The sequence below is a fragment of the Hippopotamus amphibius genome, chromosome 9 (assembly GCF_030028045.1).
Source record: "Hippopotamus amphibius kiboko isolate mHipAmp2 chromosome 9, mHipAmp2.hap2, whole genome shotgun sequence".
Lineage (NCBI taxonomy): Eukaryota > Metazoa > Chordata > Mammalia > Artiodactyla > Hippopotamidae > Hippopotamus > Hippopotamus amphibius.
The window spans coordinates 97,415,528-97,549,447 of NC_080194.1; the positions used below are offsets into that span (position 1 = coordinate 97,415,528).

At 38.1% G+C, this 133,920-nt stretch overlaps 3 protein-coding genes across 12 annotated transcripts; 1 reads left to right on the top strand and 2 right to left on the bottom strand.

Annotated features, from left to right (window-relative positions):
* Positions 1-9,335: 9,335 nt before the first annotated feature.
* Positions 9,336-17,664, bottom strand: PTS (6-pyruvoyltetrahydropterin synthase). The gene is made up of 6 exons (XM_057747283.1): positions 16,604-17,664; positions 14,747-14,826; positions 13,521-13,543; positions 13,086-13,142; positions 10,611-10,681; positions 9,336-9,754 (listed from the first exon to the last, which is right to left on the bottom strand). Exons 1-6 carry the CDS (start codon positions 16,684-16,686, stop codon positions 9,631-9,633), a joined length of 438 nt encoding a protein of 145 aa, XP_057603266.1. The 5' UTR covers positions 16,687-17,664; the 3' UTR covers positions 9,336-9,630.
* Positions 17,665-19,195: 1,531 nt separating this feature from the next.
* On the bottom strand, positions 19,196-82,161 carry LOC130861216 (carotenoid-cleaving dioxygenase, mitochondrial). 10 transcript variants are annotated; one of them, XM_057749844.1, is made up of 15 exons: positions 82,041-82,115; positions 80,449-80,527; positions 79,572-79,683; positions 71,201-71,405; positions 50,417-50,628; positions 50,096-50,211; positions 49,298-49,400; positions 44,539-44,667; positions 43,111-43,271; positions 42,029-42,196; positions 25,536-25,673; positions 24,765-24,947; positions 24,178-24,288; positions 19,788-19,916; positions 19,196-19,398 (listed from the first exon to the last, which is right to left on the bottom strand). In XM_057749844.1, the coding sequence occupies exons 2-14, from the start codon at positions 80,509-80,511 to the stop codon at positions 19,803-19,805; spliced, it is 1,815 nt and encodes a 604-aa protein (XP_057605827.1). In that variant the 5' UTR covers positions 80,512-80,527; positions 82,041-82,115; the 3' UTR covers positions 19,196-19,398; positions 19,788-19,802. The 10 variants fall into 10 exon arrangements, 9 of the variants coding, with proteins under 9 accessions (XP_057605827.1, XP_057605819.1, XP_057605824.1 ...); XM_057749836.1 differs by lacking the exons at positions 79,572-79,683; positions 80,449-80,527; positions 82,041-82,115 and adding an exon at positions 75,553-75,723; XR_009055549.1 differs by lacking the exons at positions 19,196-19,398; positions 19,788-19,916; positions 79,572-79,683; positions 80,449-80,527; positions 82,041-82,115 and adding exons at positions 24,418-24,504; positions 75,553-75,723 and having other exon boundaries at positions 24,198-24,288.
* A 2,663-nt stretch (positions 82,162-84,824) lies between these two features.
* Positions 84,825-111,707, top strand: IL18 (interleukin 18). The gene is made up of 6 exons (XM_057749703.1): positions 84,825-85,013; positions 100,519-100,605; positions 101,372-101,383; positions 105,899-106,033; positions 106,841-106,974; positions 109,280-111,707. Exons 2-6 carry the CDS (start codon positions 100,527-100,529, stop codon positions 109,499-109,501), a joined length of 582 nt encoding a protein of 193 aa, XP_057605686.1. The 5' UTR covers positions 84,825-85,013; positions 100,519-100,526; the 3' UTR covers positions 109,502-111,707.
* The last annotated feature ends 22,213 nt before the right edge of the window (positions 111,708-133,920 follow it).

Sequence of the window (133,920 nt, forward strand, 5' to 3'; positions counted from 1 at the left end):
TGTACTAAGCACTTTATATGTGTCATCTCACTTAATCCTCACAACCACCCTATGAGGTATAGCCATTTTACAGAGGAGGACACTCAGGCAGAAAGAGAGAAATAATCTGCCCAAAGTCGTTCAGTGAATAAGTAGTGAAGCTGGGTTTTGAAGAGTGGTCTACACCGCTTCAGAGCCTGCACCTTTAACCAGGACACCCTAAGGGCTCCCTGAGCAGCTCCCGCATCACCTGGGACCCCCCATAATAACCAGCTTCCCTGGGTCATATGACAAGGAGAGGGTATGGGTGTTTCTCGCTGTCACAACAAGCAGGCTTCGTGCTCCAGCAGTGCTCCTGCAGGCCCCACTTCTCTGCCACCATCTCCAAGATAAATAGCAGTGAGTCCTGAGCCAACAACCTAGGAACAAGGTTCGTATTTGTCATTGATGGCCCACCCTGGCACCCCATCTCAGATTCAATGTGGAAGGTGTGACAAATGTTACAGCCTCAGCAAAGATACTCTCTGAAGCTGGAAAACGTTTAGACTCAAAGAAATCTGGGTAGATGAATTCAGACAAGCAGTACAGAGGCACCTGAGCAAGAGCACTGGGTTAGGAGGCAAGAAACTTATTAATTTCCAGTTCCGCTGCTAAGTAGAAAGGTGGACCTTAAAGAAATCACTTTACCTTCTTCTGCCTCAGAATTTTTTATTGGTTAGATAAAAGGTTGGCCCAGGACTTTCTAGGTGATGAAGTGGTTAAGAATCCACCTGCCAACGCAGGGGACCCGGGTTCGATCCCTGCTCCAGGAAGACCCCACACGCCGTAGAGCAGCTAAGCCCGTGCACCACAACTACTGAGCCTGTGCTCTGGAGCCCATAAGCCACAACTATTGAGCCTAGAGCCCATGCTCCGCAACAAGAGAAGCCACTTGCAATGAGGAGCCCGCACAACACAATGAAGAGTAGCCCCCGCTCTCTGCAACTAGAGAAAGCCGGTGTGCAGCAACGAAGACCCAATGCAGCCAATAAATAAATAAATAAATTTATTTTAAAAATTTTATAAATAAATAAATAGAAGGTTGGTATCTCAGTCCTCTTCCAGGTCTCAATTTTGATTTCTCTGCCACACCCAGACCTAGTTCTAAGCATCTAGCCAGAGATGGTCTGTAGGTGCTACCTTATGCCTATCTGACTGATTGGCAGAGGCTGCTGGGAGCACTGTTGAGAAGGATTCCGAAGCAAAACCCAGGCTCAGAAATACTTCACATCCAACTAGGGATATCTTCCTTGGGCTCAGGAGGCAGGAATTGAAGCAGAAGAGGCTCCAAGCATTTGCCATCCCTGGTCACTCCTTAAGTGAACCCGTAAGTGGCAAGCACGCTGAGTAGCAGAACAAGAGTAAAGGGCTAAGGAAGTGTGTACATTCACAGCCTCAGGAACAGCTAACCCAGACCCTCGCTATTGGGAAGGCGATAGACCAAAATGGAAAAGAGAAAAGCGTACGGGCGACGGCAAGGAAGCCCACAGGCTGCACCTCATGCACCTCAGAGACAGGCTGTTCATCACTCCCACATCCCCCTGCCCCACCTTGTTCTTCCACCTGTGTGTCTTCTTGTTTGTAGCTTTGTGTTTTGTAAATTCAGTGCATTTCCATCCTGTGTCAGAAACAGCAACTGCCCACTCATTTAGGGGAAGTGATAATTCATTCTGAGAAAGTAGGAAAGAAAATTAATGTCTTCCAAATCCCATTACCTCAAAGATCTTCACACACCAGAAAGGTTCTAGACCTGGTCAACAGTCCAGCTAGAATACCAACCATTCAGGGCAAGAAAAAGACTCAGAATAGGGAGAAAATTTAGACAGCATCTTACTGTCTATCAACCCCCCACATTATTTTTAAAGTAAATGTTGAAAACTTTATTAAATAAAACTATTATTTCATAAGAGAGGTGGTTTTGGCAACTGTCTTAAAGGATAAATTCTGAAACCAAACTGCATGGTTCAATTTCATTTTATTTTACCCCTTATTAGCTGTGGGACCTTGTATAAGTTACTTAACTTCTGTGTACCCTGGTTTCTTCATTTGTAAAATAGGGAGAAAAATAGGAGCTACCTATTGGTTGTTGTGGAGATTAAATCAGTTAATATATATAAAGCACCCAGAATAGCACCTGGCACAAAGCAAGCACCATATAATTATTTAATGCCTAAAAAAGGTACCAGAAATGATGCATTGATGTACAAGAAAGCCAAGTATTATAACAATATGTACAAATAAAATGGTGCCCATAACAAGGACTAACATTTGCAATTTGTAACTGTTATAAGAAATGGCTCGTCTGACTTTTCTCCCTCCCTCCAGCCCCACCCTCACCTCCACCCCTCAGGCTTTTAACTAGAATGTCTTCTAGCTTTCTGGGTCAGCTCCTAGGCTCTCTCTTCTTGTACAGAATCCAAATAATGGGTAAAGGGGCTAAATTATCATACATAACACAGAGCTGGGTCCAGGGAGAGGGTGGGGGAAGAGAAAGCAAAGGCAAAGATTGGGTTGAGTATTGTGGGGGCTGAGACAGAAAGCTTGGGAGCCCCTGTGGACTGAAAGGAGAGGCTAGGGGATTTTCCCAGTACTGCTCTTGGTTGCAAACGAGTTCTGATAATGTCCTTCAAGAGATACAAGTGAAAATCAGAATCATTGTACTTCTGGTGGCTGAACTGTATTTTGTAATGTGGCACAGCAGTGAAACCAGCACACACGGGCCACACCCACCCTGCTTTTATGTAAGTTACATCCATATATAGAGATAGAATAAAGTTAAATGAATATACCTGATATAACTGGGAAGTAATTTAGCATATGCAGAATTTATCGATGCATACATATGTATGCTATATGTAAAAATAACTTTAGACTCAGATGCTTGAGTCTAACAAACACCTTTGGCTAAAATAAAATGTGTAGACAAAGCACAATTTAAAGAGCTTGGGATATTTTTTGAAATAGTTATTTTAATTATTGAGTCGGCTTTTTTTTTTTTTTCTTTCGAAGCTGAACAAACCTGGGTTCAAATCCCAGCTCTTCCACTTGCTACTTTGAACAAGACTCTTAATCTACTTAAACCCCAGATTCCTCACAGTAAACAGGAGCTGACTCCTACCTTAAAGGGCCCGATGACTGTGACACTGGACACATCATGGCTGACGTAACACTAATTCACAAGAAGCCAATAAACCCCAGAAACCTGTTGGTTAACTACAAAGACATCAACACAAACTCAAACGAAGGCAGAAGATGTCATACCCCACAAGATGGTTAGGTTGCACTTTTCCTTTTCTAAACATAGTTTTCTCCTTCAAGAAAGGAACCTTGACGTTCCCCTGAGTACTCTGGGAATTATGAAAAGTTATTATGGCAACAAATGGAGCCCTTGTTTGCTCAAATACATGTTATCGCCTCAGTGGTGCCACCGATCTGTGAGCTCCACATGCCACAAGGAACCCTGTTCCTAGGGGCTACACAGATGGAATGATAAAAGGCATTCTTTGCAAGACCAGCTAAAGCCTCTCTGCCTGGGGAAACTCCAGTCTCCATGAGCTGGGACAATAACCACCCACCAATCTTCACTGTCTGTCCTGTCATTAAGGGACTGCCTTAGCGAGCTGCTGCGCGAGGGCTGCTAACAGATGATGGTGTGGTCGTGCGGAATAGCAATTTACTTAAAATACCCTTGATTCAGAATTCTAGCTTATTTGTACTTCAATTAGTAGTTGAGGACTAAAACAAATTTTACCTACAGATGGAAACAAAATCCCCAGGAAGATAAAGTTAGCTAGACAGGAAGACTGGGGATTTTATTTCATGTTGTGGTGGTTGTTCTCTACGCTGAAGCATGAAAAAATAACATCTATCTGAAGTATGCTTAAAAGGTTGGTGTTAAATCTCAAAATTTTTACCAAGCCAGTTTTAACCAGTTCTTTACAGATGGCAGGTATTGTCCTCCACACAGTCATTATTCAGCACTTGCTCTGTGGCAGGCACTGGGCCAGGTCCCGGGGAAACAGCGAATAAGACACGGCTCTGGCCCTCATGAAGTTGACATCCTCGAGGTGAGGACAGACAACAAACTAACAAACAAATAAATAAGACAAAGGAAATATATATATATAATTGTAAAACTGCAAGAAAGGGCAGTGTATAGGTATTATAATAGAAAATAACAGAGGATTTCTACCTATACAGGGTGATCAAGGAAACCTGCAACAGAGTGATCTTTAGGGTGGGATCTGAAGAATGATTAGGTTTTATGAAGGGAATGAGGAATGGAGGGGGCTTGGGGAGGGCTGAGGCGGCATTCTAGGTAGAAGGGAAGTAAACACAAAGATCCTAAGAGACTCTGCTTTGGGAAAGGTCCCTGGTGTTCTTACTTGCTGCAATTAATAAATATTCCTCTCACTTAAATAAAAAAAAAAAAAGATCCTGAGGCACAAATGAAATGAGTATTCACTAGGACTTGAGCAAGGGCTAGCATGACAAAGACACAGTGATCAGCTTAAGGCTGGGGAAGTAGGCAGTGGCTGGATCATAAGGGGCTTGGCAGGCCAATGTCAGGAGTTTGGATCGTATTTTAAAAACAAGAGGAAGCTTTCAAGGGGTAACATAGGGGTGGGGGGGATGACAGGAGTGTGGAAGAGAACCAAAGTGGGGCCGGAGACCAGCTAAGAGGCCGTGTCAGTAATCCAGGCAAAAACTGGTGGCAGTCTGGACTGAGGTGGTAGCATTGGCAATGGAGAGAGACAAAAATCATTACGTAGAGGTAGAACCAACAGAACTTTCTGATAGACTGGAGGTAAGAGGTGAAAAGTGGGGAGTGGGAATCAAGGACAACTCCCAGATTTCTGGCTTGAAAGAAATGAATAGACAGTGGTCCATACTCATTCCCATGGGTATTTTTAGGGAACACTAGTACAAGAAGATTCTGAAGGAGAAACTAGAAATTTGCTTTTGGAAATGTTAAGTTTGAGACGTCCATAGGACAACCCAACTACCCATATGTGGTTCTGTCTGTGCAAATAAAACCTTTAAAAGGTAAAGGCCAACACCAGCTCCCTATCTTCAGCCTGTGCCCAGCCACAGCACTCACATTTATTGTTATTTGTGAAAAGTAAAAATGGTTTTTAAACTTAGTTCATACTTCTTATCATACTAAATTGGGAATCTTCATTGACTAGTAAACTGCTTGTATGAGAGTGAACTTGGGCTTAAGTACTGATGACTTGTTTCTTGGGCATCTTTGAGAATACGTGCCTGAGATGTCATTTCTTTAACCAACAACCAGGAGAGGAAAAGGAAAGGGAAAGGAATTCTGATTCTCTTTTTTAATGATTAGTATGTCTGTTTAGATGGTGACAGAATACCGGTAGGAGTGGGTGGGTGGATCTTGAAGGAAGCAAAGTAACTGATGAAAGCATAACTGCTGCTTTGAACATCTTCCAGCACAAGAATCACTTTCCCCTACTTTTATGCTGATAGCAGTTCTCTCTGTAGCTACCCAGAGATAGTGTTTATCTGGGACATTTTCCAAAATGTCTGTCTTGCAACAGAATCTTGTAAAGTTAAATTGTGTGAAACTCACAATGATTTTTCTATGTGCAAGGGAGGCTAGAAATATTCCAGGCATAACAAAAGCAAAATGAGCACAGTCTGTTTCCCATCTTTAAGATAATTCCATTTCCAGGAGGAATGTAAAAGTCTGCAGTTTAAAAAACAAAAGGGACACATCATAGATCCTTTTCACTCTTGCAAAATGAAATGTCCTTTATGCCCTGGGGTCAAAAAGGGCATGCTACACACTCCCTGCCTACCTCTCCAGCCTCATCTCCTGCTATTCTCCTCATCACTTTACACACTAGAATATGTTTAATCCCCTCCCCTTGAGTGTGGGATGATCTGGTGACTTGCTTCTAAGGAACAAAAACCAGAAAAGTGATTAGGTTCCAAGGCTGTGGCTTCCATCCTGTTGGCACTGATGCTCTCACTCACACTCCGCCCACTTCTCTCCCTCCCTCCTTCCCTCCTCGCCCCCCTCCTCTCACTCTCGCTGGTACTTTCCCTTGCCCTCTTACTTGTTCACTCTGACAAGCAAACTTCTCTACGAAGAAGCCTACGGGGCAAGAGAGGGAGCGAGGAATGGAGGCCTAAGTCCAACAACCGGTAAGAAACTGAATCTCGCCCAGCAACCACACAAGTGAGCAAGGAGGCCGACCTTTCCCAGTCAAGCCTTGAGATGCCTGCAGCCTTGTGAGTGACTCTGAGCCTGACGTCCTAGATAAGCCACCCCCAGATTTCTGGCACGTTAAAAATGTGAGACAAAAAATGTGTTCTAAGCCTCTATGTTTGGAGCAACGCGTTAGGCAGCAGTAGGTAACTAGTATGCTCACTGCACAGGTGGTTATAAGGATAAAGTGAGATAACATAAAAAGTATTAGCAAGATGCCTGACACCACAGTAAACACCACACAATGTCAGCTCCATTCTTCCCATCATTCTATTTCCATTGCCACCACCACACTCATGACACCATCACCTCACGCCTAGACTCCTGTGGCGGCTTTGCAACTGGTTTCTTTGCTTCCCTTTGTGCAGCTGGTTATCTTCCTTAAAAAGCAAGCAAGTAAAACTTCCACAGCTCCTTATCCCTTGGTTTAAAAAAATTTCACATACTGAGGTATGGGGAAGTCGTTCTGGCTTATACGTAAGTTAACTCAAATGTTATTGCTAATTAAAATAGCCTGTTTGTGGCTCATCAAACATACACTGTACTTCTGTTTTAATTATTTAAGAGCGGGGTGACCAGAAGTAAAGAACAGTCGTATTAAAAATAAAGATTAAATGCCCCCCTTCCTGGGGCACCAATGCTGGTCCTCCTTCGATAAGACACCCTTCCCAGGTGCCAAGGCCATACCAACTTGCTATGTATGTGCTGACCTGGTTTTTTTGAAACCCTGAAGGAATGTATCCCTGATTTTTCTGATGTTCTTTGTTCTGACAAGACATAAAACTGTGCTGAAAATCACGCTTCTCTGGAGCCGTTCCTCACAACAACCTGAGAGGCTGTCGTCTGGGCTAGAGCCCTCAGTCTGGCTCAGATAAAACTCTTTCCTATTCCTATTATAGATTGTTTATTATCTTCATCAACACCCTTAAAGAATAAAAACCAAACTGATATTCAAGGCTCTCCAGGCTGTCCCCATCCTGCACTTCCAAGCTAACTTCCCATGACTCTCTCCCACCACATCATCATTCTATTAAGATTCATCTAGTCACTATATCCCAAAGATACTTTGTACACTCCCACCCTGCTAACCTCACTTATGAAATTTTCCCCTTTCAGTATTTTCCCCCTTTTCTCCTGAATTCTAAACCACCACCCTCCCTGTCCCATCACTTTAAACACCATTCAGAACTAACCTTCTCCACTAAGCTTTTCCAAACCTTACCTCCCCATAATAACATTTTCCCTTCTCTAAATCAATATTTACTGATTTGGTATTTAAAATCAAGACACAAAATGTAAGAACAGGCAGAAGCAACTTAAGAAAACATCTGTCCAACACTCATTTTGGAGAACAAAGGCTCCGAGATGAAGGTGACACAACTGAGCAGTAATGGCACTCAGACTAGAACTCAAGCCTCAAATTTTCCATGGTACTCAATTCTAAAAACATTTCCCAATGTCCACTGTGTAAGATATTGTAAAATTTTAGCAGTTTCTACCAATATACCATTCATTTAAGCAACGAAAATTACTGAGTACTATTTATCAGCTACTCTCCTTAGAGTAATTGTGCCCACAAGATATCAGGGTAGTGAGAAAACAAAAAGGTAAAGTAATAATTACAATATAGCTTGATGAGGTCTCTGATAGCAGGTTCTAGGGAGACTTAGAAGAAATAATGTATACCCTATCTTTGGTCCTTCACTCATCTACTCACTCACTCATTCACTAAATAGACAGACTGTAGGCAGATAGAATTCTCACCTTCCTAAGGAGCACATGTAGGGAAAAAAATGTTCTCTTGAAGCAACTCATGAACAACAAACACCTGGAGTGTTCCCGCTACTATAAAAAATGATGTTTTTCTAATATGATATCAGATCTGCATAACATGGTATTAAAAAATCTTGAAATGTATACATTATCTTTTTTTTAAGAGTTTGTGCTTTGGAGTCAGACTGAGTATCATTCAGTTTGCTATTTATTTGCTGAGTGAGCTTAGGCAAGTAGCTTAAATGCAACTCAATTTTAATTTTCTCATCTGTAAAATGGAATAATACTCACCTTGCATGGAAGCTGTGGGAATTGAAACATAAAGTGCCTTGCCAAATTATAGCTATCCTGCCTTTCAAGTAACCAATACAAAATATACACTAATAAGTAACATAAGAATTGTGTTGATAACTAAAACACATTCAAATTTAATCAAGTGGGCATTGTATTATTGTCAAAATTTACCATAAAATTCCTGCAGTTAATAATGCTCCAAAATAAACATGTAATCACCGCACATGTCCTTTTACTATTTTCAGGCAACAACATTCTAAGAATCCATTGTGCACTAGTTGCTATGTGGAGAGAAAAATGAAACCCTATATTTAAGAAGTTTAGAGTACAAATGAGAACACAAGTCAGAACAGTTCTTTTTGCGAAGAAAGCAAATACATTCTTCTGGATTTAGGCATGAGGAAAAGATACCAGAGATGAAAAATATAGTTCGACTTAAGCAGATAAATTTAGTGATCAGAACAAAACAGGATTATTAAGGAAAAACAGTATACGAGAGAGGCTTTACAGAGTCATATATCCTTTTCATGTTGATTATTTAACAGGGTTTAACACGTGTGATAATTCTTCAGTCCTCTGAGTTTAAATTGTTCAGGTAGCCAAAAGGTCTGGAAACATAGACAAATACACATAAGCAGTTTACTGACCTTCCACGGTTTTTCAATGAGTTATTCCTCACTAGCAGTTCATAGTTCAACAAGCTGTGCAAATCTGCAATGATCACTGTGCACTAAAGCAGCATTCCCATAGTCCTTGTACATCCATTTACAATGCCTTGCCTCAGATGATTTATGTCTAATTCTCACTGAATAAACTTGCACCTTCAGCATATCCTAAAAGAAGTGATAAAGGGAGCTCAATCTACTTAAAAAATACTATGTTGTTTATGTTTCCAGCCTTTGTGATCACCTGTATTTTATTTTCTGTAAGATTCACCTACTGTAAGACTTAAAAACATTTTTGCCATTTATATTATACCAAGAAAAAAAAATGAATCCTAAAAATAAGATAATGGAAAAACAAAAACAGGTTTCTTTTGCTTTCAAATAATTCTACACCAAAACATTTTGCTGAAATGATTTTAATCTATCGATGAAAGACTCTTTTAATGATACTCAGAATACATTACAAATTTGGTTTTAAAACAGATTTGCGTTTACAGGTCTTACAATGATTCCAATAAATCAAGTGCTCCAGAACACAATATGGAGATGCAACAATTATGTGATGACTTCTTAATTGTCCAAGGGGATAAAGATCTTCAAATACAGAAAGAAATTAAATCATTCTACAGTATTAACCTCTAAGAGTTATTCTCCTTTATAGACTACAATATTATTGTCAGTTTCATACACTTTTACTTTATAAAGAACTCCCACAGGAAGAAATTTCTGGAGGTTTTCCCAGATATATACAGCTACATTTTCTGTCGTGCTGTAGAAGAAAAGGAAAGAAGATCAAAAGGCAAATCAGCAAAACTTCATGTTTAATACTTACAGAGAACAGAAATTCTAGTTTTAAAAGATATTACACTAAAACTTTAGAAATCACACAATAATCAAGTAAAATGTTAAAATCAATTCTTCTTTCTTACTATTTATATAAAGTAAAATAGGGACTTCCCTGGTTGCGCAGTGATTAAGAATCAGGGGACACAGGTTCAATCCCTGGGCCGGGAAGATCCCACATGCCACAGAGCAGCTAAGCCCGTGCACCACAACTACTGAGCTTGTGCTCTAGAGCCCGTGTGCCACAACTACTGATGCCCACACACCTAGAGCCTGTGCTCCACAACAAGAGAAGACACCCCAATGACAAGCCCGTGCACCACAATGAAGAGCAGCCGCTGCTCGCCACAACTAGAGAAAGCCCGTGCACAGCAACAAAGACCGAGTGGAGTGGAGTGGAGAATGGAATGGAATAAAATAAAAATTAAAAAAATAAAGTTAAGGGACTTCCCTGGTGGCACAGTGGTTAAGAATCTGCCTGCCAATGCAGGGGACAGAGGTTTGATCCCTGCCCCAGGAAGATACTACATGCCTCAGAGCAACTATTGAGCCTGCCCTCCAGAGCCAGCAGGCCACAATTCAGCCCACATGCCACAACTGCTGAAGCCCCCGCACCTAGAGCCCGTGCTCCACAACAAGAGAAGCCACCACAATGAGGAGCCCACACACCACAACAAAAAGGAGGCCCCGCTTGCTGCAACCAGAGAAAGCCCATGTACAGCAATAAAGACCCAACACAGCCAATAAAATTAATTTTTTAAAAAAGTAAAATAGTCATTCACCTTACAACATCTGCAAAATACGGCACATCCAGATCCAGATTCTTATGATCAAGGGGTTTCATAATTGCCTCCTACAGACAAAACAAAGGAAAAACAACACTGATTCCATTTATGACTCATATTACAAAGTGCTCTACCTTTGCCTCTAAACCTTACCTAATCAGTTATTTACTCACTAAGTCAACACTTGTAAGTACTCTGTGTCTTACAAAACAATCTCAGAAAGTTTAAAGCTGTAAAATAAAGTAAGGCCTAGCTCTCCATAATGACTGGACATCCTCATTACTGAATGCAAAGAGGTAAGAAACCAAAAAATAGAGAATTCACTGGTACTTTCTCATAACAAGCCATTGTGATTCAGCATTTAGTTTAATATTTCTTGGATTCTGTCCAAAATGTTATTAGAAATACTTCTAACAGTCTCACTTTCGGCACAATGCCACAATATAATTAGGACAAATATCCAATGAGTATTACATTTTATAGAGCAGATTAAGACTGAAATTATGTAAGGAGTTCTAAATTTCTGCTGTAAGGAGTAATTTAAGAATGATCTTGGGTTTTCAGAAGAAAAAATTAAAACATGTAAAGACTATTGCTTCCTAACACTTGTACTGGAATATTAAACATAATGTTTTTCTTTGTCAATGGCAAGAATCGTAACTGCCTCATTCTTTGTAAATTTTTACTTTTAGCTATTGTAAAAAATCTAAGCAATGCAAAATATGCAATATACTAGTGAATACAACAAAAAAGAAACAGACTCACAGATGAAGAGAACTAGTGGTTACCAGTGGGGAGAGGGAAGGGAGGAGGGACAGTAAAGGGGTAGGAGATTAAGAGGTACAAACTACTATGTATAAAATAAGTTATAAGGATATATTGTACAACAGGGAATACAGCCAATATTTATAATAACTATAAATGGTCAATCACTATACTGTACAACTGTAACATATAATAATGCTCATCAACTATATGTCAATAAAAAAAGCATTTGTGAAACAACCTGCTTCCATATGGTATGGTTCCAAGAAGGGTACATTAATAACAATAATAGCAATCATTTTTTGAGCCAAATCAGAATCACATAAAAAAAGTAAATCCTAAACCAAACAACCTTTAAAATAAATCAAATGATATCCACCTGGATACCAAGAAAATAAATCTTTGTTTTAATCTTTGTTTTAACTGAAAATTCCAGTTCAGGTCTCAACTTTTCCATTGAAGCCTCTTCTACAGGGCTCCTTCTAATTTGATTCTGTATGCCATGATGAGCCACTTTTACTGATGTAAAAGTGCTACAGTGTGTGGTGTGTGGTATCCTTCAGGTACGCAAAGATAGGGAAAATGTTAGAGAACCTCTCCTCTAGTATTTAACTGTATGCCTGCTTGGCATATCTCTTATTTTTCATGCTGTTGTCTTGTATTATACAAAGCTTTGTGTATATATATGTTTTATGTCACCAGCAAATGCAAGCACTCTGTCTTTATAGCCTTCCTAAAGTATTCTGAGCACAGTACTGTCTGTTCATTCACTCATTCTCCTAGTCATTTATTCAAGCAACACTTATTGAGCACTTACTATTCTTTACTTGCTATAAAAAGTCATGTGAGCACTCTGTGGCTAACAACTATGTCTCATTCATCATTGGATTCCCAGTACTCAGCTCAAAGACTGATGCAAAGCAGGCAAACTTGTTGAATATATGGGAGAAAAGTAACGTGAAAGAAGTAACGATTATTAATAGCATTTTTATGAAATAAATGTCAAATTTTAGAATAAAAGTAAGGAGCAAAGCTGAAGCAAAATAAACAGGTGAAATGATGGCATAATAAAAACTAAGCTGGATGGAAGGAAATCTAATCCCAACCCTGTAAAGGACTAGCTGCATGACCTAGGGCAAGTCAGATGGTTAACTGCCCAGCATCTCTCAACCTGTGGAATGAAGAAGTTGGCTTAGATGACCTCTGAAGTCTCTCACAATCCAAGAATTCTGTAATGATATAATCAGTAACTCTTTTACTGTACAACTTCTTTTTTGTCATCCCTATGATGACCTGCCCCAGTGAGTTTATAATAAAGCGAGAGTGAATAAAACAGGGTAGTATTAAAATCTGTGATCAAAGGTGTAAGAAGAACTCATAGAAGAAATACAAAGTTTCAAGGAGAAAGCTGTATCTTAAAAGAAGGGCAGAATTTGTTAACCAGAGGAAATCAGGATATGCCAACAAAAAATACAAGATGAGCACCCTACACTTATTCCTATCACTGTAAGACAACCATGACTAATTTCCAAACACCTTTAGGAGAACACTGAGAGGAGTTCCTCCAACTACTACCCCACTCCCACACCCAATTCCACTTGCCAGGTCACAGGACCTCTGATAATATTTGGTTGGGGAAATGAAAAGGCAGCCATCCAATATTATATTCAGAAAACAGCACAAAATAAGCATCCAACATGCCTTTACCTCCATGTACTCTTTGAGGTCAGTCAAATTCATAACCATTCCTGTAACAGGATCAATCTAAAGAATAAACAAAGGTGAATATTACTATAATATGGTCTTCATATTTAAACCTCTGGTAAATTATTAAAGGCTAAACAATGTGCAGAAATTGTGCCCACATCTGCCTTCATCCTTAAGACAACCCATCTCAGCATGGAAGAACCAAGTACTCTAGGCATCTTTTTCATTGTACTGCTCTTCTACCTGTCCACATACAGCACATACAGATGACACTGTGGGAAAAGAAAGGCCTGAAATGGCACCAGCTCACCATACACAGAGACCAACGGTGAAGCAATACTGATTTAAACAGAGTTTTTCAACACAGATCCATCACGTTGGCTGAAAGAGGACCCAGCAATCTGCACAAACCACACAGACGATTTCAGCACGTACCTCTCCATGTACTGTCACCACAACTATGGGGAAGAAAACAAAACACCAAAAAACCAACATGACTTTCAACAGATTAACATCCAAACACAAATTAGTGACACAAATTAAGTATTAGATCTTGCCCCACCAAGTTATATTTTCCCCCAAACATCTTTTAGTTAAGATCTTTCTGTCAACTATAGCAAGACTCAACCTAGGCAGAGGAACTTAGAAGTTTCAGCCAAGGCCAAACAAGGTATAAATTCTGCTTATGATGCACTTGGAAGGAATCTCCACTAGGTAGGATCAAGATGCTGCTTAATCACTGCCTGTAAACTTAGAAAATGTACAGGAAGAAATCCAACTACACACTGAGTTGGTCCAAGTACCTTTCTGAGCAAATAAAACTACTACTGGGCCTAAAATTCTTATTCCTTTATCACGTAAATGTCAACACAGTTTATAGTAATGCTTTGCAAATTAACAAGTACTTGTATGAAACTTTTGAAAAATCTTGATGATCAGAGTGCTTTACAAATCAATGACTTCTAAATATTTTTTCAGCTTCATACAAACACCATTAGGTATTACGTAATAAGTGAGCAAACTGAGAATGAGAGACACCACAGGTTCAAGAAAGAGGCAGTAACTAAAGTAGAAATTCCAATCTTCTGACAACTCTTCTGGTCTTTTTACTCCATCATACCACATGCTGCGATACTCAATGACTTAAAAAGCTGTTTTTATGAGATATCATCTGTATCTCAAATAATCAAGTCTCTTGTCCTTGCATAAATTAGTTACTTTCTTGGAACACTGCTGTCAAAGTTTTAGACCCAACCTATCTTCCTGCCATACAGCATATCCTGAGCTAATATTCTCCTTTTGTCAGTCATTATTTACTAAATGAATACAACCTAATTTTAACATTGGCCTCAGCAATACCTAATTAGAAGGAAATATGGTGCCAAAAGAATGGCATGTACTTTAAGGCCAAGGAAAAAAATTATTTAAACCATTCATTGTTTTGAACTATATGTAACAGCAGACAATTGCAAAGTAAAACTTAAGATACATCCAACTAAGGAAGCAGATGTTTTCATCTTGAACTTCCATTTAAATTTCTCATTCAAGGCTCAAAGCATTCATGCTCTTCCCATAAGGTTTCTTACTCGTTAAGACTGTATCTGCCGAACATTTTTTCATCATTATTGAAAGTGCTAAAATGTCACCAGTTTTTCGCTCACCTTTATAATTGTGCCCATGGCCATTTGGGTTGTTGCATTTCCCGAACAGTCTCAAGTTTTCTTCATTACTCAGAGATTTGCTGACAAAAAAAAAAGGCAACATGATACATGTTCAGATATCTTCTCTGTTCCCTACACTTATTGTTTGCTCTAGCCTTTGAAGAACTTTACAACTTATCATTCTTTAGCTCATCAAATGGAGAGCCATAAAACAATCTGATTTCATTACTCAATTTTATGTCAGGAACCAGTCAGTGTATGCCCCCTAATTAGACTACTATACCATACAAATTAGCATAAGTAAATTCAACATCCTTGTTCCACAGCAAGATTTCAACAACTAATCTGCTCAAGGCCCTTCCATTTTACAACTCAACATTTACTGAGTACCTACTACACACTAGGCACGAGCTGAATGAAACAAGGGCACGTGGTGATTAAAAAAAAAAAAAAAAGATGTTTGTCCTCTAGTGGCTTAAAATCTCATTCCCCCTGTAAAATAATTACATGGTCTGGTACATCTTCTCTTTAAAATCTTGCTTTTGGACGTCCCTGGTGGCACAGTGGCTGAGAGGCTGCCTGCCAATGCAGGAGACACAGGTTTGATCCCTGCTCCAGGAAGATCCCACATGCGTGGAGCAGCTGGGCCAGTGCACCACAACTGTTGAGCCTGTGCTCTGGAGCCCGTGGGCCACAACTATTGAGCCCATGTGCCACAACTACTGCAGCCCACGCGCCTGGAGCCTGTGCTCTGCAACGGGAGAAGCCACCACACCGAGGAGCCCGCGCATCGCAGTGAGGAGTGGCCCCCGCTCGCCACAGCTAGAGGGAGCCCGTGTGCAACAACGAAGATCTGCCGCAGCCAATAAATAAATAAAAATTTTTTTTAAAAAGTGCTTTAAAAAAAAAATCTTGCTTTATTATCTCTCAGCTATTGCCCACTGATAACTTCACCCATCCACTGCAAAGTATTCAAATCAGGTTAAATTTTAAAATTACAGTACTGAGCCGCTGTTCCAGGCAGAGAACCATTTTCTTAATGGATTTTTATACCTATACCTGTTCAAATCAACTGTGCATCTTCAGAGCGGCCTTACCACTCTCATATCTTTGAGCTTCCTATTAAAGAACCCCTTTCTTTTTGAGACTGTCTTTCTTATTTTCCTCACTTTCTTCTGCTCATCTACTTCTTACATTCAGAGTACTACAGTTCACAAAGCTTTTGCACAAAATTACCTCACTACCCTCCACAAACCTGGCCAGTTTGTACACCCCAGACAGAAAACTGTGTCAGGTCTTGACCACTGCTGCATGCCTGTTACCTAGCACAAGACCTGACAACAAATACCGGTCCAGTGAATACACAGGTGAATCCTGTTAGGCAGAAATTACTATCCTCATTTTACATACGCGGAAACAAATGCTCAGAGAGCGGAGCTTGCTAATGAGCGGCAAAACCCTCCTCAGAATCAGCTCCTCAGTGCGATCAAGCAGTCTGAGTACTCGGGTTCAAATCCCAACTATGCTGCTTGTTCTCAGGCAACTGAACATCTCGGTTCTTTTTGCTCTTCAGTACAAAGCGGACAAAACTCGCCTCGCTGTTTATTAGCTATGGTAGCTAACAGGTGCTGAGTGTTTACCATGCGCCGGCACTGTGTAACCTGGGCGAGTTCCACACCTGCGAACGTCACAGAGACCCTCAGGAGCCTGGCCAACGCCGGTCACCACTGTTATGACGTCACCAACGAGGCCGGCGGCCGCGGGAGGGGCCCGCGCGCCCCGCCCACTCACCAGCGGGCACCCCTCCCCTCCAGCACCCGGGCCTCGCAGGCCCTGCCCCCAGCACTGTCACCCCACCTGTGGAGCCGATGGGTCGCGCTGAAGGACGCCAGGCGGGAAACTCGCGCCCGCCGGCGAGGGCCGGAACCTGCCGCGCTCATGGTTTTGTGGGCCCACGCCCCCGCCACCGCATCCCGCCCTCGGCTCGCCGCCAGGCTGGGAGAAGTGGAGCCTCCCTCCGCGGCTGCGCAGTGAGGACGGCGCCCGGCAGGGCGCTCTCTGCTTCACCCTGCGACGCGGCTCCCCCTGCCGGCCTGGAGGCCGTAACAGACGTTCCTTACTATCTCAGTCTCTTGGATGGCAAGCGCTCGGAGAGAGCTGGGCGTGCCTGAGAGCGGTCAAATAAGAGGGGTGGGGTCTTAGGGTCCTTCATTTTTCTGTCCGCTCAATGAGGTCCCTCCCACTCCCTTCTAGAAAGCCCTGGCTTACAGTAAAAACCTCCAGTTGCTGCTTACTCTGAGATGAGTCCCAGTACCAGTCTATTTATAGCTTAAAGGTAGCAGAAATTTGAGTGCACGTGTGGGACCACGTGGCTTTCAGAAATGATACTACCTTGGGACGACTTCTTAAGATTCTTACAAAGGGAAGCTCTCAAGATGTCCTTATCATCCACAGCCATTTATCATTTTGGGTTGCCACAATGTAAACACATGCATCCATGAATACACACACACATTAGCTACTCTCCGTCCAATGTAGATGCCTCCAGAGTGAAAGGATCTTGTTTCCTCGCCATCTACTCGTAAGCAGGGGCCAAACTACTTAGAGTTCCCAGTATGCACCAGGTCATTTCTTGCCTACATTCATTCTTTCATTAAATAGTTACTGAATACCTACTGTGGCTGGCACTGGAAACAATGGATAAAATAATGGGTGTGAAGGAAATTATAAGCCCCAATGATGGTTTCTCTCAAATGTCTCCTGTCTCTAGCTATAAATGCTGTTTGTTCTGCATTACATTATTAATGTAGCAAAAATTCCTGACACGTTTTCAGATATTTTTCTCCTTTCCCTTATTGGGCTGTAAAGAAAGAACTTTAAATAATTACAAACCAGAGATTTATGAGATAAGAGACTAAAAATCTACTTCAGTCCTCTCACTTTACAGATAAGAAACCACAGGCCCAGATAAGTGAATTACTTACCCCAGATCACTTATCAGCAGTGCTTCCCAGGCACTGACTGATCAGGCATCAGAGATAAATACTCTAACCATCAATGGTTACACAAACACTTCACTTGTTCCTAATACATTTTACAAGTTTAAAGAATCAAAATAAAAGGTAAAAGGTAGACAGAATTTCCGAGAAATTGTTTTACTTATTTGCTTTAATAAAATATCACTGCATTTGCAGAGTTCTTGCTCTATTTTATTAAAGCTAATCCTATATAAAGGTACTCACCAAATTCACCTTCAGTCATCCTGTTACAAATTGAATTGTGTACCCCCCAAAAGTTAAATGTGTTGAAGTCCCAACCCCCAGTACCTCAGAATATGACTTTATCTGGAAAAAGTGACTTTGCAGATGTAATTGAGATAAGGTCACTAGGGTGCACCCTAATCCCTTTTCCCCTCACTTGTGCAACACATACTTCCTTTCCCTGAGTCTCTGGACACTGTCCACCATTGAGTTGGACTTAGGGAAAGGAAGAGGCCCTGCCTAGGCTTTGAGCCTCAGTCACATGCTCATTTAATTTCCAGAACTTTCTGCATTGGATTAACAGGCATATACACTTAGATTATAAAATGTGGTTGATCCTCTTTTGTTTTCTCCTTCAAGAACCATATAGAATGCAGGGCCAAGGCAGAATTCAGGCATCCTTGAGCCAAAATCTTATTTTTTATACTGCTAACCTTTATATGTTTGAGCTTCACTTTTTTGTGTAGTAGGACAGGTTTACAAACAGAAGACATGATCAGATAGATCTATGTACTTTCAGATGTCAACTGGAGTCTTCTTCACCCTTCAAATCCAAATAAGATCTGGATCAAACTTCCGTGTCTTATCTGGGAGAGTACAATGCCTTTTTCGAAGACCTCTGTGAAATATGAAGGGATTTATGTTCTTATGGTTATCTCAGCCTCTAAGCTCCCACATATGCTATATTAGTTCTGTTTAGGCATCTTCTTGCCATTCTGTACCTATTGCTATTGAAAACTTAGAACTTTTATTTTATTGCCACAATGCAAACGAACATGCGGCATTTGTTTCTGGCATTTGCTAAAGTGAATACGGTCTGTGATGTTTATAATAACTCTCAAGGAAAACTGAGAAGAAACTGACCATGCTGATCCAGGACTGTGCAGTGAAGCCCAAGGATTTCACACTGCCCCAATCGACATGTCTGTGGGGCTTCTCCAGCAACACTCAACAGGCACACAGAGCATGCACAGCTTAACTGGCCTGGCCTGGAGTATAAGTGAAGGAAAAGGGAACAAGGTATTTTGACGTGTGGTATAAGTGACAGATCTAAGCTGATTTGGGCTGTTGGTAAAAACGGATAGGGTTTAGACATGCGAAGATTATATGGTCTCTAGTGCCACCTGTTGCCCAACTAAATGAAGAACTACCATCTTTTCATCAATCTCTGAAGAACTAGACATATGGAGACTAGAAAAAATACCTGATTTTAATAACATCCCTCAAAACAACAGCCTCCCAAGGCTGATCTGGGGGTGGGGCAGGAGGTGGTAGTGGGTGGTTCAACTGCAGTGGCATCTGCTGTGGACAGTAGAGAAACAGCCAGCTTAGGAGGAGCCTCCAAGCGTGATATCCTCCATGAGTACCTTAGGACCAGTAGCAACAGGCAGGCTGTAATGGAAAAAACAAGGAGCTTTTCAGAGCTATATTCACATTCTACCAGCTATGGTTATCTGTATCTCTTCTCCCACATGTGGGAACCTCTGTCACCCACCCATCTGGAGGTGATAATGACCCTGGTCTAGTTTTTCTTTCATGTATTCTTAGTACCTATAAGATATATTCAGTAAATATAAAGTTAACTCTCTTCAAAATGTTGTATCAACGCTTGCTTAATGTTTTCAAGGAAGATCCCTAAGAAGATATAAAACCATAATTATCTCATGAATTCCATTTTTAGTAGAAATTTTATAAACAGGTGTCTACAGTTTGGGAGGTAAAATGCACCTTTGCTCTCTCTTTTGTACAGAGCACATTCATTTAACACCCAGTTCCCAGACCTTGTAGCTGTTCCATCAGATGGTCACGAAGGTGCCATGGAACCCATAAGGCATTTGCACTGGCACCTCTGCTCGGCCCAGTTCTTCAAAGTTCTTGGCATCCAAGACTAGGAGAAAATTTCTTTCATTCTAGAAAAGGAAAGACAGTACTGAAAATTCTTTTTTTTCTATCATTAATCTGTTTCCTGACAAGAGGGAAGACTGCAGTATCAAGCAGTATCAGCAGTATTTCATCTTGTGGAACTGAAAACCACAGCCACAGAAAGATAGAGAAAATGAAAAAGCAGAGGACTTTGTACCAGATGAAGGGACAGGACAAAACCCTAGAAAAACAACTAAATGAAGATGAGATAGGCACCCTTACAGAAAAAGAATTCAGAATAATGATGGTGAAGATGATCCAGGACTTTGAAAAAAGACTGGATGCAAAGATCGAAAAGTTTACCAAAGACCTAGAAGAATTAAAGAACAAACAAACAGAGATATGCAACACAATAACCGAAATGAAAAATACACTAGAAGGAACTAATAGCAGATTAACTGAGGCAGAAGGGCAAATAAGTGACCTGGAAGACAGAATGGTGATAATCACTGATGTGGAAAAGAATAAAGAAAAAAGAATGAAAGGAACTGAAGACAGCTTAAGAGACCTCTGGGACAACATTAAACACACCAACATTTGCATTATAGGGGTCCCAGAAGGAGAAGAGAGAGAGAAAGGACCTGAAAAAACACTGGAAGAAATTCTAGTTGAAAACTTCTCTAACATGGGAAAGGAAAGAGCTACCCAAGTCCAGGAAGTGCAGAGAGTCCCAGGCAGGATAAATCCAAGGAGAAACATGCCAAGATACATAGTAGTCAAATTGACAAAAATTAAAGACAGAGAAAAGTTATGAAAAGCAACAAGGGAAAAATGACAAATAACATACAAGGGAACTCCCATCAGGTTAACAGCTGATCTCTCAGCAGAAACTCTGCAAGCCAGAAGGGATTGGCACAATATATTTAAAGTGATGAAAGGGAAGAACCTACAACCAAGAATACTCTACCCAGCAAGGATCTCATTCAGATTCAACAGAGAAATCAAAAGCTTTACAGACAAGCAACAGCTAAGAGAATTCAGCACCACCAAACCAGCCCCACAACAAATGCTAAAGGAACTTCTCTAAGCGGGAAACATAAGAGAAGAAAAGGACCTACAAAAACAAAAACAAAACAATTAAGAAGATGGTAATAGCAACATACATATCAATAATTACCTCGAATGTAAATGGACTAAATGCACCAACCAAAAAACACCACTAGGTGAATGGATACAAAAACAAGACCCATATATATGCTGTCTACAAGGGATGCACTTCAGACCTAGGGACACATACAGAGGGACACATACAGACAGAAAGTGAGGGGATGGAAAAAGATATTCCATGCAGATGGAAATCAAAAGAAAGCTGGAGTAGCAATACTCATATCAGATAAAATAGACTTTAAAATAAAAAATGTTACAAGAGACAAGGAAGGACATTACATAAAGATCAAGGGATCAATCCAAGAAGAGGAGATAATTATAAATATATATGCACCCAATATAGGAGCACCTCAATACGTAAGGCAAATGCTAACAACTATGAAAGAGGAAATGCAAGGCAGAAATAGAGACACAGATGTAGAGAACAAACATATGGACACCAAGTGGGGAAAGCGGGGAGGGTTGGGGGGGAATGAATTGGGAAATTGGGATACCAAATTGTACACTCTAAATATATGCTGTTTATTGTCTGTTAACTGAATCTCAATAAAAGTTCTTAAAAAAAAATCTGTTTCCTCCAGTGGGCTGTGAAATTCCTAAGGGAGAGACCACATCTTACTCATCTTCATATCCATCCTCAGCACCTAGCACAGTGCCCTGCCTAATCAGTCACTAAATGTTTGCAGAATGCTGAACTGAACAGAAAAGGAAATTATGGCTGAAGAAGCTCATACCTAAAGCAAAGAAACTAAGTTCTTTATATCAGTCACCTTCACTGGGTCTCTTTGGGTTTAAGGATCTTTTTACCTGCCCCTTTGCAATCTCCTAAGAGATATAAAAATTCTTTCTTCTAAAATAAAATGCCTCCATTTTTTGTTACTTTGGGGCTATTCAGAAGGTAGCATTGCAAGGCAGACTGAGATTTGCCCTGGTCTAATTATAGGAGTGGCAAGTACCTGGCATGAGGACTAAGTCCTCCTAAGCCCATGACAGGCATTACTAATTGTTCACAGCACTTTTCTCACCAAAGCCTTAAAAAGCCTCAGAAGCCTACACACCAGGTAGCCAGTAATAACTAATCAAAGCTAGTACTCAAAGTGAACTTATTGCCACAAGACTGCCCTAGACAAGAAGTTATATATCAACATTATTGGGACTTCCCTGGGGGTCCAGTGGTTAAGACTCCGCACTCCCAATGCAGGGCACCCAGGTTCAATCCCTGGTCAGGCAACTAAAAGCCCGCATGCCACAACTAAAAGAGCCCACAAGGCACAACTAAAGATCCCACGTGCCAAAACTAAAGATCCCGTGTGCCACGATTAAGACCCAGCACAGCCAAATAAAAAAATTTTTTTTAAAAGATATCAACATTATTGAGACACTCATTTGGGGCCTATCACATTAGATTTTAGGGTCACTATTTTAATTTTTAGGTTTTGTGGGGTATTTTAGATTTTTTTTTAATATTTACTTATATTTATTTTGGCTACACCAGGTCTTAGCTGTGTCATGCAGACTCCCTTTTTTTTTTTCTTTTTTTTCCAGATCTTTATTGGAGCATAATTGCTTTACAACGTTGCGTTAATTTCTGCTGTATGGCAAAGTGAATCAGCTGTATTTATACATATATCCCCATATCCCCTCCCTCTTGAGCTTCCCTCCCACCCTCCTTATCCCGTCCCTCTAGATCATCACCAGTCATTCAGTTGATCTCCCTGTGCTATGCAGCAGCTTCCCACTAGCCATCTATTTTACATTTGGTAGTGTGTACATATCAATGCTACACTCTCCCTTGTCCCAGTATCCCTCCACCCCCACCCCACCCCCCCGCCCGGTGTCCTCAAGTCCGTTCTCTACACCTGCATCTATAGTCCTGCACTGCCACTAGGTTTATCAGTACCAATTTTTTAGATTCCATATGTATGGGTTAGCATACACTATTTGTTTTTCTATTTCTGGCTTACTTCACTCTGTATGACAGACTCTAGGTCTATCCACCTCACTACAAATAACTCAGTTTCATTCCTTCTTATGGCTGAGTAATATTCCATCACATACGTGTGCCACATCTTCTTTATCCATTCATCTGTTGATGGGTATTTGGGTTGCTTCCATGTTCTGGCTATTGTAAATAGTGCTGCAATGGACATTGTGGTACATGTTTCTTTTTGGATTACGGTTTTCTCAGGGTATATGCCCAGGAGTGGGATTGCTGGGTCATATGGGAGTTCTATTTTTAGTTTTTTAAGGAACCTCCATACTGTTCTGCATAGTGGCTGTATCACTTTACACTCCCACCAATAGTGCAGGAGGGTTCCCTTTTCTCCATACCCTCTCCAGCATTTACTGTTTGCAGATTTTATGATGAAGGCCATTCTGACAGATGTGAGGTGACACCTCATTGTGGTTTTGACTTGCATTTCTCTAATGATTAGTGATGTTGAGCATCTTTTCCTGTGTTTGTTGGCCATCTGTATGTCTTCTTTAGAGAAATGTTTATTTAGGTCTTCTGCCCATTTTTGGATTGGGTTCTTTGGTTTTTTTTGTATTGAGCGTCATGCAGACTCTTTAGCTGCAGCATGCGAACTCAGTTGTGGCATGCATGTGGGATCTAGTTCCCTGACAAGGGATTGAACCCAGGGCCCCTGTGTTGGCAGTGTGGTGTCGTACCCACTGGACCACCAGGGAAGTCTCTTGGGTCACTCAATTTAAATTGGCAGCACAGATGGTGCTATGAAATATTAGACAAGGATTCAGCAGATTAGGATTTAAATACTGGCGTTACCACTATGAGATCTTATGCAAGTCTCTTTCAACTTCCTTAGGTTACAAATTCCGCATGTGTAAAGTGGTACTCTACAAAGTTGTTTTGATGATTAAATAAAAGAATATGTATGAAAGTAGTCTGTAAATAAATTCCTATGCAAATGTAAATTATTATTATGGTTCTACAAATAGAACTTTAAAACAGTAATAAAGTACCGATTATGATAAAAAGGGTACCTAAATAATAAGGAGAGGAAGAAAAGGGAGAAGATGACAAATTGCAATCAAAATAAACCATCAACAGCATCACTAAATATAACCCTCAAAAGGCCCAGTGCTACTTATCTTTCTGACAAGTGACATAAATACATTTACCTGGTTGGGGGTGATCACCACAGAAAGAATAACCCCAGCATCTTCTTCATTGGCTCCTGGTACTGGAACAAAAACAGGTTCTGAGGGATAAAAGCCATCTTCTCTCCAAACCTGCAAGTCCCCAAAAAAGTATTTGATAAAAGATTGGTTATGAGTGGGAAGCATTCTACAGTTTTTGTCAGCCCCAGCATGAATTTGGCTGTCAATACAACAGTCCAACAGTAGAAGAATCAGGCTTACTGGCTTGAATATAGGAGAGGGAGCTTTCGCAGCTACAGATTCCATCATCATTGAACACAATTGGTGTAATTATAGTTTCCCATCAACCTGTAATAGAGGTGTCCCATGATTTCTCTCAAAATACCATCAAGCACAGAATTATTTCTCTGGGCTTGTGGTTCATTCAGATTCCCTAGAGGAAACATACTCCTAATCTACATGATTCCATGGTTCTCAGATTTAATAAAAGTGGCTGAGCTGCTTAAAGATTTTAAAATATCAAGACCTACCTTAAACAAAATAGGAATTAATTCAAAGGGCAGAATAGGTCTTTTAAGAGTTCAGAAAAGGAAAGCAAATTTCATTACCGTCAGTGTCTTGTTCACCACGTCAACCTTGATCAGAGAATCGCCCACCAAATGGCGAAAGCCACAGCCATAGAAGAACTGATACTTTTTGGCACTGAATTGGCCATAGTTGATCTGGGGAAATTCAACACCTCCTTCTTCTTCTAGGTCCTCAGGATACAGATTTTCATAAGAGCACCAAATCTAAAAAAGGGCACAAAGGGATTTGTAGTGATTGCTTAATTCTTACTTTCTTCAGTGTAGGTCAGCGGGCAGCTAACATCCTATAAAAGAATTTGTGACAGGGCTTGAAAACTGAGGTTCTATGTCATTTTTTATATTGTTCCTCTTTTCATCACATGTGTGAACACATAAAAGATTATCTGGTTTTGTGACTAAGATGTCAATGGCATAGGAGGTAGAAGTGGGCCTTTATTTTACTAAAGCTGAGACACTGATAGCTACACAATGATATGTAAGTGCAAATTATCTAAAAGGTAGGAATGATCAATTCCTACCTCAAATACTTAGACATTCCACAACCATTAGAAAGTTGTGTATATTTGTTTCAAAACACAAAAGGGATAGGTAAATACAGTGCTCACTCCCACCCAGAATTCTTTTGCAAGCCATGCTCTAGGACCTCACCCTGCTCAGCTAAATGTTATAAAACTTACTGGGCACCTCTCATTGTAGAGAATAGCCACACTACATAGCCACACCACTTTACTAGTGAATGAAGAAACACGATTGAGGACCAAAGTCTTAGTCTTATATTCATGCATAGCATACCTTTCCATCAGCCTGTTTCACAGCACTGGCTGAAGAATAGGACAACGGGCTGAGGTTCTCTCCCACAGGGGCATTCAAGCTGACATGTAAGGGCAAAACAAACCTTCGAGGGAAAGATCTGGCTACTGAATTATAGACCTGTTCAGGAGAGAGAAATACACAGCTGCGAAAATTGTCATTCATAGAATAACAGCATGTGCCAATAACTGAGATCCAGTCAACATTACTGGCATTTCTAAGTAATTGCATAAGTGATCATTTTCATTCATTCATTTACTCAGCAAATATCAGTTAAGTACCTACTATAGGCCAAGCTCTGTTTTAGACACTGGGAATATAACAGTGAATAAAACAGTTTCTGGTCCTTTTTTTCTAGTGGAGAAAGAATGATAATAGATAAGAAATAAAATATGTTACTTAAGTAGCATCAAATAAATAAATGATTATATAACTCAAAGTCAGGCAGTAACAAGTGCCACTAAGAAACACACGGAAGGGTGAGGGACTAGAGCATAAAATGGGTGCTTCCTTCCTTAGATTGGTCCGGGAATAACTCTGTGTGGAAATGGGTTACCTTAGCAGGCCTGGGTTACTCAAACCCTGCACGTTCTCAGGAAAGGCCTGTTTTCATGACTGCTCCTGGGCCAGCCCCTGGGAACAGAGCTCTTTGAATGTTCAGTCTGATAAGAGTATTTTTGCAGGCCTGAGGCCTTGAGGCATACTGTACTAATTTCTTCTGACAGTTTACGCTAACGATGTGATTTATAATGAACACCTGCTTCCTCTACGGCGCTCTGGAACTTCAGTAACTGAGGTTACTCATGTAGGGGCTATATGCATATGTGCTGATCCCCAACAAACACCCGGGACAACCAGCTTAGGTGGGCTTCCTTGGCAGGCAACATTTCACACGTGCTGTCACAACGAGTTGCTGGAGGAATAGGCATATCCTGGGAGAGGGCTCTTGGTAGCATGCACCTGGTTTCCTCTAGACTTCAACCCACGCACCTTTCCTTTCTGCTGATTTTTCTGGGACCCATGAGCCCTCCTAATGAATCATCAAAACAAAGAGTGGTTTTGGGGACCCCCAACACAGAATCTCTGCAGAGATGATATTTAAGCAGGAGACCCTAATAAAATAAGTGTATTTTTTCTGACAGTAAGAATGGTTTAAGCACATCTTTCTCTCTTGAAATACTGTAAGATGGGGAACAAATTGCCATTCACCTAGTCCATATTATCTCCATAACATGCAGAAATGTCTTTACTAAGTACACATTTAGTGTTATTTTTAAGCTTAACAAAGAATTAGCTTTTTAAAATTTACTTTTAAATATATTTAAACATTTTTGTCTTTTGCAAAACCAAAGGTGAACAAAAAGGGTTCCAATAATGGTGAATTAGGTAATATGGATCAACTGTTTCACTGAGAACAGATAGAAAAGCTGGACAAAATGTTTAAAACAGCTGTTTGAAGACATTGGTGACCTAAAAAAAGCAATGAAGAACAATGGGGCATAAATATGGAAGGAGAAGGAAACCCACAAACAGAAACCACATACTGGGGGCAAATTTTCCACTAAGGAGATCAGCTGCTTTTAAGAAAAGGCAGCTGAAAGACTGAGAAAATATAAAAGAATTTTTTATTAAACTTTTTAATTTTGAGATTATTGCAGACCCACATGCAGCTGTAAGAAATAATACAGAAAAACAAACAACAGATTTTTAAAATGGGCAAAGGACTAGACTAGACATTTCACCAAGATATACAAATGGCCAATAAGTACCTGAAAAGATACTCAACATTATTAGTCACTAGGGAAATGCAAATCAAAATGACAATGAGATAGTTCTTCACACTCATTAGCATGGCTATTATCAAAAAAAAAAAAACAACAACAACAGAAAATAAGTGTGTTTGTGAAACTGTTAAGAAAGTGGAACACTTGTGCATTGCTGGTGGGAATGTAAAATGGTGCATCTGCTGTTAAAAACAGTTTGGTAGTTCCTGAAACAGTTAGATATAATAGAATTATCATATGATGCAGCAATTCCACTTCTAGGTATATGCCAAAAAAGAATTGAAAACAAGGACTCAAACAGATACTTGTGTTCACAACAGCATTATTCATAATAGCCAAAAGCTGAAAACAATCCAAATGTCCCCAAACAGATGAATAAATGAAGTGTAGTATATACATCAAAGAATATTATTAAACCTTTAAAAGGAATGAGATTCTGATACATGTTACAACATGGATGACCCATGAAAAGATTATGCTAAATGAAATAAGCCAGATGCAAAAGAAAAAATCTTGTATGATTCCACTTATATGTGGTACCTAGAAGAGGCAAATTCATAGAAACAGAAAGTAGAATAAAGGCTACCAAGAGCTGAGGAGAGGGAGGAAATAGGAACCTGTCATGTAATGGGTAGAGAGTTCCTGTCTGGGATGATGAAAAAGTTCTGGAAAGGAATAGTGATGTTGGTGGCACAACATTGTTAGTGTACTTAATGTCACTGAATTATACACCTGAAAATGGTTACAATGGTAAGTTTTGTGTTATGTATATTTTACCACATAAAAAAACAATGCAGAGAGATCCCAGGTATCCTTCATCCCGTCTCACCAATGATGACCTCTTACATAACTACACTAAAATATCACACTGGGAAACTTACGTGGATATTATCCACCAACATTATTCAGATTTCACCAATTTAACATGCATTCATTTGTGTGTGCGTGTGTGTAGTTTTATGCAATTTTATCATATACGAATTCTTATGATCACCACCACACTCAAGATACAGAACAATTTCATCACCACAAGGATCCTTCATGTTAACCTTTTATAAGGATACTGCCACACCAACTTCCCCATCACTGGACTCTAATGAGAAGAGATTTTGATAGTTTTGAGGAGCTAGAGGGACAAAAGTTGTAGTTTAAAGTCTCCAAGAGGGGAAGGCTTGATAAATCTCTAGCTCTTTGGGTCAGGACCCCTTAGGCTATACCCTAGGAGTAAAAATAAACAAAAATAGTCCACCTCTTGCAGTGACTGTATCATGTTTCTAATTATCTCAATCCCTACAACTAGATTAAGAATATATGCAATTGATAATGTATCCTAGCCATCTGCCAGAAGCAAATGAAAATCTTCCCTAGAGGAAGATAACAGAGTCTCAAAATATCCTTCCTACAATTTTTCTAACACAGTATTCTGTATAGAGTAAAAATTAGTCAGCACATGAGACAACAAGGGAGCATGATTTTAAAAAAACAGCAACAGCAACAGATGATAAAAACAGAACCACAAGAGATCCAGATAACAGAGTTATCAGACTTTAACTATTCTGAATATGTTGAAGGAAATTATTTTAAATTTGGATTGTAGCAGAGAACTATAAATTATAAAAGAAAAAGGAATCAAAATTCTAGAACTGAAAAATGCAATGGGTTTAGGAACGTAGTGGCTAGGTTTAACAGGAGAAAACACACAACTGAAGAAAGAATGTTTGAACTGTAAGACAGATAAGAAGAAAATATCCAAAGCAAGATACTTAGAGCAAAGGATGGAAGATACTAAAAAGAACATAAGCAACAGAGGGATAGAGTGAAAAGGGGTAGCATATGTGTACTATAATCCCAGAAAGAAAAGACAGAAAAGACTTACTGGATACAGTATTTGAAGAAATAATGGTGAAATTTTTCAAAACTAATGAAAGACATCAAACCATAGATTCAAGAATCCTTAAGAAAAAAAGTAAAAACAAATCAAAAGGAACCCATATTGAAAAATATCAGAATAATAACTACAAAAAATCAAAGAGAAAAATCTTTGGGGGGTGGTGATTCAACTTCAAAGGAGCAAAGCAGAAGACAATGAAACGATATCTTTAAAGTGTCAAAAGAAAATAACAACCTAAATTCTTTAATCCAGTGAAAACATCCTTCAGGAAGGTAAAATAGACATTTTTCTGACAAGCAAAAACAGAGATTTCCTCACCACCATATATGAACTAAAGAAAACACTAAAAGATGTTCTTCAGTCAGAAAGAAAATGATTCCACATGGATGCTCAGAGAGACTAGAAGGAATTAAGAGCAAGAGAAGGTACAGAAGTGGGTAAGTGGGTAGTATGGGTAATTATGATTATATTAAACAATAATAATGCCTTATAAGGGTTAATATAGAGAAAGAATTAGAATATATAACAGGAACATATAAATCAGGGGTAGAGTAAATGGATTTAAAGTCTTTCAGACTCCTTGTATCATCTGGAAAGAATTAGAAGAACTAATTTATAATATATTGTGTTAAATCAAGGATGCATACTATAATCTCTCAAACAGCCACTAAAAGAATGTATAACTACCAAGCTAATGGGCAGAGGGTAGAGTGAGGTTTGGGGGAAGGGAGGTGGAAATGAAATAATAAAATATACTCAACCAATGTAGAGAAGGCAAGAAAGGAGAGAAAACAAGAACTACTGACACAAATAGGAAGCAAATAGTCAGATGGCATATTTAAACCTCAATATATTAATGAGTGGTTCAACTAAATGCCCCAATCAAAAGTCAAGAATTAGCACAATGGATTTTTTAAATATATGTTGCTTACATGGTACACATTTAGAAAGATAAAAAGTAAAAGGATGGGAAAGCTATAGCATGCAAACATTATGGCAAAAACATCACTTAGAGATAAATATTCAAGCAAAATATTTTAATATACATTTCATGTTCTATGATAACTGATAGAGATCAATAAGAACAGAGAAGAGTTGAATAATATTAAAAAATATGATCTAATCAACATATATAAAACACTACATCTGAAATTCATTATTTTAAATGCACATAAAACATTTTTTAAAAATAATCTTATGCTGGGTCATAAAGTAAATCTCAATAAATTTCATAAGCTTCAAATCATACAGTAAAATTAAGCTAGAAATCAATGGGAAAAATAACTAGAAAAATCTCCATTTCTTTGAAAGTTTGAAAACAAATTCCAAAGAAGAAATCTCAATGAAAGTTAGAAAATACTTTAACTGAAAAGTAATAAAACATATAAAAACTTGTGGATACTCTGCTAGACAGAAATTTATCATCCCAAAAGTATATGTTGAGTAGGGAAAGGATGAAAAAAAACAAACTAAGGATATATATCCTAGTTAGAAAAGGAAGACATTAAGCACAAAGAAAGTAGAAAAGGAAATGAAAATAATAGCATAAATTGATAAAATTGAAAATAAACACACATTAAAGAAGATCAAAAAGATGGTCTTTTGAAAAGCCTCACTGAATTGATGAAAACCTGGCAAGACTAAAGGAACAAAAAGAAGGTCAGCAAAAATAACCATATAAAGGATAAAAATGGGGACTATCAATTAACTTTACATACATTTTTTAAAAACAAAGAATATCATGAATAACATTAGGTCAACAAATCTGAAATTTTAGATGACATTAATAAATTTCTTAGTGTTTTCTATTTATCAAATTTGACACAGTAAGAAACAGAGAATCAGAATAACCCTATACTACTAAAGAAATTTAATTCATAATTTAAGATCTACCTATAGAGAAACTTATAGTATGTTGCCCTTACTGTTGAATTACTCTAAACATTTAAGAAATAATGCCAATCTTATATGTTCTCATGCAGAGAACAGAAAAGAGAACAATTTTCTACTCGTATGAAATCAGCAAAACCTTAACAACAAAACCTAACAAGGAGATTTTAAGAAAGAAAAATCACAGGCCAATCTTAATCATGAAATAGATGCCAAAAAATCCTCAATAAAATATTAGCAGAGCAAATCTAGAAATATATTAAAATAAAAATACAGTGCAACCAATTGGGATTCACTTCAGGCACAGAAGGTTAGCTAACAATCAAAAATCAATCAATGGCTATTATAAACATTTTAAAATCAATCAGTGTATCTCACCATATTTGTAGAAGAAAGGATAAGTCATTACCTCAATAGTGCAAAAAAATTTGATAAAACCCAACATCCATTCATAAGAAAAATTATTAGTAAACAAGCAGGTGTACATCAGCACCATAGTACATGATATGCTCCCTTTGTTTCTCCCCTTCAGTCTACAACCAGTAAAATAATCTTGACTCAAGAAAGGTTCATCTGGGACTTCCTAGGGGGAGCAGTGGGTAAGAATCCGCCTGCCAATGCAGGGGACGCAGGTTCGAGCCTTGCCCCAGGAAGATACCATATGCCGCAGAGCAACTAAGCCTGTGCGCCACAACTACTGAGCCTGTGCTCTAGAGCCTGTGAGCCACAACTACTGAGCCCATGTGCCACAACTACTGAAGCCCACATGCCTAGAGCTCGTGGTCTGCAACCAGAAAGGCCACCACAATGACAAGCCCACACACCACAATGAAGAGTAGCCCCCGCTCGCCGCAACTAGAGAAAGCCCATGTGCAGCAATGAAGACCCAACACAGCCAATAAAATAAATAAATAAATAATAAATAAATAAATTTATTTTTAAAAAAAAGAAAAGAAAGGTTCATCTGCCCAATATGCTGAAATGCTGGAGAGTCCCACACATCTGTACATCTAAAGGTGGGTGGACTGGAACACATTGAAGAGACAGAACTGAGAAAAAAGCAGAGGTGGTGCTTATAATCCCGATTTCCAGCTACAGCTGCTGAGCCTGCAGCCCCAGAGAACCCAATAACATCATGGGAGGCAGCACACATGACTCCGGCCTCCTGGCTGTGGCAGTACCGCAGCCACAGGGAATTAAGCAACAGTGGCAGCATGGCCTGTGACCCCTTCACTCATGTAGGTAGCCACAACCCAGTGTCCTATCCACACCTGTGGTGCCTGGGAGCACAACAACCCAGACACAGCAGAGGCTTCTGCAACCCTGGCTACCCCCCCTCCCCCCACCACCAACAGCAGCAGCACCTGCAACACAGGAAACCCAAATGTGACAGAGGTACCCATTATCCTGGTGCCCCAGGCAGCAACACCAGCAGCAAGGTACCAGTGACCCTGGAGGCATAAGGAATGACAATGAGGGGGGCACCAGGTGACACCTCTCACAGAGGTGGAGGAGGATAGAAAGTCTGATTTTCAAATATAGCCAGAGGCAGCTCAGGTAAGAGAAATCAAAAACTTGTGCTACAGTGCCACCTACTTATAAACAAAAAAGAAAGACCTCTAATAACTAACCTGTTGAATTGTTAGAATCAAATAAAAAGAAGGAAAAAGCTTTACATAAAGAAGAAAGGTGTTTGCTACTTCAAATGTGCTACCACATCAACTCATTAAGTACCATTAAAAGAAAAAAACATGGTAACAGAGTATCACAAAAAATAAAATGACAATCTCCAGAAATCAAACTTAAAGTTATAGAATATTGCAATCTAACTAATAGAGAATTCAAAATAGCTGTCCTGAAGAAACTTGATGAGCTACAAGAAAACTCAGAAAGGCAGTTCAATGAGCTCAAAAATAAAATAAATGAACAGAAGAAATACCTTACCAAAGAAATTGAAACTATGAAAAATAACAACCAGAAATTCTGGAGCTGAAGAACTCAATAAATGAGATGAAGAACACATTAGAAAGCACTGGAAATAGAGCAGACCATATAGAAGAGAGAACTAATGAGCTTGAAGATAAAAATCTAGAAATTAGACAGACAGATGGGGAGAGGGAAGTAAGATCTAAATAAAGGAAAGAATTCTACAAGAACTATCCAACTTCATTAGGAATGGTAATATAAGGATAATGGGTATCCCAGAAGAAGAAGAGTGGGAGAAAGGAGTAGAGAGTTTATTTAAAGAAATAATAGCTGAGAACTTCCCAAACCTGGACAACTGGATATATAGGTCCATGAAGCAAAGATAACACCTAATTATCTGAATGCAAAAAGACCTTCTCCAATATACATTATATTAAAACTGTCAAAAGTCAATGATGAAGAGAAAATTTTAAAGACAGCCAGGGAAAAAAGATAGTAACCTACAAAGGAACATTTATTAGGTTACTGGCAGATTTTTCAGCAGAAGCTCTACAGGTCAAAAGAGAGTAGAATGATTTACTCAAGATATTGAAGATAAAAACTGTCATCCAAGAATATTCTATCCAGCAAAGGTATCCTTCAGATATGAAGGAGAAACAAAGGCATTCCCAGACAAAAGCTGAGAGAGTTCAGCACCACTTAACCTGCCTCTCAAGAAAGGTTGAAAGGAGCTCTTCTACCTGAAACAAAAAGGTGGAAGAACACAAAACTTTGACTAAGGTCATAAACAGAATCAGAAAATTGCAGCTCTATATCAGAGTAGGTTGTTAATAGCATAAAGGTTAAAGGAGGCAAAAAGCGGTAAAAAATAACCAGAGCTACTTCAATTTGGTAATGAACTCACAATATAAAAAGGGATAATTTGATAAAATAAAAACATAAAAGGGGGAGAGGAAACAGACAGACTTCATATAGGCAAATGAAGATGTTATCAGGAGAAAAAGAACTATTTTACCTATGAGGTGTTTTATACAAACTCCATGGTAACCACAAAACATAAATCTAGAGCAGAGACAAGTAACATTAAAAAAAGAGGAAACTGAGAAAAACATCATGGAAAACCACCAAACTAAAACTGCAGACAGAAACAAGGAAAAAGAATCAATGGAGATATACAGCAGCCAGAAAACAAAGGATAAAATGACAGTACTAAGTCCTTATTTATAAATAATCACCCTAAATGTAAATGGATTGATTCACCAGTCAAAAGACATAGAGTGGCTGAATGGATTTTTTTTTTAAAACCCAACTATATGCTGCCTCCAAGATATCTCAGCTTTAAAGACAAACATAGGTTCAAAGTGAAGAGGTGGAAGATGATTTAAAAAAAAAAAAACCAAATGTCAGGCAAAAGCAAGTAGATGTAACCAAACTCATGTCAGACAAAAATAGACTTCAAGCCAAAAATGGTAACAAGAGACAAAGGTGGATATTACATAATGACAAGGGGGATAATTCACCAAGAAATTATAACAGTTATTAATATATATGCACCAAACATAGCAGCACCAAGATATATAAAGCAATTATTAACAAATCTAAAGGGAGAAACTGACAGCAACACAATATTGGAAGGGGACTTTAATATTTATATCAATAGATAGATCATCCACACAGAAAGTCAACAAGAAAACAGTGGCCTTAAATGAAACATTAGACCAAATAGACCTAACAGATTTATACAGGATAGTCCATTCGAGTGCAGCAGAAAACACATTCTGGTCAATTTAACATGGAACCTTCTTAAGGATAGACCATATGTTGGGACACAAAACAAGTCTCAATAAATTTAAGAAGACTTAAGTCATATCAAGTGTTTTCTCCAACCAAAATGGTATGAAGCTAGAAATCAACTACAAGAAGAAAGCTGGAAAAATCACAAATATGTGGTAAATAAACATGCTGCTGAACACTACTGGGTCAATGAAGAAATCAAAAGGTAAATTTAAAAATACCTGAAGACAAATGAAAATGAAAATACAACATACCAAATCTGTCAGATGCAGCAAAAACAGTACTAAGAGAGACGTTTATAGCAATACAGGCCTACCTCAAGAAGCAAGAAAAATTGCTAATAAACAATATAACTTTGCAACAAAAGGAACTAGAAAAGAAGAATAAATGAAGCTCAAAGTCAAAAGAAGGAAGGAAATAATAAAGACCAGAATGGAAATAAGTGAAATAGAGGCTAAAAAGACAATTGAAAAGATCATTGAAACTAAGAGCTGGTTCTTTGAAAAGGTAAGCAAAATTGACTAACCTTTAGCTAGACGAAGAAGAAAAGAAGGTTCAGATAAAATCAGAAATGAAAGAGAAGAAATTACAATGGATATGACAAAAATAAAAGGATTATAAAAGAATATTATAAATGCCAAAAAATTGGACAACCTACAAAAGTGCATAAATTCTTAGAATCGTACAACCTTCCAAGACTGAATCATGAAGAAACAGAAAATCTGAATAGACCAATAACTAGTAAGGAGATTGAAACAGTAATTAAAAACCTGCCGAGAAGACCTAAATAGACATTTCTCCAAAGAAGACATGCAGATGGCTAACAAACACATGAAAAGATGCTCAACGTCACTAATCATGAGAGAAATGCAAGTAAAAGCCACAATGAGGTATCACCTCACTCTGGTCAGAGTGGCCATCATCAAAAAATCTAGAAACAATAAATGTTGGAGAGGGTGCGGAGAAAAGGGAACCCTCCTGCACTGCTAATGGGAATGCATATTGGTACAGCCACTATGGAAAACAGCATGGAAGTTCCTTAAAAAACTAAAAATAGAATTATCATATGACCCAGAAATCCCACTACTGGGCATATACTGAAGAAAACCATAATCCAAAAAGAAACATGTATCACAATGTTCACTGCAGCACTAGTTACAAAAGCCAGGACACGGAAGCAACCTAAATGTTCATCAACAGATGAATGGATAAAGAAGATGTGGCACATATAGACAATGGAATATTACTCAGCCATAAAAAGGAATGAAATCAAGCTATCTGTAGTGAGGTGGATGGACCTAGAGTCTGTCATACAGAACGAAGTAAGCCAGAAAGAGAAAAACAAATACCATGTGCTAACTCATATACATAGAATCTAAAAAAATGGTACTGATGAACCCAGTGACAGGGCAAGAATAAAGATGCAGTTGTAGAGAACAGACTTGAGGACATGGGATGGGGGACAAAGGGGAAGCTCGGACGAAGCAAGAGAATAGTACTGACATATATATACTAGCAAATATAAAACAAATAGCTAGTGGGAAGCTGCTGCATAAAACAGAGAGATCAACTTGATGATGGGCGATTACTTAGAGGGGTACGATAGGGAGGGTGGGAAGGAGGGAATCGTGGGAGGGAGGGAATGTGGGGATATATGTATAAATACAGATGATTTACTTTGTTGTAAAGCAAAAACTGGCATAACAATGTAAAACTATTATATTCCAATAAAGAGCTTTAAAAATTAAACACAAAAAATAAAAGTAAGCTTACTGTAACTCAAAAAAAAAAAACAAAACCCTGCCAAAACTCACCACCAGATAGTTTCTCAGGTGAATTCTACCAAACATTCAAGAAGATTTACTACCTATTTTTCTCAAACTCTTCCAAAAAATTGAAGAGGAAAGAACACTTCCTAACTCATTTTACAAGGCCAAAATTACCAAGATACCAAAACCAAAGACAACACACAAAAGAAAATTACAAGCCAATATCTCTGATAAACATAGGTGCAAAAATCCTCAACAAAATATTAGACACTGAATACAACAGTACATTAAAAGGACCATACAAAATAGTCAAATGGGATTTACTCCAGGGATGCAAGATTGGTTCAAAATCCACAAATCAATCAACATAATGTATCACATTAACAAAATGAAGTATAAAAATCATATGATCATCTCAATGCAGAAAAAGTGTTTGACAAGATCCAATACCCATTTATGACTTTAAAAACTCAATAAAATGGGTCTAGAAGAAATGTACCTCAGCATTATTAAGGCCATATATGACAAAATCATAGCTAACATTATACTTAATGGTAAAAAACTAAAAGCTATCTCTCTAAGATCAGGAACAAGAAAAGAATGCCCGCTCTCACCACTCTTATTCAACATAGTATTGGAAGTCCTAGCCATAACAACTAGGCAAAAAAAAAGAAAATATATCCAAGTTGGAAAGGAGGAAATAAAATTGTCATTATTTGCAGATGACATGATATTACATATAGAAAATCCTGAAAACTCCAGAAAAAAAAAAAAAACTGTTAGAACAATAAACAAGTACAGTAAAGTTGCAGGGTGCAATATCAATATACAAAAATCTGTTGTATTTCTATACACTAACAACAAACTAGTAGAAAGAGAAATTAAGAAAACAATCCCATTTACAATCACATCTAAAAGAATAAAATTCTTAGGAATAAATTTAACAGAGGTGAAAGACTTGTACACTGAAAACTATAAGACATTGTTGAAAGAAATTGAAGATGACACAAAGAAACAGAAAGATTTTCTTTGCTCATAGATTAGAAAAATTAACATTGTTTAAATGTCCATATTACCTAAAGTAATACAGACATTCAATGCAATCTTTATAAAAATTCAAACGGCATTTTTCCAGAAATAGAACCAAAAAATCCTAAAATTTGTATGAAACCACAAAAGACCCTGAACAGTCAAAACAATTCTGAGGAAAATGGACAAAGGTGGAGGCATCATGTGCCTTGATTTAAAACTATATTACAAGGACTTCCCTTGTGGTACAGTAGGTAAGAAACTGCCCACCAATGCAGGGGACACAGGTTTGAACCCTGGTCTGGGATGATCCCACATGCCACAGAGCAACTAAGCCCATGCACCACAACTACTAAGCCTGCACTCAAGAGCCTGTGAGCCATAAATATTGAGCCCACATGTCACAACCACTGAAGCCTGCATGCCTAGAGCCTGTGCTCCACAACAAGAGAAGCCACTGTAATGAGAAGCCTGCGCATCACAATGAACAGTAGCCCCTGCTCACCACAACTAGAGAAAAGCCCACGTGCAGCAACAAAGACCCAATGCAGCCAATAAATAAATTTTTAAAAACTATATTACAAAGCTACAGTAATCAAAACAGCATGGTATTGGAAGAAAAACGGACACACAGATAAATGGAACAGAATTGAGAGCCCAGAATTAAAGCCACATATATATGGACAATTAATTTATGAAAAAGGAGCAAAGAATATACACTGGAAAAAAGAGTCTTCCCAATACATGGTGTTGGGAAAACTGTACAGCCACATGCAAAAGAATGAAACTATCTTACATTACACACAAAAATTAACTCAAAATGAATTAAAGACCTGAATGTGAGACCTCAAACCATAAACTTCTAGAAGAAAAGATAGGCAGTATGTTCTTTGATATCAGTCTTAGCAATACCTTTCTAGATATGTCTCCTCAGGCAAGGGAACAAAAGCAAAAATAAACTAATGAGACAGCACCAAACTAAAAAGCTTCTTCACAGCAAAGGAAACCATCAAGAAAACTAAAACACAACCTGACAAATGTGAGAAAATATTTGCAAATCATATATTTGATAAGGAGTTAATATCAAAATACATAAAGAACTCATAGAATTCAACAACAAAAAGCAACCTGATTAAAAAATGAGCAGAGGATCCAAATAGACATTTTTCCAAAGAAGACATACAGATAGCCAACAGGCACACGAAAAGATGCTCTATATCACTAGTCATCAGGGAAATATAAATCAAAACCACAATGAGATATCACCTCATGCCCATTAGAATGGCTATTATGAAAAAGGCAAGAGATAAAAAGTGTTAGTGAGGATGTGGAGTAAAGGGAAACCTCATACACTGTTGGTGGAATGTAAAGTGGTCCAGTCACTATGGAAAACAGTATAAACACTCCTCAAAAAATTAAAAATAGAATTATCATATGATCCAATTATTCTGCTTCTGGGTATTTATCTAAAGAATATAAAAACACTATAAAAGCTTTTGCACAGCAAAGAAAACCATAAACAAAACAAAAAGACAACCCACAGATTGGGAGAAAATATTTACAAATGAAGTGACTGACAAGGGATTAGTCTCCAAATTTACAAACAGCTCATGCAGCTTAATACCATCAAAACAAACAACCCAATCAAAAAATGAGCAGAAGACCTAAATAGACATTTCTCCAAAGAAGACATACAGATGGTCAAGAGGCACATGAAAAGATGTTGAATATCACCAATTATTAGAGAAATGTAAATAAAAACTACAATGAGATATCACCTCAAACCAGTCAAAATGGCTATCATCAAAAAAATCCACAAACAGTAAATGCTGGAGAGAGTGTGGAGGGAAGGGAAGCCTCCTATACTGTTGGTAGGAATGTAAATTGGTTTAGCCACTATGGAGAACAGTATGGAGGTTCCTTAAAGAATTGAAAAATAGAGCTACTATATGATCTTGCAAGTACACTCCTGGGCATATATCTGGAGAAAAACATGGTCCAAAAGGATACATGCACCCAATGTTCATTGCAGTACTGTTTACAATAGCCAAGACATGAAAGCAACCTAAATGTCCATCAACAGAGGAATGGATAAAGAATATGTGGTACATATATACAATGGAATATTACTTAGCCATTAAAAAGAATGAAATAATGCCATTTGCAGCAACATGGATGGACCTAGAGATTGTCATACTGAGTGAAGTCAGTCAGACAGAGAAAGAGAAATATCGTATGATATCACTTATATGAGGAATGTAAAAAAAATGATACAAATGAACTTACTGACAAAACAAACAGACTCACAGACTTAGAGAATGAACTTATGGGTACTGGGGGGAAGAGTGGAGGGAAGGGATAATTAGGGAGTTTGGGATTGTCATGTACACACTGCTATATTTAAAATGGATAACCAACAAGGACCTACTGTATAGCTCAGGGAACTCTGCTCAATATTATGTAATAACCTAAATGGGAAAAGAATTTGAAAAACAATATATACATGTATACATATGTATAACTGAATTGCTTTGCTGTACACCTGAAACTATAACAACATTGTTAATCAACTATGCTCCAATATAAAATAAAAAATTTTAAAGAAGAATATAAAAGCAGTAATTCAAAAAAATATATGCACCCCTATGTTCATGGCAGCATTATTTACAATAGCCAAAAATATGGAAACAACCTAAGTTCCCACTGACAGATGAATGGATAAAGGAAAAGCAGTGTGTGTGTGTGTGTGTGTGTGTGTGTGTGTGTGTGTGTGTGTGTGTACACATACACATCACTATATACATATATATATAGTGATAGTAATTAGAACAATGTGATATCAGCACAATTATACATAAGTAGACCAATGAACCAGAATATAAAGTCCAGAAACAGAACAGATAGATAGATAGATAGATAGATAGATAGATAGATAGATAGATAGATAAACTTAATTTTTAGAATTAAAAATTCTTCTGTAAGATAATATACGAGAATATTTTCATGATCTTAGCTGTGGGAAGATGTCTGAAATAGGATGCCCAATGTATTACTCATAAAGGAAAAGAATGATATACCAGACCATGTCTGTTCATCAACAGGTACCATTAAAATAATCTGATAAAGGTATCTACAAAAATACCTGCAGCAATTTCATACTTAATGGTGAATTATTAAACATTTTCCAAATGAGATGGGGAAAATAATTACTATCAGCACTTCTTTTCAACTTGAAGTCCTAGCGAGTACAATAAGGCAAGAAAAAATATATGAGGCATAAGTATTGGAAAGAAAGAAATAAAACTGTCATCCTTTTCATATAACATAAATGTAAACATAGAAAATCCAAAATAATCTACAGATCAAACTAATAAATGAATTCAGCAAGATCCCTAAATACACGGTGAATATACAAAATCAACTGCATTTCTATATACCATCAAAAACAGAAAATGAAAGTTTAAAAGCTACCATATACAACAGTTCAAAACACTCTAACTGCCTAATGATAAATTTAACCAAATATATCCTCACACTGAAAACTATAAATATTACTTTGAGAAATTTTAAAAGATTCAAATAAATGGAGAACTATTCCACGTTCATGGGTTGGAAGACTCAATATTTCTCATTATTGTAAAGATGTCAGTTATGCCCAAATTGATCCATAAAGATCATGCAATATGATCCCAACCGCAGTTTTTTTGTTTTTGCAAAAACTAAAAAGTTGATCAGTTGATTCTAAAACTTATAGAAATGCAAAAGGCCAAGAAAAGCCGAGCCATTTTTAAAAAAGAAAGGAGCTAAAGGACTTAATAACTGTAGATCTCAAGACCTACCATACAGCTGTAACAACATAAGTAAGCTTAGTGAGTATAAGCAATCTTTAAAAGTAATGTTTTTTAACAATTTAAAAATAAAACTATAGCAGAAAATAATTTACATTACATAATTCAAGGAAAAATTCTGCCTTGAATTGATTATCAGGAAAAAGTAAATCCCTTCAAGCTAGATGCACTGATACACTTTCTTTTATCAAAGTATTAATATCATAGTGCATTTTACTATTCCTTCCAGGAAATGGGAGTATGTTTAGTGCCCAAGTATAATATGGAACTAAACACAAATGCTTCAAAACATATTTCTTGGCTTTCTTTAACATGCTTTTTACTTATTAGGTATTAATAAATACATGCATTAGTAAATACAAACCTCAAGTTATTTTGAAGTATTAAATAAATAAACTACAAAGCTGTATCTTCAATGCTTTAAAGCCATTCTTCCTAGTTATTTACCAAAGAGGAAAGAGAAACAGCTAATTCCAAACTCAAAGCCAGAACCTGGCTAGATCAAAATTACTTTGACAATTCCTGACAAATCAGAGAATTTTACCTGATCAAGCTCTTTGCCAGCTTTCCTAAGATTCTGTAGTTGGTAAACTTCTAGGCTTCTTCCATCATCCTGACAGCACAAATCAATTACAACACAGCCCTGGTCCTCGAAGGCATTGATTTGGTGAAAAGTAACAAAAGGTTTACTGTAGTACATTCCTGGAAGATGCTGCATGGGAAAACACAATGAAAAATACATGTCTTATTTTATTTCCTTTAGGGCACAGATCCACAAAACTCAAATTAAGATTTCCCCACCTTTAAGTATCAGGCCTGATAAGTATAAAAAGCACAATTTGGAATGTAGGCGCAAACATGCTTTGATTTAAAATCATGTCATCTGATATTAATCAATGAACTGGGACTATTTGATACAGACCAATCAACTGTTTCAACTAACTTTAAAGTTCTCATGAAATATGACTCAAAATTTTGAAGGATAAATAAATCCTAGACTCTTAACTACATGGTTAAATAGAAAACACTTCTATTAAGAGTTTATGATAAATTAAGTGACTAATCCTTTGAAAAATGCACTCTACTAAAATGGGATTTTTTTCATAATGAAATTAGGGTACAATAAATTTAGGATACTATTTCTTTAGAGAGGTTAAAAGTAGATAAATATAATAGTGCTATTAATCAGGAGTATATAGAAAGATATTTAACCAATATGCTTTGGACTTTGGTAGGATTATCATATTTACATATCAAGAAGTCATAGAGACAACTAATAAAAATATCACTGCAAAAGTTACAGAAGACCTCTGCATGAATAAAATCCTCTTTAGCAAATATTATTATATGGAAAAATCCATGCTAAAATGCTAAGAGGATTTCCTAGATGTCATTTTAATTGAATCAGATAATTTAAAGGATAAAAAACCATTTCCTACAATTTTCTAATATGCAAAATCCACTGTATTAATTAATAAATAGCTAGCTCTACTTAACGAAGAAGGTAATATCCTTGATTAAGAGTGTCTTATGCAAGTAATACCCAGTGAAGGTAAAAATCAATCATATGAAAATTTGCCTTCATGTCCAATCATTTTCACAATAAATACACTCAAAATTCTCCACCTGACCAGTGTGCTTATCCACCACATGAAACCGTGTATCATACTGGGGTTCCCAGCTTATTCCATCTGAAAAGGCCTTTCCCCGAATTTTAGAAGTGACAATTTTCCACAGATTCATCTTCAGAGGTTGTTCAATGAAGATGATGTAGTTCTTTGTCATTCCTAAAAGGTTCAAGCAAACAATAAAATGTTATTTGGCAAACTAGAGTTATCTGAAATGCGACAGTTATGGGGACTTGTCTGAAAGCTTGGACATAATACTGCTGACCTAAACAAATGCCAGTTAGAAGTAATTCTTCATCACTTCCCAGCTCTGCTATACATATTTTCTGTTCCTACATAAAAATGGGAACTGCTTAGAATAGCTTGGGTTGAATGCCCTCAACTTGCTTTTTGTCTTTTTTTTTTTCCTTTCTCTCTTTTCAAGTGTCATTTATGATCTGGACCCTTTATTCCTTAATCCTTTTGCTGTTTATACTAGAGGTAAAGATCCAGGAGCAGATTGGTTATAGTGGTTAAGGATGCAGTCGATAAATAATCTGAGAAAAAGCTGAAGCAATCTATATGGAATATGAGTTGCCTCCCCTCAAATATAATCAAGGTCTTTTCCTGTATGATTATTATTTGTGGTCTTTAAAGTTACCTAAAATATTGAATTCTGTCCATTTTTTATGGTCAAATTATTTTTTCTATTAAGACTATTTTTTGGAGCAGTTTTGGGCTCACAATAAAATCGAGGGGAAGGTACAGTGATTGCCCATGTACCACCTGTCCCCAAACACGCACAGCCTCCACATTACCAACTTCTTCCACCAGAGTGGTCCGTCTGTTACAACTGATGAACCTACATTGTCACATCATAATCACCCAAAGTCCATAGTTTCTATTGTGGAAACATGCATAAATGTATTTTTTCCTTTGTATTTAGATATTCAATGACATACAACATAATACAAAACAAACCAAAGAGACTGGTTTCTATGACTAGGGGTTACTCATTGCGTCCTCCTGGAGCAAAGGGCTGGAGGCAGAGGTTGTTCTCTATTGAGAACTGAAGTGGAGTTAGTGCTGGGTGGCTAATCTCAGCCTGTTTCTCCCTGACTCAGTGTGCTGGGAAGGGGCCCATGATTTCTTAAACTGACAACTATTTCCTAGAGCAATCAGCTACTTAAAAATTTAAAAATTAATTGTTGTCAATTAATTATTTAGTAATTGCTTGTATTAAAATATCTTTTCAGTCAGTCAGTTGGCTAGGGTAAGAAGTACAGGACTAAACAGAATAAACTCAATCGGCATTAAAATGCAACCTTGGTCTCTTATCACCTTACTCTGATAAACCATATTAACATAGTACTTGTCAGAACTAGTTCCTCTGTAACAGTGACATTCAGGCAGGCCCCACTGAAGTCTGCCTTATCTTTGGGCTCACCAAAGCTGTGGTAGTAAGAAGGCCTCATCCTCTCCGCAGGAGCAACAGAACATATCACCTGGGCTCCATGGATCGTCTCCCCGAGGTCTGCTTTCTCTGGAGGAACCCGGATAACATTATAGCAAGAACCTGGAAAATGGGAAGTCCTGTCTTAACTGTTTTACATACATTTTAAGAATAAAAAGTAACCCTTATACTTGTGAACTAGGCAAAAGCAGTTAAGAGATTTATATAACATGAATGACACCCATATTTCATAAAGGTTATTTCAAAGACTTGGATACAAAAAATATTTTAACTTTATAAAAGGTATTACCTAAGGTTTTGAAACATTATACACAAAGTAATTAACCAACAGCTATCATATTTTAATGCTCCCAAGTGGTTCCCCTCTAGCTCTCTGAAGATGAACTCAATCCCAACTTCACAGGAAAAGATAAGGTAGCAGCCAGGAATATCCTCAAATTCCATTTGTCCTTTCCACTCCCCAGTTCCAAAAACTACAATCTCCATTTGTACTTATGTCCAATGTCTTACTTTCAATCTTTTAGATCCCTAGGGTCACTCTGGGTCCCATCTCATCATGTCTCATCAACATTTATTCATGCAATCATTCATCTGACTTTTACTACTTCCTCAAGAATCAACTCAGGTACCCACTCCTCAAGCAGTCTCTCCTGACTCTTCCCCACCCAAAGGCATTTAGTACCCCTCCTCTGATTACATCCTATACTGTCATAGTACTTATCTCACTGTACCATAACTTTCTGCTTATTTACCTGTTTCCTAGTAGACTGAGCTCTTCTAGAGTAGGAATTGTGTCTGATACATCTTTGCATCTTCAGTACCAAACAATGACTTGGCATTTAGTAGGTACACTATAAATAACTATTGGCGGATTAACTAACAACATATGTTTGTTAAATCACTCAGCAAAGGAACAAATATTGAGGTCATATTGAATTACCTCCTGGTGTGAAGTGCCAATGTAGGTCCTGAAGAACTTAGGTAACTTATAGAACTTCGCAATCACTAAGCTTCTTTTGGAACAAGATAACCATACAGTTCCCTACTCATTTATTAGCAACTACTTACTGAGTGCAACTATGTTCCAGCCACTCTTCTAAGAGTCCTAAGTACCACATCCTAGACACTTGTATACAGCAGTGTACAAAACAGACAAAAGGCTCTTCTTTTATAAAGCTCAAATTCTAAAAAAATCATACAATTAGTAAAAATATAATGCATCAGATGATGAGAAGAACTATAATGAGAAATAAACCAGGGAATACAGATTAGAAGTGAGTGTATAATGATGTGGGCTACTGTTCTCAATTTTAATTACAGTGGTCTGGGAAGGCTTCACTTAAGAGGTAACATTTGAGTAAAGACCTGAAGGAAGTGAGCCTTGAGGATATCTGGGAGAAACACACTTCAGGTAGAGAGAAGAGCAAATGCAAAGATTCTCAGCCAAGAATAAGTTCGGAGTGTTCAAATAACAGCAACGAGGCCAGTGTGGCCCTGTCCACAGTAAGCAAAGAGAAAATTCTAGATGAGGTGGGGTGGGTTAAAAGGATAACTCGCTGGTATGCTGAGAATAAACTGAAGGGGGGCAAGGGGAGAAATAAGGAGACTAGTTAAGAAGCTATTATAATAATTCAAATGAGAAACAATGGTGGCCCAAACCAGAGTGGTGGCAGTGGAGGTGATATGAGGTAGCTGGATTTTTTATATACTTTGAAGGCATTGCTGAAATTCCTTTTTGACCCATTAGATGTGGATGTGAGAGAGGTATAAAAAAAATGATTCCAAGGTCATCATCTTAAGCAAGTGGAAGGATAGAGTTACCATCAACTGAGATGGGGAACATTTTAAGCAGAGAACGTTTAGGGGGAAAGATCAAGACTTTGGTTTCAAACAAACTAATTTTGTAACATCTATCAGACATCCTAGTAAAAACACTGAGTAAGCAACTGGTGGAGAGGTCTAGGTTAGGATATTACATATTTTGAGAACCAATTATACATAAAACATCATGCTTTATACAGTGATGAGTTATAAAAGAAATGAAAGACAAACTCTAGTTCCAAGAGTACCACATTACTGTCTAACAGTTTAGGTATTTAACTTAAAATTGAATTAGTAAAATACTAATTTAAGTACTTAAAACTAGTTGGATTAATGTTTAGAGAATTTTTATTAATTTTAAAAAGCCTTTTTAAAATATCTGGAAAAGCTAAAAGAATTAAAAGCTTTTTACTTCCTAAAGGTAAAAATTATTAGCAAGTACTTTATTTACAAAGAAAATCACAAAATTTCCTCCAAACGCATATTATCCAGTCAAGCTTCCTGCAGCTACGTGTACATTTGCATTCCAATTCAAAAATTCCTCATTGAACCAAATAATCAAGTAAGAAAAAGGAAGTAAATCCAGTTTTAGTTGAGATTAGAAGATCAAGAGAAGAATTTCCTGTCTCAGCAACTGGATTAAGTGACAATTACTCGATTCACTAAATTTGAACATTACTGGTTAATGAACTGTCCTAACTGCAAGCCTTGAAGGCATGAGCAAAGCAGACAGCAGAGAAACACCCAACAGAGAACTGAATGCCTAGAGGAAAGATCTGCCCAATACTGTGAGTCTAACTCTGGGACATTCTTCAAGACTTTGAATAAACATCCAATTGCGGCAAAATAATGAGCACAGCTTCTGATGACTGGTGGCATGATTTCTCAAAGATTCTTTGGCCACTTGCACCAAAATCACCTGGAGATCTTGTTAAAATGCACCAGGATAAGGAGTAAAGGGGTAGTTACAATGCAGATTCTTAACTTCTTTTCAGGTCTAATAAACCAGAATCTCTGAAGATGAAGTCCAGTGATCTACATTGCTAGGAAGCATTCCAAATGATTTTTAACTGCTCTAAAGGCTGAGAATCACTGATCTAATAACTATTTTAGAAAAATAATTAACAATGGTTAAATAGTATTTCTCATACTATGAACAAGTTACAAAGTTATCTACTTGGGTATTAGAGTTACTTTATTAAGAAATGAATTTTTTTAATGATCAAAAAAGATGGATGGACAAAAAACTGCTGAGTCAGTTTACCAATTTGCTGGAAGATTTTACCTAAAAAGATGTTTGCTGTCTCCTATAACAGCTTTGAAGAATCTATCCCTACCTGAGATCAAATAACAAAGAAGAGGAGAGAGGGCTGAGTGATGAAATTTCCAGGGTACCCTATCTCTTCTTGAGCCAGTAAAAAACAAACCTGCAGTATTCATTTTCATATACACTCATATGTGCAAAGACAGAGAGGTAGAGATGAACAACCCAGAAAGCCAACTACTTACCAAAGGTGTACATTAACCTATTCAAAAGTTAACCTATACAAAAGATCCATAAGTTATAGATGACAGATTGACAGCTAAGATAGTCAGAAACTCCTAATGCTTATAGTTACACATTCTTTTCCAAACAGAAAGATGTGTACTCGGGTACAGAATAATGAATTTGCATGCCCTGAGAGAATCCTCTGTAGTCAGTGACAAATAATTAAGATGATCTAACAGAGTGACTAATAGTAAGCTTTTGTGTGTTATTCAGACTAGACACTTGAAGCTTGCCTACGCAAGCATCTTAAATCTTCTCAAGGTTCACTACCCTCATCTATAAAATGGGGGTATTAATAAAAATACCTTTCTTAATGCCATGGATGAACCTAGAGATTATAATAATAAGTGAAGGAAGACAAATATACGATATCATTTATATGTGGAATCTAAAATATGATACAAATGAACTTTTTTATGAAATAGAAATAGACTCACAGACATAGAAAACAAGCTTATGGTTGCCAAAGGGGAAAGGGGTGAGGAATAAATTAGGAGTTGGGATTAGCAGATACAAAGTACTATATATAAAATAGATAAACAACAGGCCGTACTGTATAGCACAGGGAACTATATTCAATATCTTGTAATAAACCATAATGGAAAAGAATATATATATAACACACACATATATAACCAAATCACTTTGCTGTATAACAGAAACTAACACAACATTGTAAATCAACTATATTTCAATTAAAAAAAAAATAATAGTACCTTTTTCAGAGACTTGTTATAAGGACTAAATGAGAAAATACATGGAAAAACTGGTAAACACCAGCACATACTAAGCACTCAATAAATGCTAGCTATCGTTATTAGCCATTAGAACCTTCTGGAACAGATTAATAGGCAGCTGGGGAAGTATATGGATAACTAGGAAAGAGATGTGATGTAAGTGGTTACGGATGCAACCAAAATTTAACCTTAACTTACTTTGCACTGTATTTCTCCCACAGTAAAAGTAAATTCCTTCCTATGTAATATACAGTGTACCTTCTCTATATCTCTTTGCTGAAGCATTCTAAGTTTCTTATACTTACAATATGGTACTTCCTAAAAATTCAAGTTTGAGAAATACATACTGAAAATCCCTACAATGCTTGTGAGCCAAAAAGCATAATGAAACATAAAAATGTCAGTCATGATGAAAAGATCAAATAGAAAATCAACTTCTAAGCATATGTGGCAAAAAGACCACAGAACTTAATGATAAATTATATATTTTAAGTTCAATAATGCCACTTTCTTTCTGAATCTTTCAAATGAAGTTTCATTTATGTTAACATCTTGGCCATCATGGAACTCTGGGAAGATAGTTAACTCCCAATTATTTTTTAAAAGACCCCCATCCCAACTTTACCATGTTGCCCATAGGAGTTCCCCATGTTGTACACTGTTCCATCTGGGTCATAATGAGGATGTGCAGTTGCTCCATTCACAGCAATAAATTTGCTCCAGTCTACCTGCAAATGTAAGACCACTCAGAGACTTCAATGTTACATGGGCAGATCTCTATTTAGATGCACAGACAGTAGGGAGGTGTCAAATATTCTTAACACAAGATATAAAAACTACAGTTTAAGCCCTAATGTCTCACCTCTGAGAAGTCAAATTTATTTTTCCTACTAAAGAAAAAGAAATTAAGATCAAACAACACCAAAACCAAACAAAAATTCTACCACCACCACCAAAAAATGGGCAAAAATGATTATCCAGTAAGATTTTTTTTTGCCCAAAATCACAAGATCGCAGGAAAGTTCAAAAGAATAAGAATTAAAATAAAAATTCTGGCCCAAAACTTTATTTTATTTTTAATTAATGAGTAACATGAAAGCAGTATGGATCTAGATAATCTCCAGTCCCATTCCACCTGTAGCTATGCAGACAGTGAACTAGAAAAAATAAGTCTGTACTGCTCTATTTCTCCTTCGCCCTAGCCTTCAGACATTAGGACTAAGGAAGAAGTCATCTAGAACTATCTTAAACCCCACAGGCCATTCTAACCAGGACAGAGGATACACAATGACCTGAATCAGTGGGTAATTTTGATTTTGTGTAAGGATCCAACTTTTTTTCAGATATTAACTACTGTAAAAAGTATTTTGAATGGAGAGAAATTTTAGGGTCTATTACATTCATTTTTAACCTATCATTTTACCTTTTCAGTTTTTTCCAGGGTTTCAATGTCCACTTTATTCATAAAGTTGGTTTCCGTGCTAATGTAGTAATCACCCTTGTACTGCACATAGCTGACGTTGGTGTTGTCGGTAAATGCTGAAATCAAACCCCAGAGTTATTTAAACACCACAATTTACTGTAGCAGACCATAAGCACACAATCAACGCAGAAAGCAGTTTAAACATCATCTCATACCAAAAATATATGTATTTCAAGGTTCATATCTATGTAGATTGACATATAATAATTTAAAGAATCATCACTATCCCTTGCAAATTCTGGGCATATTAAAGACTCTCACCAGGCTGTTCAAATTTTGACATGAAACGTTCAAAAACACTCTTGCATGGATCAGGGAGAGCCAACGTGCCAAATTCTGAGATCACAATGCGATCATGAGCACTGTTGGCCTTATATGTATCACTCTGCAGAAACCTGCTCCTGTACGTCACTGTGCCCTTCTCCATTTTGAACTGGTGAAGTAAAGCCATTCCATCGAACCAGTGATTGTACCTTTAAATAAGAGCAAAAATTTTTAAATAAATATTAGGAAGAAAAACATGTGGTCAAAATGAGAGATTTCAAATACAGAGATAAGGAAATAGGATGGGTTCCCAAAACAACCTGATTAGTTGAAGAACTTGAAATTAAGGGATGATAACTTTTGAGTATATCCTGGAGTACAACAATGAAAGAGCAACTTACATTCACTTGACCCTTATCCCTTATCAAAAAGTTCACACATCAGAGGGCTAAAGAAAAACCCTAAGCTGGTGACTCTTAAGATAATTCTATCTTTAATCTATAGCCAAGGTAATAGCATATGGAATGCTTGACATTTTCTCAAATTAAAATGGATTCTAAAACTTTTAGAAACAGTTATCTTCATATTTTATATGTATTACATTTTCTATTTATTTTAATATTTTTCAAATTTATCAAAACTATGCTAAAGTAAGCAAGTAAGATGACTCTCCTTACTGGATAATCATTTTCATCCATATAATTACACTAGAAATGATGTATCTAAATGACGGAACATCGAAACACTGTAAGGAAAAGTTTGAGCTTTGCTTTTAAAAGGATTTAACATTATTTAGTCTTTTCTCTCATATACCTGACAGATTGAATGCTTAATGTCTTCAGCATAGATAAGCAAGCTAAAAGGCTTAGTCTTATCTTAAAGGCTTGTCTTAAAAGGCTTCAGTCTTGAAAGCAGGAATTCAAAGAGATATCTGTACACCCATCTAATAGCAGCATTATTTACAATAACCAAAAGGTGGAAGCAACCGAAGCATCCATCCGCTGAATAATGGGATAAACAAAATTTAACATACAATGGAATATTATTCAGCCTTAAAAAGGAAAGAAATTCTGTCACATGCTATAACATGGATGAACCTTAAGGACTCCATCTCAATGAAATAAGCCAGTCACAAAAAGGCAAATCCTATACAACAGCACTTACATGAGGCATCTAAAGTAGTCAAATTCATAGAAACAGGAAGTAGAACGGTGGTTACCAGGGGTTCAGGAGAGGGGGAAACAGGGAGCTATTATTTAATGGGTGTCGAGTTTCAGTTTCTCAAGATGAAAAAGTTCTGAAGATATGTTTCACAACACTAACCTGTACATTTAAATATGGCTGAGTTGGTAAATTTTATGAGTTTTTTTACCATAATTTTTTTTTAACTACAAGAAATAAAGTCTTTTTTTTAAAGGTCCTCTTTACGCAGTGATTTGAGATGCCATCTTTATCATAAACTCAATTTCCGTAAGTTCTTCGGTCCATTTCTGGACTTTCTATTCTATATCACTTGTCTATTTCTCCATTCATGCATCGATATCATAATGTTTTAATTATAGACTCTTTATAGTATATTTTAACATCTGATAGGGCTAGTCCCCACCCTTCACTGAGAATATTCTTTTTTAGTGTTTTTATTCTTGCATATTTATTTTTCCACATGAATTTTAGTATTCATTTATCTAACTTCCTTTAAAAATTGGAATTTTTATTAAGATTACATTAAATTTAAAAATTAACTTAGAGAACTGACATTTTTATGATGTTGAATTATCCATCCTATTCACGAACAGAGGATCTTTCCATTTAATTGTGTGTTTCAGGAGTGTTTGAAAGTTTGCAAATTTTTTGTTAAATTCATTGCTAAGTATTCACTCTTCTTTGTTGCTATTCTAAATGAGATTTTTTTCCTACCATTATGCCCCCTAACTGGTTATTGTTTATGTATATGAAGGTTTTCAGCATGTTAATTTTACATCCAGTTACTTCATCTTTTGTTTGTGTTATTTTGTCATTAATTCTCTGTGGCTTTCCAGGTTTCCTGTGATATCATCTACAAAAAGAGGTAGTTTTATTTTACTAATCCTTATACCTCTAATTAATTTCTTTAGTCTAACTGTATTGGCCACATCTAGTTAAACAGTAGTGAAGACAGTAACCATCCTTTCCTTGTTGCTGCTTTAGAAAAAAAACTTGTAGTGTTTCCCAATTAATATTATTGGTATTCAGACTAAGATGAAAATATATTAATTTATGTGTGTTTGTATATATGTATATACTTGTATATGTGTATATATACACACACATATATATACTCACATATATAAGTATATGTATACATAAAATATATACATAAATATATGTATGTGTGTATGTGTGCATATATACATACACATACAAAATCACGTTAAGAAAGTTTCCATCAAGCCCTACCTTCCTGAGTATTTTTATGAGGAATGGATGCTGAATTCTGACAAATGTTTTGTTAACATTTATAGAGAAGATTATGATTATGACTATGATTATGACTATTTTTCTTGAGATCTCTTAATATGGTATATAACAGTGATGGATTTCCAAATAATGAACCTATCTTGCATTCTTGAAATTAATCGTACCTGATCATAGTGAATTACATTTTTAATGTAGTGTGGATTCTGTTTGTTAAGAAAATACTTATTAGTGTTATATTAGTACTATATATTTTGTACTTTTTCATGGATATTCATAATATGAATAATTTTCTTTTTTGTAACAACTTTATCATGTGTAGATATCAATATTATACTTGCTTCATAAAAAGAAATGAGAAACTTCCCTTTCTTTTTCAATCCCTTAAAACAATCTAGAGAGCACTGAAACTGATATTTGAAAATTTGTTAGAATTTCCCTGTTTAGTGCTTATTTTTTAAGAAGCAGTTTCTCAATAAGTTTCTTGTTTTCTTCTATAGAAATTGGTCTATTTAAATTTTGTACCTCTATCAATTTTGCCAATCTGTATTTCCCCAGGAAATTATTCATTTCCTTGAGGTTTTCAAATTACGAGGGTGAGTCAAAAATTATCTGCACTCTGTCTACAGCCAGACTGTGGATAATTTTGGACTCACCCTTGTATTTGCAAAGAGGCCCAAAAAAGGTCTTTTGTAATTTTTTATGTTTCTAAGGCTTCTTTCTCCTTGTAATTTCTTTGTTTTGTTTTGTTTTTTTGACCGTGAGGCTTGCGGGATCTTAGTTCCCTGACCAGGGATCAAACCCGTGTCCCCTGCAACAGAAGCACAGAGTCTTAACCACGGGACTGCTGAGGAATTCCTCCATTGTCATTGCTTTCTCCCTTTTTTCCTTGATAACATTAGCTAGCGGTTTCTTACTCTATTTCGGTAATTTTTTATCAAAAAACATTTAAACAGTTTCAGGACTTCCCTAGTGGCGCAGTGGTTAAGAATCCACCTGCCAATGCAGGGGACATGGGTTCAATTCTTGGCCCACGAAGATCCCACATGCCGCAGAGCAACTTAGCCCCTGTGCCACAACCACTGAGCCTGTGCTCTAGAGCCCGTGAGCAACAACTACTGAGCCCACATGCTTCGTGCTACAACTACTGAAGCTCGTGTGCCTAGAGCCCATGCTCTGCAACAAGGGAAGCCACTGCAATGAGAAACTCGCACACCACAAGGAAGAGTAGCCCCTGCTCGCCACAACTAGAGAAAGCCCCGCGCACAGCAACGAAGACCCAACGCAGCCAATAAATAAATAAATAAATAAATAAATAATTCTTAGAAAAAAATAGTTTCAATAATTATTGTTATTCTGGTCGAAAGCCCAATAAAATCATGATAAAATCATGATAGAGCCAAACACAATACTCTGGGTGTAAACTCAGACACTCAGCTTCCTCATTTAAGATGTTTCATTTTCTTTTCTTTCCTTCTTATTTTTATTTGTTATCACCTCATATTGTTGACTCACACTGAGCTGTCAAGCAAAACCCCTAATTTTTAACACATTCTGCTGTTTAACCAATCTCTTTCATCTTCATTCTTTAATAACTGGTCTTCTTGATCCATATTTGCCTTTAATGAATTTTAGCTTCTTAGATTCCAACTCACAAGAGCATTCCAGACCCTGTCATTCTATGCATTCATTTATTCAAATTAACCAACATTTTTGAGTCCCTACTATCTGCCAGGCATTGTCCAAGCCAAACAATCACAGGCATATAAATACTCTAATACAAAGTGATCACTTCAACAACGAAGAAGAGTTAAAAAATGCTATCTATGCACAGAAAGACATCCTACAGAGAGGTAATTTAAAAAAAAAAAAAGAAGAAGATGAAGAAGGAATAGCCTGAAGGCATGTGGTATCTTGGAGGAATAGCCAGATAACAAATTAGTGTGTGGACAGAGCCATCAGTGGCAGGAGATGATGATGGAGAAACTGGCCAGCACAAGACCTACCAGAACTTAAACTTAAGGCTTAAAGAGTTTCAAAAGGAAAGCATGGAGTTTTGGAACAGGAAAGTGAAATAGTGAGACTTGTATCTTAGAAAGGTCACTCTGGACACAGTAGAATATGTGACAGAAAGAGGAGCATCCAGGCAATAATTCAAGTGAAAGAAGATAAGAGACTAAACTGAAGCAGTACATTTAGAAAAGGAGAAATAGCAGAAATAAGTCAGAGATGACCGACAGGTGGTAGGCAGTAACAAAAAGAGAGAGCCCAAAAAGTCACACCTGAATGGATGGGGATGTTTTAACTGAGGCAGAGAATATAGGAAGAGCAAGTACTGGGGAAAAGCAAACAGTTCAGTTTCGAACAAGAGTCTGAGCCACTTGTAAAACATCAGGGTAGAGATGTTCTGCACCCATTTGGCAAAATACAGGTCTAGAGCACAAGAGATGGGTGTTGGGGTGGGAGAGAGACATCTAAGAGTATCTGTGTGTGACAGGCATAGGTGCAAACGGGATTATAACAGCATCTACTGAGCTTTTACTACATGCCAGGTGCTGTGCTAGGCACTTCACCACATCTTTTCATATATATACAACCTGTGTGTATACAGTTGACCCTTGAACAACATGAGTTTCAACTGCGTGGGTCCACTGACTCACAGATTTTTTTCAATAGTAAATCCTGTAATACCATATGATCTGTGGCTAGTTAATGCAGATGTGGAGGAACCGCGGGCTTCCAAAGGGCCAACTATAAGTTATACACAGTTTTCCCACTATGCAGAGGGCTTGTGCCCCAAACCCCCATGTTATTCAAGGGTCGAAATGTAAATATTTATCCCCCCCCCCTTCACACTGATTAGAGATGCAGGACTACTATTACCATATTACAGATATGGAAACCAAGGTTCAGAGCAACAACAAGCCCAGGGTCACAGGACAGGTAAGTGGCAGAACAAGGATCTCAACCCAGTGCTGCCTCCAAATCCTGGGTTCTACAACACCCCCAAAAGAAAGGTGAACTATAAGAAGTTATTTGGCAGGAAAGGGAGTGGGGAGGGATGGCACTGAGGGAAAGAAGAGAATGAAAATGCACTGCGTGCCCACCACTGTCAGCCACTGAATGAAGCCCTTTACACGCATTCTCTCCTTTAATCCTCATACCCAGTCATTAAAACCAGTATTATTAGCCCCATTTTTCACATGGGAAACCTTGCTCAAGATCATAGCACTGATCAGTGGTAAAAATGGAATCTGAACCCACTCCATCTTACTCCAAAGAATGTATTATTTCCATTATAGCACAGAAAGCATACAATGATCGAAAAATAAGGAATACTCAGGTCAGAGGCTGTGGTGTATCAACATCAAAGGGATAGTGAAATGAAGTAAGCAGCAAAAAAAATTATTTTAGAACATGCAATCAGAGGGACAGGAGAAGATTCAAGAGCACGTGTTACGTGGGAATCCAGGACCAGAGAATGTGAAGGCAGGTGATCAAAAAGGTCAAAGGCTGTAAAAAAGTGAGGCCGAGGACTGGAAAACCCATTGCATTTAACATTTAACAGGCTCTGATGACCTTTTTGAGAACTGAGTCTGCAGCACTGTGGGGGGAAAGGTCAGAGGGCAGTGAACAGAGAAGACCTCGGGAAGCAGGAAAACAGAAACATGGAGGGGAGGAGAGAGGGTATTCGCTGGGGAGGAAGGTGGGAAGGAATGAGGGGGTTTTAGGATGAGGGGACACTTGCAGGCTGAGATGAGGGGTTAGTGAAGGAGAAACAGATACAAGGGAGGAGCATGAATGACGCAGCAAGGTTTCAGAGGAGGGGAAGAGGGCCGCTTCCTCCTCTGATAATGAGAGACAGGAGTAGGTGCCTCTGCGGGGAGATGGGGAGATGGGGAAGTGGGGAGGTGGGGAAGAGGGCCGCTTCCTCCTCTGATGATGAGAGACAGGAGTAGGTGCCTCTGCAGGGAGATGGGGAGGTGGGGAAGTGGGGAGGTGGGGAAGAGGGCCACTTCCTCCTCTGATGATGAGAGGCAGGAGTAGGTGCCTCTGTGGGGAGATGGGGAAGTGGGGAAGAGGGGAGGTGGGGAAGAGGGCCGCTTCCTCCTCTGATGATGAGAGGCAGGAGTAGGTGCCTCTGCGGGGAGGCGGGGAGATGGGGAAGAGGGCAGCTGAAGGACCCCAAATCCAACTGCCCCTCTATCCACTATGAAGCAGGCAGGTCTATCTGCTGAGAGTGAAAGGGACAGGGAGAGTGAAGTAGGCTCAGGAAAGAGACCCTGTGGGAAGCTGGAAAGAGCTAAAGATTTCCTGGCAGCACCAAGGACTCAGCTGGGGCTGGAAATCATAATTTTGTAATCGAATCAATCCGCAAGGTTATGTGATTTCCTCTAGATGTGCTCAGCAGGCCTGGACCCTGAGCGGAAGAAACCAGAAATAGGCTAATGTAGGACCAGAAACGGGCAGAGGAGAGGCAGCAATCACCAAGGCAAAGGAAGTGAGACGGTGGTGAGAGTGTACTTGAAGGGACTGATCATGGACTCTGCACCTGGGGGAAGAAACTAAAGGAAAGCTGATAAACTGAGAAGATGGAGAAGAGTAAGGAGAAGAGAATGTGATGTGACTGAAAATAAGTTTCATGGGGATGGAGGAGTGTGGAAATTGGGGCTTTGAGCACAGAGTGGAGCTTCAGAGTTCACAGTTTCAGGGATGGGGCAATTCCGTGGAATAAGGTGCAGGATGTGGCCTCCGTACGTGGCCTTAGTGAAGTGGCACAGAGGGGGACAATCACTGCGGTGGGGATGTCAGGGAACTGCAAGGCTGGATGGTCTTCATCATGAATCCTGAAGTCATTCCAGGAGGGTGGTAGATGCTAAAATGCTGAGGATATTTACTACTCTACCCAGAGTCGTGTGATTTTAAAAACTGACAAGCATGCTTTCAATGCAATCATTGATAAAAAATTTTAATTGAAGAAAGGCCTTTGTCATGTCACTACTATGTCTGCATGTGGATTATCAAGCGGCATCTAATAAAGACATCAGAGATTCACAGCTGAGTGGGGCGACTCTTGTCCACAGGTTGAGTCACCACTGACTACAGGTCTCCGCCTCTCCCTTTAAATCTAAGTTGGGATCTTGAAGATGACGGAGTAGAAGGATGTGCATTTACCATTTCTTGTGAAAGCACCAGAATCACATCTAACTGCTGAACAACCACCAACGGAAAAACGCTGGAACCTACCAAAAAAGATACCATACATCCAAAGACAAAGACGAGTGAGATGGTAGAAGGGGTACAATCGCAACAGAGTCAAATCCCATACCTGCTGGGTGGGTGACCCACAAACTGGAAAACTATTATACCACAGAAGTTCTCCCACTGGAGTGAAGGTTCTGAGCCCTGAGTTGGGCTTCCCAGCCTGGGGATCCAGCAACAGGAGGAGGAGTCCCCAGAAAGTTCGTCTTTGAAGGCCAGTAGGATTTGATTGCAGGACTTCCACAGGACTGGAGGAGACAGAAACTCCACACTTGGAGGGCACACAAAAAGTGTGCGCCAGGATCCAGGGAAAATAAGCAGTGACCCCATAAGAGACTGGGCCAGACCTACCTGCTAGCATTGGAGAGTCTCCTGCAGAGGTGGGGGTGGCTGAGGCTCACTGCGAGGATAAAGACACTGGCAGCAGCAGTTCTAGGAAGTACTCACTGGCGTTTAGCCCTCCCAAAGGCCACCATTAGCCAAAAGAACTCAGCACCACCAGACCAGCTTTACAACAAACGCTAAAGGAACTCCTCTAGGAGAGGAACAGACCAGCAACTTAAAATAACCTTCTACACATATAGAATGCTATATCAAAACCTCATGGGAACAGCATGCCCAAAAACTACGATAGCTTCACAAACAAAAAAGAAAAAGCAACCCAAACACAACACTAAAAATGGTCATGAAACCAGAAAAAGGAACACAAAAGGGAAGGAGAAGAAAAAAGACCTACAAAACAAACCCAAAACTATTAAGAAAATGGCAATAGGAACATACATATCAATAATTATCTTAAATGTAAATGATTTAAATGCTCCAACCAATCCTGCAATACTAAGAGGGAAATTTATAGCAATACAATCTTACCTTAGGAAACAAAAATTCCAAATAAACAACCTAACCTTACATCTAAAACAACTAGAGAAAGAGGAATAAACAAAGCCTAAGTTTGTAGAAGGAAAGAAATCATAAAGATCAGAGCAGAAATAAATGAAATAGAAACGAAGAAAACAATAGCAAAGATCAATGAAATTAAAAGCTGGTGCTTTGAAAAGATGAACAAAACTGATAAAGCTTTAGCCAGACTCATCAAGAAAAAAAGGGAGGGACTTCCCTGGTGGCACAGTGGTTAAGAATCCACCTGCCAATGCAGGGGACACGGGTTTGATCCCTGGTCCAGGAAGATCCCACATGCTGTGAAGCAACTAAGGCTGTGCACCACAACTACTGAGCCTGCACTCTAGAGCCCATGAGCCACAACTACTAAGCCCACATGCTGCAACTACTGAAGCCCGAGTGCCTAGAGCCCATGCTCCACAAGAGAAGCCACCACAATGAGAAGCCTGCGCACCCCAATGAAGAGTAGCTCCTGCTCACTGCAAAGAGAAAGCCCACACAAAGCAACAAAGACCCAATACAGCCTAAATAAATAAATAAATAAATAAAATTTTAAAAAAAAAGAAAAAAGGGAGAGGACTCAAATCAATAAAATTAGAAGTGGAAAAAGAAAAGTTACAACTGACACCACAGAAATACAAAGGATTATAAGAGACTACTACAAACAACTGTATACCAATAAAATGGACAACCTGGAAGAAACGGACAAATTCATAGAAAGGTACACTCTTCCAAGAGTGAACCAAGAAGAAATACAAAATATGAACAGGCCAATCACCAGCACTGAAGTTAAAACTGTGATTAGAAAACTCCCAACAAAAAAAAAGTCCAGGCCTGATGGCTTCACAGGCAAATTCTACCAAACATTTAGAGAAGCGCTAACACCTATCCTTCTGAAACTCTTCCAAAAACTTGCAGAGGAGGGAGAACTCTCAAACTCATTCAATGAGCCCATCATCACCCTGATACCAAAACCAGATAAAGATACCACAAAACAAGAGAAAATTACAGGCCAATATTCCTGATGAACACAGACACAAAAATCCTCAACAAAATACTAGCAAAAAGAATCCAACAACACATTAAAAGTATCATACACCATGATTAAGTGGGGTTTATCCCTGGAATGCAAGGATTTTTCATTATACGCAAATTAATCAATGTGATATACCACATCAACAAACTGAAGAATAAAATCCATATGATCATCCCAATAGATGCAGAAAAAGCTTCTGAAAAATTTCAGCACCCATTTATGATAAAAACTCTCCAGAAAGTGGGAACAGACGGAACCTACCTCAACATAATAAAGGCCATATACAACAAACCTACAGCTAACATCATACTCAACAGTGAAAAGCTGAAGGCATTTCCTCTAAGATCAGGAACAAGACAAGGATGTCCACTCTCACCATTTTTATTCAACATATGAAAGTGAGTAAAAAATTATCCACACTCTGGCTGTAGCATTTATAGAACTTTTAATATAACTGGAGTATGGATAATTTTTGACTCACCCCCATAGTTTTTGAAGTTCTAGCTATGGCAATCAGAGAAGAAAAAGAAATAAAAAGGAACCCAAATTAGAAAAGAAGAAGTTAAACTGTCACTGTTTGCAGATGACATGATACTATACATAGAAAATCCTAAAGATGCCACCAGAAAACTACTAGAGCTCATCAATAAATTTGGTAAAGTTGCAGGTTACAAAATTAACACACAGAAATCTGTTGCATTTCTATACACTAACAATGAAAGATCAGAAAGAGAAATTCAAGAAACAATCCCATTTACCATTGCATCAAAAAGAATAGAATACCTAGGAATAAACCTACCTAAGGAGACAAAAGACCTGCACTCCAAGAACTATAAGATGCTAATGAAAGAAACTGAAGACATCACAAACAGATGGAAAGATATACCATGTTCTTAGATTGGAAGAATCAATACTGTGAAAATCACTATACTACCCAAGGCAATCTACAGATTCAATGCAATCCCTATCAAATTATCAATGGCATTTTGCACAGAACTAGGACCAAAAAATCTTAAAATTTGTATGGAGACACAAAAGACCCTGAATAGCCAAAGCAATCTTGAGAGAGAAAAACAGAGCTGGAGGAATCAGGCACCCTGACTTCAGACTATACTACAAAGCTATAGTCATCAAAACAGTATGGTACTGACACAAAAATAGAAATATAGATCAATGGAACAGGATAGAAAGCCCAGAAATAAACCTACTCGCCTATGGTCAATTAATCTATGCAAAGGAGGCAAGACTATACAATGCTGGAAAGATAGTCTCTTCCACAAATGGTGCTGGGAAAACTGGGCAGCTACATGTTAAAAAAAATTAAATTAGAACATTCTTTAACATCATGCACAAAAATAAGCTCAAAATGGATTAAAGACCTAAATGTGAGACTGGACTCTATAAAAGAACACTCTCTGACATAAATCACAGCAATATTTTTTTCGATCCATCTCCCAGAGTAATGGAAATAGAAACAAAAATAAATAGGATCTAATTTAACTCAAAAGCTTTTGCACAGTAAAGGGAACCATAAACAAAACAAAAAGAGAACCCACAGATTGGGAGAAAATATTTGCAAACGATGTGCCTGACAAGGGATTAGTCTCCAAAATTTACAAATGGTTCATACAGCTTAATATCATCAAAACAAACAATTGAAAAATGGGCAGGAGACCTAAATAGACATTTATCCAAAGAAGACATACAGATGGCCAAGAGGTACACAAAAAGATGTTCAACATCACTAATTATTAGAGAAATGTAAATAAAAACTACAATGAGATATCACCTCAAACCAGTCAGGATGGCCATCAACAAAAAGACTACAAACAATAAATGCTGGAGAGGATGTGAAGATAAGGGAAACCTCCTACACTGTTGGTGGGAAGGTAAATTGATACAGCCACTATGGAGAACACTATGGAGGTTCCTTAGAAAAACAAAAATAGAGCCACCATATGATTCTGCAATCCCACTGCTGGGCATATAGCTGGAGAAAACCATGGTCCAAAAGGATACATGCACCCCAATGTTCATTGCAGCACTGTTTACAATAGCCTAGACACGGAAGAAACCTAAATGTCCATCAACAGAGGAATGGATAAAGAAGATGTGGTATGTATACACAATGGAATAATACTCAGCCATTAAAAAGAATGAAATAATGCCATTTGCAGCAACATGGACAGACCTAGAGATTGTCATACTGAGTGAAGTAAGTCAGAGAAAGAGAAATATTGTATGATATCGCTTATATGAGGAATCTAAAAAGAAATGACACAAATGAGCTTGCTGACAAAACAGACTCACAGACTTAGAGAAGGGACAGTAAGGGAGTTTGGGATTGACATGTACACACTGCTATATTTAAAATGGATAACCAACAAGGACCTACTGTATAGCACAGGGAACTCTGCTCAATATTTGCAACAACCTAAATGGGAAAAAAATTTGAAAAAGAATATATACATGTATATGCATAACTGAATTACTTTGCTATACATCTGAAACTATCACAACATTGTTAATCAACTATACTGCAATATAAAATAAAAAGTTAAAAAAAAAAAGAAATGCCCCCCCAAATATTTGCAAGAGAATTCTATTGAAAAGACATGAAAGATATGAATGAGACTTAGAGGGCCATAAAAGAGAAAGTTGTATATTATGATAAGAAAAATAACTGATGATGTCTTTTAAAAATAGAAAACTCTCTCCCATGAAAATCAATCAGTCAGTCAATTAAAGTTGGGAGCCAACCACTAAACTAAGCCTTAGCTGGTCTCCTCTTTAACTTGAGGATACCTGTACTTCTCACACAAGGGGCAGGCAAGATCTTGTTCTTGCTATAAATGCCTACTGCTGGCTCTGAAAGAGTATTTATTTGAAGGACAAAGTAGACATTTATGAGGACCAACCATACCCATCCTTTCCTTCCCCCACAAAGATCTTTATCTTACAAGAGGCCTGCGGTGCAAGCCCATGCCCTGAGTAGCTCTACTGCTTGGTTTTACAAGTGACTAAAGCTGCTTCTGTGGCAGATGAAATACCATGTGCTTTTTGTAAAAGCTGTTACCCTCTGGGCAGTGAACTAACAGTTTTATTTTTCTTTTCCTCTTCCTCCTCCTTTTTGCTTTATAATCTTCTTTCAAATTGTAGCTTTCATGAAATCCAGATAAAAATAGGGAAAAGTAGAGCTTCTCTGTTAGGGCTGCAGGGTGGGGGCGGGGGTGGAGGGGAGGACATCCATAGGCCAGTTCAGTCATTTTCTTTTTCTCTACCTCCAAATCAGCCCCCTACCTTCCCAGCCCCCCAACCATTACCCTAAGCATTTGAAGTAACTTCCTAAGGGATTCTTGCAGCAGCTGGTTGGGGAGGGGTAGGGTGGTGGAAGAACATTGCATTTAGTTTCCTTCTAGCACTGGCATTTTATAAGTCTATTATTCAGTGAAGACAAGATGCAACAGGTTCAGCAAATTAAAATATCTGGGTTATCAAGAAATATATCTTAAACATGCCCCTAATTCTTGATCTGTTTCTAACAACCGCTGGAGAAGCACAGCAGGACCATGATCAGATTCCCACCAGGCCCACAGGAATGATTTAACTAATAGAAAGTGAAATAGGTGGTTGCCAGGAGCTTGGGGAAGGGGAGAATGGGGAGTTAATGTTTAATGGGTACAGAGTTTCAGTTTTGCAAGATGAAAAATACCTGGTGGTGATGATAGCACATCAGTGTGAATGTACTTAATGCTAATGAACTGTGCACTCAGAAACAACTGGCAAATTTTAGATGGTAAATTTTATGTTATGTATATTTTATCACATTTTTTAAAAGTTCCTGGAATATCATCCAACCATTAAAAGTAATAGTCATTCAGAATTCGTAGCAACAGAAATAAAAAGGTTTGTGACAGTACGAATTTTTTTTAAGTGAGGGCAAAAAAGTTCAGTTAATATCTAAATTATATAAAAAACTCAATACAACTCAATAGCAAAAAAACATAAACCTGGTTTTAAAATGAGCCAAAGATCTGAATAGACATTTTCCAAAACAATACATACAGATTGTCAACAGGTACATGAACAGATGTTCAACATCACTAATCACCAGGGATATGCAAATCAAAACCACAATGACATACCATCCCACACCTGTTAGAATGGCTATTATCAAAAAGACAAGAAATAACAAGTGTTGGGGAGGATGTGCAGAAAAGAGAACACTCACTCATTCATGGTGAAAATGTAAATTGGTACAGCCACTACGGAAACCTGTATGGAGGTTCTCCAAAAAATTGAAAATAGAACTACCATATGATCCAACAATTCCACTTCTGGATATTTATCCAAAAAAATCAAAAACACTCACTCAAAAAGATATATGCACCCTCATGTTTATTGCAGCACGATTTACAATAGCTGAGATATGGAAACAACCTAAGTGCCCATGGATGGATAAATTCATAAAGAAGTTGTGGCATCTATGTATACAATGGAATACTACTCAGTCATAAAAAAAGAAGGAAGTGTTGCCATTTGCAACATGAATATAGCTTTTATGCCAAGTGAAATGTCAGACAGAGAAAGACAAATACCATATGATTTCACTTATATGCAGAATCTTAAAAAAAAAAGAAAAGAAAACAAGCTCATAGATACAGAAAATAGATTGGTGGTTGCAAGAGACTGGTGATTGCAAGAGACGAAAGAGATGAAAAGGTACAAACTTCCAGTTATAAAATAGATAAGGGATGTAGTGTACAGCATGGTGACTGTAGTTAATAATACTGTATTGCCTCTGTGAAAGCTGCTAAGAGAGTAAATCTTAACAGTTTGCATTATGAGCTTCCCTGGTGGTGCAGTGGTTAAGAATCTGCCTGCCAATGCAGGAGACACAGGTTTGATCCCTGGGCTGGGAAGATCCCATATGCCGGGGAGCAACTAAGCCTGTGTGCCACAACTACTGAAGCCCGTGCACCTAGAGACCATGCTCTGCAACAAAAGAAGTCCGCGCATCACAACAAAGAGTAGCCCCCACTTACTGCAACTAGAGAAAGCCCGCACGCAGCCACTAAGACCCAACGCAGCCAATAAATACATAAATAAATGTTTTTTTTTAAAGTTCGCATCAAAAAAAAAAGCTTTTTGTAACTATGTATGGTGATGAATGTTAACTAGGCTTATTGTGATGATAATTTCACAATACATACAAATATTGAATCATTATGTTGTACACCTGAAACTAGTGTTATATGTCAATTATACTTCACTAAAAAAAATTCTACATATGACTGTGATTATTTAAAGTAAAACTATAGAGTTGCCAGAGGCCGGCGGGGGACCTCAGGCCCAAGCAGACCGCAGGAACCCCAGAGCAACCAGGTAGGAGCTAGGGGAAGTCAGGGGGGCAGGGAAGGGGAAGCCAGACAGGACCAGTGCCCCAGGGGGGTGGCTGGGTGAGGGGGAAGGTTCCCGCCTGGAGGGACCATTGGGGGCTGGGGAGATCGGGAAACCGCAACTGGGTTTCTCCCGCCCTGGAGGCCAAGAGGCCTGCTGAGCTCCCTGGCTTCAGGGTTTGCTGGGCTCCCCAGTGGGGTCCTCCACCCTCCAAGGTCCCCTCCAGGTTGCTTGGGTTCTGGGAGTGTGGGAAGGAGGGAGGAGGGGTGAGGAGGCGGAGAGGCAGACAGGTGGGGGTGGGGGCTTTGAAATTGGGCGACGGGGGAGGCTAGAGGGCATTTCGCCTGCTCTCTTGGCCAAGGAGGCCAACTGGGCTCCCAGGCCTGATTCTTCACTCTCTGGGCCCCCCTCCAGCATGAGAGTCCTGGGGGCATAGGGGTGAGGGGAGGGAGGGAGAGAGGCAGACAGTGGGGGTAGGAAGGGATCTCTCCAGGTCAGAAGAATAGGGGAGGCGCCACCAGATATTTCTTCTGGGCGGGTCCTCCACCTTCCAAGGCTCCTCCCAGTCGTTGGTCCTAGAAGTACAGGAGGGAAGCAGTGAGGGGAAAAGAAGAGAGGCGGAAGCGGGGAGGGACCCTCTGGGATCAGGGGATCAGGGGAGGAGCGGAAGGCATTTCCGCTGCCCACTGGCCTGGGAAGCCTGCTGGGCTCCCGGGCCCAGTCTCCAACTCTCCAGGGTCCCCGCCCAGATGCATTGGCCTCGCGGAGGTTGGAGCATGGCAGGGGAAGAGGAAGAGAGGCAGACTGGTGGTGGGATGTTCCAGAAGCAGAGGACCAGGGGAGATGCAGAGGACCTTTCCCCTGCCCACTTGGGCCTGGCGGGCCTGCTGGGCTCCCAAGTCTGGTCCCTCGGTCCCTCTGGCTGAGTGGGTCATACAGGCGTGGGAGGGAGGGAGGAGAGGAGAAGAGGAAGAGAGGCACACAGTGGTGGGGGGGACCTTGCAGTACTGGAGGATCAGGGGAGATGCTGCGGAAAATCTCCCTACCCACTTGGCACCGGGAGGCCTGTTTTGCCCCCAGGCCTGGTCTTTGGTCCTCCAGGGGCCCCTCTAGGTCTCACTGGTCCTAGGAGTATAGAAGGAAAGAAGGGGAGAAGAGGAGAGGCGGGCAGGGGAGGGGGCCTTCTGGGATCAGAGGATCAAGGGAAGCGGGGAAGGTATTTCCCCTGCCTACTAGCCCTGGGAAGCCTGTTAGGCTCATGGACCTGGTCTTTCACACTCCAGGGCCCCCTCCAGCTGCTTGGGACCTAGGAGAGTAGGGGTGCAGGGGAAAGGAAGAGAGGCAGACAGGGACCCTATGAGACTGGGAGAACTGGGGAAGTGCTGCAAGTGTTACCCTAGCCCACTTGGCCCTGGGAAGCCTGTTGGGCATCAGAGTCTGGTCTCCTGCCTTCCAGTGCCCCCTGAAGCTGTGAGGGTCCTAGGGGAATAGGAGAGAGGGGGTGAGGAAGAAGAGAACCCAAGGGGGAGGAACCCTCCGAGATTGGAGGACTAGGGGAGGTGCCTAGCATTTCTCCCACCAATTCGAGCCCAGGGAGCCCACTGGGTACCTTGACCTGGTCCTTTGCCCCCAGGACCAGAGGCATTCCTGGGCCCCTCTGCCTCATTGGGCCTAAGCCCCATTCCCCACCACCCCCAGGGCCTTTTCTAAGTGTAGGCCCTGCCCAGTGCCTAACCTCCCCCTCCCCAACCCCACCCTTGTCTAAGCCCCATCCCCACACTTGTCTATGCCCTGCTCCCACAGCCAAGGCCTTTTCTGGCTTTTCTTTTTTTCTTCTTTTTTTTTTCTTTTTCTTTTTTTTCTCTTCCTACCTCCTCACTTAGGCTATTGCAGTTGTTTTACCTTCCAGTTGTTGCTCCACCTTTTTTTTTTTTATTTTTTCTAACACATCTGTTAGTTTCCTATTATCATATTTTTTATCTTGCTATTGTTCTGCTGTTCTCCTACTTTTTTTTTTTAATTTTTTTCATTTTCCCACTCCACACAACTTGTGGGATCTTGATTCACAAGCCCAGGGTCAGGGCTGAGCTCCTAAGGTGGGAGCTCTGAGTCCAAAACATTGCACTAACAGGGAAACCCAGTTGCCAGGGAATATTCATCAGAGTGAGGTCTCCCAGAGGTTCTCACCTCAACACCAAGACCCAGCTATACTCAACAGCCTACAAACTCCAGTGCTTGAAACCTCAGGCCAAACACCCAGTCGGACAGGAACACAATCCCACCCATCCAAAGTGGGGGGAAAATGAGATGACAAAAAAATATGTCACAGATGAAGGAACAAAGTTAAAATACCCAAGGTCAAATAAATGAAGAGGAAATAGGAAAATTGCCTGAAAAAGAATTCAGAGTAATGATAGTAAAGACGATCCAAAATCTCGACAACAAAATACAGAAAATACAAGAAACAGTTAATAAGGACTCAGAAGAACTAAAGAGCAAACAAACAGTAATGGACAACAGAATAACCAAAATTAAAAATACTCTAGATGGTATAAACAGCAGAATAACTGAGGCAGAAGAATGAATAAGTGAGTTGGAAGATAGAATGGAGGAAATAACTGCCACAGAGAAGGAAAAAGAAAAAAGAATAAAAAGAATGGAAGACAGTCTCAGAGATTTTGGTGACAACATTAAGCGCACCAACATTCAAATCAAAGGCATGCCAGAAGAAGAAGAAAAAAAGAAAGGGTGTGAGAAAATATTTGAAGAGGTTATAGTGGAAAACTTCCCCAACATGGGAAAGGAAATAATTAAGTCCAAGAAGCACAGAGAGTTCCATACAGAATAAACCCAAGGAGAAACACACTGTTAATCAAACTAATGACAATTAAACACAAAGAAAAAATATTAAAAGCAGCAAGAGAAAAGCAACAAATAACATATAAGGGAAAACCCATAAGGATAACAGCTGATTTTTCTGCAGAAACTCTGCAGGCCAGAAGTGAGTGGCAGGATATACTGAAAGTCCTGAGAAAAAAACCTACAGACAAGAATACTCTACCCAGCAAGAATCTCATTCAGGTTCAACAGAGAAATCAAAAGCTTTACAGACAAGCACAAGTTAAGAGAATTCAGCACCACTAAACCAGCCTTCCAAGTGCTAAAGGAACTTTTCTAAGCAGGAAACACAAGAGAAGGAAAAGACCTACAAAAAACAAACCCAAAACAATTAAGAAAATGGTAATAGGAACACACATGTCAATAATCACCTTAAATGTAAATGGATTAAATGCTCCAACCAAAAGACACAGACTGGCTGAATGGATACAAAAACATATGCTGTCTACAAGAAACCCACTTCAGACCAAGGGACACATATAGACTGAAAGTAAGGGGATGGAAAAAGATATTCCATGCAAATGGAAGTCAAAAGAAAGCTGGAGTAGCAATACTCATATCAGACAAATTAGACTTTAAAGTAAAGACTATTACAAGAGACAAGGAAGGACACTACATAATGATCAAGGGATCCATCCAAGAAGAACATATAACAATTGTAAATATCTATGCACTCAACATAGGAGCACCTCAATACATAAAGCAAATGCTAACAGCCATAGAAGGGGAAATCAACAGTAACACAAAAACAGTAGGAGACTTCAACATCCCACCTACATCAATGGACAGATCATCCAAACAGAAAATAAATAAGGACACACAAGCTTTAAATGACACATTAGGCCATCTCGACTTAATTGATATTTATAGGACATTCTACCCAAAAACTGCAGAATACACTTTCTTCTCAAGTGCACACAGAACATTCTCCAGGATAGATCACATCTTGGGTCACAAATCAAGCCTCGGTAAATTCAAAACAAATTGAAATCGTATCAAGCATTTTCTCTGACCACAATGCCATGAGATTAGCTATCAATTACAGGAAAAAATCTGTAAAAAATACAAACACATGGAGACTAAACAGTACGCTATATGTAATGAGGTGGATAGACCTAGAGAGTGCCATACAGAGCAAAGTAAGCCAGAAAGAGAAAAACAAATACTGCATGCTGTCATATATATGGAATCTGAAGAAATGGTACTGATGAACCCAGTGACAGGGCAAGAGTGGAGATGCAGATGTAGTGAATGGACTTGAGGACACAGGGCTGGGGTGGGGGGCAAAGGGGAAGCTGGGATGAAGTGAGAGAGTAGCATAGACATATTTACACTACCAACTGTAAAATAGATAGCTAGTGGGAAGTTGCTGTATAACAAAGGGAGATCAACTGGATGCTGGGTGATGCTTTAGAGGGCCAGGACAGGGAGGGTGGGAGGGAGTCTCAGGAGGGAGGGGATATGGGGATATATGTATAAATACAGCTGATTCACTTTGGTGTACCTCAAAAACTGGTACAAGAGTGTAAAGCAATTATAGTCCAATAAAGAGCTTAAAAAAAAGTGATAGAAGATAAACTTAAAAAAAAAAGAAGAAGAAGGCTAGTGGCAAACTGCTGCATAGCACAGGGAGATCAACTCAATGCTTGGTGTTGACCTAGACGGGTGGGATAGTGGGGGTGGGAGAGAGGCTTAAGAGGGAGGGGATATGGAGATATATGTATAAACACAGCTTATTCACTTTGTTGCACAGTGGAAACTGGCACAACATTGTAAAGCAATTATACTGCAATAAAGATCTGAAGAAAACAAAACAAAACAAAAATAATAAAAAATAAAAATAAAGTAAATCTATAGAGATGGGAGAAAGATTACCAGGAAACACATGAAAGTGCTAACAGAGGGTATGGTACATACTTTTTCCTCACTCTGTTCTATATTTCAAAAATTTTTATACAGGTAAAAACTTTCACAACGAAAAAAAAGAAGTTTCAAATATTTTAAAAATGTTTAAAGCAAAGTAGATCTGTTCCTGACCATAGTGGTTTCTTCACATCACTTCATGTCCCTACAGACACACAGAGAAATGATTCACTAAAGAGTTATTGGGCTTCTTCAATTATTTACATATATTTATTGAGTGCTATTTAAGTACAGGGCACTATCCTAGATATTGGCGACAGGGGTTGAACAAGAAGTTCCTGCCGCCATGGAACTGCTATCTAGTGAGGAAACACAGCTAATAAATAAATAAACAAAAATATACTAGATATTGATAATACAGAGAATTAAAATAGGCAATATAAAAAATAGTAGCATTTTTAGGTTGGGAGATCAGGGAAGACTCAAAGGGTGTGAAATTTGAGCTGATATCTGAATGACAAGAATCAGACTTGAGAAGAGAGCTGACCGAGCTAATGCCAAGACCCTGAGCAAAAATAAACATGCCTGGTTTGAGGAACTGAAAGAGCCATTGTGTCTGGGGAGTACAGGGTAAGGGAGTGGTATGAGGTGAAGACATTGCCCCTTCCTTCAGGAACTTGTGATGAAACAGAGCTCCACAGTGATACAGATAGTTCCTGACACTTCTCTTTCAGCACAAACTTTGACGACTTAAAATTTACAATATTCTGCAAGGCAGAAAAGTCAGGACTTTTAAAAAAGAATTAAATCTCCATTTTTTTTTTTCTGTAGACTATAGTTTCCTCATCTGTAATCAAAGGGATTGCATGGCAATGTTAGCCCCAGAGAGGAAGCAGATATTAATGCATATTCCATAGAACCAACCCCGTGCTAAGAAATCCAAATTGTTCTCCAAAATCAAAGCTTACTTATCCTTCCCAAACTCGAATTTCCCAGGTCCAATTCGAAGTAGACAGCCATTGAGCCATTCAGGAAAATGTCCCCGGACTTGAGCAGAGATGATCTGTGGAGTCTCCTCCACTGTAGTTAGAAGTGGTGCAATACATGGAAGATTCTTCCGCTTACTGAAAATCACTTTTTTCTGATGAGTATTTTCCATGTACTTCTTCAAAACTGTGAAGAGGAAATCAAAAACACAAAAATTTTACCAATCTTCTATGAACATGCCTGTTTTTCCATAGACAATAATCTCATCTACTGGTAAGGGAAATGTAAACCTAATACCAGATACAGTCTCCAAATTCCTTTCCTTCCTCATTCTCAGAACACCAACTCTTTGGTTCTCCATTTTTGAACCTCAACAATCCTTTTTGTGTTCTTGCAGTACAAACCTGCCTAAGAATTAACTCAGGACTTTACCATTATTGTCATTTCTTATAGTTGAACAATGCTGGTCTTATCACAAGATTGAATCCACATGCTAACCACAGATGTACTAATAGCTACACCTCATTGTTATAATTAAAAATGCCCACCATTCAATATTATCATAATTACATTGACCTCAGTACTTTAGATACGCCACAATGTGATCCCAAAGATTTCATAGTGATTTACGAGAATTTAACAGGATCTACAATTTAGTTTCTGCTATTTTAATGGTATGCACATGAATGAATATGGCATTTTCTGGGGAAAAGGTGTCATAAATTAAATTATGCAGTGACACCTGGTCTGAAATTCAAAAGCCACAAAAAAATCATTATTTTATAAGGAGAGCTGAAAATTATCCCTATTATTTCATATTTATTCAGTGTTCAGAGGCAGTATTTTCTAACACAGAGGTGTAGTCAAGTACATAATTAATTAGATACTATAAAATATAGTACTTTATTTTATTTCATAAAACTTTAACAGTGATATAGAAGTTTAAACTAGAAAACCAAACTAAAACATAGAGACACTATTCTTTTAGCAAAGACTATATCTATTATCCCACTTCCTTCAAATCTTTCAAAAATTCAGTTTAGAGCACTTTAGACTTTCTACTTTCCTATAAGTAACAATTTGGTCAAACCCAACTATTTTCTGATTTCTCAAAGAAAATTCACTTTCACCCTGAATGTCCTTCCCACTAATCTATCCCTAAGGAAATTTTATCTATTGTTCAAAGTCTACCTCAAACGCTATTTCCTTTAAGAGGCAGCATAGTATAATACTTAAGGGTGTGGGCCCAGGTTCTGACTGGTTCTAGAATGCTTGGTTTCAAATCGTGGGCTGCCATATTCCAAATAATTAGCCTTAAGGAAGACCACCTCTCTGTGCTGCTTCCTCCTTCTAAGATGGGGATAATAATCCTTTTTGCTCCTAAGGCTATAAACAACAAACAAGTTAGGTTATATTAAGCTTTTAGAACATAGTAAATACTCAAACAATGTTAGCTATAATTATTTATGTAGCTTTTAATGACCAATCAACAAGATATAATGTCTTCTTTCTTTGAATTATTTATTCATTCAACAAAGTGGTAGGCACTGCTGAGGGATAAAAAGTATTAGAAGTCTGATGTAAAGGAACTCACTGCCTAGGAAACAGACAAACAAGTAGATCATTTATACCGTAGTCAGTGTTTTGTTTGAGCATTATTTCTCAAGGTCTGTTCTGGGTTCTACTTGTAACAGAAATACCTGGTGTTATTGCTAATGTGCAGATTCATGGACCCCACTTTGGACCTAATAAATCAGAATCTCTGAGGTAGGGCAAGCAGGTATTCTTAGGCATACTATTGGGTTAGCCGAAAAGTTCATTTGGGTTTTTCCATAACATTTTACAGAAAAACTCAAATGAACTTTTTGGCCAACCCAATAAAATTTGAAAGCCACAAGATTAGAGGTATAAAGAGGATGCTTTGAAAACTTAGGAAAGGAAACCTTCTGGTATTTATCTTACTACTTTTATTATTATTATGCATATTTATCTTATTTTCCCTCTTAGATTAAAATAAATTCCCTGAGGTCAGATATTATACTCCTCTTACTTAAGCAGAAGTAAACTCAATACCCTGATTGGCCATTTGTCTGAATAGAGATTCATGAATTTAAACCATTTTAAATTTTACAAAATATTTACATGTTTATATGTTCTGTCCTCCATAGCATGCTGGTGGCAGTTTATTACATACTCTTCATATTTTCCATAGTGCTTGGTATTGCAGTCAACAGCTCCTTAAACCCCTTTCTATTCTTAGCTTCTGAGACATTACACTTTTCTAACTTTCCTTCTCCCTCTTTGATTTATGCCAACTTCCTACTTATTAGCTGACAACCTTGGGTAAGTTACTAATCACTGTGAGCCTCAGATTTTCCAATGATAAAATGTGGATAATGAGAATAAAAGGCAGATAAAACTTCCTGTTCATGTCTATCATAATTAAATATATAATAGTAGATAATTTCCAAATGTTAATTCCCTTTATTGGTTCTTATTCTTATCACCTCATGAATGTGTTCCTAAAGTCAGACCTTGGACCTTTACTCTTTAATCTCAGCACTCTCCCTTGGTTATCCGATCTAGTCCCTTATTTCCACCAATTATTTCTTACAGGTGACTCTCAACATGTCAAAAGAGAATTTTTCATTTTCCCCCTTTCAAATCAATTTTCCCACCTGCTAAATAACCTAGCTTCAAAATCTCTGTGGGACTTGAATTTGTCTTCCTTCACTGTCCCTCTAACATTCACTAAGTGGTTAAATTCTGCTGACTATTCCCACACAATGCCAGGAAGAGGACAAGGGGATGATACAGGGTAGCCATTATAAATTACTACGGCTCAGGAGTTTGCAAGGGTACCTGGGCCAAATCCTTTGTAAAGATTTTTACCAATCCACCTTCCTGGGCAGCTCCCTCAATATTTTTTTCCAGCCTGAACCTGTTCTCATAAGCACTGATGCTTCATATTCTCTTACCTAGCAGTAACTTCCTTTCTACTGTCCTGATTTAGAGCCTCACAACCTCTTAGATGTACAGTATCACAGCCTCTTAATTGAAACTAGATAGGGACGCTATCATCTATGCCAGAGCTTCCTAACTGATGGCCCTCTTGATCCCCTTAGCCCTTAGGATGGCCAGAGGCCCCATGTCAATCACCTCCAGCTCTAAGCAGCTCATGGGGTTCCAGATCCCATCCAATTTAGTTCAGTATGAAGTAAAAATATTATCATTTTCTATGTGAGCTATAATGTAAAAGCATTAGGGAGCACTGCTACTAAATTAATCTTCGAAGCACAGATCTGATTGTATCATATATTCCTCCATAAAACCTTTACTAATGACTCCTCACTGTATACCAAATAAGGTCTAAACTACTTGACCAGGCATTGATGAAGGCACTGTACAGTCTCACACCAACCTACCCATCCAGTTCTGCCTCTCACTAACACCTTCACCTCCAGCCAAACTGGACCACTCTCCAGTCTCTTCTCATCATAACTGTACACCTGTCTTCACCTAGGATATTTCTCGTCTCCTTAAGGTGATGCATCCTTCAAGATGCAGTGCCCACTCATCCTTCAAGATGCAGTGCCCATGTCACCTGCTTCATAAACACAATACCCCCATTTCATATAGTAAGAACTGATTCTCCTTAGTCTGTTTTAGCTCTCTTATGGCATTTGTCTTATCCCATCTAGTGTGATAAATATGAATACACTTTATCACCTCTACTACCAGTACTCCCTGAGTACAGGGTCTTATTTTTATCTCCACCCCAGTGCCTAACACACTGCCTCACATAGAGCAAGCACTACATTATTGAATTAAATAAGTTTAAAGTTTTTAGTGCATATCAGTATGATTTCTAATAGCTCTCAGCCAATTTCAAGAATAAATCTTGCAACAGTTAGTAGATACAAGAGAAAGCTACAAAACAATAAACAGAGGCTTTAAGGCAGTACCCCAGAGTGCAAATAGAAGAACCAAACATTTACATTAGAACATGTAGCAGTGATTTTCAAATGAGAAAATTCTAAATAGTGAATATTCTTCCTATTGCAGATCTAAGAGAATTCCTTAACCCTGAACCCCACCCCTTTATGTTGTATAAAATATACAAACAGAAAAGCTGTTTCCCTGACAACAACTAAACAAATCCTGACTCAATCTTCTTTAATTCCCAGCGCTGCAGTTTTGCCACCTGAATCTGCTCCACACAGATTGGAAAACTTCAGAAGCCCCTCGTATTCTTCAGGAAACAGGCACAGACATCTAAGTTCAGGCTGATAGGAAAAGGAAAAAGAGGAGAAAGAAGGGGCAAATCCCCTACCTGGAATCCGGTGTACTATCACAGAAAGGAAACCAATTACAGCGGTAGAAAGATTGCTGACAAAATGTAGAAAGATTTGAAAAATCATTTTTATATTGAGTTCATTAGCAGCAGATCCCGTGATTCCCAAATCCTCACACTGACTGGCAGTGAAACACTCACTTCCTGGGCTGTCCCTGGCTCACTGACAGAACAGAAGGGGGTGGGGGCTGGGGGGTTAAGGGGCGGGGCTTCAACACACCTGCAATTTCCTTTAGTCTCATTTCCAGGACAAGTATCCCAACAACCTATCTATAGTACACGGCTGTTAGAAATACTGAAATTGGACAACCAATAGTGGTCTCCCTCCCTAAATTTTCCTCTTTCAAATCTGTCCTCACACTACAATTAAGTCAGTTGACCCAGGGGATCAATTTCATTATGCCACTCCTCTCTGAACATTCAGATCGCCTCCTCCTTTACAGAATAAAGTCCAAATTTAATCTGTCAACAAAGAACTCTACAATAGGGCCACAACCTGCCTTTCATCCTTTGTCTCTCTGCCTTTCTAGCATTTCATCTTTCCTTTTCTTTTCTATTCACTTAATTTGCAAAACATTCTCTAACAATCTAGTATGAATAAAGTCCTATAAAAAACTAATAACCATATATAATTTTATACAGGCTCTTAAAAAACTAATAACCATATATACTTTTATTAATTTAACAAACATTTCTGAGCTCCAATGTATAAAATACTGTGCTACAAACTGAGAACAGATTCTATACTATTCCCCTTTGTGAATTCTCAGCCCAGTAAAATGACTTACCACATGTTTTTGTTCTTCTGTGCCTTTGAACAAACTTTTCCCTGACTGAAATATCCTCCCTATTTCCTTTTCAAAAACCCATTTCAAAATCTACCTCTCTGATCCCCTTCCCAAAGCCTTCTAGTAACTCCCACTAGGAGTTAACAGCAGTGCCACAGAAATACTTGCAACATTGGCATTTCATGTCTTCCTAGCAAATAGGAAATACTTAAGTGTATTTCAAGAAAGGAGTGGTTAAACTTGTCAGAAGGGAGAACAAAGAGTATCTTAAACTATTCTGTACTCCTCACAGTATCTAGAAGATCATAATGTACAAAAAAGATTCAATATCTATTTTGATTTGTAATTAGTGGGAAAAATAATTTATGAACTTATGAAATTTTATTGAAATGAAAGAGTAATAAGTATAAATTAAAGGGCAAATATATTCCTGCAATAGCATATTTCCAGTTGTGAGATAATTATTCTCATGTGGGTTGGTACCAAAGACATCAAATTTGATTAAAAAATAAGCCTTAATTAGACTTTTTTCCACAGGAGGTAGCTGTTCTGACCAGTAAACATAAGGTGACTAAAAATCAGTCTTATACACACCCAATGAAATGATCAAATTTAACCTGCATGGGGAAGAACCAGATGCTGAACAATGGTGACACTATCAAGATACAACAAATATAATATAAACTCCACTCTAAAACAATGTTAGCCTTATCTTTCACATTAATAACAAATGCTTAGAAAAAAGTAACTCAAGAACATTTCTTAATGATGATGGGCCACCAGAGTCATCTTCATATTTAAACATTAAAGAACTCTGTAAAGTAACACAACTCAAAATTCAGCTGATTTGTCTTATCAACTCAAGTACAGTCTTCCTATTGCATTTAGTATTTAAAAATCCCATTTCTAATCTTCACTGATCTCCAACCTATCCTGTGCCATTAACAAATCCCTCTACAAACCAAATAATTTTTTCCACTTAATAACCAATATTTTTAGTAAATACTCTTTCATTTTACTGTTTTCAGTCCTTTCTTGGATGAATATTTATTTTATGTGGTATATATGAAGTGAGACTTTATTTTAACATTTAGAAGGCAGCAAGGCAAACATGCTGTCCACCTGAGGAATACCAAATTCCCTGTGGTACTGCCTGTAAATATGTCCAAATTTGTGATTGCTTCTATGGGCAAAATACACATATACTAGATTGAATTACCTATCATTGAAAAATGGCTGCCACGATTTTTAAAAATCTGATCAATATAGTTATCACATATAATTACACATTAAAATTTCCAATAAAATCATAGCAGTACCTTCCAACAAAGAGGATTTTTTCAGCTAGATAAATATTAGAGATTTCCTAGTCCAAATTCAATTTCTGAACTATAATGGGATTGAAATGACTCACTGAGATTGACTTGTTTAACCAATCTCTCTACTTCTGGACCACTAATCTTTATTCTATACCACACAGCTGCTAAGGCTTTAAAATACACTTCATTAACCATATCATTGATATGAGTGATGTGTAAAAAAGTCAATTCATATAAAGTTTTGGTTAGTAATTTCTGGTTTTTATTTTACCACAAGACAATAATTTTAAAATAAATGTTTATTAGCAATGTATTATAATACTAGTGAAAATAATCAAACGGTAATATTAAATAGCAATAGCACAGTTTAACTACATACTGAGAAACTAGACAAACTACTTTTGGTTTTTCATTATTTTCAATGCTGACCATGAAAAACATCTTAAAACAATCTCCAAAGCAATCTACTATTTAAACAAAATACTCTAAAAGAAAAAGTGCAATATTGTCATATATTATCAAATTAACTCACTGAGTCTTATTTTAGAAATTTAAGAAAGGTTAGGAGGTTTAAGAAAAAAAGAAGAGAATCCATATACAATTTAAATTGTTTACACTTTTATAAAATATGCCAAATATTTGACTCTCAAAAGAAATGCTACATATACTAATGTTCAGCTTAATCCCCCTTTTAAATCTAGAAAAGAAATTTAAGAAGTTTCCCCTTCTATATTTAAGGTACACATTTTCTTAACAACTGGAGAGCATTCAGAGCACAAATATCATTCTTTCATTACAACAATAATGGGCTTAAATTCTCAGCTTATTTTAAGTACACAATTTTATCTGTGTAGTGTGTTTGCAATCACTGTAAACCTCTGTCTCAGGAGCTCTCTTTTCTGTATTAGAAAGTTTTCAATAGTATTGGCTTCTTTGAAGAGTCCATCTATCTCGTCAACATAAGATGCATCTACTGCTGCTCTCTCACTAATGAGGAAAAAAAGTTTTACATTAAACTAAATAGTCATAACATCTAAACACACTATCATAGTGATGTGCTTTACTATGCTATATTTGTTAGCTATTTCATTTAAATGGCTTTGTACATCAGAAAGTTTCTTTAACTCTTACAAACACTGCTCAGTAAAAGTTAAATTAGTTCCACAAATATTTCTGACTACTCAAAATCCCTTGACACAGCAGAATGTGTATCTTACACATTATAATTCTAATATTAAACTACATACATTATTTTAACACAAACCATTATTCAAATACAGTGACTGTCCAGTAGTTTTAAAAATTACTTTATAAAACATAATAGTCTCAAGCCAATAGAATATTAAAATTCAGTCTTCAAATACATCTTGATAATACTTAAATATTTCACAAATGTAAATATTTATCTTTAGTATCACTCTTTTATTATGGTTAACTTTACCCAATGGTATTTTTCTAGAAGTTTTTTCATAAAATTTTAAGTGTTTTATCACATAATTAGAGAACAAAATATATCCAGCCTCATTTCAGCTCTGGGAGTATCAAAACAAAAGATGTTTAACAGAAAAGCTAGTCTTTGAAAATAACCAACTGATCTATTATAAGAAACTGAGGTAGAATAAAAAATTTCAAAATTATAATTACTAGATAGGTTTTGCAGCCCCTGAACTAAACTTCCCATTATGGAGTTTCCAGAAGAAAACTTCTATGTCTAAAATAAAGACTCAAGAGAATACACTATAAGTACTTGCCTTAAGATCTTTGCATATGTAGACAACATGAGATTAATTTCCTTGCTCATATCTGTTCAAAAAAAATCATGAAGTTAATTATAATAAACCTTCCATATTATAATATAAATATATATAAATACAAGCACTTTATACATCACCATTCAAATCTTTCTCCAGGGCTTCATCTTTATAAAACAGTCGAGAGCTTTCAGAGAAAGAGGAATCTGATTTTCCAAGACAGGACAGTTGTGGACTATCTGGCATTTGAGGCTAATATACAAAAGTAAAGAAAACAGGTAAGTTGCTAACAAAATGCTTAAGATATAGACATTCTGCCAAAAAAGTAAATAAATAAATAAATAAAACATCCTTCAGAAAAAAACAAACATGCTGGAAATTATATGTCCTAATTAGTTATTTGTAATTTTATTACCAAGGAAACTTTTCAGCCCAACAATCACTTTATTCAACATTAATTTTATCATGGGATTACATTACACTTTAAAAATGGTATTAATCCCGATGAAAAAGTTTCCCATATCTTGAGCTAGCAGATGTTTCCATACCAAAAAAGCAAAACTTTCATTATAGCATCCATATGCTTGCAAATTTTTGCAAGATAACATAATCTTTAAGAGAACAAATTAATGTTCCAAATGTAAACAGATCAATTGGCAGGGTAGCAGTGAAGAAGGGCAGGGTACAGTGCTCTTTTCCAAAAATATCAGCAAGTATAGTACCTAGGTATCCTACTTTTACGTCAAAATAATTATTTAAAGTCCTATGTACCACAAAGGCATGAACCCAGTTCTGTCTCTACATCATAGATTACCACAAAGAAATCTCCAACTAGTTTCCAGAAGGCCTATACTTAGTGAAAAGGCAGATGGAGTCAACACAGTTCCTGCTGGGATAATCCCAGCTCTGGGAATATGAAGACATTAAATTCCATTTATCAACAGAATTATCTTAAATGGAAGAAATTTGAGATGTATATAAAATAACAGAGTAAGGCTCCACAAGCATAAAGATTACCTCCAACGCCCTTGGTCTCTTGCAATTTCTAGTATCAGGTTTTACAAGGTGACTTGCCATCATATTCTGGAGGCAAGAGCTGCAAAGTTTAGAGATGTCAATTTTAGGTACAAACTCCATACTACAAGCTCTCTTGAATCCTTCCCCTTCTTTCCACTTCTCCTGCCACTGTTAGTTCAGGCTCTCATCGTTTCTCACTTTATCTAAACTACTCAAATTCTCCCTTCTCTGTTTCATTCTGTCAACTGCTGTTTGGGCCATCTTTCAAAACTCTGATTACTGCATCCCCTTAACTCAAAAAACCTTCCCTTGACAATTCATTGCTCCAGACTAAGCTGAAATTCTATGGCAGAGCATCTAAAGTCTTACATTACCTGGGGTCAGCCTACCATGCCCACGATTTTCTTCTACTCCCTCTATATACAGTCAGCCAAACTTGTCTCTTCGGCACTTTCTGCCTTGTCTCAGGATTCATTTAAGATTTTTCTGCCTTCACAAAATCTTAATGTTGAAACAAATCTTACAGTTCATCTAATTCAATTTCACAGATGTGAAAACAGAGGCAGAGATAGTTGACCAAATTCAAACATGTAAAACTGGGCCACACTAGAACCAAAATCTCTTCTAGTCTAAAAGAGACTTCTGTTTCCACCGTTCTATCTTACCTTCGTATAGCATCAAATTTCACTTTTAAATTACCTTCCGATAAATTCTGGAGATAATTTCCCTGGGAGTCTGAAAGATTAAGCTGAAACTTGAAAAATGTTGAAACCTAGAATGGTGTAGTCTCTACATCTCAACGCATGAGGATCCCTAGCTACACTCAAGTTATCAACTTACTTTGCTCGCTTTTTGAGAAACTCTGCTGACCTGGAAAACTGTGATGAATCGGTTTGATTTTAGTCGTATATGACATCCATACATGCGAGACACAGACAGCAGCTTCAAATAACAAAGACGTCTGTTCAGTAAATTCCAGAGTGCTTCTACATTCCTGTCAGAATCTTCCCAGTACCTAAATGTCAGCGCTGTAACAGTAATCGGCAGAAAATACTACACATACACAGCGGTGCTCACTTTGCCTCGGGAAGTTCGAGAATGTTTCAGAGAAGCCAACAGGAGAGTTGTTCTCAGTTCCCGTTTTTCTCTTCCCTTTTCCTTCTACACCTCTTCTCGCCCCTCTCAAAGTAAAAGCACCTGCATGTACATCACATCAAAACTCTTCTAACTAGGTAATCCCGCTTCTGTGAAAAGAGATGATTTTCTCTGTCACAGTGCAGGCCCTCGGCTGAATCAAGGCGTGGGCAAGAGGCTGGGCCTCGACCTGCGCCAAATCCTACTCACAGCCACTGGCGCCGGCGCGCAGGCTGCGGCGCTGGTGCCTCGGTCCTTACCAAGCACGACCCCGCGGCCTTGGGCAACCGTTTTCTCCTCACCTTCTCTCCTCCCACCGCCTTCTCGGCCTCGCAGGCCCACCCCCTACCTTGCTTCCACTTCCCGCCCCCCTCTCCTCCCCACGCGTCGCAGCCCCACTAGAGACCCTGCGGGGAAGCGCTCACCCTCTCTCGCTGCCTTGCTTCACACCCACTCACACTCTCACGGGCACTCCTCCCCGCAGCGCCACCCGAGACCAGTCTGCTGAGACTAGTCTGCTGCTCAGGCGTCCCAACCTCCCTCCTCAGCCAAAGCGCGGGAAGGAGGAGGCGCGGCGAGCACCCGAGTGCGCAGGCTCCGGGCGGCGGCCTTCCCGGCAGGCCACGCGTGAATCACGTGATGTGCCGGCCCCGCCTCTCGCGCGGACACGGAGAGCCGGGTTTCTGCAGGCAGGCCTCGCGGCTTGGAATCTCCGGGAAACAAAACTCACTCCCTGCTTGTCAGTGCGTGTCTGGGGGAGAAAGAGAGCGAGCTGAGACTGGTTTCTCAGGAAAGACCAAAGAAGAACTGCCAGGGGAAGCCAGGGTGTGTCCCAGCCTCTTGGAACCTCAGAAAAGGAACGGAAAACAGTAGCACACCACTACCAGCACTTTCCACGTGAAAGCTACATCCTCTCCCAGGTGGTCTGTTTGCAGGAACAGTTTACACCTGAGTTCCCCTGGCCGGCAAGCCGAGGCTTTTGTATCCACAACTTCCCTTCCTTTGCCTCTTTTTCTTTAGTGCAACCAAACTTTTGGAATCACATCATTTTAGAAAATTCCCTTCTAAACTTGTATCAGTAAGTATAGTCAACAGTCATTGGCAGCTTCAAAAAAACATTTTGTAACACATGTGGCTCACATATGTGAAGTTTAGCCTCATTGAGAGCTTTAATGTGGTGACTTTGACCTGCATTGTGAAAGATAAATGTTCTACACTTAATGCTCAGTTAGTTGTAGATGAAAATAAAAAACATATCACCTCATAAAACATAGGTCAATAGCACTTCCCATAAATTCCAGGTCCACAGTCCTAACACATTAGCAAATTATATGTAACACGTACATACTATTGTTTTTTCCCTTTGGCTTATTTAAATGTTGGTTGTCATAAAGACTTGTAAGTATCATGTGTATATGTTTATTGGTTTGTGAAAAAGCCAGTTTTTTCAAGTAAATTCCTAGGAAAAAGGTATTTGGTTTAACTTAAGTTGCCATTATTGTGAAATGTAAGTCATTTAATAAAACTAGACCAGATGGTTACAGTGCTGTTAATAATAGTCTTTAAATGATTCTAATCACTATCTGAGGACTGATAGCAATCTGTATTGATTTTTTCCCTATTTGTGATAAAATTAAGGGAAAAGTAATGTTTTTCATAAAGTTATTGTATTCACTTTAAAAGATTCTTTTATTCTGAGACAATGCCCTAAATTTTTCGATGTTAAAGTGTCCTCTCAAGAAATAAAAATATAAAAATGTTTAGATTTTGAATGTCCTTACTTGGTAAAATGTAAAGTTATCCACTCAGTGCTTATCTCTTCTTCATTACTGTCATTATTTTTGTTGTTATTCTTAATGGTCCATTAAATCCAAAAGTCTGAGAATAATTATCCTCTCCCAGCCTTCACATTGTATGATATCTAAACAGATAGTTATCTAGTTGTTAAAATATTTCCAGGAAAAAAAAATGACTCCACCTAATTCATAAATGTTTACACCTAATTCATAAATGTTTACATCAGAACAACATGGACATTTTATTTTTAAAATCTTTTCTCCACTGTATAGACTATATGAGTGAGAATAAGTGAGAGGGTGCACAGGGTTATAGTTGTCCAGTGGTTTAAAATATTCAAAAAGCTATCATCATCTCATTTAATCTTCACAAACAATCCTATGAGGTAGGTAGGACAAAGAGACATTTGGGTTGCTCTATGTCAAAGGAGAAAAGGTTTGTCCTGAAAGTAAGAAATAGGTAAATTATGCATCTTTACAGCTGGAGAGAAATAGTTGGCAACCGACCATTTAAAATTAACTTGCTTGGTGTTCTGCTTATTTAAGTCACAGTTTACTCTACTTAATGTTTTCATGTTAAATGGCCTGATTGGACAACACAGAGGATGAAAGCTTGTCATTTCAGTTTCAATCATGTGTAATCTTATCATACACTTCTTAAATGTGCTTTTTTTTTTTCTTCTGGTAGTCACTGTACCAAGCACCTTCAACCTTCGACTTCCTTTGTAATCACTGCTGTGGACACCATGTTTTTAGACCTTATGAAATGAAAACTCGATCTTGTTAAAAACAAAAACAACAAAAACACATCAACTAGCTGCTTATATAAGCATTTTGTTTCCTAATTCTAGAATCTCTCTGTTTCCATACAGTCTCTGTACTGGCAAAAAAAGCAATACCAAAAAATCACCTTGTGAATTCCCTTGCTAGCAAAATAATGCAATTTAGCACATGTTCAAGAGAAAATTGTCTAAGAAACTTTGTTTCTACTAGTTATTTTCAAGGCTGTGATAGTAACACTGCTTTTCAAGAGTTTCATTTTAGGTGATGTGATTACATTATAGGAATTATTCTTGCAGGGCTGATTATTCAGCACTGTTAGACGAGAAAAAAAAAAATGTGCTGAGGTCTGAGTAGAAAGTCTCAAAAGAGAAAGATTAATGTGAGAAAGAAAAGATGCTTCTAATTGACCAAGAAGGTGCTTTTTTTTTTTTTTCAAGTCCTTGGATATACTTCGGAAAGAGGTCCAAGCTTTGAAGGGCCAGAACTGCAACAGAAGAAATGATTTCATTAAAACCATGATTTTACGTTAAAAGAAATGCCCATATTCTCTGACACTTTATCTCAGGTTCCCTTACCCTAGGAAAGAGCCCACGTTTGAAGGCGGGTCTGAGGCGTGCCAGAACAGTCTCCTCCCTCCACCTTCTTCCTCCTTTCTCCCAAGTGCTAGGCACCCCCTCCCCCAGACGGCTGTCAGACCGGGACAGAGCAGCGAAGAGTTCTTGTTATCCAAAGCTTTCCGCATTCTTGTCTGTCTGCTTCGGCTGCTGAAGGGGCTGCCGCCTTCTATCAGGAAAAGAAAGGGGCCTCAAACCTCTCAGATCACGCCCTCTCCTAGGAAACTATTGAGCACAGGTAAGAAATATGACTACTCCTTATTTAGAAACCCAGGCATGGCGATTAGAGATCAATAAATAAGCTAGAAAAGCGATTGAGAGGAATTTAACTTCTCTGATATCACTGTGATAGGCGACTAGTCAGTAACAACATAAGGAACATGGATAGCATAGTCAGAGGAAAATCTTTTTCTCTCTTTTAGCCAAGTTTGGAGAGTATCACTTCAGAGGAAATGTTCTCAAACTTCTTGGTCTTGTGACTTCTTTATACTCCTAAAAATTACTGAAGGTCCTGAAGAATTTTTGTTTCTCTGGGTTTTTTACTGTAGTGCTGTCATTTGCTGTATTAGAAATTAAAACTGAGAAATGGAAAAAATAGTGAGCTATTAATTGATTTTAATATAACAATAAGCACATAACATATTAGCATAAATAACATTTTAAAGTATGGATAACTACATATTCCAAAGAAAATCTACTGTGAAGAGTGACATTTATTTTCATTTTTACAAATCTCTTTAATATCTGACAATAGAAGACAACTGCATTCTCATCTGCATTCAGTTTATGCGATATCACTCAAAACGTAGCCCCTGGTAAACTCTGTTGTACACTTGTTAGAAAATGGAGTAAAAATGACAAATTACATCTTAGAATTATCATGAAAATCGCTTTGACCTCATGAATGCGCGAGAATCGCCACTTTAGAATGTTAAATAAACTTCTGTTTAAAGGGAGTCTCAACTGTGAATCAACTATTTTAAAAGCAAACAAAAAAATTGTGAAAGGAAGGTAGATAATGGAATCTGCATCAGCACCCTTAGGCTGGGCTACATTGGACATTATTATATCATTCCCCAGGAGAATTTTATTTCACAAGGAAAGGGCTGAATAAACATCTCCATTTGGAAATATAAATAACAAAAATTAGGACACTCTTAAGCTCTTTTTTTCTTTTTGCCTATATCTAGCTATCTCGAGTTCTAGTAAATCTATCTTCAAAATATCTTTTTAAATTGGGCTTATCCATAATCTCCCTACATGAATATTGTGAATTCTTACATGAATTCATGCATGAATTCTTATCATAGTTTCATAGCCTGTCTCTAATCTTTTTCATAATGCCCTTGCCAGCTCAGTAATCTGCTTTTCCATTGCCTTTGAGATTAAATACAAACACTTCTATGCAACTTCCCAAGCCCTCCAACATCTAACCCCACCCTACCTTGTGTTCACTGCAGGACAGCAGAATTGTTCCACTGTAGTAAAAAAAATAGCTCCATTCAGTCCACCCCCACCACAATATTGTGGGTTTGGGTTTTTTTTATTATTAATTAATTTATTTGTTTATTGGCTGCATTGGGTCTTCATTGCTGCTTGCGGGCTTTCTCTAGTTGTGGTGAGTTGGGGCTACTCTTCTTTGTGGTGCATGAGCTTCTCATTGCAGTGGCTTCTCTTGCTGCAGAGCACGGCCTCTAGGTGCACGGGCTTTGGTAGTTGTGGCACGTGGGCTCAATAGTTGTGGCTCACAAGCTCTAGAGCACAGGCTCAGTAGTTGTGGCACATTGGCTTAGTTACTCCACATCATGTGGGATCTTCCTGGCCCAGGGATTGAACCCATGTCCCTGCATTGGCAGGCGGATTCTTAACCACTGCGCCACCAGGGAAGCCCAATATTGTGTTAATTATCACATAAATGCACTTCCATGTTCTCCTCCAATCAAGCAATCAGGATTAAATTCAATTCTCCTTTTCATACAAGGCCATTCCAGAAGTTCCACTTTGGCTTCTTGTTTTGAGTCTGTATTTAGCAGTTAATTATATACACCTTTTATCATTAACTGTTTACTTAAATTTTTACCTGAGACTTCTTCCACCCCCCACCTCTACCACACCCACATACTTTCTTTCATAAGATGGAGAAATTTTGAAGAAAAAAATGGCTTATAGAAGTGAAAAGTTAGATTTTGATCTTCTTGCTGTTGAGATGATTACCTACTTGATTTTAGGTAACATGCTTCCTCATTTCATCCTATACCTATTCCACAGAATTGGAATTCCACAGCAAGGACAAACACAATCATTATTGGTTTTCAAGTTCAAGACATTTTTATTTTTAATCTAACAGTATGTTTTTAAACTCTCAGTGGCTTAACGACACGTTATATAATAAATATTTCATCAATATATGTTGTTTTAGACTTATGAGGAAGTGGTTACTAGGGAATTTGCCACAATGAATGGTTCTCTCTTTGCAGCCTTAACTAGAATCTAGAATTACAGAATGCTGGTGCTGGGGGAAAAAAAACTTAAATATTGACCATTCAACTCCCTCTTGTCCAAATGAGGAAACTGAGGCCCTCAGAATTAAATGACTTGCCTCAGAAAAGATGTGGTTTAATCTCCATCATGATTTTCTACCATTCACTAACCTCTGGCTAGTTTCCAGGACTTGTATAACTAAAACGTTTTGTTGTTGCAAAAATCAATTATTGCTGCATACTCCTGGGAGGATCTATCTGGGGTGGTTTATAACTTTTATTTTAAGTCAATAATCTCAGAATTTTAGGTAAAATATTCAAAGCATTTTTATCCAATGGGAACTATAATTTTCATAGATTAGAGTTAAGAAAGCAAAGGAACATGGATCAGAAAGGAAAAGAGGAAAATTGTGGGGGAGGAGAAGAAGGTGAGTGCAATACTTGTAACCATAGATGTATTGACATCTAACAAGAAGAATGCTGAAAATATAAAAAATTCAAAATAAACACTCACATGAAATAAAAGAGAAAGTAAAGAAACTATTACGGAAAAAAAGAGAATATTAGAGAAATTATTCTATTTTTAAAAATCTGTTTTCAGACTTCCCTCATATTCTTTCCCTTTCTCATTAGCTTTCAGATGGAGTTTAAGTTTTAAGACAGAAAAAAATTTCTACCAGTCCCTTTACACACTGTTGTTATGGCAACAAGGCTTATAGCAAACATTTATTTAACATTTATTGAGCTCCTACTGTGTATAAGCTCTTTCCAGGTGTTGAAGATTCAAAAAACAAAAGACAACTCACTGTCTTAAACTCAGATTGAAGCCAGGCAGACCTATTTGTAATCAAAATAATCTTAATTCAGGGTAATAAGAACTATTTTAGAAGCATAGACATGGAGAGGAGGATGTGGGCACTGAGGAGAAAATGATTAGCTAGAAATGGAAGAGCCAGGGAAGTTTTCCTAGAGGAGATGTTTGAGCTGTGACAAAGGATAAAGGGTGAAGAAGGGTTTGGCAGGCAAAATAGGAAGGGGAAGCTGCAGCCTGGCAGGGGGAATAACTGGCTACAGTATGGAGTGAGGGAGAGTCTGGAAGCAAAACAACCAAGCAGAGGAATATGAAAATAGAAGATACCAGAAGTGACAAGGGCTAGACTTGAAATAGCGCTGGTGGAGCGGGAGAGGAGGCACCAAATTCTAGACACATTTCTGAGTTATAATCTATGGTATTTTTGAGACAGGAGAAGGTTAGGCGAAGGAGATGAGAAGGACTCCCAGGTTTCAGTTTGGGACAAGTTATTTGGACATACTTTAGAAAGTAATTAGTATATCTTACAGCTGGAGCTATGGATCTGGAGCCAGATTGAAATTTGCAAGTTATATAATCCCCCAGTAACCGCCACCCTCTCTCTTTACTTTATAGCTAAACTTCCTACAAGAATAGTTTATACTCACTGTCTTTACTTTTTTTTCTCATGCCATTCTGTCCTAAATCTTTGTCCACCTGCCTTCCATTCCTCCATTTTCCTTAAACAGTTCTACTGATACCAAAACTTCTTAATTGCCAGATTCAGGGGGCTTCCTAGGTGGTGCAGTGGTTGAGAATCCGCCTGCCAATGCAGGGGACACGGGTTCGATTCCTGCTCCAGGAAGATCCCACATGCTATGGAGCAACTAAGCCCGTGCGCCACAACTATTGAGCCTGCACTTTAGAGCCCGTCAGCCACAACTATTGAGCCCATGTGCTGCAACTACTGAAGCCCATGCGCCTAGAGCCCGCACTCTGCAACAAGAGAAGCCACAGCAATGAGGAGCCCACGCACCACAACAAAGAGTAGCCCCCACTCACTGTAACTAAAAGAAAGCCAGTGCACAGCAAAAAAAAAAAAAAAAAAAACCAACACAACCAATAAAATAAATACATTAAAAAAAAAAAACAAGTGTAAGCTTGTATCTAAATTACGGACTGCAGCCTCTGACTCCAACCAGCTCCTTCTGGAAGCTCCTTTGCTTTTTTTTTTTTTTTTTTTTTTTATTATTTTATTTTATTTTTTTGGGGGTACACCAGGTTCAATCAACTGTTTTTATACACATATCCCCATATTCCCTCCCTTCCTTGACGCCCCGCTCCTTTGCTTTTTGACTTCCATGATTATTATCTCTTAGATTGGCAAAACTGAATTATTTTCCAGTGATGTGTCTTTCATTCTGTTTTCTTAATGAGGTAACCACTCAACAAACTGCCCAAGCCAGAAGCTTTGAAGTCATCCTCAATTCCTCCTTCTTCCATTTGACTCACAATCAATCAGCAAAAAAATCCTGCTGTTTAATCTCTCTTGAATCATCCCACAGTCACTGCCCTAGTCTGTAGCCTCATCAACTCTTAGCTGTCAAAATTGCCTCTGTGGTTGTTTTCTGGCCTCTGTCCAACTTTATCCCATCAATCCATTCTCTACACTGCTGCCAAAGTGAGTTTTTTGAAACATAAATTTGACTATGTCTTTCTCCTGCTGAAAGTAAGTCAGTAATTTCAGAAAAAAGGTTCAAACTCTTTAGCCTACTTAAACAAGGACTTTATAATCTGACTTTCCTTTACAAGCTTTTGGCAAACAACTACACTGCTAGTTGCTTGAATTGAACTAGGCAGCATCAAAGTAATTTAATATAAAAATAATAGTCTCACTTTATAGGCAAAATGAACTATGTGAACTCCAAATTAGTTTATCTAGAATGACAGTTTCAAAGCTGGTAGGCCAAGTGAGTTATGAACCGTTGACACTATTGCCACATGGAAGTGTCTCTTATACCTGGTAGAAGTATCTGCTTTCATGTCAGTATAATGTAATCTCAGCTATTCTTTAAATATCTCAGAAGTTCTTGAGATATACAGGTTATTATGGTATTATTTTTTAACACTCACTACTGTTATAATTCTAGATATTTTTCATTTATGTATTCCTTTATCCTTTCATTTGGCAATGTGCCAGGCACCATTCTAGGCCCTTGAAATTCAAAACTGAACCTAACAGAGGTTCCTTCTCTTATGGAACTTACATTCTAGCAGGGAGAAAAATAATAAAATAATTTAAAATGTGCTGACAAACCATGTTAAAATATTTGAGGCCAGATTTTGATGAAATTGTCAAGAAGGTATAATTTGTCTTTGGGAATCTCAGCCATTTATTTTCAGTATCCACACCCCCACCCCTGCCATGATGCCCTTTCATCAAGGCACTTAGATATTCCAAAAGCTCATTCTTTCTCTCTTTTATTTTTTATTTCAAACAACATTTATAGAGAACCACGGTTTGTTTGAATTAAAAATTAAATTAAATTAAATTAAAAATAAATTAAAATAAATTTAAAAGTATACATATATACATATACATATATATGCTTATATATTATATATGAACCAAATTTAGATAAAACTGTTAAATAGCCACCAAATGGAGAGTCTGTTCAAGATGGTGGCCTCAGAAGATCTTGAACGCCCCTCCTGCCACAGACAGCAGATCTACAGCTACATATGGATCATTCCCTCTGAAAAAGACCTAAAAACTAGCTGAACTCTCCTCCATAAGAAAAGATAAAAGGACCATATCCAGATGGGTAGGAAAAGGAAAGACATGGCCTCACCAAAAACTCCATCTATGTTACAGCAACCCACAATCGGGATTGATATCACAAAACAAAGCCACTCCCTGAGGAGTGAAAGGTCAGTGCCCCACATCAGGCATCCCAGCCCTTGGGAACTGCACCAAAGAGATGAGCCACCAATACATTTGGCTTTGAAAATCAATAGAGTTTACATCCAGAAAAACTATAAGGCTGTAGGAAACAGATTCCACTCTTAAATGGCTTGTGTGCAGACTCGCTCATCACAGGTCCCATTACAAAAGTAGTGGTCTGAAAAGCACCCAGACCATATGTGAAGGAGATTCATTTGCTAATCTTAAAGCATCTGAGGGAGGTGCAGGAGCCTTTTAAGACTCTCTCCACCTAGATGGAGGCCCTGGCAGTTGCTGTTTTTGCATTTTCCCTCTATCTTGCTAATGTTCCACTGGTGGGTGCCATCTTTGCACACTCCCTCTAATCTGCTAATTCCACTGGGCACACCACACCCTCACACTGCTCTTGTGGCCTTGCCAAGACCAGGCAGGTGTGCAGAGCCCACAAGGGGGATGCTGCTTGAGCTCCCAGCTCTGGTGGCTGGAGGGATTGCATTTCTGGGTCCCATGAATCTGAAACAATCAGATGGGGAATTCTCAGAAAGCTACCACCCTGAGGATACTGCACAGACAGCAGACTAAAATGCATGTCCAGTCTCCCTGTGAAAAACGACTAATGACTTGTCCTGAAGCTTCAGCCTGAGGGGCACACTTCAGGTTTACCACTCATCTACTGGCTATAGAAGTGCTCTCAAGGAACATATGCTGGGGGAACCATCTCTGCACTCTCCTTTGCCTTTGCTACCGTTCACCAGTACCTACCAGAAGGGAGCTCACACACTCTACTGGAGCCCTGATTTTTGCAACTGTGGTCAAAGAGACACCTTCAGATGACCAGGTCTGGAGGCTAGCAGAGTTTGCAGTTCCAGTCCCACAGGGCAGTATATATTTGAATACCTTAAAAGCTGCTGCCTGAGGATCTGGCTTCTAATCAGCCTGAAACTAGGTGCTGACTGAGATCTCTCCCTCTGGAATACTCACAGGTCTTGGCACACCCTCAGCACTTGGGACCTATCAAGAATAAATCAGACTGCATAGGCAATCACAAAGGTTGAGTGACAACCAAGAACTAGGACAAGGTTAAACAATATGGTTCATCTCTACACAAGGCCATTCCTTCAAAACTAGGGGAGGTGGCTGTTTTGCCTAATACATAAAAACAAACACAGAGTCAAGGAAACTGAGGAATGAGAAGAAGATGTTCCAAAGGAATGAATAAGATAAAAACCCAGAAGAAAATCTTAATGAAATGGAGATAAGTAATTTACCTGATAAAGATTTTAAAGTAATGGTCATAAAGATGCTCATCGAACTCAGGAGAAGAATGGATGAACACAGTAAGAACTTCAACAAAGAGACAGAATATATAAGAAAGTACAAAACAGAAGTCACAGAGCTGAAGAATATAACAACTGAACTGAAAAATATACTAGAGGGGTTCAACAGCAGACTAGATGAAGCAAAGAAAGAATCAGTGATCTGGAATACAAGGCAGTGGAACTCACCCAAACAGAGCAGCAAAAAAAAAAAGCGAATTTTAAAAAATGAAGATAGCTTAAGGGACCAATGGGGCAAACATCAAGCAGAAATACATTCACATTATTGGGTTCCTGGGAGAAGAGAGAGAAAAGGGGGCAGAAAATTTATTTGAAGAAATAATAGCTGAAAACTTCCCTAAGCTGGGGAATGAATCAGACATCCAGATCCAGGAAGTCTAGGGAGTTCCAAAAAAAAGATGAATCCAAAGACACCAAAGCACATTAGAATTAAAATATCAAAAATAAAAGAGAGAATCTTGAAAGCAGCAAGAGAAAAACAACTTGTTACATACAAAGGAAGCCCCATAAGAGTATCAGCAGCTTTCTCAGCAGAAACTTTGCAGGCCAGAAAAGAGTGTCGTGATATATTCAAAGTGCTAAAAGGAAGAAACTTCCAACCAAGAATTCTCTACCTGGAAAGACTATCATTCAGAACTGGAAAAAAAGATAAAGAACTTTGCAAACAAACAGAAGCTAAAGGAGTTCAACCCCACTAAACCAGACTTACAAGAAATGTTAAAGGGACTTTTTTAAGCTGAAAAGAAAGTGTGCTAATTAGGAACAAGAAACATATGAAAGTAAAAATCTCACTGATATATGTAAGTATATAATAAATGTAGTGGATTTCACACTTGTGAAGTTAGTATAAAGATTAAAAGACAAAAGTAATTTTAAAAACTACACAATATCTAGTTAAGGGATACAGAAAGTAAAAAGATGTAAAATATGACATCAAAACATAAAACATTGGGGAGAAAGTAAAAATGTAGAGTTTTATAATGTGTTCAAACTTAACTTCTTATCAACTTAAAATATACTATTTTATATATAGGCTGTTAAATGTGACCCTCATGGTAACCACCAAGCAAAAACCTATAATAGATATATACAAAAAATGAGAAAAGAATCTAAGCATAACACTATAGGAAGTCATCAAACAACAAGGGAAGAAAGCAAAAGAAGAAAGTAGAACAATAAAACAGGCAGAAAACTATTAACAAAATGGCAATAAGTATATACATATCAATAACTACTTTAAATGTAAAGGAACTAAATTCCCCAATCAAAAGACAGAGAGTGGCTGAATGGATAAAAATACAATAACCATCTATATACTACCTACAAGAGACTCATTTCAGATGTAAGGACACATACAGATTTAAAGTGAAGGGATGGAAAAAAGATATTTCATGAAAATGGAAACTAGAAGAAAGCTGGAGTAGCTATATTTTTATCAGACAAAATAGACTTTAAAACAAAGGCTGTAATAAAAGACAAGGATAATCATTACATAATGATAAAGTGGTCAATCCAGCAAGAAGATAACATTTGTAAAGATTTATGCTTCCAACATATGAGCACCTGAACATGTAAATCAAATATTAACAGTCCTAAAGGGGGAAATTAACAGTAATACAGTAAGAGTAGGGGATTTTTTTCATAAATTTATTTATTTATTTATTTATTTATTTATTTATTTATTTTTGGCTGTGTTGGGTCTTCATTGCTGCATGCAGGATTTCTCTAGCTGTGGCGAGAAGGGGCTACTCTTCATTGTGGTGAGCGGGCTTCTCATTGCAGTGGCTTCTCTTGTAGGAGAGCACAGGCTCTAGATGCACTGGCTTCAGTAGTTGCAGCATGTGGGCTCAGTAGTTGTGGTGCATGGGCTTAGTTGCTCTGCAGCATGTAGGGTCCTCCAGGACCAGGGCTCGAACCTGTGTCCCCTGCATTGGCAGGCAGATTCTTAACCTCTGCACCACCAAGGAAACCACAGTAGGGGATTTTAATATCTCACTTACATCAGTAGATGGATCATCCACACAGAAAATCAATAAGGAATCATAAGCTTTAAATGACATGTTAGCCCAATAGACTTAAAAGATATATATAGAACATTCCAGCCAAAAGCAGCAGAATACACATTCTTCTCAAGTGCAGTCAAGTGCACATAGAACATTCTCCAAAACAGATCATATGTTAGGCCACAAAACAAGTCTCAATAATTCATGATCAAAATCATATCAAGCATCTTTTCTCACCACAGTGGTTTCAAACTAGCAATCAATTATTTTAAAAACTGGAAAAATCACAAATATGTGGAGATTAAACAACATTCTACTGAACAACCAATTTGACTTGTCAATGAACAAATCAAAAGAAAAATTAAAAAATTATCTTGAGGGACTTCGCCAGTGGTGCAGTTGTTAAGGCTCTGTGCTTCCAATACAGGGGGCCCAAGTTCAATCCCTGCTCAGGGAACTAGATACATGCTACATGAATGCCACAGCTGAGGAGCCATCAAGCCACAACTAAGGAGCCCACCTGCCACAACTAAGACTGATGCAACTAAATAAAATAAATGAATGAATGAATAAATATTAAAGAAAAAAACTCACCAATTATTTTTAAAAAATTATCTTGAGACAGGTGAAAATGGAACATTAACATGCCAGTACTTATGGGACACAGCAAAAGCAGTTCTAAGAGGGAAGTTTACAGTGATACAGGCCTACCTCAAGAAACAAGAAAAATCTCAAATAAACAATCTAACTTTATACCTAAAGGAACTTAAAAAAGAACAAATTAAGCCCAAAGTTAGTAGAAGGAAGGAAATAATAAAAACCAGAGCAGAAACAAATGAAATACAAACTAAAAAGATAATAGAAAAGATCAATGAAACTAAAATCTGATTCTTTCAAAAGATAAACAATATTTACAAACTTTTCAGTAGACAAGAAAAAAAGATAAAGATCTCAAACAAAAAAGATCCAAAATGGAGGAGAAATTACAACTAATACAAAGAAATACAAAGGATCATAAAAGAATGCTATAAACAATTATACAGCAACTAATCAGACAACCTAGAAGAAATGGATAATTTCTAGAAACACATAGTCTTCCAAGACTGAATTGAATCAGTTATCATGAAACTCCCAACAAAATTGGGATTGCCATATATACATTAATACATATAAAATAGATAACAAATAAGAAAAAAATCAAATTGTACACTTTAAATATATGCAATTTATTGTATATCAATAATATCTCACTAAAATTCTTTAAAAAAAAAATCCCAACAGACAAAAGTCCAGGACAGAAGTCTTCACTAATGAATTTTACCAAACATTCAAAGATTAAAACAATCCTCTTCAAACTCTTCCAAAAAATTGAAGAGAAGTGAATGCTCCCAAACTCATTTTACAAGTCTAGCTTTACCCTGATACCAAAACCAGACAAGGAAACCACAAAAAAGAAAATTATGAACTAATACCCCTCATGAATGTAGATGCAAAAATCCTCAACAAAATATTAGCAAACTGAATTAAACAATATGTTAATAAGACCATGCACCATGATCAAGTGGGGTTTATTCCAGGGCTGTGAGGATGGTTCAGCATCCACAAGTCAATCAATGTGATACACTAGATTAAGAAAATAAAGGATAAAAATCATATGCTTATAAATAAATGCAAAAAAGTATTTGACAAAATTCAACACCCCTTCACAATAAAAATCCCCAACAAAGCGGGTATAGAGAGAGCGTACCTCAACATGATAAAAGCCATATATAACAAGCCCACAGCTAACATCATACTCAACAGCAAAAAGCTGGAAGCTTTTTGTTTAAGATCAGAAACAAGAATACCCACTATTGCCAGTTTTACTCAACACAGTATGGGAATTCCTAGCTAGGGCAATTCATCAGGAAAAAGAAATAAAAGACATCAAAATTGAAAAGGAAGAAGTAGAACTGTCACTATTTGCAGAAAACATGATTTTATATATAGAAAACCCTAAGATGCCACACACAAAAAAGAAACAAACAAAAAAAACCTGTTAGAACTAATAAATGAGTACAATAAAACTGCAGAGTACAAAATCAATATACAAACATCTGTTGCATTTTATACACTAACAACAAAGTATAAGAAAGAGAAATTAAGAAAACAATCCCATTTACAATTTCATCAAAAAGAATAACATATCTAGGAGTAAATTTAACCAAGGAAGTGAAAGATCTGTATGCTGAAAACTATAAGACATTGATGAAAGAAATTGAAGAAGACACAAATAAACAGAAAGATTTTCCATGCTTATGAATTGGAAGAATTAATATTATTAAAATGTCCTTATTACCCAAAGCAATGTACAGATTCAATGCAATCCCTATCAAAAATTCAGTGGCATTTTTCACAGATATAGAACAATAAAACCTAAAATTTGTATGGAATCACAAAAGATTCCAAATAACCATAGTAATCTTGAGAAAGAAGAACAAAGCTGGAGGCATTATGCTCCCTGATTTCAAACTATATTACAAAGCTGTAGTAATCAAAACAGGGTGGTATTAGCATAAAACCAGACACATAGATCAATGGAACAAAACAGAGAGCCCAGAAATAAACCCACACATATATGACCAATTAATCTATGATAAAGGAGGCAAGGATATACAATGGGAAAGGACAGTCTTTTCAATAAATTGTATTGGGAAAACTCACAACCACATGCAGAAGAATGAAACTGGCCCCTCATACAGAAAAATTAACTGAAAGTGGATTACTTGAATGTAAGACCAGAAACCATAAAACTCCTAAAAGAAAACGTAGGCAGACATCTCCTTAACATCAGTCTAGCAATATTTTTTGGGCGGGGGGCTCTGACTCCAAAGGCAATGGGAACAAAAGCAAAAATAAACAAATGGTACTATATCAAAAAGCTTATGCACAGTGAAGAAAATCATCAACAAAATAAAAAGGCAGCCTATGAATGGGATAAGATATTTGCAAATCATATCTAATAAAGGATTAATGTTCAAGATATATAAAGAACTCATAAACTCAACAACAACAACAGAGAAAAACCCTGACTTTAAAAATGGTCAGAGGATCTGAATAGACATTTTTCCAAAGAAGACATACAGGTGGCCAACAGGTACATAAAAAGATGCTCAACATCACTAATCATCAGAGAAATGCAAATCAAAACCACAATGACTTATCATCACACATCTGTCAGAATGGCTATTATCAAAAGAACAAGAAATGACAAGTGTTGGTGAAGATGTGGAGAAAGGGGAGCTCTTGTACACTGTTTTTTGTTTGTTTGTTTGTTTTTTGTTTGGGGTTTTTTTTTAATAAATTTATTTAATTATTTATTGGCTGTGTTGGGTCTTCATTGCTGCACATGGGCTTTCTCTAGTTGCAGTGAGTGGGGGCTACTCTTAATTGTGGCACACAGGCTTCTCATTGTGGTGGGTTCTCTTGTTGTGGAGCATGGGCTCTAGGCACACAGGCTTCAGTAGTTGTGGCACATGGGCTCAACAGTTGTGGTTCATGGGCTCTAGAGCGCAGGCTCCGTAGTTGTGGAACACAGGCTTAGTTGCTCCACAGCATGTGGGATCTTCCCAGACCAGGGATGGAACCCATGTCCCCTGCATTGGCAGGTGGATTCTTAACCACTGCACCACCAGGGAAGTCCTTCTTGTGCACTGTTGATAGAGATGTAAATTTGTGTGGACACTATGGAAAACAGTATGGAATCTCTGCAAAAAATTAAAAATAGAACTACCATATAATCTAGCAATTCTACTTCTGAGTGCTTATCTGGAGAAAATAAAAACACTAATTCAAAAAGATATATTCACCCCTATGTTCAATGCAGGATTATTCACAATAGCCAAGGTATGGAAACAACAGAAGTGTCCATCAATGGATGAATTGATAAAGAAGATATGGTGTATATAATGGAATACCATTCATAAAAAGAATGAAATCTTAGGGACTTCCCTGGTGGTCTGGGGGTTAAGTATCCATTTTGCAGTTCAGGGGACGCCAGTTCAATCTCTGGTCAGGGAACTAAGATCCCATGCCATAGGGAAAGTAAGCCTGTGTGCCACAACTATAGAGCCCATGCACTCTGGAGCCACAACTAGAGAGAAGCCCAAGCACCACAACAAAGAGCCCACATGCTGCAACTAAAGATCCCATGTGCTGCAACTAAGACATGATGCAGCCACTAAGTAAATAAATAAATATTTTAAAAAAAGAATGAAATCTTGCAACAACATGAATGGACCTTGAGAATGTTATATTAAGTGAAATAAATCAGACAGAGAGATAAATACTGTATGATTTCACTTATATGTGAAATCTAAAAAACAAAACAAATGAACGAACAAAACAAAATAAAGCAAAGCTCATACATAGAGAACAGATTAGTGGTTGACAGAGGGGAGGGGCATGGGGTGGGCAAAATGAGTAAAGGGGATCAAGAGATACAAACCTCAACTTGTAAAATAAATAAGTTATGGGATGTAAAGTACAGCATGTAAACTATAGTCAATAATATTACATTGCAAATTTGAAAGTTACTAATAAATTATCTTAGAAGTTCTCATCACCAGAAAAGAATTTCGTAACTGTACAGTGACAGATGGTAACTAGATTTATTGTGGTGATCATTTCACAATGTATAAAAATTTTCCATAATACAAAATAAAAACAAAATAGCCACCAACTAATAATTATTTTGTGCTAGCTTAATTCGAACTAAGTGTTTTCAACCGGGTTTTAATTTCCTGCTTCCTCTGTATATGTTTGGCCTCAGCAAATTATGCTAGAAAAAATTTGAGTCATTTCTCAACCTTTAAGTATAAGCATATAAACACCCCCATATATATGAATTGATGACGTGCCCTAACCACCTTTCTTAGAGCACCAACCATAACTGTCTTCAGTGGACCAAGGGACTTCTGAACTCTAGAGTAGAATTTCTTAATTATTTCTGTGTCATGGACCCCCATGGGCAATCTGGTGAAGTCTGTGGATCCCTTCTCAGAATCACGTTTTTTAATGCATAAAGTTAAATACTTAGGATGAGAAAGGAAACCCTTTATAATTAAAGAGTTATCAAAAATTTTTAACAAATTTTGATAAGGTATATATGTGTGTCTTTATTAGCACATTAAATAACAAGATGTCCTGTTGGGACTAATAACTTCCATATATTTCAAAGCAGTAATGAGTTTAAGCCATATTTCAAGAGCTCTGCAGAAATTATAATACAGTAAGAAATATGTATGTCTATTAGTGACAGTCACAGGTACTGTGAATAATACTGTGGTTTGTTTCCTCACCATAATGGAAGGAACTGTTAAATTTCACTTAGAAGTTGGTGAAAATAATTGTGTAATTTTCCCCACCCATGTTCACAGATTTCCCAGATTTAGAACCCCTGCTCCGTAAACAAAGGTCTGAAAGGATACACACTGTATTGGAGTTGGGTTGGGTGGGATGGGACAGAAAAGAGCAAAAAGAATTTTTAACATTTTCAAATCCTATATTATTTGATTTTTTTTACAGAAAGACTGTATTTATGTATTATTTGTGTAAAAAGCATAGTATAGTCCAGGCTCCAGATCAAAAGTCGCTGTTGCTCAGAAAGAAAGAGAGCCATCAGATGGCAGAGCCCTTCAGCCTCCTCCCACCCCACCCCCACTCCCAGGCAGAAACATCATTTTTATCATTGCTTCACATTCAGCACTTTGACAATGAAGCCACAATCTTCAATCTCTCAGTCACAGAACCCCATCAGTTGCAAGACAGAGATAGAACCAGTCCCTAGTTAAAGGACAGGATTAGGTGTGTTTCTGGCATCCTATATTTATACTAATAATATATGTATATTTCCAACAAAACACTAGAACAATAATTCAGTTCAATAATGGACCACTTATCCATCCTTTACAACATTGTTTAATGAGAAAAATGCGTCCTAGTTTCCAAATATCTAATGGTTTGCAAGAGAACATTTGAACACACGCATTCATACACTGAGCCACCTGGCATTTATTAAATGTCCAGCGTGTTCATCAGCAGGCTGGACTTCTGAAATTGGAGGTAGAACAAGGCAAAAAGTGGTAAAAGTGTCCTTTTGTGTAAAAGGAACAATCACTACCTTTTAACAGATGACTCTGCTTTCATTAGGAACAAGGATGGCTGCTGAACCGATAGAAGACAATTGCATCAGCTTTGTGGAAATGAAATTTATTAACAATACACTTTACTTTGTAGGTAAGTTCAAAACCATAGACCAAATACAGGGTTTAGGTAACTGTATTCAACTAGAAAAGATGCTAAGTGACTTTGTCACCAAATTCCATTGTAAGACTAATGACACGCTTCTCTGAAAGATAAATATATATATATTGGGCCTCTAGAAATTAACCATCATATGTCCAAGGTCCCAGCACCTTGTCCTGCCACATGTCCTGGCACTTAGCTAGTAGTAGCCCCTCACAAGGTGGCTGCAGGTACACGTTATGAAAATCCCACAAAATTGGATATGCAACTTCCCAAAGCAAATTGGCAAATTATATGAGATACATATCTGAAATCTAGAGTTGTACCATTTTATGTAAATACATTTGACAAAAAAAAAACAGATTCTTATGATTAATTTTCCTTGGGCAGTTTAGTTTCATTTGAAAACGTCATGGAAAGTTCTTGGGTGACTTTCCATTGAAGCAATAAATTTAAGAGTAAAATCTATCATTTTATAAAATTTCTTTTTAGCTACAAATTTAAATTTATAAACCCTAGATTTAGGTTTTATATCTAACATGGCTGAGATCACACTAAGTTTACTTAGCTTCATTTTATGGGACCTTTTGAATGATTATAGTATGTTTTCATGGGGGCCAACAAAGGCCATCACCAGCAAGATAGGGGTTAAAGAATGCAGAGGGGCAGAAAAGAGTAATAGAAAGGAAGGGTGAGAGGAAATTCTGAGTTGAAATACAGAATTTAACATATTTTGTTTCTCTTTTTTCCCCTTTAGCTGAAAATGATGGTAAAGTATAAATTTAATTTTCCTTCTTTGCAAAAATAAATAGCTATTTGAGTAAGTATCCCATTGACACATCTATATCACCGTTCTCAGCTGAGAGAAACTGGTACCAATCTGTATGAGAAGCTAATATTCCCTCAAAGGAGTGTGAACTCAGTAGCACTACCCTGTAATAAAGAAGACTATAAGGGGATTTCTAATAAAATATGCTTCTCCACACCTTGGGAAATTCTCAGCTATTAGAATCTACAAAATAGACCTTGCCTGTTACATAGATCCTGAGATTAGCAGAAAGTCATGGATTCCCTGGAATACGTAGGAAAAGGGGATTGAAACATGAAAATTGTTGTCCAAAATCAGGAACATCTTCCCTTTTCAACCTTCGTCTCAGAAATGCTCTGAGAAGAAGCCTGGGAGGCTTCCAGGGGCAGAGAATTCGGGAAGTAGAGGAGATGGGAGAAGGTAGAGCAAACAGACCTATAAGGTTGAATCATTGTCTTCCTAAGTAGTGGATGTACCCATTCCTTGTCCTTTTGGCACTGAGGGAGGATCATACCCATGTAAAGCCTGTGATTCTCTAACAGACCCCCAGATTATTGAAGGTCATTAGTTTCTCATACTTTTCCTTAAAAATAGCACTTGCTCCATTCTTAAGGTGATCCTTACTGGACTGGAAATATAAAACAGGAACTTTTGAAAAATACTATTCCTTTTGGTTTCTTTTCCAGACTTATTGAGATGTTATTTTCATATAGCTCCTCATGTTTCTTAAAGACTACTCCCATTTATTTGATTTAATAAATATTGGCATCTGTATCTCTGGCACTATGTCAAGCACTACAGTACAATGGAGAGCAAAACACAGCTCGTACAGGGGGAAGCAGGCACATTAGGAAGGCAAGTGGAATGTGGTATGTTAAGGGTTGTGAAGGCACAGATGCTATGGGAGCACATGGAAGGGCACCTGATTTAGTCCGGTAGACGCTGTGCAGGCATTTTGAAGGAGGGACAGAATTAAAGAGTAAATAGGGGTTAGCCAAGAGAAGGTATTCTGGGCAGAGAGAAAATCAAGATATGAAAGAAAGCATGGTATGTATGAGGAGTTAAGAGTAGTTCAGATTGGGAGTAGAGCAGGAGTAGGAAAATGATGAGAGAAGAAAGATAAATAGGGTGCAGATCTAGCAGATTCCCTTATTCCAAGATACGGAATTTGGGCTTTATCTTTGGGGTAACAGGGATTCATTAAGCACAATATGTATGATCTAGGATACAGATTAGTTTGCTTCTAAAAAAGAGATCTGAAAATACAGTAACTGAACAAGATAGAAAATATTTCTCTCAAATATGAATCCAAGTAGGCATTTCAGTATTAGTGTGGCTGGATGCAGCCTGATGACGTTGGAATCTGAAGTTTCCTCTGTCTTCTTCTATTCCATCATCCCTAGTTGTTGAACTCATTTACATACTTGAAAATCATCATCACACTTCCTGGGTCCATGTCCCAGCTAGCAAGAAAGTGTTCAAAATAAGAGGAAGACAGGCTCACTCCTTTTAAGAAAAGCTCTCTTTAGAAGTTGCAAACATCAAGTCCACTCATACTAGAATTTAGTCACATGGCACCAACTGCTAGGAAAATATGGAAAATACAGTCTTTATTCTGGGTGCCCGTGTCATTCAGTAAAATTGGGGGATAACATGATCGTATCTCTGAATGTTAACTTTAATTAAAATTGGCTTCAGTATAAAGAATTGATGTGGGGGCCAAAAAAAAAGGGTGGGGAGAATGCCAATTAAGAGGCTATTATTATAATCCCTATAAGAAATAATGACAACATGAATTAATGGGCACAGCAGCATGCCACTGGAGAGCTGTGAATGGATTTTAGAAAAACTTGGAAGAATCAACAGGATGTGGATTTAGAAGGGGATGGAAAGAAAGACAGAAAAGATGATGCCTATGTTTTGTTTTGTTTTTAATAGTTTATTTATTTATTTATTTACTTATTGGCTGCATTGGGTCTTCGTTGCTGCATGCAGGCTTTCTCTAGTTGCAGCAAGCGGGGGCTGCTCTTCATTGTGGTGCACAGGCTTCTCGTTGCAGTGGTTTCTCTTGTTGTGGAGCACAGGCTCTAGGCACATGGGCTTCAGCAGTTGTGGTGCGTGGGCTCGGTAGTTGTGGTGCACTGCATTAGCAGGCAGATTCTTAACCACTGCACCACCAGGGAAGCCTGATGCTTATGTTTTTCCACGTAGGCAGTTTGTACCATTCAGTGAAATAGGAAATATAAGAGGAAGAGCAGGGTAGAGAGGTTTGCAGGGCAAAGAAGAAGATAGATGATGGACTTAGTGATGAAGAATGATGATCTTAACTGTGGCACATCCTACTGGAGATGTCCAGGAGGTTCTTGGACATGTGGTTCTAAACTCAGGATAAAAATTTGAGCTGGATATATGGATGTGGGAGACATATATACAATAGAAATGACATCTGAAACTATAGGAATAACAATGACAAATCAGAGGAAATGTGCAGCATGAGAAAGTAAAAGTCAAGGACTAAACGCTGAGGAATACCTACATTTCAAGGATTCAGTAGAAAGAGCAGCTAATAAAGAACAGAGCAGAGTAACCAAAGAAGAAGAAGAAAAACAGAGAATGCCACAGACTCCCAGAAGAGCATTTCAAGATGGAGATAACAGGCACTGTGTTGAATTTTGCAGCCTTGAAAATCAAGAGCCAAAAAGCATCTGTTACATTTAGCACCAGGCAGTTGTGATCTCGGGGAAAGCAACTTGATGGAGAAATAGAGCCAGTGAGTAGAAGCTTGCCAAGAGTAGAAGGGTGAATGGAAAGCAAGGAAATGATACATACAATTCTTGCCAGAAGCTCCACTGTTAAAAGGAGGAAAGACGCAAGACTAGCTGCAGAGTGGGATTCCGCTGATGCCGGTGCTTTAAATCTCAAAATGAAAAGCCTTGTGTTTTTCTGATTATAAAAATAATTTGTTTCTTATAAATAATTCAGCCAATGAAGATAAGAAAATGAAGAAAAATTAAAACATGAATAATAATGATATTCACTGCTATCATTTTGATGTTATATATATATAATATATAAAAATACTATACCAAAGCTTCTTTTTCTAGTTTAAAACACATGGACATCTTTCCATGACAATGAATAATTACAATTGTATTAAATTCATGATCATTCATAGTAAGGGCATATCAAAATTTATTTGATCAATTCTCAATTGATGAACATTTAAGTTGTTTCTAGTTTGTTTTTATTATTAAAGGGACTTCCCTGGGACTTCCCTGGTGGCACAGTGGTTAAGAATCTGCCTGCCAATATGCAGGGGACACAGGTTCGATCCCTGTTCCGGGAAGATTCCCACATGCCGTGGAGCAACTAAGCCCGTGTGCCACAACTGCTGAGCCCACATGCCACAACTACTGAAGCCTGCGTGCCTAGAGCCTGTGCTCCACAACAAGAGAAGCCACCGCAATGAGAAGCCTGCACACCACAACAGAGTAGCCCTTGCTCGCTGCAACTAGAGAAAGCCTGCCTGCAGCAACGAAGACCCAAAGCAGCCAAAAAATAAATGAATAAATAAATAATTTTTTTTCAAATAAAGCATTCTTGTAGAGAAGTATTTACACATTTGTCTACTGTTTCCTTAGGATAAAATGCAGAAAGTAAGATTGCTGAGTTGATAGAAGAGAAAGTGATTGATAAATCAAGGTTTCATTGAAAGTGTGCACAGGACACAGATGGGGTTAGCCTTAGACACCAGAAGAGGCACCTTTTTCACATTTCCCTTGGGACAAGAAGGGTAGAGGAAATAACAGGTGATGCCATAGTGAAGTTTGTAAGTGGAGTAGCAGGAAATCATTTGCTGAAAGTGAAAGCAGAGGTGATGATGTAGAGGTCTTGAGGAGAGGGAAGAAGGCTTGAAGCTGCAGCTGTGGACTATGGGAGAGAAGGCTGAACTGGAAAGAAGTACTGACAAGTGAGGTGTGTGTTATGGCACCAATTTGCACATTTGTAGGATTGTGTACCAGCAGTGCACGCAGCAGCCAGGTTTGGAGTTATTCAGTAGAAAGACGAGTGAGCTTGGGATTTAAGATACTGGCAAAAGGTTAGATAAAATGATGAACCATGAAGTCCAGGCTGCATAGAGAAGGAAGGGAAGACAGGAAGAGGTTAGATAGGAAGAAAATGCAAGAGTCAGGAAGACTCAGTAACATGGAAGAAAAGTATAAGAAAACTAAAAGGATAGGAATTGTGGTCAAAAGGAGGCTATTTGAATTTAACATTTCAAAAGTAGCACGGTTCTGAGTGATAACAGGAATCAAGGTGCGCCCTTGGAAGTGGGTTAAAAACACTGTGCAACTTTACCTTAGCTTCTGTAACAGAGGACTGTGATTGTTATTGAAAACTGGAATATACAGTATGCCTATTTGTAAATTTAGAAAAAAAAACTTATTTTTTAATGAGATTTCATGTGCATTATAGAAGGCCTGGAATCAGATCACTTTGGCAAGCTTGAACCTAAGCTCTCAATCATACGAAATTTGAACGACCAAGTTCTCTTCATTAACCAGGAAAATCAACCCATCTTTGAGGATATGCCTGATTCTGACTGTTCAGGTATTTTTTTATATATATTTGTAAACATGGAAATGACAAGCTACTTCTTCCCATTCCATATAACTACCTACATTTTCTATTATAGACCTGATACTTACATGAAAAGTCATAGTAGTAATAATTTCACTTAGAAGAAACTTTATAGGGTATCCATGTTTTTTCATTGGGCTGAAAAAGTGATACAGTAAAGGTAGTGCTAGGGGGCATATTCTTTGAGCCTACATTTGGATCACCAATTCCTTCACTGTAATTGCATTAACTGCATATGATCACCATTGAGTTGGATCCTTAATACCTGCTGGTTGTAGCTGAAATTGCTGACAACATTTTCAAAACTCAAAATTAAATATAAATGTACAAGCACCCCAATTAAGTCTGTTTTCCACCAGAAATTTAGAGCTCCTTATAAAATGAATAAGTTAACTGTGCCTTCCAAGGTATGAATTTCAAATATCAAACTTAAGGTGGAGTTGAAAAAGTGAATGGTGCACTCTTGAAAATGTGGAATTTTTAGCTTAACAGAGCTTTAATATTCTATTTAGCATTTAAAAGTTAAAGACAATCTTTTAAAATTCAGAATATCTCTAAAACACTTAAAAAGTTGCTGCCTTTGTATTATAATATATATTTAAATGTGTTTTAACAAATGTGAGAGTCACTGTGTATAGTCTCCTGCCAAGTGGCTGAATCTTAGAGTGTGGGATTGGTAACGGGCCTATTAAGGATTATTCTTTGGCTAATTTCCCTACATGCTTATTTACAAAAATTCTTCTAACTAGTGTTCTCATTTATTAATGTTTATTTCAGATAATGCACCCCAGACTGTATTTATCATATGTATGTATAAAGACAGCCTCACTAGAGGTCTGGCAGTAACCATCTCTGTGCAGTGTAAGAAAATCTCTACTCTCTCCTGTCAGAACAAAATTGTTTCCTTTAAGGTAAGACTGAGCCTTAATTTGTTTTAGTCATATTTACGTGCAAAATTAAAAAGCCCAAATATCCCCAGTCCAACCTTTTGTCTAGGACAAAAATAGCAAGAAGTAGAGAACCATTAAAATAGTCACTGAAAATTGTCAAGCTCTTTAACCTACTATAGTAACATCATGGTTTTTCTGAGCCTGCCATAGGGAGGAAGGGGCTCAACACTTGTTTCATGACCTAGGTCTTCTGAATAATCAATCTATAGATAAATAATAATACAGAATATATATGTGACTTTCTAGAATAAATCCTGCTACACAGGATAAAGTTAATCATTCTTCTGTAAAGTATGATGATAATATTTTAATCCCTAATTGTTTTGTTCCTGCTTCTTAGCCTCTTTTGGCTACAACTTTCAACTTTCAGTCAATGTATGTTATTTTTAATGTTAATCTAAGTGAACAAAATTAATAGGATCAGTTGTAAAAACAACGGTATAATGTATCTCAAACCCAGGTATAAATTACTTCTGACCACTGCTTTTTTTGCTATTCTCCATCATTATTTTTCTCTATTTTTTTCCATTATTATTAGATAAACAACCATTAACTATAGATATGGGTTGACCCAGAAAACTTTCCTCCCAGCGAGACAAGCCAGGCGATGCTTACAAATTGGCAGTGTTTTAAAGGTGAATCCCATGTCGTGAAGACTTTTTCAGTGGGGATTTGCCAATAAAGAACTGCAATAAAGGTCACCCAGTTCCCACTGAAAGAGTATGACCTTTGTAGACATGCCAAGGGGCAACTTGGGAGGCCAGAAAAAGCCACTCTAAAATATAATCCAGATAAGATCAGCATATCAGTAACAAATAGAGCCTCCAAACAAATCCCTTAGCCATCCCCTTCCAAGCAGAGTACCACCCCCTCAGATGACAATTTGGAGTCCCTGCTCCCTGACCTGACAGGCAGGAAGATCAGTTATTGTAATGGCTTTAGGAGTCTGGCGGTGGACAGGCAGGGTGAAGGGGATTAAGCATATTGTTACTTAGCAACAAAATCAGAAGGGAAGAAAGGAGATGGCCAAGCTCAAGCCATGTGGGATAGAGGAAAACTAACTCAGCTGCAGAGACAGAGTCAGAAACTGGGAAAAGGCTGATCTATATGTAAGTGGATTCTTACTGAGAGACTGGGGAGAGTGTCTAGAAGATGGAAATAATGCTTGGCAAATGGTAGAATGGGAGAACTAGTTTACACTGTCATTAATTCAAGACCCACACTTGTTAATAAAAGACAAAGGTCAAGAGTTATGGCTATAAATTCCATAATTGATTGAGAAGTTTGGAAGAAAAAAAAAACAGTTTCTTTAAACATCTAAGGAGGATGCTGGGATGCAATTTTAGGTCTGGAGGTCTCTCTGTCAGTCCTTAATTAGGATCATGAAGAGCGTCAAAATTAAGTTCAAGTTTTCTACTGGTTCTGAGATTAATAAGGAAAGAACCTGAGGTGGTCCTCACATTTTCTAGTCCATCCTGAAAAGCAGGCATAATGCAATAATAGGAAAAGTGCAGGCAGTACTGTCAAGTGACCAGCAGGATTATAGTTTCAAGCGATCTAGCCATTCTTAGGAAAATCCTATTCTGCAGCTGAGCTATAAGAATTACCACTTGGCCTCCCAGGGCAGGGTCCAGCCAAGAGACAGACTGCTTTGAGGATAGAAATTCAGGACTACTGTGAAACTGAAATGCTCGGCAGGGAAGCACCAAAAGCTGCTGACTAAGCCTTAGAAAAAGTAATGGGTCTATTTATAGCCAGTTTCATTTCTAGGCTCCACTGAAGGAAGTTGCTGAGATTCCTGCCACTTCCTGCCTCTCTCACAGTAGGTTCACATACTGGAGCTACCCTAGGCCTATGGGTGGATGTCATCAATGTTTCAGCTGTGAATGGTTCAACAAGACAGGAACTGATATTAGCCTAAAATAGCTGTGGTCTTTGCTGGAATTCTACTTCCTCTTGAGCAGATATGGGCTCCACTTAATGGGAGAGGAGAGAAGGAAATCATCTGATGGATATATTGGGAAAAACTAGAGTTCTGGACCTGAGTGTGTGTGCCATAATGTGAAAAGCCAAAGAGGACAAGAAGAGTGGAAGATTAGAAATTAAGAGAGAGAGGAGATCAGTATTCCTTTATTTAGAGATTATTTTTCTTGACTCTTGAGAATATAAACTTCTTTAGTTCTGTGCAATGATATATTTCAAAATGAACTGCACATACTTATGTTGGTCATGGCCTAAAAAAAGTAAGTAATTTTTTTCTCTATAGGATATGAGTCCTCCTGATAATCTTGATGATGAAGGAAATGACATCATATTCTTTCAGAGAAGTGTTCCAGGGCATGATGATAAGATACAATTTGAGTCTTCATTGTACAAAGGATACTTTCTAGCTTGTAAAAAAGAGAATGACCTTTTCAAACTCATTTTGAAAAAAAAGGATGAAAATGGAGATAAATCTATAATGTTCACCGTTCAAAACAAGAACTAGATATTAAAATTGCATAGTTTGAACTTTCCGAGTTTTTGTCTTTCAAAAAGTTTATGAGTTCGAACCTGTAATTATAATGATGTAATAAAATGAATAATGATCTCAAAAGATAGCACTGAAAAATGAATAATAAGCTTTCACAAAATTGACTTCCTCTTGTCCAGGCGAATAAAATATTTGTATAATGCAAAAAGAATGCATAGTTTGAAAACACATTAACAGTGTTAATGGGAAAATAGATTATATTCAGTAGAAGTGTTTTGAATCTTTTGGGTTATTGGTCTTAATGATGAATAAAACCAATATTTGAACTTTCTAGTTTTTAAGAAAATAATTAAAACCTTAAAGATTGTAAGCTATAAACTAGCATAAACTGATTCACTGTGTAGTCTTGATCTATCACCTCATCCTTCTTTACTTTTACTTTTTGTTAGAAAAACAACTATTCCAACCTTTCCCCAAAAATACTTCATAGAGATGTTGTGAGGAATTATTTGACTTTCTGGAAATTGCTTTCAGTTACAAGAAAATTGCAGAGAAAAATTATGTGTAAAGCAAAATTACCTAAGCATTTGTGTAAGAGAATAAACAAGGAAGAGTATTTCAGTTCAAGAATTAATACGTTAACTCAAGTTATGATTAAAAGGTATCATAGTTATTGGAAATTTTTAAAAAAGCATTTTATAAAGAGCCCACTTCACTTGACTAGTTTTTGCATTTCTTCCAAAGTCAGGATATCTTTAAAAGTCAGATTGATCCTGAACCCAGCAACATATAAAAAGGATTGTACACTTTGACCAAGTACCATTCAATCCAGGAGTGCAAAGATGGTTTAATATTCTAAAATCAATTAATGCAATATACCATATTAATAGAATAAAGGATAAAACCCCACAATCATCTCAATAAATGCAGAAAAGGCATTTAACAAAATCTAGTGCATAATAAAAATTCTCAACAAACTTGTAAAAGAAGAGAAATTCCTCAGTGTGATACACGGCATCCATGAAAAGCTAACGCTAATGTCATACTTTAATGGTTAAAAAAAAAAAAGCAAGAATTTCAGCTCTTGTGACTACTGTTCAGCATCATGCTGGAGGTTGTAGCCAGTACAATCACAAGAAAAAGAGAAATAAAAGGCATCCAGGTTAAAAAGGAAAAATAAAACTGTCCTTATTTGCAGACAACCTAATTCTAAATGTAGAAGAACCTAAGGAATATACATGCATGTGTACATACAAACCCCTGTTAAAATTAATAAACAAGTTCAGTGATGTCACAGAATGCAAGATTACTGTACAAAAATAAATTGTATTTTTATATATGAGAATGAACAATCTGAAAATAAAAATAAGAAAAATCTGTTCACAATAATATTTAAAAGAATAAAATGCTTATGAATAAATTTAGCAAAAAAAAAAGCAAATCTTGAGCACTGAAAATTTCAAAACATTGCTGAGGAAGATTAAATATGATCTAAATAAATGGAGAAATATTTCACATTCACATTTTGAAAGACCTGATATCGTTAAGATGGCAGTTCTCCCCCAATTGATCTATAGATTCAACTCAGTCTCCATCAAAATTCCAGCAGGCTTTTTTGCAGAAGTTGACTTGTACCTGAAATGTATGTGGAAATCCAAAAGACACAGAAGAGCCAAAATTTTTTGAAAAAGAATAAAGTAGGATAACTTTCATTTCCTAAACTTAGAACTTAATATAAGCTGCAGTAATCAGAACAGTTTGGTACTGACACAAGAATAAACATATATATCAATGGAACAGATTTGAGAGTCCAGAAATAAACCCTTATATTTATGACCAATTAATTTTTGACAAAGGCAGTTTGATAGAAGAGTTTTCAACAAATGGTGCTGGGATAACTGAATGTCCAGATGCAAAACAAGCATCGGCTAGACCCTTACTTCACACTATATACAGAAATTAATTCAGAATCAATCTGAGACATTAACATAAGAGCTGAAGTTATAAAATTTTTAGAATAAAACAGGAGAAAATGTCAAGACCTTGGGTTAGGCAAAGATTTTTTTAAACACAACCGAAGAAGCATGATTCAGAAAATAAAAATTTAATAAATTGGACATAATAAAAATCAAAATTTGTGAGTTAAACTGGATGAATGGTATAGGGGACCCCTCAATAGTATCTTTGTAACTTTATGTGAATATTGTTTCAAATTTTAAAATTTTTTAAAAAAACTTTTTACTGAAAAGATGTCGTTGAGTAAAAAGACAAGCCACAGAGAAAATATTTGTAAATCATATGTATGGCAAAAAAACTTGTATCCAGAAAATACAAAGAACTCTTCAACTCAATAAGAAGACAACCCGGTTTTTAAATGGGCATAAGATTTGAATAGACGTTTCTCCAAAGAAGATGTACAAATGGCTTATAAGCACTTGAAATGATGCTTAACACCATTAGTTATTCAGGAGGTGCAAATTAAGACCGCAATAAGATACCACTTTCATCCACCAGGATGGCTATGATCAAAAAGACAGAGAAGGGAGGGGGCAAATTAAGGGTATGGGATTAAGAGATACAAAGTGCTATATATAAAACAGATAAGAAACAAGGATATATTATATATCACAGGAAATTATAGCCATTATATTTTAATAACTTTTAATAGAGCATAATCTGTAAAAATACTGAATTACTATGCCATATACCTGAAACTGATGTATATTTTAAATCACCTATACTTCAATTAAAAAAAAAATAAATGTTGACAAAAATATGAAAAAATAGTAATTCTCAAACACTGCTGGCAGGAATGTGAGGTAGGACAGTCACTTTGGAAAACAATTTTGCAGTTTCTTAAAAGGTTAAATATAATTTTTTCATATGACCCAGCAATTCCATTCCTACATATCTACTCAAGAGAAATAAAACATATGTTAACACAAAGATTCATACATTAATGCTCATAGCAGCATTATTCATAATAGTTAAAAAGTGGAAAGAGCCCAAATGTCCATCAGCTGGTGAAGAGATAAAATTTGGTACAGCCAAAATAGAATAAAAATAAAAGAAGAGTAAAATACACATAAATACTACAATATGAATGAACTTTAAAAATATTATGTTAAATGAAAGAAGCCAAACACAAAAGATTACATATTATATAATATTCTATTTATATGAAATGTCCAGAAAAGACAAATCTATAGTGACAGAATAGATTCATGTTTGCGTAGGGTTGGGAGTGGGAATTGGGAAAACTGTAAACAAATATGAAAAATCATTTTGGGGAGAAGAAAATGTTCTAAAACTGGATGTGGTAGTGGTTGCACAACTTGGTAAACTTTCTAAAAATCCTTGAATTGTATACTTAATGTTGGTGAATTTATGGTATGTAAATTATACCTCAATAAAGTTACTTTTAAAAAAAGTCAGTTTGAATTTTTACATTAACTTTTATTGTTCTTTCCTTACTATAAAATTAAGACTTTTTTACAGAAATTTTAGAAAACACAATGTAACAGAAAGAAGAAAATTCAAAGCACGCATCCTGCCATCTTTAGACAACCATTTTTAACATTTTGGCATAGGTCCTTAGTTCTCCTTTCTATAAAAGTGCGAGCTGAAAAACTAAAAAACTCCCTACCTCTTGACCTAGACAGAACATGGTATACCTTTACAATAATCTCTCAAAGTTGCAGTTGAAATCTTGGACTACAGAGGAATAGCCTGAGCTGAGTCTTGACGAAAGGAATGGTTCTGCATAAGGAAAGAGAGGGCTCTGAGAGGGAGAGTACAATGAAGGTTCTAGCCTGAGTTCCCTGCTCCCTCAACCAAAAACAGAGTCTACTTCAAGCACTTGTGTGTGTGTCATTTACTTGCGAGGTAATCCTAGGGAGCAAGAATGAGAAAGCTAGGAGGGTGAGAAAGGATGGTGCAAAAGCTAGTACGAGGTATGTTACCAAGGTTTTCGCCGTGGGCCTGATTTGTCCAGAACCACCAGAGACGCATGCAAAATGCCTCCCAAAATTATCCCCCTGGAGGAAGGGAGGCAGGGGGGTTTACCCACCAGCTCCAGACACCCATTAATTGAAGGCTGCCCGTGGGGATGTCAACCACTACACTTCTGAGCGGTGCTTGGCCAGGAAGATTCACCTGTGACAGAAAGTGAAAAGACATACAGCACACACAAGGCAATATTGTTAGTATGAGCTAGCGTGGAACTGTCCACTGCAGTTACTATGGAAGTCAGAAGTGGGCTGAAGCAATGTGATATAAGGAACCAGACTGGATCAAGTACCACAGCAGGAATGTAGAGCTCAAGTAGAAAGAAATCACCAGCGGACTTTTTAAGAACAGAGAAGTAGAATTCCCTTGATCGTTGAATCTAAGAGGTCACTGATTATAAAATGCACCATTGTTTCCTGTATCACTAAGGAAAAAAAGACTTTGCCAACTAAACTATGACATGCCTTCAATTGTCAGGTGTATTCTTATTTCAGATATATTAAAACATAAAAAGTTGCATGTCTTAGAGTTGATGAAATACAGATACAATTTAAAACTATTTGCATCACTCTAATGTAAATGCCTCCATCTCCATAAACCTTTAGTAAAGTCTGCTAAACACATAACACTTTGTGCAACTCATTTTTTGTGGAAATTAAGGAGAATAGCTGAATTTCACATCTGAATCAGAATAAACAGGGAAAGAGTGACATGCTTTGGATATCAAGATAATCACTGTTGGAAGAAACAGGTGCTAAGAACCAAAGGTGGCCCTGAGTCTCAGGCATCTGAAGAAACTTTGAGAACAACAATGGACTTTCTTCAATTCATAGAATGGGAGTTTGAGCCAACCTTAACAAGACCTTAATAGACAGGGAGAGAACTTTTGAAAAAATACAAAACTAGGATCATATTAAACAGACTATTTTGTGTTCTTTTCCTCTTAATTACGTCACTTTTAAAATAGGCTGGAATTGGAAATCAGTCTTTGCCACAGGCCTGGGTCTGGGAGGAGAAAAAAAGAAATTATTAACAAGGAATGCATTGTTTTAGGCAAGTTTGCCCTCCTAGGGAGAATGGAGGGGTAAGTAGAAATTCAGTTACATAAGATCACTTAACAAGCCACTTGGCTTAAAAGGGTACTGCTTCAATGAGGTCTTTCTTTGACTTATTTGATTTTGATTGGCTTGGGTCTTTGGGACCATGGTCCAAATTATACTCCAAACATTAGGAATTATCCTGCTTATTTAAATCATAATTATCTCCCTTGTGCATTGTATTCTCTCAAATGCTTTCAATGCATGTTTGTAGCCACTAACCATCAAGCAAATGATCTCCCTAAGGCCAGAACATCAGAAAAGGAAGAAAGAGAATGATAACCTAAAGATTATGAACTCGAAGCCATGACAAAAATAAAGTCAAAATGGATTAGAGAGCTAAATGTAAGACCGGGAACCATAAAACTCCTAGAGGAAAACATAGGCAGAACACTCTTTGACATAAATTGTAGCAATATTTTTTGGATCTATCTCCTAAAGCAAAGGAAATAAAAGCAAAAATAAATAAATGGAACCCAATTAAATCTAAAAGCTTTCACACAGCAAAGGAAACCATCAACAAATAGAAAAGACAAACTACTGAATGGGAGAAAATATTGCAAATGATATGACCAATAAGGGATTAATATGCAAAATATATAAACAGCTCATACAACTCAACATCAAAAAACAAACAACCCAATTTAAAAATAGGCAGAAGAACCAAATAGGCATTTTTCCAAAGAAGATGTACAGATGGCTAACAGGCATATGAAAAGATGCTCAACATCATTAATCATCAGTTAAATGCAAATTAAAAGCACAATAAGATATCACACCTATCAGAATGGCTATCACCAAAAAGAACACCAACAAATGTCGGTGAGGATGTGGAAAAAAGAGGACCCTTGTACACTGTTGGTGAGAATATAAATTGGGGCAATCACTGTGGAAAACAGTATGGAATTTTCTGAAAAAACTAAAAATAGAACTATCATATGACCCAGCATTTCCACTCCTGGGTATATATCCCCAGAAAATGAAAACATCAATTTCAAAAGATGCATGTACCCCAATGTTCATAGCAGCACTATTCACAATAGCCAAGATATGGAAGCAACCTAAGTGTCCATCAACAGAAGAATGGATAAAGAAGATGTGATACACACACACACACACACACATATATAAACACAATGGAATACTACTCAGCCATAAAACAGAATCAAATTTGCAACAACAGAAATGGACTTGGAGGGTATTATGCTAAGTGAAATAAGTCAGACAGAGAAAGGCAAATACTATTTGATATCACTAATATGTGAAGTCTAAAAAACAAAACTAGTGAGTATAACAAAAAAGAAGCAGACTCACACATATAAAGAAAAAACTAGGGCTTCCTAGGTGGCACAGTGGTTAAGAATCCGCCTGCCAATGCAGAGGTCACGGGTTCGATCCCAGCTCCAGGAAGATCCCACATGCCGCAGAGCAACTAAGCCCGTGTGCCAAAAAAAAAAAAGAAAGAAAAGAAAAAACTAGTGGGTAACAGTGGGGAGAGGGAAGGGGGAGGGGCAAGATAGGGGTAGGGGATTAAGAGGTCCAAACTATCATGTATAAAATAAATAAGCTACAAGGATATATTGTACAACACAGGGAATATCAGCCAATATTTTATAATAATTATACCTTTAAAAATTGTGAATCACTCTTGTACACTTGTAACATATAATAATGTACATCGGCTATACCTCAATTTTTATTAATATACCTTTAAAAAGAAAGAACAACTTTGGCCAGAGAAACTAAGGATTCATGTTGGGCAGCTACTGTCTTAGCAACAGATTCTGTAATCTCATTAAGAGTTAAGGAGAGATTTCTGATCATATTCTCATTTACATTAATTCCGACCAGGGAAGTATGGCCCTGCAAAAGGAAGTGAATCCTGAGTCATGTACACCTCCTGGCAGGTTCTTTACAACGTGACAGTGTAAATCAAGGAGAGTTGACCAGTGAGGTGTCCCAGTTCATTTGTGAACATTTAGGGGCACAGTTAGATAACTTAAGAGACAGGCTCGGGACTCCCTTGGTGGTCCAGTGGTTAAGAATCCACCTTCCAATGCAGGAGATGCGAGTTTGATCCCTGGCGGAGGAACTAAGATCCCACATGCTGCGGGGCAACTAAGCTGGTGTGTTGCAACTATTGCGCCAGCACGCTACAACTGGAGAGAAGCCCCTGGGCCACAACGAAGAGCTGACATGCTGCAACTAAGACCCAATGCAGCCAAAAATTAAATAAATAAATAAATAAATAAATAAATATTTTAAAGAGAGAGAGAGAGTGAGAGAGAGAGAGACAAGGCTCACCTGTGTGCTAGCTGCCTAGTCACTTCCAGGCCCAAGGAAAATGATCACCACCACAGCCTAAGATAAACCCTTTCAGGCACAAATAACTTCCACTAAGGTGGTACCCATTCACAGGCACTGTTACATTTGTCTCTTGAAGCCAGGGTTCAGTCAGGTTTTATCCTGGCCTGAAATAAAAAAGTTGTTTTAAATTCCAGAGGCTGCCCTCATTAGTAATGGACTGGGAGATATGGTCGATGGTGTTATCTTTCCAGGCCAGTGCCAGAGTAAAGGAAAGAAAGGGAAGAAGAAAGGGTTTATAATTAAAGTATGAAGTCTTGACCCAGTGTCTTGGGAGGAAGCAGTCTACCTTAATGTCAGCTACTTTTCTTCCTAGTCAATTTGATTTGGAAGTCTCTAGCATTTGCACAAAGCCAGATGTAAGGTAGAACCTTTTTAGCTGTAAGATGTGTACCCAAGATTCAAGTCCCTGAGATCTGGCTGCCATCTGAGTAGTGAAGAGGACCTGGTACAGTTCCTTTCAAAGACTTTTCTTTTTTTTGACCATGCTGAGCAGCATGTGTGATCTTAGTTTCCCAACCAGGGATTGAACCCGCACCCCCTCCATTGCAAGGGCAGAGTCTTAACCACTGGACTGCCAGGGAAGTCACCTTCCAAAGACATCTAAAGATAGTCTTTATTCTTACTGATTCCAAATCAGAAGCATGAGAGAAAATTGGAAATGTTAGTTTGGAGAGTCATAGCCAGATATTTGAGGAAACTAGAAAAATTCAGGATCCAGTCCAATTTACATGTACATAAAAAAAAACCTCAAAGACAATTAATAGGATTAGAATTTAATATAGACAATGCTGCAAACATAATTTTTCTTTGTAAATTATTCCCATTACTTTTTTCTAAAGGTAATCATAGTGAAACTAATTTTTTGCTTTAAACCTGGGCTGATTATTTATATAAGTGCAGCAAAAATAGTGAATGACCATATAAGCTCTTTTTAAACATTGTTTTGCTGGAACCTCATAAGCCAAGTACCAGGCCAGTTTTTCCAAGCAGTTGCTTAAAACTGTCTGGTCATATCTGAGTCTATTAATATCTCTTTCAAATAAGATATTATAGGCGAAAGCCTTGATAATACAGCCAGTGTTTCCAATTGTGTTCTAAGGAGAACAGATTCTCATTGAACTTATGCAAATAACTAACTATATTGCCATGAAAAGAATACTTAGAGGTTCTGAATTTGGGGTAGATCAGGTAATGAGAAAAAGTAAATGTTTCATCTTTGTTTTATAAAGGTATAGTTTATCAAAATTGTTGTAAGCCATAGATAGCTTGAAAGAAAAGTTTTCCTTAAAACATTAAAGAAACAGCAATGTTTCAAACAAAAATAATCTTCCTTAGTCCAATCAGTCCCATGTAATTTTTACTTGTTCTGTTTGAATCCAGTTTTTCCATTAGCTTAGCAATTCTTAGCTCAGTTGTATGATCTGAAAGTTATCAGAAATGTGTACTGTAGTGTACCTGTCAGAGACCTTTCCATGAATTTCTCTGAAGATGAAACATTTTTGCAAGAGTACTTTTGCAAAGCCTCAGAGTAAAACACTAACTCTCTGTAAATGACAAAAGACTTAAAATGCCCACTATTAAAGGTCTGATGAGAGTTAATTATAATGCAATTGACAAGGAAATTTGGTTATTTTCGTAACAACATTTTGAGGTAATAACTGGAATTATGATTGATAACATTATACCAGGACATATCAGATTTCTAGGAATTTCACATAATTTCTGAAACACTTATAACATATACCTATATAAACACAACATAAAGAAGGCTTTGTATCATTTCTTATTTACATGGGAACATGTAATTTAACATATCAAATAATCCTAATTATTTTAACATCTCCCTTTTTATAAGGATATAGAACAAATCTTTTGAAATGTTCCAGGGTCCCACCAGAAAATTTCAAAGTTATTTTGAGGTCAAAAAAGACTTCATGTAGAATTTGATTTTGGAAGTTTGTCAAGAATATCAAAAAGGTTTTAAATTACTCGGTCAAATAGGATCAGAGGCCACTGTGAAATAATGCTAACTTATGCATTTAACCACAGTGACAGTAGAAGATGTTAAAGGCAAATATAGAAAGTTAAGTACTTGTAAAACACCTTAGCTCTTTTAATAGAGAAGATTCAGCTTTCTGAACACAGGAAATCATTTGACAAAACACAGAATCCTTGTTTTTAGGCAGATTGTTTTAAAAGGCAAAGAAAAGACTTTCACAATCACTTATCAAGTGCAGACCAATAGTTCAATAAAATTTTGTCCCTTCAACAGAGAGAAGACCAAATTCTAATTTTGCAACAGCTTACTCTTGATATTAAAACTCATTTACTGGGACTTCCCTGGTGGCAGAGAGGTTAAGAATCTGCCTGCCAATGCAGGGGACACGTGTTCGATCTCTGGTCCAGGAACTAAGCCAGTGCACCACAACTACTAAGCCCACATCCTGCAACTACTGAAGCCCACGCATGCCCTAGAGCCTGTGCTCTGCAAAAAGAGAAGCCACCGCAATGAGAAGCTCAAGCACCACAACAAACAGTAGCCCCCACTCACCACAACTAGAGAAAACCCAAGCAGCAATGAAGACCCAATGCAGCCATAAATAAATAAATAAAATAGAATGCCAATAAATAATTAAATAAATAAAACCCATTTATTTAATCAAATTCATTCCAGGCTTAGCTAGTCCTGAGCACAAATAAAATTCCTTTCCAAAGATTTCTTCTTCATAAATTTTCTTTTACCAAAAACAAACATCCTAGTTTCCTTGCATACAGAGATATTCCACTTATTATTTCTAGTTGCTTTAATCACATATATCAGAATTTTTAAATTCTTAGAAACCTTTAATTGCTAGTGAAAACTAAAAAGTAAGCAATTATGAACTGTTACGTTATTTTGTAGATTAGCAAACATAAATACTTTTTATAATTTCTAGAAACATGAGCTTTCTCATAGAAAATTTGTCAGCCTAGCACCAAACTTGTTTACTAATACATACAAATATCTTTAGTTTCTTTGTAAGAGAAAACCAAAAGTGGATAACCCTATGTTCAGTAATTAATGTTTTAGTGTTTTACCTTATTTGGAAATGATCTAGCCATTCAATAAATTCCCATCATTTCACTTAGCAAAATTTTAAAGGGTATAAGTTAATGTTACCACAGAAATTTGGGAAACTATTTAAGTAGAAATATCATTAAAAAATCATTGCTAAAATTTCATCTAAAAACTCTTCTCTTACATCTATTTAATTCATTTGTTCTTAACAATTTTATTTAGATTACCCACAAAAACTTCATGAAACATTAAAGTCAGCCATCATCCCAAACTAATTTTTTTGCTTACAAATTTTGTAAGAGATAACATGAACTCATCTAACTAATAAACTCAGGTTGAATAAAATTTGTTTATCTCTATTATATTTAATGTTGATAACTTTGAAGACATGCCTATTTTAATTAAGCAAACAAACTAAACTAGGTTTGTTGCGGAAATCGAATTGGTCTGTGGAGAAACCAAGCACCACACTCAGAGGGTTGGAGAATTCAGGTTTATTAAGCCAGCAGTCCCAGACGAGCTAATGCTATAAAGTTCTGGGGTCCCGAGCTCAGGGTGAGCTTTACTTTCATAGGGGTCAGTGCACATGGTTACAGTTAGCATCAGTTGATTGGGTACCTGGTTACTATAGGTTATGGGCAGTTACAGAGCGTGGGAGTTGCTATGGATTACGTTCAGGGGCTTTCCAAACAGAAACTTGCAGGAGCAGGAGTAGAACATTTCATACTTACCAGAACATCTTAAAGTTACAATTGATTGCTAGGTAATCTTGTTTTTATCTCAGCGCAGCAAGCAGATCTTACAGAAGCAGAACAAACATGAAGTTATTTCTAGCTGAGTGCAAACTTCTAATTTTCCTCTTCAGGTTTAGTAACAAATATTTTTCCAGACCACATGAACCTGAAAAGCACTTGGGTTAGTTTTCATTAATTTCTGAGAATTTTATGAATGCTTGTTTGCTTAAGCCAATTAAACAGAGCTCTTTTACAGATTAATTTTGGTAATATCATCTGGGGACAGGAAATATAGCTACAACACACACACACATACACACACATGAATATACAGAGAGGAACAAACTGATAAGTTTAGCTTTTAAATTTTAGCCACAAGACAGGTATGATAATGTAAAATTCACTAGTTACAAAAGAACAGTTGGAATAAGTTAAGTTTATATGCTCAGATGGCTAAAACTTTTTCTACTAATATTTGAGAAGACACATGATTTTTCATTCACCTAAATTTCAAATAACTTTTCCCCCTTTTGTTCTCCTTCTGATAAGAATTACCTCTCTGAAGTCTGTAGAATATTTACATCTCAAAAGTACAGATATTTATCTTAGAAGAGGAGGCCTTAAAAAGAAAAAACTCTTATCAGGCTCCAATATCAGCTTCCAACATTTTATCAGGTTTCAGGTAGGACAAACAGTAAATATTCCTGGCAATGTTAGATAACTCCATGTACCCAAAAGGCATTCTCAAAGAGGGTGCAAACGCTCCTACCTTCCCAAGATCCAGAGTCATCCCTAAAGATAGCCAAAAGAACTGACAGCCTGCATGTTCCAGGCAGGCAGAAAGCCAAGCCAAGCTTTTATTTTTTAAAAAGTTATTGTTTAATGGTCTCTTCAAAGTGGAAAGGCAATTTACACAGAAGATAACTAAAATGAATACTCAGATACAGGAAGCTAGAAGGGAGAAGTAAGCATTACATCAGTCCTATAGTCTTTTGTTTTGGGTACCTTTTATATCTATAACTTTCCATTAGCCTTTTGCAGCAAAATTTTCAAAGAAATTGTTTTGGAATTTTGAAACCTTGTGACAGCTTCTTCATGTCAATTAAAATAGGTATCTCTTCTTTTAAGTGCCCATCTTAAACGATCCTATCTAATTAGAGTGTTCCTCATAATGGCCGTTGTAATTCTAGTTCGTAATTTCCAAGTGCTGGCAGCAGTTTAATGGGACCCCAGCTGTAAATAGAGTTTAATCATGTCAGCAAAAAATTAACCAATCTTGTCAGCAAAAAATTAATCAATCTAAGAAAGAAATGGAAATTTTTATTTGAGCCAAACTTGGGGATTATAACCCAGAAAGAGCATCTCAGAAAGTTCTGAGGACTGTTCTGCCTGTTAGAAGTCAAGGCACAGGGACTTCCCTGATGGTCCAGTGGCTAAGACTCTGTGCTCCCAATGCAGGGGACCTGGGTTTGATCCCTGGTCAGAGAACTAGATCCTGCATGCATGCTGCAACTAAGAATTTGCATGCCACAACTAAAGATCCCACATGCTGCAACCAAAGACCCTGCATACCACAACTAAAGATCCTGCACGTCACAGTGAAGATCCTGCATGCCACAACTAAAGACCAGGCGCAGCCAAATAAATAAATAAATTTTTTAAAAAGCCAATGCAGGACTTCCTAGGTGGCACAGTGGTTAAGAATCCATCTGCCAATGTAGGGGACACAGGTTCGAGCCCTGCTCTGGGAAGATTCCACATGCTGCGGAGCAACTAAGCCCATGCACCACAACTATTGAGCCTGTGCTCTAGAGCCCATGAGCCACAACTATTGAGCCCATGTGCCACAACTATTGAAGCCCATGTGCCTAGAGCCTGTACTCCACAACAAGAGAAGCCACTACAATGAGGAGGCCACGCACCACAGTGAAGAGTAGCCCCCGCCTGCATCAACTAGAGAAAGCCTGTGTGCAGCAGTGAAGACTTAAAGCAGCCAATAAATAAAATAAATAAATTTTTTAAAAAAGCCAATGCACAGTTATATAAGTTTTTTGAAACAGGGGACTGTACATCAAGTGATATATTATTGACAGTTTACATAATCCAGATCTAAGTGCTATATGACCCCTTACAAGACCAAGAAGGAATATTATCTTTTAAGGAGTTGTCTTGTTGATGCTAGGAGAAGGTTTCTCTTCATGTTTGAGCAGGTATCCCTGCCAATGGAGGAGATTTGGTCAAAGCATACAGCGGGAAAGAGAAGGCCAAAGGGCAGATAAATTTTTTGTTTAAATTTTTCTTCTCTTGCCATAAAATATTAATTGTATTTCACAATCCACATTTATGTCTAGCTATGTCTAACCGCAAATGGGGTGTAACCCACATTTCTGTCAAGCCATATCTAAGGGTCTCCAACCTGGAGGTTACTAAGCCAAGCACTCAGGGCAGAAAGCAAGGTTAGTAAGATTTTTGTCATTTTTTTGTAGATATTCATAGCTTCCAGGACCACAGATCTTGGACATAAAATAAGCAAATGTGCTGGAAAATGGCATACTTAAGTCTTTGGATTTTAAGAATCCCATATTTTACTTAAAACAAAATTTTATTCACCCACAACATCATGCACTGGACCCAATCCACTCAAATCAAACTGACAAAGTCTGGTTTTTAAGTAGGATCCAGTCCAACTCTAACTGGTAACCACCACAAGTTCCCACATAACTCTGGACTGAGGAAAAGGATTGAACCAGCAGAGCTCAACAAATGAGGACAGCAGACGGGAGGCCCCACATGGATGGGGAACTGCACACTGACATTAACTATTCCCACATGGATCTATGGGCAGAATCAAACACTGGGTATTGCAGTCTAAAAGGCTAGGGACTGGTCTTTCAGCAGAACTATCTACCAGCTCTGTGGGCACCAGGCAGAACCGTCTGCCAGCTCAAGCTGACCTGCACTGTAAAGAAAAGCCAATTAAATCAGGATCTCAATGCAAAGAGAGCAGAACTCATTACTGAGTGGGACTTACACACAGCCCTCAAAAACAGCAAGGAAGACAGTGAACTCGAAGGATTTGAGGGATACCATGCTTGTGTTTCTCATTGTCCCCAAATGCTGCCAAGTTCGCTCCAGAACCCACCACTGCCACCAAATCTGTTAAATAAAAATTCAACAGAGTAAATTTGAAGATCTAATTGGCTTTATTAAATGATTCATGAATCAGGCAGTATCGCACCTAGCAAATAGAAAGAAGCTCTGTCAAGTTGCAGAAAAGGAAAGATTTTATAGCTAATCTTTTTTTAAAATTTATTTACTTATTTAATTTATTTTTGGCTGTATCAGGTCTTCGTTGCTGCGTGAGGGCTTTCTCTAGTTGCAGCAAGTGGGGACTACTCTTCGTCGGGGTGTGCGGGCTCCTCAGTGCAGTGGCTTCTCTTGTTGTGGAACACAAGCTCTAGGTGCAAGGGCTTCAGTAGTTGTAGCACACAGACTCAGTAGTTGTGACTCGTGGGCTCTAGAGTGCAGGCTCAGTAGCTGTGACACACGGGCTTAGTTGCTCCATGGCATGTGGGATCTCCCCAGAACAGGGATCAAACCCATGTCCCCTGCATTGGCAGGCAGATTCTTAACCACTGTGCTGCCAGAGAGGTCCCCAAGGAAAGGTTTTAAAGGCAGAGAGGAAACAGAAAAAAAGGAAATTATTAGCAAAGAATGCATTGTTTTAGGCAAGGTCACCCTCCTAAAGGGAACAGAAGGGGCCTGTTGGGTGGAATATCTCCTTAGTGCTGACTAGGTAATTCCAGATTGACTGGTTAGATGTTAATTTCCTGGGAGAGGCTGTAACTGCAACTAGTTTAGGTATTAAGTTTGTTTTGCTGACATAGGGCCTTAACGCAGTGACTCTATTTGGGACCTGTTATTTCTTTTCAATAAACTGTACAATATAATGATTCAATATTTGTTTATACTGTGAAATGATCACCACAATAAGTCTAGTTAGCACCTATCACCACACATAGTTACAAAAGTTTTTTTCTTGTGATGTTAACTTTTAAGATCTAGTCTCAGCAAGTTTCAAATATGCCCTTAGTTTTCTAAACTCCTTTTGTTACCAAGTCCAAGCTCATTCTGCTCACTGCTCACAACAGGCCAATGAATCAGAGATGAGGTGTTGAGGCAAGGAGTATGACTTTACTCAGAAAGCCAGCAAACTAAGAAGATGGCAGACTAGTGTCTCCTAAAAAACCATCTTATTGGGCCCTGGATGCCAGTTTGTTTTATAGAATCAGAGAAGGAGGGTCTGTGAGGAAGTAAGGTGAAAGGGCCATCAGTCTTACAAAAGATCTCCAGGAATGACCAGCCTTGGTGAAGGGATATGTTAATTTCAGCCATTCACACAGGTGGGCAGGGCAGATAGTCCGCAGGTGGGCAGAGCAGAGGCACTTTAGTTCAGCACTCAGGCAGAGGAGCAGTGTTCCCTGGGGCAGGCTATCAAGTATGATTACAATAACAAAAGCAACAAAAAGCAAAGGTTAAAGTCAAAGAAACAGATCTAACATGGAGTCTGATTTAGCTCTACACGGTAACAGTTTGATATAGCTTCCTTATACTTGACTCCTGAAAATGTGGATATTTAAAGAGGCAGCATCGAGTGATGAAATGAGGAGATTGGGTTTTGGAGGCAGGCAACCTTGTTTTTTGTTTGTTTGTTTGTTTGTTTTTTACAATAAACTGCCTATATTTAGAGTGTACAATTTGGTATCCCAATCTCCCAGTTCATTCCCCCAGCAACCTTGTTTTGAATCTTGTCCCATAACCAAAGTACACAAGAGATGTGTGCTTTGGACGTCTCTCTGAGGCTCAGTTTCCTCACATACAAAATGGGATGAAAAGAAACACCTACTTCAAAGTGTAGCTTACAGATTAAATGAGATATTATAAAGCTCTCAGCAGTATCTGACACTGGAACATAATGGCTAATAAACTTAATTTCCTTCTTACACTTCTCCATGTACTCACCACCTACTTCCACCTGAGCTGACAGGCACTCACACACATATCACCTGTCAGAGAGAAACAGGGCCTTTCCTTCCTATAAGAAATAAACCCATCCTGCTTTAGGTCACTTCTTTTCCTGCAGTGTATAAACTCATTGCTCACTCTGAAGGAATAAAAACATCACTGCTTTCCTTACCATTCTTTCTGGCTCTTAGACATATGTTGCATTTTCCCTAACTACTTTCAACACATGTGTTTTATAATTGAAAGAGAAAATGCCAGGACACAGAAGACTGTTTTGTTTTGCTTGTTTGTCTTCCAAATTTTAAACCCTTGATTTTGTTGCACAAAAGAAATCCGATTTAAACTAGGCTACAGAAAATGGCAATTCACAGTTTGGAATTTTGCTAACTCTACTTATGATTGTCTGTGGACCCACAAAACTCATATAGCAGAACCAAATTTTATATTCACATCCGAAGCCACGCTCAAAATTTGGCCTTTGATTTTCCCTAAAATGTTAATGGGTTTGCTCACGAATGGCTCCTCACCCTCATGAGTGGTCCACATCTTTTGTCCAGGACTTAACTATTATATCTCACAGAGCTCAGTTCAGGAAATGAGAAAGTTAAAACAGTCAAAGGTATAGGCTTTGAAAATCATAAAACTTGGGGCAAGATGCCATGAAACTCTACCTGCCCTGAAAAAGATCCTTAACTGATCTACAAAGGAAGCATTTTCTCTTTCTGGCTTTTAGACTACAAGATGGTCTATAAGATATTTTTAGAGTCATTAACTTATCTTTTTGCAGGCATTTGATAAAAAATAAATAACAGGTGGAGATATTTCCAGAAAGCTCTCAGATACTGTATTCTGAACACGATGACTTTTAAGACCAGAGGCGCATATCAAGCAGAGACTTTGGGCCTTCCAAAGATGCCCTGCAACAAGAGAGACAAAAATAAACTGCAGAGCAGGGCTTCTAGTTGGCTGCGTGGGGAAGCCTTCACAGAAAATGTCTCATTTAAGCTAAGCCTTGAAGGACAAGAAGAAGCTCAATAGGCAATGTGAGGAAAGACTATTTCAGCCCCTAGCATGTGTGCTTGGATTCGTTAGAAGTTGTCTCTGAAGGTCAGAGTGCTAATTGGCATAGTAGGTATGAGTCTTAGTCCTTAAACTCTGATGGATAAGAAAGGAAAACTTACTTTCTACTTTTTTTTTTTTTTGGCCACACCACATGGCTTGCAGGATCTTAGTTCTCCAACCAAGGATTGAACCCTGGGCCCCACCAGCGAAAGCGCAAAGTCTTAACCACTGAAGTGCCAGGGAATTCCCAGAACCTAACTTTCTATCTTTTAATTTCTAGACCAAGTTCTCACTATGCTTAGGTAGTAGAAATTTTTTTTAATTTATTTATTTATTTATTTATTTATTGGCTGTGTTGGGTCTTCATTGCTGCTGCGCAGGCTTTCTCTAGTTGCAGCGAGCAAGGGCTGCTCTTAGTTGTGGTGTGTGGGCTTCTCATTGTGGTGGCTTCTCTTGTTGTGGAGCACGGGCCCTAGGCACACGGGCTTCAGTAGTTGTGGTACACGGGCTCAACAGTTGTGACTCACAGGCTCTAGAGCATAGTTGTGGCACACGGGCTTAGTTGCTCCGCGGCATGTAGTACCTTCCCGGACGAGGGCTTGAACCCATGTCTCCTGCATTGGCAGGCAGGTTCTTAACCACCACGCCACATGGGAAGTCCCAGAAATTTAATTTTAGTAATTGCTGAGAGCCCTTCTTTCTCCATAGTTGTATCTAATTTCCATAGAGTAAATTATATTAATACCAAAGTGTTTGGGATAGGGTAGTAGGGAATCTAGTCCTCAGTCATTATCAACAGATTCTGACATCATCCCCATTTTGTCCCCAACCAACTGTCCACAAAGTTGCAACTGAGCAGCCCCTTATTCTGCCCGCAAAGCCCTTTAAGGAGGCTCTCTCCATCCACGCGGTGGACTTCCTTGGCTGCTGCTCCAGGGCCATGTTATCTGTCTCTATTATGCAGCATCCAGGTGAGTGGGGTGGGACTGACACACCACCACCCCTAGCGACCAGCTCCACTGGCAAATCCTGATTGGCTCAGGCATAATCTCACCCTTCTTGCCTTGATGGCAATCTATTAGCCACAGTGGTTCTTTCTTCTTCTTCTCTTCTTTTCTCTTTTTTGACCACACCCCACTGCTTGTGGAATCTTAGTTCCTGGACCAGATTGAACCCAGGCCCTCAGCAGTGAAGGCATGGAGTCCTAACCACTGGACTGCCAGGGAATTCCCCACAGTGGTTTTTTTAGGGATGTGTATGTCACTGAGGTTGGTCCAAATTGAAGCCCGGGAGTATTTTTCCATGGTTGGGAAAAAAGGAGTTCTCTTTCTGAACAAGCAGATATGTATGGCCTGGAACGGATACAAACACTTTGCTGTTAGGAGGGAAGCCAGCCTGAAGACAAAGTCAATACCCCTAAGAGAACAGAAGTGGAGCCAATGCCTCATCAAATCACCCTGCCTCCTAGCTTTATTACGGAGCCAATAAAATCTATCTCACTGTTTAAATCAGTTTGAATCAGATTTTTTATTACTTCCATACAAAAGCATTCTAACTAATCCAGTCTACTTCAGGGGTAATCCTGGGCACATTGAAAACACTCTGGTTTTTCTGGACTTGTTGGGCCTTGGAGAATTCTGAGAGGCTGTTCAGATCTTATCCATTATATACACCACATAACCACTTCTTTAATACTGCCTCTTTTTGCTGCCTCCAACAGCTCTATCCAGAAGAGGGGGCATAGTTCTCCCCTTCTTTTTATATCTCACAAAGCTATTTATTGAGGAGGTGGGGTGTTAACTTATACCTCATCCCTAGAACTCAGCCTCATGGGAAATCAGGTCTCCACGACCTACTTAACAAGAAAATTCTCATTGGTTCCACTCCCATCTTTACCTCTTTCCCTGCCCTGAGGCTTCCTTTCCTACCTGAGGAGGGAGAGTTGGTAGCAGTGTGTAGCCTGCTCATCCTGTACCTCAAAGTCAATTGTCTCTCTTTTGGGCCCTTTTCCTTTCCCTGACTGAATTGTTGGAGGCATGGGGAAGTAAAGGCCAAAGGATGACATATGACAGGAAAAAACAGACAGGAAAGGGAGAATTATCACAAGGCAGTGCTCACTGTTCAGAGCAAGGTCTGGATCAGAAACAAATACCATAGAAAGATTAACTCCCAAATTTATATTTGAAGCCCAGAGCTTTCCCCTGTACCACACATACATATTCAACCCTCTACTCAACATTTCTACTCAGATGCCTAACAGACATCTCACACTTCACCTGCCTAAAATGGAAATCTCCTAGCAGTTTCCTCCATCTATATGTGCCACATACCCCTGAATGTCCTCCAGACCATGCTTTGTGGTTAAAGCCCTTGAGAGGTACCTTCTGTGGCATGTCCAAGGAAGGCTCCTCCTAGAAATAGATGTTGCATGGCATCATACGACAGGCATCTCTGCTGTTCTGTCACCACTAAACCCTGTCCTTTTGCCTAAGCTCTCATTGCACATGTCCCTGCAGAGCTGGGTGCTAGTGTCTAAGAGTAACCCTTAAATCCTCCTTCTGCACCCAGTCATTGACAGTGAACTTGTATATAACCACTGATTTTTAAAAGTACGGCCCCTAGAGACAGTAACCTTGAATAGAAAGCACTCATAAGACAGTGCGGCCAACAGAAGTTTTAATATAACTGGAGTGTGGATAATTTTTGACTCACCCTAGGAAATTGATACACTAATACATCCATACAATGGAATAATATTCAGTAAAAAAGAATTACCTATTGTACAACATGAATGACTCTCAAAAGCATTCATGCTAAGTGAAAGAAGCCAGTGGAAGAAGGTTATGATTCCATTTATATGAAGTTCTGGAGAATGCAAAGGCAGATCAGTGGTTGCCAGGGATTTAGGGGGAAGGGATGGACTGAAAAGGGGCATGGGGAATTTTTTGAGATGATTACAATTTTTCTATCCTGAATTGTGGTGGTAGTTACAAGATTGACACATTTTTAAAAACATAACTGTACACTAAAAATGAGTGTGTTTTATCATCTGTAATTTATACTTCAATAAAGTTGATTATTAGAAACAAAAATAAATAAATAAACAAATAAATAAATAATAAAAGTACAGCCCCTAGCAGACAGAGAAATAGAAGCCAATAATGAACCTTTTACAGCACAGGGTCTCCAGTCTGATGTCTGTTTCAGTATCACAGGGACAGATCATGGTTTTGTGAGACCTGAAGCCTATCCAATTAAACAACCACTTTTTTAGAAAAACAATACAAATATTATGAACAAAAATCACATGCAAAAATGAATACTTCAAATAAGAAATCAAATTATAATTTTTAAAAGCTGAAAAATTCCACAAATTTTACTACATACAGATAACTAATATAAATTTCCTGAAATACCTACATAATATTTATAAGTATTTTAATATTTGTTAGTCTTTAACTTGATATACTATAAAATTAACTTTGCTTTGACATGCAGTTTATCAACTTTAACAGATATTAATTCATGAAACTACTAACACAATTAAGATATAGAACAGTTAATCACAACCAAATTCCCTCACACTGCCTCTTTGCAGTCAAATTCACCCTTCAACTCTAACTTCTGGAAAATATGATTTGCTTGTCTTTCATACATTTTGTTTTTGGGGGGCTTTTTTGGGTGGGGGTTTGGCTGCATTGGGTCTTCATTGTTGCCCCCGGGCTTTCTCTAGTTGTGGCAACGGGAGTTACTCTTTGTTGTGGTGCCCGGGCTTCTCAGTGCGGTGGTTTCTCTTGTTGTGGAGCTCGGGCTCTAGCCCTGTGGGCTCAATAGTTGTGGCTCGTGGGTTCTAGAGCACAGGCTCAGTAGTTGTGGCACAGGTTTAGTTGCTACATGGCATGTGAGATCTTCCCCGACCAGGAATCAAACCCGCGTTCACTGCATTGGCAGGCAGATTCATAACCACTGCGCCACCAGGGACGTCCTGTCTTTCATGTAACTTTATTTCTTCCAGAGTGTCGTACAAATCATACACTATGGAAATTTTTTGGACTGGCTTTTTCCATTCAACAAAATGCCTTTCTGATTCACCCAAGTTATTGCATGTATATATAGTTCAGTTCTTTTTACTGCTGAATTCCCCTCCAAAAGCCTGCTGTTCCCATCTTTGTTGATGGCAACTTTATCCTTCTAGTTGTTCAAGCCAAAAACTTGATTCCTCCTTTTCTTTCAAAACCACATCCAATCCATTAGGAAAGCAGGTTAGGGACTTCCCTGGTGGTCCAGTGGTTAAGACTCTGTGTTTCCACTGCAGAGTGCACGGGTTCAATCCCTAGTCGGGGGAACTAAGATCCTGCATGCTGCCAAGGCAAGGCCAAAAAAATTAAGAAAATTTAAAAAAAAGAAAAAAAAAAAAGGAAAGGAATCAGGTTAGCGCTACTTTTTTTATTAATTTATTTTTTATTTTTTTGCTGCATCATGTGGTTTGTGGGATCTTAGTTCCCCAGCAAGGGATTGAACACCAGCCCCAGCACCAGCACTGAGTACTAACCACTCAACAGTCAGGGAATTCCCTAGCTCTGCCTTTAAAGTATATTGAGAATCCAGTCCACTGCTACCACCTTGATCAGACACATCATCTCTCACCTGGGATACTACAAAAAACTCCAACCTGGTCCCTGGGCTCCTGCCCTTGGCTTCCTACAATATATTCTCAATATAGCAGCTGCAGTGGTCCTTTTGAAAACATAAGTTAAATCATGAGATGTTTCTGCTCAAAGTTCTAAACAGTCTCCCCATTCCATCAGAGTGAAAGCCAACTCGCTCTAATGGCTTACAAAGGCCCTATACCATCTGGTGCACTCTTACCTCTCAACACTGTCTCCTACTTCTCTCCTCCTCACTCACTCTGCTCCAGTCACACTGGCATTCTGCTCCTCAAACACACCAACCATGATTCCACCATAAAGTCTACCTGTTTTCTCTACCTGGAATTCTCTCCATGCCCCCAAATGTCCACTGTCTAATTCACCACCTCCTTTAAGACTTTAGTGAAATCTCCCTTTTTCAATGAGGCTAACACTGACTACTCTATTTAATACCATAACCTGCCCCACCCCATCTCCAGGCACTGCTGATCCCTCTTACATGGCATTAGTTTTCATCGTAGGCCCATTAGCTTCTAGTATACTATGTAATTAACTTACATACTATGCCATTGTTTACTGTGAAATTCCCCAATAGAATATTGGCTCCATGAAGGCAGGGACATTTGTCTATTCTATTCACTGATGCATCCCAAGCACCTAGTGCAAAACCTGGAACACAGGAAGCACTCAATATATCAGTGAATTAAGAAGGGAAAATATAAATTCTGGGGCTTAATAATTTCTTACAGGCAGAGCAAGTCAGTCAGTAAAATGCACCAACTTCCAAGTTCTTAGTCCTGTACCCCAGTCAATAGCCTCAGCTCTCCGAGCTGAGGAACAGAGGGCAACATCTGTGACTGTTTATTTTGCCCATCACTTGGCAGTGGCTTGTAGCCCCAGGATCTTGCATGGTTAAATATGTACTAGAGAAGAGAAAACACCAACACCTGCTGGGCCAGCAGCCACTAAAGAAAGCACTGCAGCTGGTGCGTGACATACAAAACTAACACAGTGGCCTTGGCTGGTCAGTATTCCTTCTCCACCTTGTTGACACCTCACACCCTCACCTTCCAGTATCCAGGAAGGCTCCACCCTTTCTTCCTGGTACCCTGAGAGGGATGGTTATACCCGGGCAATGAGGTAATGAAACTCCCCCTTATTGAATGCCTATTATGTGCTAGACATTGTTTCACTTAACTATACCGATATCCATGAAAAAAGTTCCTAAGGCAGAGGCTCCAAAGTTTAATGTCGTTTATGACAGATGCTCATAAATTGTTTACAGGGGCAATAACAACCTGAAATGTTGGGGAATAGGGCAGAGTCTCCTTATTCCTTTCCATAGTGACTAAGCATGGGCTGCCTGACAAAGTCACAAGCTTCATCAGTTGGTGCTTCCATAAAGGAGTCTGGTTTCCTGGTCCCTTCCCATCTTCTGACTATCAGTCTTTGATCTGCCACCCAACCTTCTCACCTCATTGTTCTCTGGCCAGCTCCTCAAGGTTGGAAGCTATGTGTTGCATCCCCAAAGCTCACATGTTAGTTTCACCTGCATATTGTGGAAGACTAAGTTAAAAATTATTTGAGTAACTTTCATGCATCCAACAAATATTTATTGAGCAACCACCATAAGCCAAACTCTTCTATAGGTATTAATGATTCAGCAAATAGGAGACACAGACCCCTATTCCCAAGGAGCTTACATTCTAGTAGAGGGGAAATGAGACTAGACAATTTTTTTAAAGATCAAAAATATCAGATAGTGAAAAATGCAATGTGGACAATTAAGAACATCTGTGAAGAAGCAATAGTTAAACTAAGATCTGAAGGCCAAGACAGAAGTTCCCATGCCAAGATTATGAGGAAATACATTCTAGTCAAAGAAAACAGCTAGTACAAAGGTCTTGAGGTTAGAACAAGCTTGTGTTGTGTGAGGCAGAGAGGCTACTGTGGCTGAAGGAGAGTTGGCAGAAGGGGGAATGGCCATGGGTGGGGTGGGAGAGGTGATTGGGGCTTGGTCAGAGGTTTTGTGGACTCGTGTAAAGAGTGTGGAATTTATCTAAGTGCTAATGAAACCAAGCAGGTCTCAGGCCTTCCCAAGGAGAGATCCCTTGTGTCTCACCTCCTGTTTGTAGAAAAGCTTTAGCCTCCTAGGCCTTCCTAAGTTCCAAACAGCAAATTTAATCAGAGAAATAAGAAAATGCAGAAACAAAGGAAAGCAGTCAAGCAAGACAAAATAATAATAGTTTAGCTACAAAACCAAGTCAAGGGCCTTTAGTTCCTCCTCAGGGGCTACAGATTATATCCTGAGCCATATCCTTGAGTTGTTTTGCAGATACTAAAACCTCTACCAGGTGAAAGAAGTTAACTGCATGCTGACCACCAGCACATACATCCCAGACCAGTTGAAACCAGAAGGTTGATGAATGAGATT

Excerpts from the sequence above, each read along its gene's own strand:
- PTS (XM_057747283.1), bottom strand. The coding sequence starts at position 16,686 with ATGAGCGCGGCAGGTTCCGGCCCTCGCCGGCGGGCGCGAGTTTCCCGC. Across the intron at positions 13,143-13,520 it reads TGGTGACAGTACATGGAGAG|ATTGATCCTGTTACAGGAAT; the intron begins GTACGTGCTGAA and ends TTTATTCTTTAG. Across the intron at positions 9,755-10,610 it reads TATTTTGCAGATGTTGTAAG|CACGACAGAAAATGTAGCTG; the intron begins GTGAATGACTAT and ends TTTCTTCTACAG.
- LOC130861216 (XM_057749844.1), bottom strand. The coding sequence starts at position 80,511 with ATGATGGCAAGTCACCTTGTAAAACCTGATACTAGAAATTGCAAGAGA. Across the intron at positions 49,401-50,095 it reads CCCTGGAAAAAACTGAAAAG|GTAGACTGGAGCAAATTTAT; the intron begins GTAAAATGATAG and ends TTACATTTGCAG. Across the intron at positions 42,197-43,110 it reads TGGATAAGCACACTGGTCAG|CATCTTCCAGGAATGTACTA; the intron begins GTGGAGAATTTT and ends TTTCCCATGCAG.
- IL18 (XM_057749703.1), top strand. The coding sequence starts at position 100,527 with ATGGCTGCTGAACCGATAGAAGACAATTGCATCAGCTTTGTGGAAATG. Across the intron at positions 106,034-106,840 it reads GCCTGATTCTGACTGTTCAG|ATAATGCACCCCAGACTGTA; the intron begins GTATTTTTTTAT and ends TGTTTATTTCAG. Across the intron at positions 106,975-109,279 it reads ACAAAATTGTTTCCTTTAAG|GATATGAGTCCTCCTGATAA; the intron begins GTAAGACTGAGC and ends TTTTCTCTATAG.